The sequence below is a fragment of the Lampris incognitus genome, chromosome 2 (genome assembly GCF_029633865.1).
Source record: "Lampris incognitus isolate fLamInc1 chromosome 2, fLamInc1.hap2, whole genome shotgun sequence".
Taxonomy (NCBI): domain Eukaryota; kingdom Metazoa; phylum Chordata; class Actinopteri; order Lampriformes; family Lampridae; genus Lampris; species Lampris incognitus.
The window spans coordinates 14,061,956-14,183,203 of record NC_079212.1 but is presented as its reverse complement, the minus strand read 5'-3'; the positions used below and the strand labels follow the sequence as shown (position 1 = coordinate 14,183,203).

At 47.2% G+C, this 121,248-nt stretch overlaps 2 protein-coding genes across 4 annotated transcripts; one reads left to right on the top strand and one right to left on the bottom strand.

The window, feature by feature from the left end:
• Positions 1-222: 222 nt before the first annotated feature.
• Positions 223-69,185, bottom strand: LOC130134271 (metabotropic glutamate receptor 7-like). 3 transcript variants are annotated; one of them, XM_056302170.1, is made up of 10 exons: positions 68,727-69,185; positions 46,430-46,646; positions 38,491-38,626; positions 36,697-36,851; positions 32,340-32,477; positions 27,582-27,782; positions 21,663-21,802; positions 12,446-13,381; positions 3,590-3,846; positions 223-262 (listed from the first exon to the last, which is right to left on the bottom strand). In XM_056302170.1, the coding sequence occupies exons 1-10, from the start codon at positions 69,171-69,173 to the stop codon at positions 223-225; spliced, it is 2,667 nt and encodes an 888-aa protein (XP_056158145.1). In that variant the 5' UTR covers positions 69,174-69,185. The 3 variants fall into 3 exon arrangements, with proteins under 3 accessions (XP_056158145.1, XP_056158144.1, XP_056158146.1); XM_056302169.1 differs by having other exon boundaries at positions 223-272; positions 3,594-3,846; XM_056302171.1 differs by having other exon boundaries at positions 223-266; positions 3,594-3,846.
• Positions 69,186-112,023: 42,838 nt separating this feature from the next.
• On the top strand, positions 112,024-113,519 carry LOC130108406 (amphoterin-induced protein 3-like). Its single transcript, XM_056275319.1, is given in 2 exon segments — positions 112,024-113,374; positions 113,377-113,519. Coding segments are annotated over 2 exon segments (1,380 nt in total). The 3' UTR covers positions 113,406-113,519.
• Positions 113,520-121,248: the final 7,729 nt, after the last annotated feature.

Below are 121,248 nucleotides of genomic sequence, written 5' to 3'. Positions count from 1 at the left end.
TGCCGACCTAAGCCGCACTAGCCTACAGCTGTGTTCCTTTCGTCCAGGACACGTGTGCAATGTCTTAATGAAGCTCGGGTATGATCCACCGTCCTGGAGTGCATAGGTAGGTGGTGCTGCCCCCCTCCGCCCCCTTTCCCTTAATCTGTGTTTTCTGGTGCTCCCTTCCCTTGGCCTTTATAGATAAGGGCAGAGGGACGCAGAGTCTTCCATTCGAACAAATCAGATCCTGAGATTGTTGTAGCTCACGTAGGTTTTCTTACTCGCTTGACCTGTGAACACAGACAAGATCAGATTTGCTTTGAGGACGACGAAGAACCCTGAAATTCACAAGCCCCCCGGGGGGGTGAAAATATCATTTGGTATAGTATTCTTTGTATACGACGCCCTGCACTCTCATCATTGGCCGTGTGCAATCGACAGCGACATTTTGTGGCCTCGTATATCACTTCAAATTGCCAATGCCCTCGTGTCAAACTTTGGGTTTCTATTTTCAGATCTTAACTAGCAATAGAAAATACAAACATCACACATGTGGGTCTAACAAAGGCCGGGGCAATGCAATGTGATCCCAGTCTGGATTGCCATGGAAACGTATCAGAACGTGGCTGAGTGCCTGGGTACCGTGTGAGACTGTGTGTGCGTGTGTGTGTGTGTCTAACACACCTAGGCAGCCTCATTCCCTTTTGCCTTGAGAAGAAGAAGGTCGATGAACACTATGTTTTCTAAAGAAAAGGCACTGCTGTAAATTCCATGTACCGCTATAATGTTGCCATGGCGACCAGCTCCCATGGGCTATGCAATTAAAGTCCTACCACTCTTTTACAGCCTCATTTTGTAGTCTTGGCCAGCAACGATGATGAATAAAACATACATAAATGTATGACAGATTTTTGCTCTTAACCACAAATAGTTCTTGGGAAAGATTGGTCATTTAGAGCAAAATGCCGGGTGTGAGTCTTTGTTTGCTCGTGTGTGTGTCTATGCGGATGTGACTGCATTTGCATGTGTGGGGTGGATGTCTACTGTACACACAGAAGCCTCCTAAACTTTAAATATCCACGGCTAAATATTCATCTCATTTGATCTCGTTTCGTCCATGTGAAATTGTATTTTCTTGCAGTAATAAAGAGTTCTCATAAACTCAAATCATCCTAAAAAAAAAAAAGACAACATTATATCATCCAAACATGACTGTTTTTGCTCATTTATATTAGCATAATTACTACCGAGACCATAGGGGGGCCAATTTCAATATGTCTGAGTTGCGGCAGAAACCCTCCCTGTTCTGCGTAATCATGAAAATGTTGGGGGCCATATCAATACTTAAGCAAATCTTCAGTGCTACTAATACTCTTAATCTTATAAATCATTCCGAGTCATCTCATCCAGAGCTGATGGGCCCTGAAAGGAAGGTATTTGGCGCTCTGATGGTTACAGGAGTTGACGGACAGTCTCCGGGGATAGTGGAGCCACAGTTCAGGTTTCGGGGCGATCATGCACATAAATTCGCCATTAATAAATGTCACTTCCACTGCCGCTAAAATAGAAGGGCAAGAAGTGTGTGTGTGTGTGTGTTTGTTTGTGGGGGGGGGGCAGCGGGGTTGGGCGGAGGAGAGGCAAGGCGAGAAGACATTCATGTAGGGGGAGACAGAAGGTGAGAGACACACAGAGCAGATGACACGGTACACTTTTGGGAGGGCCTCTCGGAGACCGGACCCCGTCAGGGCTCTGTCTGCCCTGTTTGGGGATTTTTAATGCGCTGTTGCGACAGCTGTTGAGGTTATGCCCTCTACTCGGCGAGTGTTCACGCGACGATGAGCCACACGTGTGGCTGACCGGGGGGGGGGGGGGCTCTTCCTTCCGCTGCCATACACTCACATCAGCTCTCGCTTGGTGTGTGCCCGAGTGTACGCTCACACGTACGATCGTACACTCGCACAAGCTAGTTGACTGACATGCTCACAGTCATTGGCACATGGGCGCGCGCGCGCGCGCACACACACACACACACACAAATGTGCACGCGATAATTCGGCTCATGACAGATGAGTTTTGGGAGAATTCTCGTGAAAGCCTGTCAACTCCGTCATAAGTCCAAAGCGGGGTTCAGTGGTGCACCTGTTGGTGCCATGCTCATGCTATGTGATTAGCAGCAATGCAGCAGAAGACGCCTTTGGGGGTCTTTGACGTCTGATTTGCATGAGCTGTCAATCAGGACGTCTTCATCCTGACAACTCGGAGAACGCACCGCTTCCATGGCAACGGTGGCTGTTAAAATCCCCGCATGTGACAGTTCTCAGGTTTCCTTAAAATCATTCTTGCTGGGGGGGGGGGTTCCCTCACACAACACATGCACTATATCGCTACTGAAGTTAGGAGGTTATCTCACCGGTAGTAATACCCCTGTATTATCTTTTCTTTTTTTCCCCTCCCCAGTTGTACCCATCCAATTACCCAACTCTTCTGAGCCGTCCCGGTCGCTGCTCCACCCCCTCTGCTGATCCGAGGAGGGCTGCAGACTACCACATGCCTCCTCCGATACACGTGGCGTCGCCAGCCACTTCTTTTCACCTGACAGTGAGGAGTTTCGCCAGGGGGACATAGCACGTGGGAGGATCACGCTATTCCCCCCAGTTCCCCCTCCCCCCCGAACAGGTGCCCCGACCGACCAGAGGAGGCGCTAGTGCAACGAGCAGGACACATACTCACCCACATCCGGCTTCCCACCTGCAGACACGGCCAATTGTGTCTGTAGGGATGCCCGACCAAGCTGGAGGTAACACGGGGATCCAAACCAGCGATCCCCGTGTTGGTAGACAACGGAATAGACCGCCATGCTACCCGGACGCCCCCTGTATTATCTCTTCTAACAGCGTCAGACCTACTGATGCAGATGAAGTGTCGTGTTATTAACACGCAGCTATGAATCCAGATTATCTTCTTCCATTACCAGCAAAACTACCTTGTTTCTTAAAACCTCTCCACAGAGCTAGCGATCCCCCCACCCCCCCCACTCTTCTTTTGAGCTAAAGGTCAAACTATGTATCTTGGATGTAGATAAAAGGGTGCCTGTTATAGCACATCCTACACCCTCCCAACCCAGGATATCGCATGAAAAAATTACAACTGCAGATATCTCTTGCAAGGGGATAGAGTAAAAATAAATAAATAAAAATGTCAGTCAGCATGAAAATATTGAGAAAATGTCAGATGTTGCAGTTGGGGACAGTTTTCCATTGTACATAGATGGATGGCTATTTTATCTCTTTGCTCCTACCCCCGGTCTGTGACCAAGCCTTATATCGCTATGTAAACCGTGTTTAACTCGTTCTCAATAAAACAGACTCTCGCTCGGCCTAATGTGGTGTGACTCACATACTGATGCTATGAAATGTATGTCCGTGCAACCGTGGCGTTTTAACACTTTATCTGGGCCCCTGTGACAAACTCTTGAGGCACGACCTGGCTCAACTACTGAAGCTATGACTAGAGATGGATTTAGATATCATGTGCAGCCACTGGTTCGACACGGCCATTTTCTCCCACCCTGAGCCTCGGCGTCTCTCCCGCTCTTTATCTCGGGCACTTACTCAGGACATCGGTGGAGGGGTTTTCACACAGCTCAGTCTTGGCCTCTCCGTTGGGCCTCTCGCTGGGCTTCTGCGACAAGCGGGAGGACATCGTGGCGGCGGTGACGACAGCCTTGAAGCTACGCTTCCTCTTCTGCACATTGAGCTCCGGGTGGAAGATAATGATGTACACCTTGGGCATGTAGAGCATGCCCAGTGCTACCGAGGCACTGAGGTTCATGGAGATGGTCAAAGTGGTGGTCTGGATGTACAGCTGGGGGGGGAAAGAAAGGTAGAAGCTTGATTTTTAACGCAGAACAATAAGGCTGTAAACACACGGAAACCTGGCGAGCTCTGTCATCGGCACAAACTCTGCTTTTGGCTGACTTGAATGGAGCAACAAAGAGTACGGGAACATTTAAGCGCTCATCAGGGAGATCTTCGGAAAACAAAGCTGTGATTTGAGCATTTGTGGCCAATTATTCTGCTAATCATGCTGCTGTAGAGACAGCATGGGGGGGGGGATACTAATAGCAACGAATGCCCAGTAATGATATTTGTGCATTCAGCCAAATCAAGTTCTGTGTTCACTCTCTCTCTTTGCAACTCTTTCACACCTGCAGCAGAACAACGTTGTCAATGTTCTCTTCTTCACGACACAAGAAATCAAAGTTTAAGAGAATAATGAAATTAACACTGCAGAAAACTATAACATGAGATAATTATCTACCCACAGGTAGTGTGTGGATGGACTAGCCGTGTCTGAAGGGGAAGGAGCAGTCATGCACACTGTAACATAACCCGGTAGCGTTTATTAAACCCTGACCTGAAGCTACTCAGCCAAGTCAAAGAGGCTTCATGCGTATTAATAAGAGGCTGAAGCTGAAGCACGGCCTTATCAGCATGTCCTCACGTGGCCCTCCTTTGTTCCCATCATTCCAGTGGAAGTTGACTTGTTTGACAGACTGCGAAGGGAGGGGCGGCTCGTGATTTAGGTGATAGGTTGATGATAGGTTTCGCTTTGTGTTTTATCGTTTCTGCTCACCTGCCCAGGGACGCCAGATGGAAATTAGCTAGTAGCTAAATCCGGCACAAAGCATCTTTTCTCTTCGCTTGAGATTAATGTATTTTGTACATGGTCCCCGATATGAATAAATTCAATAAATAAAATAAATAAATATGTTGCAGTCACCTTTACCGTCTCGTCCTATCAACAGCTTCATCTAAACCATTCTGGCAGGCTCCATCCATGCTGCATTTACTGAACTGCATGCAGCCAGGCCCCTTCTCCACGCAAATCCCTCCAACGGTGCAGGAGATGGAGGAGGATTAAGAACACTGCACATATATATGTAGCATACAGGAGGAGGCTGGATTTTTTTTCTTTTTCTTTTCCTCGAGACAGCCACCGCTTCATGGCTCCGCCTGTGTTTGAGTGCAGCCTGTGGAAGGCTTTCACAGAGATAAGTGGTTTAAGATCCTTCGCAAGACTGTCACTGATGTGAGCCATGAGCAGGTACAATTCTGGTAAGTGCTTCCTCCGTGACATCTCTCGTTGAGTTGCACAACGCCTTTCCCATTGTTCACTTAGAATCGAGTTTACATAACCTTTAATGATGCAATAATTTGGGGTTTTGGGTGGATTTTCTATAATGCCATTCTAGAAAGGCTATCATTTTTATTACGATAGCCAGTGAGTCAGCCTGCTTGTACGACAATAGGTCTTGAAACACTTGTAAAGGAGACACGACTGACTAAAGAGCAGACTGGCAAATCTACTTTACTAATCTACTGTGCTTGAAAGCACAAAAATGCCACTTATTGGCCTTTCCCTTAGTAATGGTAATGGGGAGCGGATACCGTTGTCGACACTGGCAGAGCCTAAATCTGGGCGGCATTGAAAGTCTCCCTGAATAAACCAGGGGGAGAAATGTCACTGTTAGCATTCAGTTGTTTTGCAAATAGCACCGTGGCGGCAATTTCCTTCACACATACCGGAGAATCACTTCCATGCCAATCACGCCTTTGTCTTTGGAGCTCCATAATTCATTCAAATACTCAGTATCATCAACATGTCAATAGCTTCCTCTGCTCTCCTTCTGTCTCCCTCTCTCTCTCTCTTCCTCTCTCGAATCCCCCATCCCCCCCCCCACACACACACCATCCCCTTTCTGAGCCCTCTGCGGAGCGACATCAGAGGCAGAGATCTGGCGCACCATGCATTAATAACCATATGAATATCACCGAGCACATATCACACGGCTCCCGGTGAACTCCTCCCCGCATCACCCTAAACACAGGGGGGGGAGGAGTTGTGGCACCCGTGCCCGGTATCAGTACGCGCGATCGGACGCGGGAGCCACTGATCAGAAGCTCGCAGGGCTACAACGCTTTGCTATTTCCGACCACCGGAGAGTCTCCACCCTTCTGCAACATCACTGTGTTTGGTAGGTGATAACCCCCGTTTGTATCCATAGTAACGCCACAGAGTTTGGTGCAAGCAACTAAAGCGCTGCTTGGATAAGGATTTAATGAGATTCTGATAGTTTTATACTGGGCAACGTTGATCGTTGGCCATGCAAAATAGTTGATTTGGCAGTAAGGGTACCAAGCAACAGAGACGAGGTTCTGGGCTGCGAGCGTGCAATACTTACCTGACGACAGCAAAACACATGCACGCACATATGAACGCGAGCACACACGCACACACACACTGCACCGACAAAGCTCTTATAACCAAGACAGGGTTTTTTTTTTCTTCTTCCAATGTACTTTTGTAGGAGCTTGACCCAAATTCGCAGCTCTCTCACCCACCACAAGAATGTTTAGCTTGTCACAGTGCATTCATAATTAATTCCTGTTGCTTTAACATGAATAAATACATGAAGTCAATTTCACAACTGCTCGGCAACTCTCTATTTAAAACTACGGTAATGATTTATTAACGCCCTCATCAGGAATCAAGCAGTTGCCGGAGAAGTTTACATCCCATTGATGAGCCAGGCACAACAAGCAGCCGCAACAAATGCCACGTCTTGCATTTAGACAAGAGGCTGTTGAGGATAATTCACGTAATTATACCCACAAGGGATGTACTTACTGCAAAGCCAATTTAGTCTGGTATAGCTGAGGACTGTAAACGCTCACAGAGATAAAAAACTTGATTCAGTAAATGACAATTAGCATGCTCTCTCTGCCCAGTCAGAAGACGCCTTCAATAATGGATTCGGGAGGGGGGGGGGGGGCTGTAGTCTTCATCCACCCATGTCTCTCGATGTTTTTGGCGGCCTACTTTCTGCATCATGAATAACTTTACCTGGCTCTTCGAAGCAAAAGCACCATGCTTACACCGGAGAGCCCCTTTTTTTTTGCTTGCTTGTGAATGGCCCCCTCAGCTACGCTCTGATTGGCTGTCACCCTCAATGGAAGCTTCAAGTGCTGGGCTTCTGGTGCTTATAAATGTCAAATGACTTTTTTTCCTCTCTCTCACAAGAATAACAGGATGCTCATGCAACCTGCTATGCCGAAAAACATCTGTGGGAGGAGGCACTTCACACTCGAAAGGACCCATTCATGTTTCAGATCTTTTGTTATCATTGCAAGACTATATGTTGGTAACACAACTTTCAAATCTTCAATGTTGTCAAGAGGTGTCATGTTAACACCCTCAGTCGGGGGGGGGGGTCTGCCTCAACTTGACACGTGATGGGGGGAAAAAAAACAAGTCTCCGCTGTCTTTGAAAATCAATAACGTACGTACATCTTGCTATCACACTCGCCCACTTCAAGCCTCCTCCTGCAGTTTCTCTCTGCTGCAGTCCACTCGAGCTCCCAGATACAAAAAATACATTAATGGAGCATCTCAAATATCGCTTTAAAATCATTAGACATGTGAGCAGGAGTTGTCACATCCAGCTCCTCCTATCACATGTACCAGTTACCTGAGGAGAGATGAGAGAGACAGCAGCTGCAATTTCAGAGATGCACTTTCTGCCGCGCTCTAAAAATTGAATGAGACAATGAATTTTGTCGAGTGTCTTCTTCTACTGTAGCGTGACAGCGCTGTCTGTATTTAAAAAAGTTCATGTAGGTTCACAAGCCATTGACAGTACCTGGAGACTAAGTGGCTCCAACACTTGGATGTAGGTAAGGAAGTTTGTGCAACGTGAGCTTCCTTTTACTCAGCGTGGTTAACTCTTGTTCTGTCTGTACCAGGAAGTTTCCATGCCACTGGGGGAGGGGGGAGATAAATTCGCATGCGGGATGTCCGGGCATCGGAGCCACGCTGCTCCTCAGACCTGGGTGTTTAAGTCGTGTAGTATATTTCTGTTTTGCCGCCATCAGTGTTGTAAGAACGTTCTTGTGTTCGCAGATGGTATCTGATCTGTTAAAATGATGGCGAGAAACTGAGCGAGAGTCTGTTGTGAGGCTGCGATGTTGTTAATTGCCATGACAACATTGTTTCCGCCCCCCCTTTCCCCCCAATTGTACCAATCCAATTACCCCACTCTTCCAAGTCGTCCCGGTCGCCGCTCCACCCTCTCTGCCAATCCGGGGAGGGCTGCAGACTACCACATGTCTCTGCCGATACATGTGGAGTCGCCAGCTGCTTCTTTTCACCTGACAGTGAGGAGTTTCACCAGGGGGACGTAGCGCGTGGGAGGATCACGCTATTCCCCCCCAGAACAGGCACCTCGACCGACCAGAGGAGGCGCTAGTGCAGCGACCAGGACGCATACCCACATCCGGCTTCCCACCTACAGACACGGCCCATTGTGTCTGTAGGGACGCCCGCCCAAGCCGGAGGTAACACGGGGATTTGAACCGGCGATCCCCGTGTTGGTAGGCAACGGAATAGACCGTTACGCTACCCGGTCGCCCCCGACAACATTGTTTTCATACATTTCTGATCAGTGCACCTTTTCAAATGGCTTGAAAGATTAAAAGAATAACCCTCCCACACATGATACACAAGGCTGCACAGGAGTCAGCTCCTCCCCAGACCTGGGAGGAGATGTTTTTGGGATGCTGGTAAATTCTCGCCGTCATTTGCCTCAGCGTGTTGAACTGTTGACTGAGAACATGCAGGTGCAGAGGAAGCACTGTATGTGCTGTGATCTCCTCGCATGGCTTCCCTCAACATGGCTGTGGGAGGATCAGACAGAATCAAGGGGAGGGAGACGCAGGTGTGGGAAACAAAGGCATCTAAATAGTGTTGATACGAAGCAAATTCAAGCAGTGCAGTCAAAGTAATAACACAGCCACAACTTCAGGTCAAATTCACACTGCAGCGAAACGGATGAAAACTGGCAGCTGCTTGGCATCATGTCATCACAAAGTTTTTAACAAATATTTAAATTATGGATTACCCAGAATAGGAAAGGTAATTAAAATCTGTCTAGGTGGCTTGTTTATATGCGCAAACACACACACATGCACAAAATCTACAATCTCAGAAAGAACCTCAAATACACCAGTCAGATAGCCTTCTTTATTGCAGTGTACACACACACACACACACACACACACACACACACACACACACACACACACACAAATGAGCATGCATGCACATTTGCACAGACATGAATGCACACAAAAAAATCACCAGCATTGGTGTCTGCAGCCGTATGGCAGTTCACACTGAGTGTACATTAATTCAGTTGACGGTTTTGAATTTGCAGTCATCTGCTGTTCCTATCTCAGCTTGTGATGGTGTCACGTAAAGTATTGCAACCCTCTCTCTCTCTCTCTCTCTCTCTCTCTCTGCTCAGAGTTTTGACCATTAAATATACTTCAGTCAGTGACACTTTTGATAAGGTCATCTCATCGCACCCCATGCAAAGGTAAACTGTTTATTCACTCAACACCCACTATCCATCCATCCATTATCCAGACTGCTTATCCTGCTCTCAGGGTCGCGGGGACGCTGGAGCCTATCCCAGTAGTCATTGGGCGGCAGGCGGGGAGACACCCTGGACAGGCTGGTCATCACAGGGCCGACACACACACACACACACACACACACACACACACACACACACACACACACACACACACACACACACACACACACACACACACACACACACTTGCTTGCTTGCTGGTTGTCCATCGTGCCCGATGATGACCATCTTCTTCTATTTGTGGGTCCTTTGAAGACTCAGATAGCAGAAGATACCTGCGCAGAGATGGTTTTTAAAGTGGCATTGGGGTGCGCTTCTCCCAACGCCACATGACTTGATTGTAGAGGAGATGGTTCCGATGGCAAGGGGGATCCCTAGACGACCGGCACCTCCACACAACTGCAGGGGGCTGCCGGAAATCCAGTTTTTTGGAAACCGCCTCAAAGCGTGCCGCCACAGCTTGCTTTTCTGTTGGGGTAAGCTCCCTTAGCCTTATGTCTTCCAGACTCACCCACAAGGCAGCGGGGCAGTGGTTGATAGGTGCCAGGGTGTGTCCACCAGGGTGGGCCTGCACACCATATCTCTGGGGCCCACTGCTGCTCCGAGATCCCCTGCCAAGTTAGCCTGGGGCCGCAAGACCCCAGTTACCACGTGTGGCCACGGGGAGGCCTGGCAGGAGTCTTGGTGAAGGAGAGGCTATGTACTGGCAAGGGAAGGGTTACACGCTAGGATGCTTCCCTATTCGCCACAAAGGCTAGCCAGCGGCAGCAAGCTAAGGGCAGGAAGGACACAAGCGGGTTGGAAGAACACGTGCACCTTCCCTCCAACTACACACTGCTGCACTAGACGCATCACAACACTCTGTGTGTATGTACACACACACACACACACACACACACACATTCACACCTACGGACAATTTAGTATACCTTAGTATGACCTACATGTCTTTGGACTGTGGGAGGAAACCGGAGCCCCCGCAGGAAACCCACGCAGACACGGGGAAAACATGCAAACTCCACACAGAGGATGACCCGGGATGAGCCCCCCCAAGGTTGGGACTACCCCGGGGCTTGAACCCAAGACCATCTTGCTGTGAGGCAACTATGCTAACCACTGCGCCACCGTGCCGCCTCAACACCCACTAACAGAAACGTAAAATTTTCCACTTAAAAAAAAAAGAAAAAAAAAAGATAAAAATCCTCTCTACCTGTGCATTCAGATGAAATTGGGCTTTCTGTGAGTGTATGCCCATCTCTTGTGTGGCTGCACGCGTGCATGCGACGTGGACGGGCTTGAAACCTAATGGGGTGAAAGGGGTTGTTTGCACCAGGCCAATCTTGAGCGCACTACGAGACAGTTTCCCTCAGGCGCCACTAATTGTAAGATATTATCTATGATAATCTCAGTAGCAACAGTAAGAAGGGCCGAAACAATTTAAAATGGAGAAGGGGGGTGGGGAGATCTCAGGGAAGGTGATAGGGGTGCATGGGGAGAGTTGGCGCCGAACACGATGACTTTCCAGGGGCTTTGTATCCTGGCTTTGAAATAAGTTGGATAAAACAATCCATATAATGATAATTATTTTTCCAACTGTGGCGAACACAGCCACAGATATCCCATAAGGGTCCATTACGGCCGTGAATCGCTGCTTAATAGCCGCGCTCCTCCGACTCCAGCTATTTGAAATGATGTTCCAGAGACATACACAACTACTTCTGGCTAGCAGCGGCTACTGAGCCAGCAGAAATGGACCCACAAAGACTATTATTACATCAGGGTGCTGTGGCGTGGACTGGAGGTGAGTGTAAGGCTAGAAGCCAGTGTTTGGAAAGCGTTAACTGCATAAAGAGAAAGGATAAACACATTACTGGCTCGCTAGCCGCTGCGAGTAACATAATGAACTCCTAATCACTGCTGAGGGTGTGATTCATCTATGAAATCAGTAGCAAATTGAGATGAGGAAAATCAGTTTCTGATCCATCTCCTGCAACAGCTTAGCAGGAAGGATATTGAGCGGCATGCCTTTCAAAAGGTTAGGAGCAACACTTTCCTGTCAGCCTTGATATTCCGCCGGCAGAAAACTTCCCATCTCCTCTATCATGAATGTGCAGTCTGCCGAGCATCACATGATGCAGCTGATGAAGAGGGGTGGAGAAATGGATCTGTATTCTGCCCAGTACCAGTCAGATAAGAGATGACTAGCATAGCGGGTCAAACTGCCACATTCTCCATCAACTCCGCCAGCTTCTGATGTCGAGTGCATTCTAGACTTTAGCTGTCAAGAAACAGAAAACCTTTAGTCAGGCTTCTGTTTATTCCCCCCCCCACACACCCCCTCCTCCCCCCTTGCCGTCCTCCTCCTCTGGCTCATCATCCTCCTCCTCTACCTCCACCTCCTCAACCCCCTTGTCTTCCTCTCCAGAATGAGGCATAATAGTGCTGTGCCCTAGGCACCAGAGCCAAGATAATGGCATAAGAAGCTGACTGCACCACCATCCCAAACACTCCTCAGGCCTTTCGCAGCATTCTTGTGCTTAACAGCAAGCTCTCCTCCTCCTCCCTTAAAATTCCTATTTTTGTCTCCTGTGGTCCTTGCATGGGTTTTTATACACATTGCAGGCATATGAATATTCAGTTAAACAAAAATGAGCCAATGACATAAAATTCCATACATTTACACGTGGGCATTAGTGCCAAATCTGTCTTTTGTGTCTGCGTGTTTGTGTTCGGCATTTGTTTGTTTGCAAGTGCACAGGTGTGCACTTGTGTGTGTTTAGGACAAGGTAAAATCAGGGAGGAATGAAATGAGGGGAAAAAAGAGGCAACAAAAGGAAGGAAGAAGGAAAAAGAAGAACAAAAGGCTGAATGAAAAGGTGAAGGTTGAGTGAGGAGGAGAGAGGGAGATAGAGACAGAGAGCAGTGTTGACAGACAGAGCACAACAGAAAAAAAAAAAGATGACTCACTTTCTCTGCAGACTGGGCCGTGCCAAAGAAAATGGGGATGAAGGCCAGCCATACGATGCAGGTGGTGTACATAGTGAAACCGATAGGCTTGGCCTCGTTGAAGTCTTCTGGTACATCCCTTGTCTTGATGGCATAGATGGTGCATGTAACCATGAGCAGAATACTGTAGCCCAGTGAACAGATGATCTGGAGGTCTGTGATGTCACACTTCAGCACGCCGCGTGCCAACATGGGGTTTATGGTTTTCTGCTCATCGTAGTCGATGATGGTGTTGGGCGGGTCCACAGCAAACCACACCAACACCCCAAGCAGCTGCACACAGATCAGACTGCTGGTGATTGCAATCTGGGAGGTAGGACTGATGAAACGCGGGGCTGTGACTGTCTGCTTGCCCTGCTCAAAGATGCGGTAGATTCGGTTGGTCTTAGTGAGCAGAGCGGCGTAGCTGATGCACATGCCCAGACCCAGGAAGATCCTCCTGAAGGCGCACACGCCCACATCCGGTTTGGCAATCATGAGGAAGGTAATGATGTAACACAGAAAGATCCCCGTGAGCAGCACGTAGCTCAGCTCGCGGCCCGAGGCCCGCACAATGGGCGTGTCATTGTGCCGCACAAACGTTCCCATGACAAAGATGGTGGCGATGATCCCAAGCATGGCCAGGAAGACGGGGATCACCGCCCAGGGGGAGTGCCACTCTAACTTGACAATGGGGATGGGCTGGCAGGCCGTCCTGTTGGGGTTGGGCCTCATGTTATAGGCACACATCCTGCAGAAGGTCTCATCGTACTGGTACTGATAGCCATCACACAGCTCACAGAGCCAGCAGCACGGCATACCCTTTACCCTCTTCTTCCTCTCGCCAGTCTTGCAGGGCAGGCTGCATACAGATATCGGAACCTCCAGCTCGCCATCTGGCCACTGCAGCTCTTCCAGCTGAGAGCGAGATGACAGAGGCCAAGGAAGGAGAGGAGAAGAAAGAGAGAGAGAGAGAGAACATTAGAGAAAGAGAGAAGAGATAAACAGATAAGAGGGTGAAGTAGCACCTCAGATAAGGAAACACACCAATAATAATGAAATTCCCAGTTCTGACTGATGTTAAATAGCTGCAGTTTGACCTTTTTGTGTGTGTGTGTGTTAAGTGCCTAGTGTAATGATACAGCTTAAAAATCGTCACGCTACTTATCCATTTTTCATGAATGCAATGGATCACCCATCTCTGTCGCGACATAAAATACAGCAGCACTTTCATCAATCCTTGCAAACAGTTAAAAACAAGATAAGCTGTGAAGAACCTAAAATAGCACAACATATTTCTTTCCCGCTTCTTTCAGGGCTCGTCTGTTTCAATCCATGAAAGCAACAGAAATCCCTATGAAAACACGGCGTACCTTTATTCGGTGAAATGAAAATAAAGAAGCTATATGAAATTCCGAGGACATTGTGACTAATAAAGAAATGTAAGGGCTGCTGAAATTGGGAATAGCAGCCGAGTCCCAGACAAATAGGCAGGACAAAAAGGCCGAATGCTGCAGAATGCCAATTTTCGACTTCTAGGTATTTCTATTCATTTATTCGCAATCTGTAATCAAATACAAAGACTGTACAACTGGGAGACACCATGGAAGTCTCTGGAACACCATTCAAGAAGCCTCTGATGTGTTTGTACCACAAGACTTTCAGCACACCAAGTCTTCTGACTTCACAGCTTCACTTTGTCTCACTTTGTCTCGACAACTCGTCCATTTTTATGACTGTGAATAAAGTGAAGTGATGGTTTTAAGTGTGAGCACTATAATAACATAAACATTTAATATTTACAAGACTGTCTAACCGGTTATAACACACACACACACACACGTGTACATAATATCTATAGTGTGTTTCTGTCATGTGTACCTGTATGACAAATGTGTTGTTTTTGTGGTGTCTGACTAGATTATCTTCTGCCATTTATCTGGGGGCATGAAGGTGCCATTTTTTATTTGGACAATGAATGGTGCTCTCTGGAAAGCCTCCTGATTACACACTGTGTGGAGACGGTAATGAGACCAACATCCCTTGTTGCTATGGAAACCAGAACCACGATTTGTCACCTTGGAGTCATATGGCTGCTATAGTTGTAATTTTATTTTTTAAATTTTTTTTTTTTGGGTAGCTGTTGTTGCTTTCGCAGATAATTAAGGTTTTTACGCAATGCGAGTACGGCGGCGGTCTGCTTTAGCGATGACCACAAGATCAGAGAGGACAGTCATTCCATTGCTTCATTTAAAATACATTGCTCTTTTTATCTGCAATCGAACACAACGGCACTTAAATGCATCGAAACGCTTTGCATAATACCAGCAGATTGTAATAACACTAAAACAGAATGAGGCGATGGAGATAAAACAGCAGACTTTTCTCCATCCGTGCAACCAAATCACTGTCAACTGAATTTCCACAGAGCACTCTGTCAACCATTATGCAAATGTTTGCTCATGTGCATATAAGTGTCATGATTTTACTATTAAAGTTATATTACACCAACATAATTTCAAGTCATGTTTCTTTTCAAAGTAAAATTCAATTCTCACTCGCCGTTATCCATATTAATCACACGAGGCCACGTGAGAAACTACTTACACTAATAAGAACCTGATATCCGAATAGGGGTGCCAATCCTTATGAGATATTCAAGGAATAGCAGAGACTGAATTTAGTCTCCAATCTCTTTTGCTAGGCACACAAGAAGCTGTTTAATTACACACCTCTCCATTTCCATACATTCACTGTCGAGTAATTATTCTGTCAATCAAACTGATTATTCTTCATCGGACTCACATTACTAGGACGACTTCTATCTTTGCAGTGATTTTCATTGAAATCATAATGTTCATGGAGCGTCAGTATCACTGAATGGGAAAAAAAACATCTACCCTCATTGATATGGTCTAAATATAACTCGAGGTGGGACCACGGGGTAAAGACACAATATTTTATAAGCGCTGAAATACTGTATGACTCATCTTTAAGCTTGTTAGTAACACATCTACAGAAATATCTGTGCACGGAGAAATCTGATCTTCACTCTGCGTGATACAAAATCAGTCCCACCTCGATACATAGTAGCAACCGAGGGATAGACTTCTGGACCACATGTTCTCTCATTTGTGTTTCATCACAGGTGCAGACTCATTCTTTCCGTCCCACAGTACACCTACTCTTCCCTGTGTCTTTTTTTTTGGGGGGGGGGGGGGGGTTGGCCAATTACCCCACTCTTCCGAGCTGTCCCGGTCACTGCTCCACCCCGTCTGCCGATCCAGGGAGGGCTGCAGATTACCAAATGCCTCCTCCGATACATGTGGGGTCACCAGCCATTTCTTTTCACCTGACAGTAAGGAGTTTCGCCAGGGGGACGTAGCACGTGGGAGGATCACGCTATTCCCCCCAGTTCCTCCTCCCCCCCAAACAGGTGCCCTGACTGACCAGAGGAGGTGCTAGTGCAGCAACCAGGGCACATATACCCACATCCAGCTTCCCACCCGCAGACATGGCCAATTGTGTCTGTAGGGACGCCCGACCAAGCCGGAGGTAACGCGGGGATTCGAACCGGCGATCCCCGTGTTGGTAGGCAACAGAGTAGACCGCTACGCTACCTGGATGCCTCCCTGTTTCTTTGCAGGCTCTCATCAGTTACGGGCATTCCTCTGTGGGGTGATGTACCGCCTCGCTGTTTTTGTCATCGTGATCCACCACAAGTCAGTTTGATCAATGGTCTCCGTTCTTGCACCATGTAAGAGACAAACTCCAAAACAGATAAATTAATTTAGAATTACACGAGCTCTGCAACCCAGCATCCTCCATAACATTTACGTTCTTGTTTACCAGGTTTTGCCTTGATGGCCACACAAACATTTTGTCGAGCTTAACTGGTTGTCCATCCATCCATTATCTGAACAACTTATCCTGCTCTCAGGGTCACGGGGATGCTGGAGCCTATTCCAGCAGTCATTGGGCAGCAGGCGGGGAGACACCCTGGACAGACCGCCAGGCCATCACAGGGCTGACACACACACACACACACACACACACACACACACACACACACACACACACACACACACACACACACACACACACACACACACACACACACACATTCATACCTAGGGACAATTTAGTAGAGCCAATTCACCTGACCTACAGGTCTTTGGACTGTGGGAGGAAACCGGAGCCCCTGGAGGAAACCCACGCAGACACGGGGAGAACATATAAACTCCACACAGAGGATGACCCGGGATGACCCACCAAGGTTGGACAACCCCGGGGCTCGAACCCAGGACCTTCTTGCTATGAGGTGACCGCACTAACCACTGCGCTACCGTGCCGCCCATAACTGGTTGTGTCCTTTCTAAATAAAATGTGCTACAGTATGTAAACAAGCACAGAGTCGGTACCTTAACAGTCATACAGTGGCTTGCAAAAGTATTCATACCCCTTGAACTTTTCCACAGTTTGTCACGTTTCGACCACAAACATAAATATATTTTATTGGAATTTTATGTGAAAGACCAACATAAAGTGGCACACAATTGTGAAGTACAAAGAAAATTATACATGATTTTAAATGTTTTTTAAAAATAAAAAACTGAAAAGTGCGGTGTGCAAAAGTATTCAGCCCCCCTGAGTCAATACTTTGTGGAAGCGCCTTTTGCTGCAATTACAGCTGCAAGTCTTTTGGGGTATGTCTCTACCAGCTCTGCACATCTAGAGACTGAATTTTTTGCCCATTCTTCTTTGCAAAACAGCTCAAGCTCAGTCAGATTAGATGGAGAGCGTTTGTGAACGGCAGTTTTCAGATCTTGCCACAGATTCTCAATTGGATTTAGGTCTGGACTTTGACTGGGCCATTCTAACACATGAATATGTTGTGTTTTAAACCATTCCATTGTAGCCCTGGCTTTATGTTTAGGGTCGTTGTCCTGCTGGAAGGTGAACCTCCGCCCCAGTCTCAAGTCTTTTGCAGACTCCAACAGGTTTTCTTCCTAGATTGCCCTGTATGTATTTGGCTCCATCCATCTTCACATCAACTCTGACCATCTTCCCTGTCCCTGCTGAAGAGAAGCACCCCCAGAGCATGATGCTGCCACCACCATGTTTGACAGTGGGGATGGTGTGTTCAGAGTGATGTGCAGTGTTAGTTTTCCGCCACACATAGCGTTTTGCATTTAGGCCAAAAAGTTCAATTTTGGTCTCATCTGACCAGAGCACCTTCTTCCACATGTTTGCTGTGTCCCCCACATGGCTTCTGGCAAACTGCAAACGGGACTTCTTATGGTTTTCTTTTAACAATGGCTTTCTTCTTGCCACTCTTCCATAAAGGCCAGATTTGTGCAGTGCACGACCAATAGTTGTCCTGTGGACAGATTCCCCCACCTGAGCTGTGGATCTCTGCAGTTCGTCCGGAGTCACCATGGGCCCCTTGGCTGCATCTCTGATCAGTGCTCTCCTTGTTCGGCCTGTAAGTTTAGGTGGACGGCCGTGTCTTGGTATGTTTGCAGTTGTGCCATACTCTTTCCATTTCCGGATGATGGATTGAACAGCGCTCCGTGAAATGTTCAAAGCTTGGAAAATCTTTTTATAGCCTAACCCTGCTTTAAACTTCTCCACAACTTTATCCCTGACCTGTCTGGTGTGTTCCTTGGACTTCATGATGCTGTTTGCTCCCCAATATTCTCTTAACAAACCTATGAGGCCGTCACAGAACAACAGTATTTGGACTGAGATTAGATTACACACAGGTTGACTCTATTTAGTCATTAGGTCAACATTCGATCATTCAACAATCATCAGGCAACTTCTGAAGGCAATTGGTTGCACTCAAAGAAAAGGGGGCTGAATACTTTTGCACACCACACTTTTCAGTTATTTATTTGCAAAAATTTTTTTAAATCATGTATAATTTTCTTTGTACTTCACAATTGTATGCCACTTTGTGTTGGTCTTTCACATAAAATTCCAATAAAATATATTTATGTTTGTGGTTGTAATGTGACAAAATGTGGAAAAGTTCAAGGGGTATGAATACTTTTGCAAGCCACTGTATTACCAGAGCATTCACAGCGAAGGTCTGAAGATTAAGTTCAAGCTGAATTTTCAAATGAATACAGTTTTATATAGACGTGTTTTACCCATGTTCTGCAGGTTTAACAGCTGTAAGTGGTAGAAAATGGTATACCCAGCCCACTGAGCACTAGACCCGATGTCCGCATGTTCGTCTTCATCTGGTTCAGAATATAACCAGCTAAATGTGTCGCCAAAACAAATTCAGCTAAGATATACAATGTAAGCCCATATAACGTGCTATAATACTCATAATTGCTTCATTTTAGTTGTGGTTATTTAGGCAAACAAATTTGATTACATATGACTTTACTAGGTGCATATAAGTGTTATGGAACTGGGCTGAGTTTGGTAGTAGCCTAGATGGCACATGGTGTCTAGGCTACAGCTGGGATAAAACTGGCTGCCTAAATCGCCACTTCTGGTGACGAGTTAAAGGGAAGTCACAGAAAGGTGAATCAGTTCATCTGGATTCAGTTGCAATCACAGCACTGTAAGATGGTGACAGATGTACTCTTAGCCCCCCCCCCCCTCGGTTCAGGGATGGTTGCTCCCTGTTTACATATAGATGGCCTCTTTGTCTCCCCATTGAAATCAGTGAACCTCCCTATCAAGGATGTACACATCCTCATCCTTGAAAGAGAGGCCACTGGTCTGTAGATGGGTGTAGACTGTGGAGTCCTGGAGTCCTGCCCTGACGTGTTAGCTCTTATCTGTTGTGCTATGCTCTTGGCCAGAATCCGTTTAGTTTCCCCGATGTACAAGTCTGAGCAATTCTCCTGCACTTAACAGCATCCACTATATTGTTCTGTTTAGTGTAGGCTGGTAATCTGATCTACAGGCCGGTGGCCACTTCTTCAGGGATGAGGATGTCTACATCTTTGGTAGGGAGGAACGCTGGTTTGAATGGGGAGTCAAAGAGGCCATCTATGTGAAGAGGGAACGACCATCCTTGAACCGAGGGGGGAGCCTAAGAGTACATCTGTCGCCATCTTACATTGCTGTGATTGCAGCTATTCCCCAATCCTCTGTGAATAGTACACACGGCCATCGAAAAGTCACGGCAATCTGCATATGAAACCGACTGTTGTTTTCGGTTGTTATGCCACTGTATTGGTTATAAGGGTGGGGATACCTGCAGTCAGTTTAGACTGAAGAGGTCACTTAGATGAGTGATGAAACGTTTCTCTGAATAAACGTTGTGTCCAGATGAACTGATTCAAATTTGCATGATTTTCTTACCTGGATTATTGAGCATGCATCAAGACAGTTAAAGGGAAGGTTTACAAGATGGTTGTGAGACCAGCTATGTTGTACGGTTTGGAGACATTGGCAGTGACCAAAAGATAGGAGGTGGAGCTGGAGGTGGCAGAGTTGAAGATGCTAAGATTTTCGTTGGCAGTGACGAAGAAGGACAGGATTAGAAACGAGTGTATTAGAGGGATGGCTCAGGTTGGACGGTTTGGAGACAAAACAAGAGAGGCAAGATTGAGATGGTTTGGACATGTGTGGAGGAGAGATGCCAGGGAAGAGGAAAAGAAGCTGCCAGGGAAGAGGAAAAGAAGAAGGCCAAAGAGGAGGTTTATGGATGTGATGAGAGAGGACATGCAGGTGGCTGGTGTGACAGAGGAAGAGGAAGATGCAGAGGACAGGAAGAGATGGAAACGGATGATCAGCTGTGGCAACCCCTAAGGGGGGGCAGCAAGAAGAAGAAGGAGGAGGAGAAGGAGCAGGAGAAGGAGAAGGAAAAAGCCACTTCTATAAAAAAAAAAGCACATGGTGATATATCCAATAAGTGATTAAATGGTTTGATCTACTCTAGATCTATTCTAGGCTAAATAACGTGTAGCCGGCACGTTGAAATTAGGTTAGTGCTCAGTGGGACGTTTAAAAATGCACCAGGACAAGACATAGCGGTGAATTATCTCATCCCTGACTAGTAAGCCCACAGCGTGGCGGTATAAAGAAAGCATGAGGCGGACATAAACCCTGCCGGTATCAACCTGAATATGATGTCCAGTAAAACCTCATTCACACACACCGTCTAACCCATAAATCTTCCCCCACTTTTATGCGTCGGGCTCATGTGTGAACGCGGGCCCGAGTCGATATACCATAAAACCTGGATCAGCAATTCACGGTCCAGTAACATTTATGGAAACAATAGCAAACAACAACAGTGTGAACAAAAGCTCTCATATCGCTGTATTAGCTTTTACAGGGGCAAGTGAATCGATCGCAAGGAATGCATCCGACTTATTCATGGCAGCCGTTTGTGTGAAGTGTGAAATTTATCTGCAAACCGGTAAAAGAGAGCATATTTAAGAAAGTCTAAAAAAAATGGAGCGACCTAGAAATAAGAAAGGGTTGTTCAGTCTGCTCAAGAGGATGAAATGAACAGCAAGCTGTGTGGTACAGTACAAAAAAATAATACATTTTCGAGAATGCTGAGATAATAAATAATTTTTTTTAAATAATGTAAGAGTTACAGATGCTGTAGTTTCCGATATGAAACACATCCTTTTTTAAAAAATTATTATTTCCCCCCCCCTTTTCTCTCCAATTGTATCCGGCCAATTACCCCACTCTTCTGAGCCGCCCCAGCTGCTGATCCACCCCCCTCTGCCGATCCGGGGAGGGCTGCAGACTACCACATGCCTCCTCCGATACATGTGGAGTCGCCAGCCGCTTCTTTTCACCTGACAGTAAGGAGTTTCACCGGGGGACTTAGCTCGCGTGGGAGGATCACGCTACAGGCACCCCGACCGAGTAGAGGCGCTAGTGCAGCGACCAGGACACATACCCACATCCGGCTTCCCACCCGCAGACACGGCCAATTGTGTCTGTAGGGACGCCCAACCAAGCCGGAGGTAACGCGGGGATTCGAACCGGCGATCCCCCTGTCGGCAGGCAACGGAATAGACCGCCACGCTACCCGGACGCCCCGATATGAAACACATCCTACATGAGTGGGGAACAAGACAGAGGGCGCTGTTGTGTCATATGTGAACAAACGCTATCGGCGAATTTTACCAGCGGTGCCGGGGAAAAAATAATTCCGGCAATGTTACGGGACGCTTGTTTGAAAGAGTCTTCCGTCGCGCTGTCTTACCCGGAGCTGAAGAGACTCCACCCACTGGCCGACCACCCGGTACTCCGGGGTGGACGAGTTGGTCGTTTGAAACTGGAACAGGTCGTAACGTCCTGGGGCGTCGCCATTTTTGTTAAACATAACAGAGGTGCCAGCGCTGCCTGTAACAAAGGGAGATAAAAAAAAAAGAAGAAATACAGGATAAGGAAAACCTCTTCTGATGCAAAAAAAATGAACACATGAACTCTGAACCTATCGCACCCTTGTTTTTTTTCGGTCTGGTTGGTAACCTACATGGAAGCTGAGAGTGAAAATGTGCCGGTGTGTGGTCCTGCAGATGAAAGCTATACATACGTAATTACCGTGTCCTACATTTTGTCCCTCTTTTGTGTTAATCACGGGCGGACAAGCAAGCTCCCTTCTGACCAAGATAGCGCTGCCTCACCTGCCTCCTGCGAGGCCGCACGCGGGTCACCGGAGAAACACATTTACACCCGCGCCCGGAAATAAACACAGACACGTGCGCATCACCTTCAGATCCGTGGACAACATAACATCCGCGAGCGGCGGCGCGTTCGCGACACCTGTGCGCCGATACTGCAAAATCAGTTCAGGACGACCGAACACTTGAGGTCAAGAAGCGACACATTTCAATCACACGGACAAGAAGCTTGTTTTTTTCCCCGCACCCGCATTCCGGGAACTCTGCCTCTGATCGGCTAGTACTCGTTGCCTCCGTTGGTTAGGTTGGTTAAGGTTAGGGTTAGGGTGGGGTTATGGATAGGGTTAGCCAATCAGAGATAGAGTAGGGGCGGGTCTTCCCGGAATCCAGGTGGGAAAAATAATAACGCGGACAAGAACAGAGGGAGGATAAATAGGGCAGCCAACGCATCGTATGGTCCCCATCTGGGCTCGGTTTGTAGCAGGCTGTCTCGACCAGAGAGCCCCGCCGATCTCACTAATTTGCTCGAGAAACAAATTTGTCAAATATGCTTTTCGCACGTGCACTCGTAGCCCATCTACTGCGCACACGTGGTGTGTGTGTGTGTGTGTGTGTGTGTGTGTGTGTGCCAGCGAATCGCACGGTTAAGTGAGGCGGATGCATGCGGGGCAGTGTATTAATGGAGCTGTCCCTCAGGATCAAATCTCTCTCAGACCAACAACCACTGAGCGGCACTTAATGGAAAAACGGTTGTATTTTATTTTATACATGAGATCTGCATTGTTCATGAGGTCATTTTTACCTGTCCCGCTATAGTGGCGGAGCGTGAGAAACTATTTCATTTCCCCGTCTTTTAGGCCCGGCGCTGCATGCAATAACTCAGAGACACAAGTTGAAGACACCATTCTCTGAAATGGGACAAAGGGGAGGCCGGATGACATTTGACATGGGAATTGGCTCACCGTAATAGCTCCAGGCCTGGCTATAAAAAGTGTGAAGAAAAGAAGCAGTAGCATATGTCCAAATGTCTTTTGGGGACATGTGGTTTTAGTGAGAACAGCGCTGCTGGCTCTTGGATGCAAGGCCAACAAAACACCTTACCTTTAGTTTTGGGCCAGGAGGGAATTTTATCTTCCTCCAATTTCTTTCTTTTTTTTCAAGGACATTTGCGGTTGAACATTTGTCTCTGAGCATTAGCTGAACTAGCGCGCTGGGCCAAAAACAGTTGTAAAACAAGAAAAAGAGGTGATGAGGAGGGAAAAAAGCAATTTTGACCGACGGAACAGGAGGTCGTTTCCCTGACATACTGTGGAAGTACACACAAAAGTGTACTTTTTGATTTTGTGATAGCATCGCTAACATATAAAGAGAAGCTGATGTGTGCGGCACAAATGTCATGTACAAGACATAAGGCAACCATGGTGCACTTGGTGCAGGGCCACATGTCCATCACTACCTGCCTTCGCACAGTGTGAGAGTTGTGCAAGTCTGTTGTTGCATTCTGATCTTTACTGCACAGTCTACATTGATAGCATTTGAAACTGCACAACTGAGTTGTTTTTTTCCCTCATAGCCCCCCCCCTTTTCTCTCCAATTGTATCCAGCCAATTACCCCACTCTTCTGAACCGCCCCAGTTGCTGATCCACCCCCCTCTGCCGATCCGGGGAGGGCTGCAGACTACCACATGCCTCCTCCGATACATGTGGAGTCGCCAGCTGCTTCTTTTCACCTGACAGTGAGGAGGTTTCACCAGGGGGACGTAGCACATGGGAGGATCACGCTATTCCCCTCAGCCGCCCGAACAGGCGCCCTGACCGACCAGAGGAGGTGCTAGTGCAGCGACCAGGACACATACTCACATCCGGCTGCCCACCCACAGACACAGTCAACGTGTCTGTAGGGACGCCCGACCAAGCCTGAGGTAACATGGGGATTTGAACCGGTGAACCCCCTTTTTGGTAGGCAACAGAATAGACCGGGACACTACCCAAACGCCCCGTTTTCCCTCACGGTTTCATCGATCTAAAGGATGCAGCTACTTAATGAATACCCAGGTGAAGAAAATTAAACATTGTTAGTACGGAAATTATTTATGTGCACTTATGAAACTTGTAAAGACTCTGAAACATTTTACAAAGGGCTTCTCCTCAAAAACTCAGAGGGGGATAGTCAACAACCTGTCACTTCTGCTTCCACCAAACAGACAAAAGACTTGCTGACGGCATATCAGCATGTTGACAAGGTGTTTACTCAAGTAAGCAAACACTGACAGGAGCAACACTTCCTCCACTAATTGCAACACACACACACACACACACACACGAATGCACACAAACATCTCCAGATAAAGTGAAATAAATGTTTGGGTACTCTGCTCTCTTCAACTCTAGAGCAAATAATTAGGCTGCGTCTCTGCCTGTGCGGATAAAAAGCCATTACAACTTCCATTCTGCTTCCCATTACCTGATATTTCCAAGGGAACAAAATGATCTGTGTCGACTGCTTAGTGAGAGCACTGTATAATATGAAAGATTCATGCGTTTGCATGGGGCCCCGAATTAAGATATGACAAAAGTGTACTGCGGCTGTGCGATGCCGAGCAGTGTGGGTGGACTGGGGATCCACTGCTGTGCTTTTCTCGCATCATTATTCTTTCCCTATTTTGGGCTCTCTCTCTCTCTCTCTCTCTTTAGCTCTGTGTCTCTGGCACAGTAGGGAGATCAACAAAGAAGGCTTCCACTCCTTCACTCTCAAACATGCATTAGCAGCAGCGCACACACGATGCACATGGCTAATGTGCAGCCGGTCCAGCCTAAATGCAGTTGGGAGCCGAGTGAAATGGCCATCGGAGCCGCAAGGAAGCCACTATTCACTTTCCAGTAAAAAGGTTTGAACGAAGAGGGTCACATGGAGTAGGGGACCACGGTTTTGTTTTGTTTTTTCTTGGTGCCAGCTCAGGTTAACTCAACTTTCCGCTGTTTCGGTGTTATGTCAAATGTGTTACAACAGCAACAACATTAAGGCATAGTCACTATTCCCATCCACCAAAACTGCCCTTTAAACATTCCCTCTCAAGACAGCAGGGGAGAGTTTAAGAGGATGATGGCGAGACACCACTTTGGAGAAAAGTGCTGCATCCGAGATCTCTTCCCAGAGAGGACAGATCTCTTTCCAGCTCTGAGAAAAATTCAATTAGTCAATCAAACCAAAGAGGTGGGGTTTAATGCCCCGCTGACAGCTTGGCTCCTGCTTCCATCTGCCAAGTGAAAGCAGCAACGGTCAACCCACATGCACCAAACATGCACCACGCCCTGTCTGTTTGGCTTAACTGCACTTCCTGTTTCACGATGCACACGACACACTGAGTTGTGTGCAAGACCTGCAAACCGCTGAAGGGATCATCGGACATTTGGTCATCACAGACTCGAGCCAAGAAGGCACCTTTTTATACAAACGAGGAGGGACGGGGTGAAGACACCCTCAGACTACAGCGGCCAACCGAAATGTGGAAAATGTGGTGAAAAAACCGGTGGCCCCGTACATGTCCCGTATCAAAGGGGAAAATTGTTTTAATGAACTGTGAGTGCTAGCAACAGATCAGACTGCTGAAAAGAGAAACCCCCGTTGGACTCCTCCACAAGGATCTGCTGGACTCCTTTAAAGAGACCGGCTTCACATACTTTACATTCTGTAAAGCGGCTACATCAGTGACAAAGCGGGCTTTCATTTACAGAGCGAGCGTTGACTCGGCCAGGCGTTTATAATATTTTGATGACTTCTTGAATATTTTAGAAGCCTACTTGTAAAAGTGAATTGTAATTATTAAAAAAAAAAAGACAATACGTGACAATTAGATTGGGGTGCTTGCCAAATCATGGTGGACTTCGGAGCGAACGTCTGAAATGGTACGTACGGCCTTCTACCGTTTTTATGCAAATTTGCCATTGTACTCTATTTTTCCCTTTTAATTGCAAGGTTTTTTTTCTCCTAACAGATTTATTTTTTTCTTCTTTTCTTTTCTTTTTCCCCCCTTTTTCTCCCCAATGGCATCCGACCAATTACCCCGCTCTTCCGAGCCGTCCCGGTCGCTGCTCCACCCCCTCTGCCGATCCGGGGAGGGCTGCAGACTACCACATGCCTCCTCCAATACATGTGGAGTCGCCGACCGCTTCTTTTCACCTGACAGTGAGGAGTTTCACCAGGGAGACGTAGCGGCGCCCCGACTGACCAGAGGAGGCGCTAGTGCAGCGACCAGGACACATTCCAACACCAACTCTGTAGGGACGCCTGACTAAGCCGGAGGTAACATGGGGATTCGAACCGGCGATCCCCGTGTTGGTAGGCAACGGAATAGACCGCCACGCTACCCGGACGCCTTAACTGTTTTATTTCTTATATAAATGATTGTTTATATACACTAAGGTTTATACAAGGTTTGCCCTGCATGCTAAAACTGATCATGTTAATAATTTACAGCGAGAATCGGTTGATCCTCAACACCCAGTGTAAAGAGTAGGAGCTGTTGCTCTGATGCTTTGGGCTATTTGCAAAAAACAAGATGTCCAAGTCCTACAAACATTCTTAGCGAGCAGATGTTTGTTTTTTTATTTCATTATTTATCACTTTTTGCATCCAGTGTTATAATCTCAAATGCAGTGTTATTCTCTATGACCGTAGCTGCGTATTGCTTTGAAATGTCTCGGTGCATGCTCAATAGTCCCGGTAAGGAAAGCCCAGGAAGCTGAATCAGTTCATCTGGACTCGACGTTTGCTCTGAACTGCATCTCGTTTCATCGGTATCAACAGCAGACGGGTGTTTTGAGTTCAGACCAATTTTGTTGAAGTGACGTCTTTCACAGGCTGAGCCCCAAAGGTAAATGAGGGAAGAAGTGATGATACTAGTTTGTCACCCTGGGAAATAAATCCGCCTTCTTTTTTTCCTGTCATTTCCAGAATGCCGCGCTGACAGGGGACTCGTCCAAATTACCAGTCGGGGTTGACTCCCGACTCTCAGCGACAGCCTCACAAGCGTTATCGAAACAACAAAAAAAAGGGTTTAGAGAGAAAATGGGTCTGTTTCATCGCATCTCGGCGTACGAGCTCAGACCTTTTGTCAGTCTTGAGAACATCAAAACAAAACCATTTAAGCTGCAGTGGAAGAGGATAAATTCCCTGGAGGCATTGCATCATGACGCCCAAACAATTAAAGCTGTATTTCCACAGCAGAGGTTGATTCATTTTGGACCAAACACATTCGAGCTTACCCAAGGAAATAAACAGCACATGAGGAAAACATGGATTTTTAAAAAAAACCAGGAGTACCTGTGGGATTAATTAACATCTAATCTTAGCATGTGAGAAACCTTGAAGGCGTACAGTGAAAAGAACGCTAGATGATTATAACAACATTAACCGCCATAACTCCTCTGGAAAGCACATCTGCTTCTGCAGCCCTCGATTCGCACATCCTCCCAGCTTCCTCTCATGTGTCGCTTACCATTGAAGCTGGTGTTACGGATGTACTTGAGCAGCGTCTTGCCCTCGGCGGTCTCCATTTCCGGGCAGATGCCAGGATGGTCCGGACATAGGTCTCGCTGCATGGTGTGGAGTGCGTGAGCCACGGCGTACACCGCATCAATCACAAACTGCACTTTCCCCTCCTGCTCATACTTGGAGTCGATGCCGATGCGCTCCTGGCCTGAGGGCGAGAAGGATGAAATAAAGGTCACTGGAGACGGCGGAGGGGTGCACCACGAGTTCGCTTTCCCAGTATCACCGACACGTCTCCCGCATCACTTGGATTTGTTGACCCACCCGCTGTATGGGTCAGTGGTGGATGTTGCAAATAGGGGATCACAATAATAACAACAACAACGGTAATAATAATGGCTTCAGGTCCATAGTTTGGACGCGGCTGTACAGGATGTAAAACAGGAAATACAAAAGAAAGAATAATAATAACAATAATGATGATAACAATAAGAGTAAGAATAATAAACTTCATTTAAGATGCACTTTTCAAAAACAGAGCTGACAAAGGGCTTTACAGAAAAGGGGGAAAAAAGAAAATACACAATAAGATGTGCAATTTACAGAAAAATACATTACAAAAAACAGTTTATCGAGCTGTTCTACCTTGTCTCATAATGCTTATTCCAAGATATTTCTACAACTTGTAATAGGGGATTTTCACAAAACAGGAAAAGAAATCTTAAAGTAAGAAAGTTGATCCGAGACACTTCCTCCTTTAGGGTAGAGGTCTCGAATCAAGTCCTACCATCATGAGACAAACCCACTTTACTGCAACAAGTAATAATATCTGCTGGTAAGAAACATTTTTTTACCAGCAATATCTTGAAATAAGCATTATCAGACTTAAAACGAGATAAAATTCCTTGATAAAGCTTTTTTTTTTGCAGTGTAAAATAAACAGTAAAAGACAAACGATAAGGGAAAAGCAACAGAAAACACACAAACCAGGTAAAATGAAAAACCGAGGATAATTTTGACATGCAATTTAAAAAAAACATGGACTGATATGGACATTTTACTACTGAGGGGAGGCCATCCCACAGTAGGGGCCACAAGGTGCAAAAGCTCTGTCACCTTTGACTTGAGCCTGACACGACATACGGTAGGGGGGGACTTCAGTTATTTATGACACGAAAAAAGGGAACTCAATGATCCCCGTGGGGAGGCTGATCCAATGCTTTTGACCCATCCAACACACACACACACACACACACACACACACACACACACACACACACACTCGAGGAGCAGCCAGGACCAACTTCAGGTCTTCTTTCCATTGCCTTGCAGACACGGGGAGAACATGCAACCTCCACACAGAAAGGCCCTGGGACAGCCTGGGGCTCGAACCTGGGACCTTCTTGCTGTGAAGCAACAGTGCTAACCACTGGGCAACCATGCTGTCCATGTAGTACTTTTACATAGTTGTTGCTTGCCATGCATGATCCTGTGTTACACTGTGCACCTGATAAATAAAACCCTCTGACTTTGAAATAATCATGGGATAGGTATCATCATGGAGTAGGTATTATCATGGGGTAAGTATACCGGCGAGACGTGTTTTTGACAGATCTAAATCAGATTAGAACGGGGCGTTAGAAAGTCACGCTGCTGCCATTCCACCGTAGCCGGAAATCAAGACTCATTTGTCTCATCCGCGCGGTGATGAAGGTCCCGATGAACTTCGGGTGTCTTTCTCCGTTACGGGAGCTTCACGCTCCTTTTATGTCCTCCCCCTGCGCTCTGCCCTTTCACTATGGCCTGCCTTAAAGGTTTTGCCTCATGTTGCCGTTAACGCTGCTCGAATATATAATGCGGACTCCCGGTTGGGTGTCTCTTTGAATTTCTGCGTTTTGAAACTGCTGACGTGAGCAGGTTCTGTGATTGAGCTCGGCACGTGGGAGCCGAGCCTCCCAGTCTGAAGGGGCAAGCACAGACATTTTTAAAAAAAATATATATATATCAAGAATTAATGAGGATGCATTTTCAAGAAAACAACTCCAAATGCTAGCGCGGGGCTCTCAGTGGTTCCCAGCTCACATGGCGGAGGGGGCAGAGCACGCCACTATGACACACGTGTGAATTTTGGAAACTGGCATGAAGCGAGGAAGGTCAAAGGCAATGCATGCTGACATTTCAGCCCATTTCTCCAGCCTCAACATACAGCGCAGCCCACACATAACCTTTGTGTTCCTCCCGAGTCGTGTGCACAGGGCGGGATGCGGGAGCCTCCCCTTAGTCCCCTAACTGACATTTGTAAATATAGATCAGCGTCGTCTGAGATAAAGCAGAGTATGTAGAGGAGAAACTGGAGAAAAGTCACAGATGTTGGACATTTCAAAGTCCTCTCGTCCACATTAAGGGTTTTCGGGCTGAGTAGGAGGACAGACATCTACGTTTTTCTTCCATGATATGAGACTAAAGGACAGGTTTTTTTTTATTTTCAATTTATCACCCTTTTTCTCCCCAATTGTACCCGGCCAATTACCCCACTCTTCCGAGCCATCCCGGTCGCTGCTCCACCCCCCTCTGCTGATCCGGAGAGGGCTGCAGACTACCACGTCTCCTCCGATACATGTGGAGACGCCAGCCGCTTCTTTTCACCTGACAGTGAGGAGTTTCGCCAGGGGGATGTAGCGTGTGGGAGGATCACACTATTCCCCCCCCCTCCCCGAACAGGCGCCCTGACTGACCAGAGGAGGCGGTAGTGCAGCGACCAGGACACATACCCACATCTGGCTTCCCACCCGCACACACGGCCAATTGTGTCTGTAGGGATGCCCGACCAAGCCGGAGGTAACACAGGGATTCGAACCGGTGATTCCCGTGTTGGTAGGCAACCGAATAGACCGCCACGCTACCCAGATGTTTGTTTTGTTTTTTTTTTTCTCTTCTGCTTGGCCCTGTTTTGGGACGCAAATGCAGAGTCATTTATTTATTTCTGGAAAATTCTGGCCAACCTTGATCCATAGATGGTCTCCCAACATCTGCAGCGTTCTCCAGTTCCTTTGGAATCTCCTTTATCTGTGTCACTATAGGAGATGTTTCCGTTTCCCATTTACTCTTGTTGCGCTAGAAAGGACAGGACTCTTGACTAAGATATAATTACTATTCAGAGCTCTAAGTAGCCTTTAGGCATCACTGACTCCATGATAGAGCTACTGACCGCTGACCATGTTTGCAGGTTGCTTTGGGTAGACGTCTCCTCCAAACAAGAAAATGGAAACGTACCTGGGAAAGACTCTGAATCCGTCACCAAACCATAATTTGAGTGATGCCGTCATTACTGTCATTGCATTATTCTTGAGACATGACATTAGGATGTGATTTTCTTTTTCATGTGTTTTGATGTGTGTTTGTTTTTCTTTTTTCTCCTGTTGTTCACAGCAGTTGAGTTTGTGTTGTGCAGCACAACTTGCACTGAATTTGAACCACACAGTACAGTGGGAATTGAGTTTGAAATGTATAGTAGCTGAATTAATTTAAGAGTGGGTGAGAAGTGGGGGCGTCCGGGTAGCATGGCGGTCTATTCCGCTGCTTACCAACACGGGGATTACCGGTTCGAATCCTCGTATTACCTCCAGCTTGGTTGGGCATCCCTACAGACGCAATTGGCCGTGTCTGCGGGTGGGAAGCCGGATGTGGGTATGTGTCCTGCTCGCTGCACTAGCGCCTCCTCTGGTCGGTCGAGACGCCTGTTCGGGGGGGAATAGCGTGATCCTCCCACGCGCTACGTCCCCCTGGTGAAACTCCTCACTGTCAAGTGAAAAGAAGCAGCTGCCGACTCCACAGGTATCGGAGGAGGCATGTGGCAGTTTGCAGCCCTCCCCGGATCAGCAGAGGGGGTGCAGCAGCGAACGGGATGGCTCGGAAGAGTGGGGTGATTGGCCAAGTACAATTGAGGAGAAAAAGGGGGGAGGGGGGACCCAAAACAAATAAAAGAGTAGGTGAGAAGGGGTAAGAATCATATTATTGGCAATGGCTTATCTTATATCCTGCATATTTACATGTTCGAAATAAATCACCATTCATTCATTCACTGTCATTTCTGTTAATGAGTACACATGTAAAGATGAGACTACATGCTACATCACAGACATCATCCACCCAGATCATATATGAAGCCAAAATAATTCCCTGGCTCGGTCTCGGCTGCTTGGGTATAGGTGACACAAGCGCGCATCACTTTTAGCAATAGCATAATTACTGCCATCGCGCTGATGGTAATAAGGTAATTGAGAGCATGGACTATAACTTTTTTTGCACAATGTTGCCTCCCCCTCATCTTTCCCCTGTTATTTACGACCCAAAGAGCTCTTGCTCCATCTATTTAGTAAACAGACCACGGCTGCACTGAGCTGTCAGGGTGGCTGGGTAAAGGGAAGAATAAGGAGTGGGTGGGTTAACTGGAGGTTATGGGCCACTAGCCACACAGCCGACAGACTGCGTGACCTTTGTATGACTAAGACATGCGGCTTACTGTTATAATAAGGATAAACTGCGTCTGGCTGCTGGGCGGAAATACCTGGTGCTGTTTTCTGGCAGTGACACAGACACAGAGGCCCCGAAGACAACCCCCAATTGTCTTTCCGCTGCTTCTAATGTGAACCAAAGGTCACGTTTTCTACAAACCCTAAGAGGACAGCGAGGATGGCCGTCGTCCGTCGGGGTGAAATACTCCGACGTTCCTTTTTTTTTTTTCCACGTCAGCCGTTGCGTGTACCTGTGCATTTGCGGCTGGTGTCCTCTCTCTTGGAGGCGCTGAGGAGCCTGCAGTCAAAGTTTTCCTCCCAAAACTCAGCAAACCACACGTTCCTGCGATTGTTCTCCAGGGTGAGTGCTGTGAAGTACTCATCAAATCCTGGTAAAACAGAGGAAAGAAGAAAAGAACTCAGTTCCGCGCAAATTAGCAACCGACCCAAACCTGGAGGAAATGAGGCGAGACGTGCAGTGTGGCGCCGTGTGGCAACAGCCGCCAGGTGTTGGAAGCCAACCAGCTTGTAGAGCCCCTTCATCAAAATTTGACCGCCGTGGTTCCTCTTCCTCTACCTCGGGCCCTGTGGAAGTTTAATCATTTCTTTCATCTAGGAAATTACATTAATTAAAAAACAGGATGCATAATAAATAACGGGGGACCGTGGGGGCTGTTGCAGCCCGGCGCCTCAGGCCGAGCCATCCTGCAGGTACCAAACAGGTTGTTGGGTTTTTTCCTTCCACATCACTCATTACAACAGAGGTGTGCTGATGGGATGAGGTATTAGCTTGGTGTTCATCAAACCAGGCCAAGGCTTAAACTGCAGCCCACCAACCTAAACTGCAGCCCTCCAACCTAACGGTAAGTGTCATTCGGTCAGTTGTGTCATTTTTAATGCAACGTTGACATTGTCTGAGATGTCTATTTGCGAGGTACAGACGCGTGAAACATCAAATTGAGCAGCTTGGTCCCACTCGGGTTGCTACAACAAAGACACCTCAAACATTGTCATCTCTGCATTAAAATGACATAATTGACACCTAATGACAACAGTCATAAACATTCATAAAGACGCCTTCATGTTCATGACAGGTGTCATGTCATGGTTGTGACTGTGTCGTGTCAGTTTTATGCACACGCCTTCAAATAAAATGTGACCTCATTTTCCGCATCTTGAGACCAGAATGATCCCACCCTCTCTCCCTCTTTCTCTCCCCCTCTTTCTCTCTCTCGCGCTCTCTCACGCCCTCTCTCACTCTTTCTCTGTCTTGCTCTCTCTCGCTGTCTTCCTCTGTCTCACTCTCTCCCTCTCTGTTTCGCTTTTTCACTGGCTCGCTCTCACTCTCTTTCTCTCTGTCTCGCTCTCTCTGTCTCACTCTCTCTCTCTCTCTCTCTTTCTCGCTCTCACCATGTCTCGCTCTCTGTCTTGGTCTCTCTCTTTCTCTCTCTGTTTCTCTCTATATACATCTCTCGCTCTCTCCTGCTCTCTCTCTGTCTGTTTCTCTCTCTTTCTCTCTCTCTCTCTCGGTCTAAACCAGTCATATCAGCTGAATCATGGGGAAAGAGCTGAATTACATTGGCTGATTTCGTTCTCGACCATCACGGGCTGCATGGTGCATATATAATTTTCTTGATGCCTCCTAGCTCATTCAGAGAGCCTAATGTCCTGCCTAGCTCTTCCCAATTAAAGAAGGCTTCACAAATCTCTCAAATGTTGTTGGGTATTTATTATGATTAGGGCATGGGCTGAATTTTTGAGCGACTACATGCTGTGAAAATAGCAAGTCTTTTGTAAATGGTAGTTGTTTTTGTTGTTTTATTCCTTCTCCCCTTTTTCTCATGCATTGTACTTGGCCAATTACCCCACTCTTCCAAGCTATCCCTGGTCGCTGCTCCACCCCCTCTGCTGATCTGGGGGAGGGGGGGGGGCTGCAGACTACCACATGCCTCCTCCGATACATGTGGAGTTGCCAGCTGCTTCTTTTCACCTGACAGTGAGGAGTTTCGCCAGGGGGATGTAGCACGTGGGAGGACCACGCTATTCCCCGCAGTTCCTCCTCCCCCCTGAACAGGCATGCCGACCGACCAAGACACATACCCACATCTGGCTTCCAAACTGCCGACACAGCCAATTGCGTCTGTAGGGACGCCCGACCAAGCTGGAGGCAACACAGGGATTTGAACTGGTGATCCCCGTATTGGTAGGCAACAGAATAGACCGCCACGCCACCCGGACGCTCCCCAAATGATAGGTTTTTAAATGCCATGGAAGCAAGTTTGGCATGGTTTATTCTCCTTGTGTGCGCCGTTACTCATGGATGACTTGCTGACAGGGCTCCTGGGCACAGGCCAGAGGCCCAGGGGGTCCCAAGGTGGGCCCTAAAATACACCCTCTGCGTGACATTGTTGATAACTTTTCTTTTGTCACCACAGAGCTGAAGGATCAGTCATTTATGTCAATTATGGAATTATGGCTCGTCGTCACTGTTTTTCTAGGTTATGCATTTGTTAATATTAAAGATCAATTTAACTGACATTTGAAGAGGGGTATTTTGTTAAAATGCTGTTTACTTTAATTGGGGGGGGGGCTTTTAGGCGTCTGTTTCCAGGGGCCCATTATTTCATAATCTAAATCTGTTTTTATAAATGTATATTGTAGATGCGTTATCAATAACACGCTAAACAGTGTTGGATAAGCTTGTACTACCACTACTTTCGGCTGCTCCTGTTAGGGGTCGCCACAGCGGATCATTCGTTTCCATTTCTTCCTGTCGTCTGCATCTTCCTCTGTCACACTAGCCACCTGCATGTCTTCCCTCACCACATGCATAAACCTCCTCTTTGGCCTTCCTCTTTTCCTCTTCCCTGGCAGCTCCATATTCAGCATCCTTCTCCCAATATACTCAGCATCTCTCCTCCACACATGTCCAAACCATCTCAATCTTGCCTCTCTTGCTTTGTCTCCAAACTGCCCAACCTGAACGGTACCATAAATATAATCGTTCCTAATCCTGTCCTTCTTTGTCACTCCCAGTGAAAATCTTAGCCTCTTCAACTCTGCCACCTCCAGCTCCGCCTCCTGTCTTTTTGTCAGTGTCACTGTCCCCAAACCATATAACATAGCTGGTCTCACAACCATCTTGTAAACCTTCCCTTTAACTCTTGCTGGTACCCTTCTGTCGCATATCCCTCCTGACATTCTTCTCCACCCACTCCACCCTGCCTGCACTCTCTTCTTCACCTCTCTACTGCACTCCCCGTTACTTTGGACAGTTGACCCCAAGTATTTAAACTCAGATGTCTTTGTCACCTCCACTCCTTGCATCGTGACCATTCCGCTGTCCTCCCTCTGATTCCCGCATAGGTATTCCGTCTTGCTCCTACTGACTTTCATTCCTCTTCTCTCCAGTGCATACCTCCACCTCTCCAGGCTCTCCTCAACCTGCACCCTGCTCTCGCTACAGATCACAATGTCATCCGCGAACATCATCGTCCATGGAGACTCCTGCCTGATCTTGTCCGTCAACCTGTCCATCACCATTGCAAACAAGAAAGGGCTCAGAGCCGATCCTTGATGTAATCCCACCTCCACCTTGAAGCCATCTGTCATTCCAACCGCACACCTCACCACTGTCACACTTCCCTCATACATATCCTGCACCACTCCTACATAATTCTCTGCAACTCCTGACTTCCTCATACAATACCACACCTCCTCTCTCGGCACCCTGTCGTATGGGTTCTCTAAATCTACAAAGACACAAAGTAACTCCTCCTGGCCTTCTCTATACTTCTCCATCAACATTCTCAAAGCAAACATCACATCTGTGGTGCTCTTTCGTGGCATGAAACCATACTGCTGCTTGCTAATTGTCACCTCTCCTCTTAACCTAGCTTCTATCACTCTTTCCCATATCTTCATGCTGTGGCTGATCAACTTTATACCTCTGTAGTTGCTATAGTTCCGCACATCACCCTTATTCTTGAAAATCGGTACCATTATGCTTCTTCTCCACTCCTCAGGCATCCTCTCACTTTCCAAGATTGTGTTAAACAATCTAGTTAAAAACCCCACTGCCATCTCTCCTAAACATCTCCATGCCTCCACAGGTATGTCATCTGGATCAACTGCCTTTCCACTCTTCATCCTCTTCATAGCTGCCCTCACTTCCTCCTTGCTAATCCACCGCACTTCCTGATTCACTATCCCCACATCATCCAACCTTCTCTCTCTCATTTTCTTCATTCATACACAAGCTTGAACATACAACGAAACTGGAAAACATCTGAGCAGGGTAGTGGGTAAGGGAAAAATAGCAGCAAAACTCACAAAACGTTGGGAATTATTGGATGTTAAGTCAAAATGTCAACAATTTTGGTAATTTATTGATGTATTGATTTATTTGAAATTTGTATTTACTGTTTTTCCCCATTTCTGTTGATATGCAATTAAAAGCTAACTTGCACTAATAACAAATAAAATAAATGAATTAGAAGAAAATGATGATGATGACGATAATGAAAAAAAATTGGTTACAAAATAAAGCCTATCTCCAAACAGAGTAACATGTTGGATGTGACCATCTCTGTTTGGGTGAATGCACACCTTTAATCGAGGAGCGTTTCGGCAGTATAGTGATTGCTGCCACCGCGACATCCTCCAGTTGGTGGATCGGGCTGCTCTTGGCCCCCCAGCTGTCAGATCCAATCCACAGGAAATGGCCCACCTGATTGGCCCTCTTGGTGGCATTGAGAACTCCCCTGCAAGGGCATCCATGTGTGAACCAGGAGAGAGAGAGAGAGAGAGAGAGAGAGAGAGAGAGAGAGAGAGAGAGAGAGAGAGAGAGAGAGAGAGAGAGAGAGAGAGAGAGAGAGAGAGAGAGAGAGAGAGAGAGAGAGAGAGAGAGAGAGAGAGAGAGAGAGAGAGAGAGAGAGAGAGAGAGAGAGAGAGAGAGAGAGAGAGAGAGAGAGAGAGAGAGAGAGCATACGGAGCGAATACAATCCAATATCTTTTAAGGAGAAGCAGCTAGGATGCAAACGGTATGTCCAAGTATTGCTACATAGTGTGGTCATTGCAGCACTTAAACCACTTTTTCAGGCTGCCATATTGTAAAAGATGTGAAAAGGACATTAGAAAAGATGTTTAGCATCAGAGAATGATAACACACTCTTGGTATCATCTGTTTTAAAGGCAGAACGAGTAGGATTTTCCTAAAAAAATCAATGTATAGAGTCATACAAAAATAATCCCTCTCGAGTCGTCTGGTTGGCGTAGCGGTCTATTCCGTTGCCTACCAACATGGGGGTCAGCGGTTCGAATCCCCATGTTACCTCCGGCTTGGTCGGGCAGAGCAGAGATTGGGACAGCTTGGTAGAGTGGGGTAATTGGCCGGATACAATTGGGGAGGAAAAAGGGGGAAACCCCCCCCCCCTCAAAAAAATCCCCCCCCAAAAAATCCCTCTCAGTCATCACTTATGACCCACTAGACGTGTGTGGCGGTGTCTGTATCTGCAGAGACCCTGTCCTCTGCCTGTATTTTCTTATTTTATTGTGTACGGGACGTTTCTGAGCGTTAACCTTTGGGCGGAATGTGTGTAGCCCCGAGCCAATAACTGCGTGCAGGTTGTGAGGGCGGCATGCTATAAAAACGTAGTGACCAGGGTGCCAGATACGTTAGCACGCATCCAAGAGGAAGCTATGACAATGGAGGACGCGGTGCCGAAAAGAGCCAAATATGGCGAGGCGAAACACGAAGCGGACAAAGCTCGTTCCAAAAGGAGACTGACTCCGGGGTTGGCTTTCACCCGCTGGTGAGCAGCGCTGAATGAGAGGACGGGAATGAAGAGCAACGCGGAGGTACGGGGGGGAAGTTTGCCTCCGGGGATTCTTCGCCAAAGCAGCCAGGGAGGCGGGGCCAACTCTGAATGTTGTGTTTGCGAAACGCAACTGACAAATCCTACTCAGTGTGGCTTTAAGATGATACCCAACACATGTCAGGCACGCAAGTCATTAAATTTTATATTTATCTCGCTGTATCATTCTGGCATATGGCTTCCTGAATACATCAGTACAAATCGACCTTTATCAAAAACCCAGCAAGTCTGATTTTCCTTGTTTCTTTACACAGAAAGATCCCATGGGGGCATTGTAAATGAAACAATATCTGTTTCCTTCTTGCGATCTGTATTCTCAGTTCTCCTTCTCGGCGTGTTTGTGTTTGCATTGTTCGAGGCATGTTTGTGTAACAGACATCCTGTACAAGCGGTAAATCTGTCTGCGCCTCTAGCCTGTCTTCGGGTGCTGCACCTCGGAGATTAAAGACTTCAACATGGCAAGTCATCAACATCCCTGAACAACACGGACGCGCTGTAGCCAAACGCAATGTAGTGCACTCCTCACCGTATGTCTTCCTCGCTGGCGAAGATGATGACTGCCCGAGAGTGCTGTGTTTCCAGCAGTTGTTGGATGGCTTTGTCATAATCCTCCAGCTTGGGGTTGTGGGGAATTTTCAAAGACTGAGCGATGCAGATCCCACCTTTAAATGGAGAGGGAGTGAGACGTGAGGCCTATGCAATGTTGTTCCCACGCTCGCTCACTCACTCGCTCACACAAAGACCGAATGCAAAATAGCGGCTATTTTTCTGTAGAAATCTCAGCCTTGCAGAAACAAAACATTCAAACAAAATGGTTGCAGTTTGATTAAAGAGCGCTATAGGGATGGATGGATGTACCATAGTGCTATCGGGCTGGATGGAGGCATGTATACACATGTATGCTGTAGCTATAATCCGCGAGCCACAGGAACTTGTGATGCATTGCTGGAACCGCGCATTCAAAATGAAGAGCAGAGCCAATCTCCAAAGCAAGAGAGTTACTGTACGATGAGCACAACTACTTAAAACAAATCCAGCAATCCAGGCCAAATGGGACATCGTCTACACTGCAGTTTCTACTTCCTGAGGCCATAGATATTAGAGAATCAATCATTTGCCTGTGAGTTTTCATTTAAAGTCATTATCAAACATCTCTTGCTGGTCACTGAACTAATCGGCTAGCGAGCGAGACAAGCAAAGAGGGTATTAATATTGACAATAAATCAGTCTCCGACAGGTCGCCATAAACGTGTTTGTGCAGGTTGAAGGGTAGTGATTGCTTCCCTGCGCTGATAAAACAGCATTTAGATATTAAGTACGTGACCCGTGACAGTCACAGAGTTCAGATTTTCTTAGCAAGCATCCTCCAGGAAGTATTGATCGAAGTAATCGTTTCCGATAATGCACGGTTGTCTGATTTTAAAACGAAGAACCTGTAATATTGCCTAATTTGCTGCTGTCAAGTGTTTAAGGTCACGTTTAAATATTATCCAATATCTCGGCATGACCTGAGATAAACATCGTTGGCTGAGAGAATAACGGGCTCACCAACTTGTGAGCAGAATTTCAATGACATCCAGTGGATCAAAAATGTCACTCAATGATAATATGATTCAGTAGCCGGTAGTTAATAATCCGAATAAAAAGGCATAATTACATCTTTAATAGACCCCCCCCCCAGTGACTGCCTTTACTTAAGGGCAGTAAATACGTGGGGGGGTCAGCTTAACCTTTGAGGCGGTTTGGATAAACAGACATTAGGATCACTTGCATTGAGGAACATCCCTAACTAGGGACTAGACTGACACAGCAGCCACTACACTGAGTCAACAGCAATGCTCCACCCAAACCAATTAAAATTTCTCCTGTTTAGGCATCCTAATACCCGATAACCTTTCAGTTTGTGTTTCTCACGGCAGACAGAGAAATAGCAGAAATCTCCTAATTGCCAGTCTCCTCAGGCTCATTACTTTGATATAAACAGCTTTTAGCTGGCATTGCACACATCTCCAGCTCCTGTTTACTGTGGCACTTTATAGGCAGCCGATGGCTAAATGACTGCTGCTGAACCTCTGTCTAGCTATGCAAATTTCTAGCGTCCAACTATATTAGAATTGTCGCTGGTTGTGAGACAATGTATCTGCAGACAGACAATAGGCATGGCTTCTGTAATCCTCGTTAAGTGGACCAAACATGAAAAATGGAGATCCTTTAGGGATCGCGCTGTCCCGTTAAGAAGAAATGTGCCTGGTGTTGTTAGCGCAGATCAGCCGCTGCCATGGGTCCCTTAGGGACCACACAATAGCTTTATTTCAGCACACAAATTCCCGAGCAATTCAGGAGGGTTTGAGACAGATTTAAGCATGAAACTGCCTATTCAGGTTTCTGTTTTGGGAAACCGTAATTCCGCACGGTGTCTAATGGTGAAAAGAGAATTAGCGGCGCCTCTCGGCTCCAGGGAAAGCATGTCTGACTTGTTTGCAGGTATATTCACTAGCTATTACTGTGGAACAACGTGAACAAATACACAATTCCACGTCACAAGATGCTGGGAAAATAGGTCTCATGAAAATGCACCTCCATTATAATAAAGGCCCTGTGCATAGCGACGTATGTATGAGGAGATCTCATGTTCTAACAGGCAGAGATAGAGATATATTGTAGGTCACAGCAGTCAGTAATACAGAAAAAGCCCACATCACAGAGCCCTTGATGAAGATAAGACACACTTGGTGCAGCTTCCATTCTCGGAAAGAGAGCATCCAAGAAGAACATGCTGCAAAGACATGACTGCCCTAAAGGCTGCAGACTGGTTGTGCAAAGGAGGCTAAATTATTAAATGTCGCTGGATACCTCATAAGTTAGTCAGTCAGTCAGTCAAGTTTGTCTGACAGTCAGAGAAGAGGAAAATGCCAAAACTATATTTGTACTCTCTCCAGAGTACTGTGCCGGGGATCACACCACCTTTACCTGTCACCCGAAGGCCCCCTTTGGACATGAGCGCTCCTCTCTAAACACCGTTCAAAGAGGAAGCGTCTGACTCAGTTTTAAAAAGACTGTTACAGTGAAAACATTTCTATCACAATATCCGGGGAAGAAGAAATTCTACTCCAGCTTTTAAGTCTCTTGTTTTTATCCAAGAAAAAGGCTTCTATAAAAACACCCTTTAGCTTCTGCTTAAAGTACAGATGGTGAGTACACAGATATATATTAGCTTGGTTCCTATCCAAATAGCTTGGTACATAACACTTCCACTTATAGCGTAGCTTATGTCTGCCGGTTTTGGACTCTAAAAATACATCTCTCCAGCCAGAGTACGAAACAGAATTTTTACATGCAAAGTATCACACTCATTTTGCAATAAACCCAAAGGAAAGTATCTACTCTGTGTACACCCTGACCTTACTCTAACCCTGCGCACCGTATCCTTCCTTACGACTGATGTGTCAAAAAGAATCATAATGACGATGGTGGTTAAACAGTCAGGCCTGTGGAGGTCCTCTGCTGATGAGTTTCAGCGCCAGTGGATATGCGCTGCATTAACTGCTTCAATTATTCATCTCCAATGCTTTGGGTTTTGAAAATGCACTCCAGGGTGAGAGATCCAGCGTTGCCATTTTGTTTGGTCAAATACATCCAACAGCTCCCTGAGAATGAGTGTGTCTCCTGATGGACTGGACCCCCCCTTACCCCTTCCACTCCACACCAAAGCCTCCAGGGGATCCATAATGCTCCAATTATATTTATCACCCCGGACTGGAAACGTAGACCGACACTCTCCTCTCTCCTCCCCTGCACACATGGGAGCTCACAAAAATGGAGTGCCATTCCTATTCTAGATGTGTGTGCCCTTCCTTAACCTACATTCCTTTTGCACTCCCTCCGTTTGGACTAGCCTTGGCACTCCACGATGCAGAGAGACCTCACAAGAGCACCATATGGTCCAATTGACCCAGTCTTACAGACAAAACACTTGTACTTATTTGTATGTCCGAAAATATACTGATCTTCAACATGTTATCACACACAAACGATGCATGTCAACTAGTCTTGACTACGCCCCTTGGTGACAAGAATACACGTATACGTACGGTTTTCACACGACTACACGTCAGTGTATCGACTCACGTTCTCTCCCATGTATTTCATGGATTTTAACATATTGTGAATGAGGATGTAGTAGAGGACATCCACTCAGATCATCTGTCCACTCCAATCTCCCCAATTGTAGCCGGCCAATTACCCCGCTCTTCCGAGCCATCACAGTCGCTGGTCCACCCCCTCTGCCGATCCGGGGAGGGCTCCAGACTACCACATGCCTCCTCCGATACATGTGGAGTCGCCAGCCACTTCTTTTCACCTGACAGTGAGGAGTCTCACTGGGGGGATGTAGTGCGTGGGAGGATCACGCTATTCCCCCCAGTCCCCCCCCCCCCCGAACTGGCGCCCCGACCGACCACAGGAGGTGTTAGTGCAGCGACCAGGACGCATACCCACATCCAGCTTCCCACCCGCAGACACAGCCAATTGTGTCTGTAGGGATGCCCGACCAAGCTGGAGGTAACACGGGGATTCGAACTGGCGATCCCCATGTTGGTAGGCAATGGAATAGACCGCTACACTACCCGGACACCCCGGTCATCTGTTTTAACACTATTACATTAGAAATTGTTAAGATTAGATATTAAGTTAGAGGTGGCTAAGTTAACATATACAGGTAGAAATCCAGATACATCTTCAGAGCTGGTAATGTTTAGGTATTACATTAGAGGTGGTTAAAGGTACAATGCTTAATTTAAATGTAAACTAAGGGTTCATCCCCATTACCAAAATACAAAACACATGATATGAACGTGGGTGGCACGGTGGCGCAGTAGTTAGTGCGGCCACCTCACAGCAAGAAGGTCCTGGGTTCGAGCTCTGGGTTAGTCCAACCTTGAGAGTCATCTCGGATCAGCCTCTGTGTGGAGTTTGCATGTTCTCCCCGTGTCTGCGTGGGTTTCCTCCGGGTGCTCCGGTTTCCTCCCACAGTCCAAAGACATGTAGGTCAGGTGAATCGGTAGTACTAAATTGTCCCTAGGTGTGAATGTGTCGGCTCTGTGATGGACTGGCGGCCTGTCCAGGGTGTCTTCCCGCCTGCCGCCCAATAACTGCTGGGATAGGCTCCAGCATCCAGTGACCCTGAGCAGGATAAGCAGTTTGGATAATGGATGGATGGATGGATGATTTGAACGGGCTATCACTCCTAAATTGATTGAAAAGTGTCTTCATACAAGGTCAGATGCTGAACATCAACTAAATCTAAGTTTCTAATGGGTTCTGATGCTTTAAAAGGTTCGTTTATGTCAGTAATATCGGTGAAAATTGGAGTAAAACAGACCCATATTTTCAACTACGATCAGGTGAGAAATACACAAAATGCGTATTTTTCAATCTATAACTCAAACTCTTCTTTTTTAATTTAAATATGCCTCCATTTTATTAGATCAAACAAATCACAGATTTGGCCTTTAAGTTAAGGGATGGTTTTGGCGTGGTTAAGGTCAGGGTCATTAAGTGTGATAATGTGCTTTGAGTTTAAATCGGGGATAAAAGTTGATCTGAGCGAATGTCCTCAATTAGGTCCTTGTTGGTCGATACGTTCACATGCATCGCGTGCATCAACCAGAACATTGGCAATCACGGTATTGTGAGACCTGCAAATGAGTTTTACATGAATATTTTGTCTGCGAGACTGGGCTTATTCCAGTTTATCACACTGTCCAAGAACCGATGCATCGAGCTCTACGACAAAGATGGGCCAATCCCTTTCGCTATCTCCATCTTCAAAGACAAAACAGCCCTAATCTATCTTTTTCTCCCCCATCCAGACTTACTTTTATTATCATTTATGTCTGGTAAACGGTGTTGGCAGCTTGCTGCAATCAGTTGCAGAGCAATGTTTCTTCCTTCCAATATGTTTGTGTGAGAATCTTTATCAAAAGGTAAAACCAAACTAAACCCATGGCCTGAATCCAGAAGGAAGTAGAAAAACACAAACGAGATTAATCTTTTCTGACTTTACCTGAAGCCAAAATGAAGGTACAAAATGGGAAAAAGGCCTAAATAGGGAAGCGGGTAAGAGGAAAAGACAGAAGGGATCAATACTACGGCCATCAGCCCTGTCCCAGCTTGGCGTAATGGGAAGCCATATTGCATTAGTCCTCTGGATGGTTCTCCTTGAAGTGGTGAAGCGGGAATCCTACTAATGCATCTGACATTTCACTGACACCAAACGGGGTAGCCAAAAAAATATTTCAAAGCCTCGTGGATCAGCTCCCCAGGTATTCTGTGCCACAGCTAAGCAACTGTTGAAATTTCTAAGATTAAGCAGCCTGTTTTCTCTTCCATGCAGTGCTGTGCTTGTGCTATCTCAGCTCACACCACTGATGCTTTGTTACTGGATTCACTGTGCTGTTTGCATGTTATTTGGCTCAATCCACTGCAGTCAGTTACTGTATGATGCAGCACCAGTGCCTTTCATCCTGTGAATGTAAAGTTACCCAATTATATAATGAATACTCTTATTATAGAAAGAATGCCTTGGGTGCCGGGGCTTTTCTTTGGATGAAATAATTCCCATTTCATTTGTGTATGAATGCCAAAAAAAAAACTGGGACTGCAGCTCAGTAGCAAAGGATGAGTCAACCACAACAATGTCCTATTATTTCATACTCCCTCGTCTGCAGCTGTTCCAGAGTTGTAATAATTTCAGTATCAGGATTACTGATTTTTTTTATTTTTTTGCAAAGGAAAAAAGAAACTCACTGGTGGAAAACACAGCTAAGAAAATCGGGCGGTTGCAGCAGAGACAGGATATAAGAAGCTGAAATGAGACCTCCATAATAAGCCTTGAGGACTTTTCCCCAATAGCTTTTCTCTTTTACACAGGGCATTTTTTTCAGCTATTCTGTCCCAACACAATCTATGCTACCACAAAACAACCTCTTCAAGTTTTAATAAGTGATCACACTTCACATGAATGCGCACGAGATAAAATATTCATGTCTGTTGGACCTCTGATAAGTGCCTGTGGGATATCATTAGCTTTCTTCATTTCAGAGGTTTCTTGGTCTACTGAAAGATATATGTCACGGCCCCAGCCATGCCTCCAGTTATTTCCCTGGTGTTTCCATGAGTTTCCCTTTTCCCCTGTTTTCCCTTGGGCGTGGATTCCCTCCTTGGCATTCTCCATCGCTCTCCTGATTGCGGCTCATTCACCTCATGAACTCTTCAACTCAACAGTATATCTACTCCGGTTCTCCATCCACTCTTCGCCAGATCATTGTTTCAACCACAGCGGTAGTCTCTTACTCTTGGCCACACTGCAATAGCATATTCAGAGTTATTCCTCGTGTTGCTTGCTTTACCTGTATTTACCATGTTTACTTGTGCTTTCAGGATTACTGCCCTTCAGTTCCCCTGCCAGCCTGCCTCACCTGCTCGCTTACTAAACCCCAAGCTTATCCTCAGCCACCCACGCTCCCTCCCTCGTCTGCCTGCCCTGCTCAGCTCTACTCTGCTAGCCACCATCCAGCTCTACCTTCTGCCTTGCCTGCCATCCTCATCCTCCTTTATTCCTACAATAAACCCCTTATATTAATGCCATTGTCTGTGTCTGCGTTTGGGTCTGCCTCTAGAGATAAGAGTCATGCTGATGGATTGAAAGGTAATTATGTCAAGGTTGGTGTCTGTTAGTTGGCCATTGTTGCCAGAGGAGTTGCGTCAATGTGCTATCGTGCATCATCAATGGATCAAAGAATGTAATTTTCCAGTGTAGGAAATCAAACACGGTGGTCTTTTTCTCTAGAGCAATCCGTGCACCGGCTCAATGAATGGAGAAAATGCAAACTCTTAATTCAGTGAGACCTAACTCCATTCAACAAATATGTCTGTCCAAAATCATACAGTGTATGGTAGAATCTATTATTCTTCATCAATTTTACATGGTTCATGCAGCATCCACTGTATCCTTCCCTCTCTCATGTTGTAAAATCCAAGAAAGTATACTTAAGCAAAATAACTATATAATTTGATCAAATCCTCTGGGCAGGTTTTACTGCATGCAGTGTATGCAGCAAAGCAATGGCTCCCTACAAAAGCTAAATCTGTGCAATGCTGCATCATGGGTGCAAGCCAAGATTGTGACCATAACACATCAACCTCTCCACATGTCGTTTCTATGCCTGACTCCACCGTCATTCAGCTGTTTGCCAGTGTGACAAAGCAAACGTTCCCAAACCGGTGAATAATTCATCTACCCACAGCAATTATTTATATTCAGCTAACTGAATTACAAGTCACAAAACTGGGCTGCTTTTCTGATGACCTCACCAATGCAAGTTCTCCACCCGTATGATTAAAACATGGTTCAACGAAAAACAGATTTCTGTTCAGTCTGCCCAGCTGTGATTACAATTCCTCACCTGCTTCTTTGGAGAGCTGTGTGAAGGCCTCCACACCCTTCTCTCCATAGCTGCCCTCGGAGGCTATGGTTGAGACATAGGTCCAGCCCAAGGCCTGGATGATGTCCACCATGGCCTGGGCCTGGAATGAGTCTGGAGGAACGACCCGTGAGAAAAAATCATAGCGCCGGTCATCACTCAGCTCTGGGGCTGTTGACGCATAGCTGATCTGTGGGATCTAAGAGAGAGAAAATGAGAGGAAGGGGGAGACATTTATTCATGCAATGTGGGCAATCTGGCACAATATTACTGTTGGTTGTTAGGGTGACTGATCTGACAAATCACATTTCTAAATTCTCTGTTCACAATAGCACAGTTGCTGATGATTCCCCCAGTGTTTAATGAACATTTACCAAAGGCAGCTCCAGCGTTTGTGAAAGTCCGCAGCAGAAAATGTCTGTCAAGCTTCACCTAAAGGAACGCTGATAAGTGAAAACTAATTCCAGCAATGAGATTCTGTAATTCAATAAACAGTACTCTGTTGACACAAAGCATGTTATCACACTGGCATAATTATGGCCTGCTTTCCAAAAGTGGGCATACAGATGATTCAAAGAGACAAGAAGCGCGACATACACCAAAAGAACACTGTAGAAAAATGCAAGTTGCTAAATGTTCCTAATGTTTACAGAGCACCTTAGTGTACAAATATTCACTTTCTGCTGTAAATCTCATGTGGTGGGTTTTAGACAAGATCAGGGAAATCTTTGCAGATTAATACGGCATGTCACAAATACGGGATTGCATGAAGGATGAAAACAGAAGCAGTATATTTGCAGTCAAGCTGCAGTAATAATTTCTTACCTTAAAAGTGGAAACGTGTGACTCATCCATGGGACCCTTCATGATGCAAATCTTCATGGTGTAAACACAAGGGTTTGGCATTGACTGTTTACTCTGCTATCTCTGATAAAGGGGTGCCCTGCTGCCATATAATCCTAAGCATCTCATCTCCATCCACACCACTGTGAGATTTTAGCCCTCCCATCACTTCGTAAATACGACCACACACCATGCATCGACTGTCCGGGACCAACATGTCTACCCAGCATCAGTCAAGTGGGTATATCAACAGACAAGTGCATTACTTTCATTTAAATCAGATTACCCTATTTCACTGACATCAACTCTGATTACTTTTAACTACTACTACTTTCGGCTACTCCCCTTAGGGGTCGCCACAGCGGATCATCCTTTTCCACTTCTTCCTGTCGTCTACATGTTCCTCTGTCACACCAGCCACCTGCATGTCCTCCCTCACTACATCCATGAACCTTCTCTTTGGCCTTCCTCTTTCCTTTTCCCTGGCAGCTCCCTATTCAGCATCCATCTCCCAATATACCCAGCATCTCTCCTCCACACATGTCCAAGCCTTCTAGATCTTGCCTCTCTTGCTTTGTCGCCAAACTGCCCAACCTGAGCTGTCCCTCTAATATAATCGTTCCTAAACCTGTCCTTCTTCATCACTCCCAATGCAAATCTTAGCCTCTTCAACTCTGCCACCTCCAGTTCCACCTCCTATCTTTTTGTCGGTGCCACTGTCTCCAAACTATATAACATAGCTGGTCTCACAACCATCTTGTAAACCTTCCCTTTAACTTTTGCTGGTACCCTTCTGTCGCAAATCACTCCTGACACTCTTCTCCATCCACTCCACCCTGCCTGCACTCTCTTCTGCACTCCCCGTTACTTTGGACAGCTGACCCAAAGTATTTGAACTCATAAAGCTTCGTCACCTCTACTCTTTGCATCCTCACCATTCCACTGTCCTCCCTCTCATTCACGCATAGGTATTCCGTCTTGCTCCTGACTTTCGTTCCTCTTCTCTCCAGTGCATACCTCCACCTCTCCACTCTCTTCAACCTGCACCCTACTCTCGCGACAGACCACAATGTCATCCGCAAACATCATAGTCCACGGAGACTCCTGCCTGATCTCGTCCGTCAACCTGTCCATCATCATTGCAAACAAGAAAGGGCTCAGAGCCGATCCTTGATGTAATCCCACCTCCACCTTGAACCCGTCTGTCACTCCAACCACACACCTCACCACTGTCACAATTCCCTCATACATATCCTGCACCACTCCTACATACCTCTCTGCAACTCCCTATGACTTCCTCATACAACTCTCATTACTTTTAACAGTAATTCGTTTCTCACCTTGCGTACCCAAACCAGCACCAAAACACACACACACACACACACACACACACACACACACACACACACACACACACACACACACACACACACACACGTCATGTTCAGCAGAAAGTCGACTGTTCACTGGCAGCTACCACGCCTCACAATTTCCGCCGACATTACCTAGTTTTCAATTAAAATGCTAAAAAATACCACACCTCTGTCATAATACATTGCGAATGTTGCTCACATTTGAATCGGTACGCATTTTATTTAGTTCTTACTTAGCTCAGTGATTTACACTTCCCTTTTCTCTTGCCGGGTGTAAATAGATGAGTAATTGAGAGCAACGCGCCAAATACCTTCGCCGGGAATGTATTGTGTACTTCCGGGTTACTTGGGGGTCGCGTACATATTGTGTACTTCCGGGTTACGCGTGTTTCGCACGTCTCTCTTGTTACCTTTACTTGACATCGTTCAGTAAATCACCTATGCATTTACCGGGTCGTGTCTGTGGCTCCGTGAGTGTCCTCGCTTTATACTGGTGCTCATACGCGAACATATTTGGCCCATAAAACTCTCCGACTCGGAAAAGCAGCCGGACACGGCGGCGCCATGACACGGCAGCTCGCTGATGCGACTCCGGAGCACGGCTTCAAGCTAACAGCGTGTGAGTTATGGCTTTGACCCCCGACTCAAAGGGGGGCCAACGGCGTAAAGCTGACAAATTGAGGAGCAGAGGTAGGGGTCAGGCTCGAGACGACTTAATAGGTTTCAAACAGCCAAAAAAAAGTAACCGGCAGCAAAAATCGACTCCGGTAATACAATTAAACAAATTCACGGGGGGGGGGGGGGGGGGACTGTCAGACGTTAAACCACTTCAAGCACCGCCTGAGTGGGGTGCGCCGGGTCGGAGTGGGAGGAAAGCGCAGTAATGGGAAAGCAAGAGTGACAGCGATTTGCATATGAAAACACCCTCTATCTACCTTGGCAAAGAAAAAAGTGAGGCGGGCTGGCTGCATGTATCTGTTTGGAGTGTTTGATAAGAGATCTGTCTCAACAGCGCTTTGTTGTAACGCCGCGCCATCGAGCACTCCAAAGGTCCCTCAGATTTGTTGAGTCACAACCCATCCTTGTTGGAGTGGCGCTTGAACATTTGGTTGCCCTGAACTTTTTGCCGCTTCTTCTTCTTCTCTTCTTTTTCTTCGTCGTGCGTTGTTATAATTATTGCACTCAGACTTCCTCTTCTGTGGGAACCTGCTGCCCCCCCTCTCCCGTGCAATCATTCCCCATTTCAGCCTATGCGACTTAATTACCACGATGACCTCTTTCCCACAAAAGGGCGAAGCCTTGATTGAGAAAGTGCGAAAGGGCCGAGGATTAAAACCTGTGGAATTACGATACTGCCAACATAAACAGAAAGTGATTACACCGAAACACCTGCACATTCTCCTCTCTGGCAGCTAATGGACTGCAAATTAAGTGGCTCGTGAGCCTGGTAATTTTAAGCTTCTGTGTGAAATAAATGGATTAAATTACAATCATCCGAAATTTGATTACGACTTCCTCAGTAGATTAGAGGCACTAAAGGTTCACTTTTCGGCTTTCGGTCACACTTGCTCGATTGATTTCCTGAGCCACATCAATTAAAGAACCATCTGCTCCAATAAACTCCAAACCCGAATTTTCCACAGTGAACCTGAAAATGGGGTGAGTACTGAAACGCAGAGTATAGGTGTTTTTTGTCAGCTATGTGAAGAAATCGTTCCCTTTTAATAGTTTGTTCTGAGTGAGTAAAGGATTATATTCGATTAATCCAATCTTTATTTTTCACGGTTGCACTTGAAACCGTCTGGCTGTTGAATGGCTGATGTTTTTATTCTCTTTTTTTTTTTTGCATGAGACATTACAGACACTACTCGTCACCTCACCTGTCTGCATGGTCTCCTTTCCGATGGAAACCAGGCGGAGGGAGAGAGCAGTGTAGCCTATGTCCACGGTGACAAAAGCAAGTGAGAAAGCCACACGGGAAAGCGAACGTGGGCCAGGAGAGAGGGAACAACAATGCCCCCTTTCAACATTACAATTACCCGGGGCTGTTGTCTGACCCCTGTGTTTTGCGGTATGCATCAAAAGCTGGGATAGCTAAGAGTAATGGCCTGACTTCCTCTTGAATGTATTGGGGCGGACAGGATCGATGGGAGGAAAACACTGAGGTCTGTTATAGGGACACGCTTTTATTGATTCACCAACACAAAGTACCACCGCCATCCCCCCCTACCCCCACCACCTCCGCTCCGGACAGGAATCCGCTGCTCAAGTCTAAAAGGTGTTGAGAAAAAACATGAGGGAAATAGAGTGAGAAAGCGATAGGTAGATAGAATCAGATGGGGGAGGGTGGGGTGAGGGGGAGAGGTGTTTGTGTGTGTGGGGGGGGGGGGGATTTCAGTGGGCTTACTGATATTAAGTGAGAAATTCAAACTGGGTGTTTTAAGTGGCGAGGTGACTAAGCGAGGTTGTGTAAAGGTTAGGCACATTCACGTTGGCAGGATTGCCCCGTGAAATTAACAACTGTGCCTTGGCCTTTCCGGCGCAATTTCACGTACGGCGGCCCACAAGCACTAGTGACAGCTCCAAAGCCAGGTGAGGGGCAGGGATGTCTGGACCTTAGCTGTTCTGCACTGCTAATGTCTAGATGAGATTTCCACTGAGCTGAGAATAACACACACACACGGATGCAGGTCTGCTCTGCAACCTTTCTCATGTGCATGCTGGCTGCACAACGGAAATGTTACTGGGTTGCAATAGAATAAAGTAAAAAATGGGTAGCATATGGTGCAGTATGAGTCTGGGTAATGGCAACTATCTATCTGTGCCATCCCAGGGAGGGCAAAATCTAAGTCTGTCCTACAGATATGAGGAAACAGGCTGGACACAGAACACAAAAAGGGGGGAGAAAAGGGATTTGCTCTTTATGGGTTCTTAATCACAGCACTCAACAGTCAAAGGCCTTTTTTTCCTCTTAGACACAAAGGGCTTTTTTTTCTTTCTCTTTCTCTGTTAAAGCAGCACCGAGATGTTGCCGCCAGTGTTCAAGTCTATGAGCTCTCAATGGCAAAAGAAAGTTGCAACTCATCCAAGCCAGCGTTTTGTTTCCCATTAATCTTCAAGGAACTCTGTGGAAAAAAAAAACTTGATGGGAACAAACGCTTAACTGTATATGGCAGAGCTGAAATGTTTCCCATGAATGGATTTAACTGGAGTGAGGGTAGCCGGGCAGTTCCTATTGCAGGAAACCCAGTGGCTCTATTTGCTACATGATTAGCTCCTAAGTAAATCTTGACATCAGTCAGCAGCACTACTCGGCTGGTTGTGACAATCTTCACAGTGATGGCGGAACCGACAGCGGGCTCCGACAGACCCCGGCTCCAACCCCATGCCGGCTGTGGCCAGACGCCAATGCACAGATTGCCCTCGAAATACCATGACAATCTCTCACACACACACATGCATGCACACACACACACACACAGCGTGCACCATATTCGCATGATCCGGCTGAAGGGTGCATTTTGGACCGGCTTGCTAATCCGTCCTCCCAAACAATAATAGGATAAACATTTGGATTCGTTTGAATTCAAAATTTCCCTCGTCAGCCGATTTGCCGCTCCTTCACGCGGTGTATTTAAACAGTTAACGACGTGTGTCCCACGAATTAATGCGGTAAGTTAAACAGGCCTTAAAAAGATGTTGCAAAAGCTAAGCTTGTTTCACTTTTTTTTTTTTTTGCAGTAAATCTTTGTGGCGCGGAGGAGTCCTAGCTCTGGAGGTCCGTGTTCGGAAAGCGGTGCCATTTGTCGCCAGGGAAGAAGTAATGACTGTGTCCATACATGCAACCCCAGGCTGGGCTTTGGTAATCTCTCCACACCAGAGCACGGCATTGCCAAAAACAGCACAGGGAGGGAGGGGGAAACTGACAGCTTTCCCACCTTCTCTCCCTCCCTCTCCTTGTGTGTGTGTGTGTGTGTGTGTGCGTCTCTCTCTCTCTCCCCCCTCTCTCTTCCTGTCCATCTGTGTCTCTGTCACTCTCCCTCTCAGGCGAGCTCCCCTTTTTGCGAAGGTGCAGCATTTCATCACTCTTTCCTCAGACAACCTGTGACTCCCGAGTCTCTCCGTTTCCCCTCCACCCGTCTGGGTCTCTCGGCCCCTACGGAGTGAGACAGCGAGTTTCATCTCCTGAGCTTTCTCCCTCCCTCCTCCCCTGTCATCTATCTGCGTACAGACACTCCCACACAGATGATCAGCAGACACTTCCTGCCCACAGAGGTCCTCGGGCTGCCAGTTATCCTAAGCCAAGACAATATGCCCTCAGTCACTCACACACAAACACGTGCACACATACACACAGACACACACACACCAGCCAACTGTCCTCCTCCTCATCCTTGGACTTGTCCCTTGTCCCATGTTTCTGCCCCGCTTTCATTCTCCTCCCATTTTGTCTCCACCAAACTTGGCCATCCTGCTCACCCGATACCAAAATTATTCTTACGATTACCATGTTTTCCCTTCCCTCCCCACCTCCCTCCCTCCTACATGACACCAGGTGTCCGTCCTACATGGTGTTGGTGCAACCATTCCAACCACACACAGCGTTTTGCTCATTAGACTTCTGTTAGACGTTTCTGAAAGTGATTTTCTCGCTCGCTCAATTAAAAAAAAAAAAAAAACCTCTTCGATTCTCAAACAGCCGTCCCCGGTGACCGACATTTCTGAATCGCCCACGCTGCTGAACCAGCCTCGGTGTTACATGTTTGCAAGGTAGTCTTTCATAATCCTTTTTCTTACCTGACCTTCCACAGTCTCCTCCTTTTACACCCACTTCCCTCTTTCTCAGTCATATTCCTCCCCCTCCGTCTTTATCTCCCCCCCCCCCCCCTATTCGCTCCTTACCAGTCCTGTGGGCAGCTTTGGGATATGCGCAGGGCCCTGAGCGCTTGCATGGCTGCCCTGCCAGAGTGTATTTTAAGACACCCAGCATGTTTCTCCATGGGGATAGAGGCTAGGTATGACTCACAAATCAAATATTTGACCAAGAGAGTCACACAGAAGAGTCGAGGCGAGCCGTGTGGGAGGAAAATGTGGATGGCTCACAAAGGGAAGCTGACCGACCTCCATCTTTCCATCTGGTAAACAGACTGCTATTCCAACTGTACTGGTGTTTTCAAAGAAATAAATGATTCCTCGACGCTAGCTAGCTAGAAGATGCAGCGCTGCAGGAGAGCAGCGCCGTAACGCACCCATGTAAAGGCACGAAGGCGCCACATCAAATGCACAAGTCAAGACTATTGCCTTTTAGGGTGCTTGCCTTTTATACTGCCGTGACAGTCATGCCTTTATGCTGTCGCTCGCGAGAAGTATCACGAAAAGATGCAGCGTCTTCGTTTTGACTACAGGTTTTCACCCGAAGCGAGGCCCCGTAGAGAACAATGCAGTTCGGCAGGGCAGCCTTGATCGTGACGGCTGTGCGGTGCGCGCTCGTTCCAGGTGCTGCAGAAGCTCACAGTGAGAATAAATCATAGCCTGGAGGTTTTATGACTAAGTGTTATCAAATGTATTCCTTTCTATCCACAGGATATCACATTACAGATAGCTTTATTGATTTTTCCTGACTACAGACCGCAAAGTGCAGTGGATCCAGCTTTCTCTTCGCTGCAGTGTTCTCTGCAGCCTAGCCTGGTAACTTTGCTTTGTTCCCCAAATGATACGAAACAAACAGTAGATCGGTTCCTAATATGCATAAAAAGTAATTGAATCGCTATTCGCCCTTGGGGCAAAGCAGCAAATTCCTGATATGGGGGGGGGGGGGGGACCCACCGAAAGAAACCACTTACTTTCTGCTACGGTTTTTTGCATTTCGGTGTCAAGGACATTGTATTGACGTGTATATTTCATGCGAGCGTGTGCGCTGGTGCGTAGTTGCGCGTGCCTGTGTGTGAATCTCCATCGGACAGAGGCTTGGGTGACACGGCGTAACGCCTGCTCTGCCTCATTGCGCCGCCTGGTCTTTGTCTGGCCTTGACAGATTATTTACCAAGGACCAGGCATAGGTGTGTGTTGTTCCTACCCAGCCCCGAAGCATGGAGGGTTTGACACATTCATTGTCTGTCTCCGGTCCTGCGCTGGCAACCGCCTCACCTGCATCCCAATCACTGCCTCTCTCCTGCCAACCCCTCCCTTCTTGATCTCTCCCCCTGTCACTCCCTCGCTCCTCAGCACCGACAGAGCCCCATCACCAGGCCCATTTCTCTCCTAATAGTGCAGACAAAGCGGGTGAGCCTCCCCTGATCTTATCTCCCCTCTATGTCTGCTCCTCACAGGGCATTCTTTAACAGGGCCATGTAATTACTTCCCGATCGCAGCACTGGCAAATATCCCAGATACCCTATCCCTTCTGCCGGCGTCTCTGAGCCCCTGTTCGGTACCAACCACATCAGCAGATCCGAATGGAAAAACGGAACGGAAAATGGTTTGATATGCACTTAACGGCTTGCCAGGATATGCCTGCCATGCTGCCTTGAACCTTGCCTGGATGCAAGGGAGATTACACTATCTCATCAGCAGCACCTGCAACTTACCCCCAAAATCCACCGTCAGCCCTCGTGAATCCGTCTGTTGGAAAGGTAGAAGGGAATATGCACGAGAATATGCCGTTGACTGCAGTTTCCTCTCAGATTTTCACTAGTTGTGTTTAAATTTATAAAACTGATGTGATGTCCTCCTTCTTGGGTCAAGTATACGGTGGCGATGATCTTCAGGAGAGGTGAGGCGAGATAAAGCTCCCTGCCAGAATCTAAAATACTCAGTGGCCATTCTCTGATTTTGCTGCAAATAGGCAGAAGTAGAAAACCACTTAAGAGTGAAATGACCAGACCGCCTCACTAGATGTACCATGCAGCTCTGACGTGACATCCTTCCCTCCCGAATGAAGTGGACATTTAAAATCAGCTTAATCACCAAGTATAATGACTGCACAGGAACTGAGGACATTTGTGCTACGACAGGGCGGCACGGCGGCGCAGTGGTTAGCACGGTCGCCTCACAGTAAGAAGGTCCTGGGTTCGAGCCCCAGGGTAGTCCAACCTTGGGGGGTCGTCCTCTGTGTGGAGTTTGCATGTTCTCCCCGTGTCTGCGTGGGTTTCCTCCGGGTGCTCCGGTTTCCTCCCACAGTCCAAAGACATGTAGGTCAGGTGAATCGGCCGTATTAAATTGTCCCTCGGTGTGAATGTGTGTGTTTGTGTGTGTGTGTGTGTGTGTGTGTGTGTAGACCCTGTGAGGGACTGGCGGCCTGTCCAGGGTGTCTCCCCGCCTACCGCCCAGTGACTGCTGGGATAGGCTCCAGCATCCCGTGACCCCGGTTGGGATAAGCGGCTTGGATAACGGATGGATGGATGTGCTACGACATATTGATAGTGAGTTTTCATGCTCACAAATAAGCCAGTGAGCGCACACTGACATACCGTAAAAACACAACATGACAGGGCTGAATATACAGTGCATGGGAACAGTGTGACATAAACTCCTTACATAATCCAAATAGAGTCACATGAATTAGAATAACCTTTATATCTATTACAGTTTATCATTTTAATCATCATTATTATACTTAGACTATGCTATCCACGCAGGCTTTTCCACAGTCTTGAGGCTACGCTGCAGGATAGTCGGAAGGGGCCAGAACTAGCTAGAGGCCAGACTTGACATTGCTTTGAATTTAAAATGGAGGAGTAAGGTCTGCATACTAAATTGCTCCCAAAAACAAAAATTATTGGCAAGGTTTCATTCCAATTTTTGCAATTTTTTTTTTGTCTTGCAAATTAATAGACATTTTTTTTGGATGTGCACGTCCTCTTCTATGGCTTTGAATGTGACCATTAAATTTTAAATCATTCCCAAACCTAACCGATCACCAGCATGGAGATGTTAGATTTGGGAATACCGTACACAGTCCCTTCAGTGGGCACCAGTTTGAGTTACGGCTGGGAAATGATTCAGTGTCATCATCTTTCAATGGTGTTGTATCAGCAGGAAATTCGGATACCGTCATATATTGTGATACACCTTTTTGCATTCTAAATTAATGATAACGAGAATCTATCCCCTAAAATTTCTCACAAAATGAGATCTGAAATTATTGAAAAATGATTTGAAAACCGATTTTGGTCTGATATTATACTTTACATTACCAAGCAGATCGATGTGGCGAACTTTGGTTGGACTCTTCGACATGGCATTTTTGCATATGTAAGCAGATATCGTGATGTATATCGACATCATGTAAAATTCCCCACGACTGTGCTGATAATCACATGGTCCATATTGCGCGGCACTGGTTTGACACCCACTGCAGCTGCTGCAGTCTGAACAAACTGGATTTTTTTCTTTTTTGGCTCCCCCCCCCCTCTCTTTTTCTCCCTAGTTGTACTTGGCCAATTACCCCACTCTTCCGAGCCGTCCCGATCTCTGCTGCACCCCTTTTCTGCTGATCCGGGGAGGGCTGCAGACTACCACATGTCCCCTCCGATCGCCAGCCGCGTCTTCTCACCTGACAGCGAGGAGTTTCGCCAGGGGGTCGTAGTGCGTGGGAGGATCATGCTATTCCCCCCAGTTCCCCCTCCACCCTGAACAGGCGCCCCGACCGACCAGAGAAGGCGCTAGTGCAGAGACCAGGACCCACATCCAACTTCCCACCCAGAGACACGTCCAATTGTACCAGTAGGGACGCCCAACCAAGCCGGAGGTAACACGAGGATTCGAACCAGCGATCCCCGTGTTGGTAGGCAATGGAATAGACCACCACGCTACCCAGACACCCTTTTTTTTTTTTTATGGGCTGCAATGAACTGGAGGCATTACCCGACAGTGAGGAGTTTCGCCAGGGGGCCGTAGTGCGTTGGAGGATCACGCTATTCCCCCCCAGTTCTGCCTCCACCCTGAACGGGCACCCCGATCGACCAGAGGAGGCGCTAGTGCAGTGACTAGAAATCATACCCATATCCGGATTCCAACCCACAGACACAGCCAATCGTGTCTTTAAGGATGCCCGACCAAGCCGGAGGTAACATGGGGATTCGAACTGGTGATCCCCGTGTTGTTAGGCAACGGAATAGACCGCCACGCTACCCAGACACCCCCCCCCTTTTTTTTTTTTAATGGGCTGCAATGAACTGGAGGCATTAATGAAGGCTTCAGCTCAGGTTCTCCCTCATGGCTGATAATTTTTTCATATGCCCTCTTTTTTTTGTGTGTCTCTTAAATTTGAACAAGACAACACGAGTAAACCGGTAACTATATTATTATACATGCGCTTCAGAACAACAAGGCGTACATAATGGCCACTGCTGGCCTCGAGGTCTCTCCTTCTCTCGGCTTGCTCCCTGTTTCTCAGGGAACAAGCCGATTTTATAGTTTCCATCGGCACCCTGTGAGGGCACAGCACTAGTGGCGGCCACTGTTAACCCAGGCCTCGACCGACCCGGTGTGGTCTTGTCAATCCGCATGATGATTTGGCAAAATTTTTTACATCGGATGCCCTTCCTGACACAACCGCTCGCACTACGGGTGGGGGCGCGGGCAAGAGCGCTGGATGCCGTCCCAGTATTCATGGACTTGCGCTCATGCCTGTCGCTTGGTTGTAAACCTCAGGGTAAAGTTAATAAAAGCCCCCGGCCCCTCTTTCAGGCATGAAATCTTACCTCTGACAGCTCTTACAGATAAGAGTGTGCCTGTGTTTGACCGCGAGATGGCCTGCCCATGGGCCTTCCATTCAGCTTTATGTTGCCGAGGGAGTACGCCGCTGATGGATCTGGCCTGTTACTACGGTCTGGGCCCTCCCAGCCAGCACGCCGGACAGATGTCCGGAGGTCGTCTTTTCTGCCAAACACCCTTACGGTGAGCAGAAAGGATCAGATACAGTATTCTGTTTGAATGCGGCCTGTGTAAACAGACACTCGTTCTCCCCGAGATCATGATTCATCAGGGCAGGCGTCTCGGCTAATGGACCGAGGAGATTTATGTGGAATGAGTTTTCGCTATATTCACATTTCGCATGGCTTCCACCGGTAGGGGCCCGGGCTGTCAGTGGGTCCCGGCGCTGACGTGTGCCTCGGAGACGGGATCAGAGATGCGAAACAGAAGGCAGATCAGACAATTACCCTCAAGAGAAGTAAACCAGCCGAAACGGGGACAGGCCCAAGTCTCCCTGAGAAAAGAAAAATGGATGTCTCCGACACCTGTTTTTTAATGTGCGTCTTTATGAGGAGCCAGAGCGATAACGTATGTAGTAGGCCTCAGGTATGCTAATCCTAAGAATATTGTAGCGAATTCAGGGGGGGCAGTCTGGGAGACCGTCGCCACAGCCGGGACGCGAACCCGTGTCTCCCACGCCGCAAGCGACAATGTTAACCAGTCGACTAAAGGGTCCGACCCGTTAGTCGAGGACCAACGTGTCTACTTATCCACGCACGTTACACTATATAAACCGATGCGCTACTGAATCCAATAAAGCAAAGTAACCTGCATGGAAATTAAACCCAGTGGGTTCTAGCATGTTTTTTAACGCGGGGCTTGCACACTTGTCAGGCTACCCAACGGCCGTACTGAGTGACTGTGCAAATGATTGGGCCAAATTGAAGACGCTATATTATCCAATTCATACAAGTGTTAAATTTGCAAGTGACATTGGATTTTTGGAGTGTGAAATTAATAAATGTTTGATATTTCAAATACGTCCGAGACTTCACTTTATAATGTATTTCTGTCTTCCAAAATATCAATACATGGGATGAATAGTTTCAAATTAGCAATTTATACCGCGCCTTACCTCTGAGCCTAAATAGCCACGTATTCAAATCACAGAATAATGAACGAGACACACGTTATATCTCTTAAATCTGTGCCAGAACAACATACTGAAGCATGAAACACACCATCGTCTTGGAAATTTACATCTGGGGCTTGCGGGGGGAGGGGGGGGTGACTGCTACCAGAATAATAGGTTGCAGAAAGCCAGCTGGGGTAGTAATATTTAAACAGTTGTGCGTCAATAGTTCATGTTCTTTCAGTTATATTTTCATTTATTAGACGCTCCATCAACTTTTTTTTGTGCGCTATCTAAGGTACGGAGGGATTTCGTGAAAGACCGGCAGCTGATCTCAGGTTGATAATCCACATCTGGGACCGCCTGCTGTGTATGTACAGGCCCACTTAGGGGGCCGCATTCAGAACCAGGACCTCTCGGGAACGGCTTCATGAAACAGAAATGCTCCTATTTGAGCCCAACAATGCACGTCAGCTGGGGAGAGCTGGACCGTAATCTACTGCTTGTCTGCAGAACACACACACACACACACACACACACACACACACACACACACACACACACACACACACACACACACACACACACACACACACAGAGCGGCTGGATGAAGATGCTGAAAGACTGATGCATGTGATAAGCTTGCTAAGAATGCTGATGAATTAAAAAAATTATATTATCTAAAGACAGGGGCCAAGTCGACACAAATACACAAATGGGCAAAGTGTAATAAAAACATTCAGCTGGCCTGAATTAATATAGACATTCTGACATTGTGAAGATGACCAATTTTTCATTGCGTTTTGCTGGACGACACAAGGTTCATCTATTGCATCTGTTTTTCTTTTGTCTCCCCTCCCCCTTTTCTTCTCCCAATTGTATCCGGCCAATTACCCCACTCTTCCGAGCCTCCCCGGTCTCTGCTCCAACCCCTCTGCCGATCCGGGGAGGGCTGCAGATAACCTTTTCACCTGATGGTGAGGACTCTCACCAGGGGGACGTAGCGCGTGGGAGGATCACGCTGTTCCCCCCCAGCTCCTCCCCCCGACCGACCAGAGGAGGCGCTAGTGCAGCGGCCGGGACGCATACCCACATCTGGCTTCCCACCCGCAGACACGGCCAATTGTGTCTGTAGGGAGGCCCGACCAAGCCGGAGGTAACACGGGGATTCGAACCGGCGATACCCCGTGTTGGTAGGCCACGGAATAGACCGCTACGCCACGTATAGCATCTATTCTACCAGGGGAGTGAGTCCTCGTGTCCCTGTGCTATGGCGGGGCGAGCCAGGGCACAAGAATACGTCATTGTATTCTAACACGTATGGCAATAAAGTTGACTTTGAACTTGGCCTTAGCGACCCCAGGTGGCGAGGCGCAAGGTGTTGAGCGGCGTAATCCGCTGCTGAATGGCGGACGGCCGATCGGGGTAGCCTCGCTCGAGTCAACTCATAAGCCCCCTCCCCCCCCCTGCGCCGATAAGGCTGTTTAAGAAAACACTCTATTCTCCCATCAGTCACCGCTCTCGCGTACTTAATTGTAGTGTGAGCAAACCCATTACAAAGGGAATAGCTTCCCTTATTTGCAAAGTGTCAATTGTGACTGAGCTCTTCACCCAATCAATGCCGCTGTCAAACAGGCTTTTGAGAGGACCCTCGAAATCCTGTGGGATTTGCATCTGAAAACAGTAATCCTGTCAACTGATTTCTTATGTATGCTCTTGCCGCTGCTGCTGCTGCAGCAGCACGGCGCACTTTTCAGGCTCAGAAGAGCAGACACGCACAGCATGGTCACACAACACTCACACACACACAAACACACAACGCTGCACAGCGGAAAGACAGAGCATCCCAACAAAACAATCTAGCTAGAAGAAAGCAAATTTAGGCTAATCAAAATCCAAAACTGTAACCGGAAAATGTCGACATGATAAAACCGACAGATTTTTTGTTGTTGTAAGCATAGCTTTGATAGCGATACGCTAATATCTTGGGAGTCCGTATAAAAGGGTTGCACTGTGGTGCTCATTCAGTTCTGTACCATGGAGAAATAATTCTATTCACTGGTAGGAGGCATTCTGACGTAGCCCCGGGGTCCGCTGTAATAACACAACTGAAGGACAAGAAATGAATCCCATTGACAGTTTATTATGTGTACTGTGAGTGCACACATGGGTCCCTATCAGCTCCACTACATCTCTAAGACAGCAACACGCGCGCGCGCGCGCGTACACGTGCACGCACACACACATACATATGAAGATGCTCACACAGACACGCACACGCAGACACGTGAGCACGTGCATGGGGCAGATACTCGAGCACATTCACTTCCCGTAGCGTGTATGGCAACATGGCGACCACCTCGCCTTTGTCTAACAGATGCAGCTGAAGCCGGGGTGTGCTCGCTATCTACAAGCTTCCTGCTGCTCTTCACAGGCACGCCTAACCACATTAGAGTCCTCAACATGCACATTCAGTCTAAACAGAAGCCTGCGCCACCACTCCCAAGGGAGCGCGAGCTAGCCATTTGAACAGTGCACTTTCCACTTAGTTAGGCTGCCAGCAAACTGCAAAAACTGTCCTGTGCAATATATATGCAGCGTTATGAATGCGTCCATGTGCAAATGTATGTGTGTGCATGCACATGAGTGTGTGTGTGTGCATGCACGTGAGTGTGTGTGCATGCACATGAGTGTATGTGTGTGGGGGGAGGGGGTTATATGTCTATGTCTGTCAGCATTTACCCTATGTATATGTGTAGCTGTTTGCAAGTGTGTGTCGCTGCATGTGTGCATGAGTGTATGTAGCATGCGTGTTCGTTGGTAGGAGTTCAGAGAGTCGGTAGGACAGGGCGGGGTGTTGGAGACATGGAGGGGCGTGTGCAGTTTGAATCTAAAGGTTTTTTTTTCCCTTTCCTTATTTGACCCCTCCATCCCGCCAGTTGCCACAGCGTTCGTGCTTTGAGAGGGAATTCTCCCTGACAGGCAGTTCCATGGGGTTAGTATATGTGAAATATGATTTCTAAAGGTGTAATATATGAAGGGGAGGCAGATGGGAGGGAGAAGGGTAAGAAGGGCCTCCAGGAACTTAAAAAAAAAACAGTACACAGAAGCATATCTTGAGAAGGACTGCGCATCATGTCTGGCCTCCCAAGTGGCAGACCTGGTTTCAGTGTCGACTCTGGTGGTGCACACGCTGTAGGCAGCCGTTTCTATGAATTAGCCGGGATGTCAAGTCCGGGAACTTGCGTTCATTCAGCTCTTTATATTACAAAACCGGCTTGGAACAAAGCGCTTCGCCAACAGGGAGACACGAATCGATGGAAAAGGGAGGAGGCAGATTAAGACGTTAGGCAAACAAGAGCACGATTAAAAGCACAGAATGAAAGCTACCGAGCATATGAGAATAAGTCAAACGCCGTGGAAGTAAATCAAGCAGAAACACATTTTTATGACAAGCTTTTAAAAATTTGACATTTTCGTCTGACCCAATACTTTGACTAATGCTTCGAGAATGCAGGAATTTTTCCAATGAACACAAATCCTAGCCTTTCATTTTAAAAAGGACAGTAGGTCCTGATATTTCTATAAGGAAACTTGCTGAAATGAAGAGATCCAAGGTTGGGCTCTCGCAGTGTCGTAAGACTGGGTGAGCCATGCTTGAATGGCTCGGCCCCTGCATTTTGCATTGATCGCAGATGGGCTGAAATGGACTTCAGCAGACCTCTTGATAATGACTTTAGGCCCAGATGGATTCATTTTCTGGTGATGAAACCAGGGACAGTTTTTGCCTTCTCCTTTCAGAGGGAGCGAGTGAATGTCCCACCGCCAGGCAGCAGAGTCCTCCCCGTGATTCTCCACTCATCTCCATAAGAGGATTGGGTGCACACTGCAACGGGGTTTCCCCCCGCTTCTCAAAACGCCTCCTGCTCACCATATAAACTCCATGAAAGACTTCCAACAGCCAAGTCTAACAATTCTATCCCCATCACTTTTTACAGTCAACCTGACAATAGGGTTTGATTAAAAGACCAGTGTGACTTCGAAGTGAGCCTAGCTAAACTCAAGCAGGAGCTCCCCCTCCCTCTCTCCCTCCTTCCCTCCCTCCCTCCCTCCCGGAGTGAAGAGGAGGCGAAGACGACCTGACAGCGAGAGTCAACAGTGCCTCCTACAATTGTCACGAAAAGTCTGCTTTCTCTCTTCTGGCCCTCCTCTGCCTAACACACCTACACACCTACACACCTACACACACACACACACACACACACACACACACACACACACACACACACACACACACACACACACACACACATTTACAGATAAGAAAATTGTGAGACCAGTATAGAAATGAAAAATGGCAGGCTATTAAGCACAGTGAGCCTTCGTTAAGCAGTGCCATGTATATTCATAGCCAGGGAACAAACAGATAAGAACAAATGTAGGAACAAATGGAGCATGGTGGGGAAAGTCAGAGGTGGGAATAAGCAGGGAGTGTTTTCACTGACAAACACGTAATCACGTATAACACACTACTATTATATGTGGCTGAATAACAAAGGGCAACCTCCTCCCCGGTTCTGTGAGGGAGGCCAGGATCTAATAGCTGGAAAACGCTGCTTCCCAAATCTCCCCATGGCGGCCGCCTGACCCAAGGACCTCGGTTCATCAGCAGTGACAACTTGTTTGACACAGAGATATTTTATTCATTATATTAATATTGCATCAGCAACCCACACTGCGCCGTGGTCTTTGTGTGCAGACATTCCTGCTTCAGTGAACATAAAAGCAACAATGCTTGTTTATAATATTCCCAGAGAAGGCCGAAAACGGGGTTGCAAATTTGTTTAATCATGCTATACATTCACCTCCGTGTACACTAACGGAGCTTAATTTCCAGTCTGATAATTGCTTGCTTCTGGCAGTCTGAAAGAATTATAATTTTTTATCAGCATTTTTACATAATGTGCTGTAAACAAAAAACAAAACATCTTTCAGAGCAAGCTCTTCTGTCGCACTCGGAATAAAAGCCAATTAGCAAGCGGTTTCTTTTTGAGTGAGAACACAGAAGCCAAAACCGCTGGCATGTAACAAGGAAAATATCCACAAGAGGGTTGTGGTAAGGATATCTTTGGTATGGATAACAGGGGCTGAATGTGTGAAAGAATGTGTGTGTGTGTGTGTGTGTGTGTGTGTGTGTGTGTGTGTGTGTGTGTGTGTGTGTGTGTGTGTGTGTGTGTGTGTGTGTGTGTGTGTGTGTGTGTGTGTGTGAAAGCATCTGTATTCAGTAGTAGCCAATGGATGTCGGTAGGTATGAATTTGTGTGTCGGTGAGTGACTGTTGAGTGAACAGGATGATGTACACATTATGATGTGCACATGTAGGGCTGAACAAGGCGCCGGAGATATGACGAATTGATCCGCGCAAACACACACATGGGAACGTGCAAATGGCAAATGTGTGTGGAATGAGCCGACCTATTTAGTAACCTATGACATTTGGTGTGCTCCACGGTGGCGGCTATGCAACACGGTGCCCCCATTCCTCGGGTGTCCGTCTTTGCTTCTGTCAGCCGAACGGATCAGACTGCAGAGCTCCGGCCTTCCACGAATCAATCACAGTGATGATTCTGTGAACACAAAAGAGATAAAACACGGGGAGGGGGGGGGGGGCGAACCGCGCCTGTCAGGATATGAGCACCGAGGACATTAATGCCTCACTTTAGACAGTTATTCTACAGGGGCTGTTTCCCCGGGCAGGGGGATGAGACAGGGCTCACCTGCATTCAGTGCAGAGTTTTGCCTTGGTCTTTGGAATAAGTGCAGTGAAATTTTTTTTTCTTTTTTTCTTTTTTTTCTTTTTTGAGGGCCGCGCTCCATGAAGCAAATGTCATCTGGCTACAAAAAAAAAGTCTATTTCATGATCCATCCAGGGGGCCGAGAGTTGTAAATGGGCACCGCCGCTGTGGCTATTCTGCTACAGTGCCCCCTTTCCTCAAGAAGAGCACACAGAAACACAAAAAGTATGGCATGATTTCTCACAGAGGTGCACAACAACATTGCTCTAGGTAATAATTCAGAAGTTGGGCTGATTGTTTTCTCTTCCTCTCTCTCTCTCTCTCTCTCTCTCTCTCTCTCTCTCTCTCTCTCTCTCTCTCTCTCTCTCTCTCTCTCTCTCTCTCTCTCTCTCTCTCTCTCTCCTGTGGCATTGTTGCTTTTCATTTCCAACCCAGCGTGAAAGGTGGTGAAATAAAAACATCTTAGGAGCAAATCGGCCTCACCATGGCAACAGTATTGATCAACACTCCTGGGTCCTCAGAAAAATCCATCCCTCATGTCAATTTCCCAGCATTAACAGCTGAGCAGCCACTCACACTCTGAATAGACAGCCACGATATTTAGTGTTTGGCAATAAAATCTACAATCGCTATTAGGCTTCCCTGATGCTTCATTTATCACTGGGGGGGTGAGGTGGGAGGGGGGTGGGGTGGGGCCGGAGGGGAGAGGGCGGGTGGTGGATGACCTGATGATATGGGCAGTCACAAGGGCTCGGGTGAAGGTTGCTGTCTTTGTCCACATGGAGGCTTCCACGTGTTTCTCGCCGAATCAACTTGTTAAGGTCACGGGATGGCTCTCTAACCAGCGAAGCTGCCCATCACACAGCCTCTCGCTCTCGATTGAGACCGAATAAAGAAAGAAAGAATCGCTGTCATTTCTGAACAGGTGTTCTTGCACAGCGTTTGACAAAATTATTGTTTTTTTGCCGCTTTGATGAATGAGAGTTGAACAACAATGCGAGAAAGCAGCAACTGCGACCACATACAGATCAGGCGCCGTGCGGCTGATGAGGATGAACGGCCCGGGAGCTGTCAGCTCTGGTATTTATCGATTGTCACTAAGCTCCCTATCTAAGGCATCATCTGCGAGGCCCGCCATCATCCCTATCGGTGAAGTATAGGGGGGTGTAGTTGGTTTTCTGAGCAGCATCCGCGTCGTGGAGACGCTGGCAAAGTTTGAGCGGCAGGAATCTGTTCGGTCTCAGGTGCGACGGTCTGTCTGCGGGGGCGGGGGGGGGGGAGCAGCGCCGCCCATCGTGGTTGGCTGGCGTCATCGTAGAGGGGGAAATTAGCATAGATGCAGAGTGACTGGCTGTGTAAATGTAGGAGACAGCTGTGGGACAAGCGCTGTCAATCCGCTGATTCCTCGAGCCTGATTGCGACACCGGTGCTCCTGCGCCACAGCACGCATCGACGACATTTACACACACACCCCCCCCCCCCGCAAGCTTGACACCTACCGACATGCCGAGGCACCACCACCACCTGCAGCACAAGAGGGGGAGAAGAGACGAGAGGGAGTTGGGGGAGCCACTCCTCCCCTCTTAAGTGTCAGATGGCTTTCCTGAACCTGAGAGCATCGACTGCAAGGTTTCGCAGGGCGCTCAGTAAACCCACTTAAACTTGCATTCAAGGAGTGAATGGTGACCAGAGCCATGCTCGTGGTTGCGGCAGGGACCATGAGGCTATCTGTCCAGCCAGTGGAACCACAAAGCCCAGGGGGGGAGGACTGAAGTGGTTTGTGTAAACGTTGGATCTCTCGTAAGAAAAGGCGGGTTTAACTGTGTGCGTTTGTGGTGAGAAGGGCTGAAAAGCGGGGGGGATAAGAGCATACTAATTGCTTTGATGGCCTTAGTCTTGAGTTAAACAGCTACTTAAGGCCAGGGCCTTGGCTTGCCTAATTGATCTTAAAAAAAAAACACACACACACACACACACACACAAATGCAACTCACCGAGTTACAATCTGGGACCACAAATCATCAGACGACGCTGTTGCTTTGACGAGTGGCTCGGCTTCTACATCTCCCCGTTTAGCAGACGCTTCCGTCCGCAGCGCCTTCCAAGAGACGCCGATTAGCGGATATATTGGTGAGTCAAGCCGCAGGGGTCTTGCAGCACCAAACAGTAACCATATCATAGCCGAGAGCGCATGTCACGTCAAGCAAAATTAGTGTTAGGGCGCAATAGGGCATAGGGGGCTCTTATTCCAACTGAGCTGGGTAGCGCCATGAATCACAATCACAGTCGTGCTCGGACACCATCTATGGCTTAAGGTAGGCCTGCAAAAGGGGAATATACAAGGAGTGGGTAGCTCTGATGGAGGACTGGGTCCATTTTGGGGTGAGGGGAGAACTTTTGACGGCGCTGTCCTCGAACGAAGAGCGTTATATAGATCCGGGCACAGCACGCTGCGAAGATGCGTTTTCAATAATTAATTTGATGTATTGAAACTCTGCTGGGTGCCTGCTCCTCCTCCTCCTCCTCCTCCTCCTCCGCTGCTGCTGCTGCAGCAGCTGCAGCAGCAACGGCAGCAGCTTCACACGGCGCTTGGACCGCCGACTCTCCACTGACGTTCATCTAAACCCCACTTTAAAAAAACAAAACAAAACAAAACGACCAGCTCATTTGGAGATTAGCGCTGCAAATTCCCTTCATTAACTTACAAGCGCCTAAACTAATTAGAGCGGCAATGAGTTTGCTTATAACCTCATTCTGAAGGAGATCCCCTGCAGATAAGAGTCGGCTACAACAGCGCCGACACGTCAGATTCGCGGGAATTCATAAAAGCGGCTGCAGTGATGCAAGACGAGAAACACAAGAAAGAGAAGAGAAGAAGAAGAGGGGGGGGGGAATAAAAGAGGCTCGTACGATCATGTGCACGAGACAGGTAGGCTAGTCCAACAAAGAGGTTTTGCTGCGCATGGGTGTGTTTATGTCAGCCTGTCAACGCACCGTCAACCACAATTTAGAAATCCAAGCCTTGAGCGTCAGACTCGCAGAGGAGGGGGAGCTGTTCTTTCAGCACCACCACCACCGGAGGAGGTGCAACAGCCCACTCAGCTGTCAGTCAGCGGGAGGAACGGGGTGGGCGCTTCAGAAATGAGAAGCCTCAGCACTTCCGCCCCCCCCCCCTTATCTAAAACGAGCATTATCTGACAAAAAAAAATCCATCCGTGCCTGCAAGCAATGACCCAGACTACAAACATATTCATCGATTTTGCCTTCTATTATAGGCCAGACTCGAGACTTACCTGACAGAGGTGCCCAGGACAGGTTTCAATCCGTCCACCGGATGTTAGTTTTCAGTTTGGAACTGAACATCCGGCGCACAGACAGTGACTAGATTCAAACCTCTCCCGGGATGCTTTACTGATTGGCCTACCTGGACGCCAAACGTACCTGGAAGAGGCGCAAAATGTTGGCCACCATGATTGACACCGAACTCGCCGAGGCTCCGATGACTCCCACCACTTTCTCTGGTTTGACGAATACCGGCGGCTCCCCGTTCGTGCACCTCACGTCTGAGGTGTCCTTGGTGATGAGGGCCTGGACGAAAGTTAACGACTGCTCCAGCGCGTACGTGTCCCTCGAACAAGTGTCCAGCACCCGGGCGCCTAAAGTGATGTTGGGTAAGAGTTGGTCGTCCTGGTTGATTTGGTCCAGAGCGTACATCATGGCCTCCAGCCGATGGATGCCGTTCTCCTTTTTGATGTCGCCGCACGGCGCGCCATCGGCCCCTCTGGCGTGCACGGGGAAAAGTCCGCCTAAGGTCAAGTGTCCCTCGATCCGGATAGAATGAGGCGCGTACGTGTCCTGCGTCGACGCGACGTCCGCCACAGTTCTCATCAGCCAAAACACTTTCCATATAAGACAAAGGTTCAGCTTCACGCAAAACCCGCCGCGATCCATGGTGCTCTCTCTCTCTCTCTCTCTCGCTCTCTCTCTCTCTCTCTCTCTCGCTCTCTCTCTCTCTCTCTCTCTCTCTCTCTCTCTCTCTCTCTCTCTCTCTCTCTCTCGCTCTCTCTCGCTCTCTCTCTCTCTCTCTCTCTCTCTCTCGCTCTCTCTCTCTCGCCGCACGCGAAGTTTTTTCAGATAATGGCTCTGAAATCCGCCGAGGAATTCGGGTCGAAGGGGAAAAAGAAAATGAAGAAGTTTGTCAGTACGAGCCCATTGTCGGTCACCGCGCCGGAGATTCAACAAGCTGGCGGATGAAGCCGCGACGGCTGCTCAGACAAACTGCGCCCATCGCCTCGCTGCTGCCAGCGTTGCGCGGCCGAGGTTGTTGGCTAGTAGTAGTGGTAGTAGTAGTAGTATAGTAGTACAGACCCCGGGCGGTAATTCAGCTCCCTCGGAGAAAGGGGCGAAATCCATTGGTGGGAAAACACACCGATAGATTCAGACGGTCGAATACGGGGACAGCCGCCGCCGCTCGCAAGCCGGCCTAATTATGTCCATTTTACGCTGCGCAATTAGGCAGGATTGAACGAGGCTACCGCGGAGTATTCGCAGCTGTGTCTTCTCAGTCAACTCGATCGGCGCATGATATTCACCCGAAAAAACGGAGGAAAAATGTCTAGTAGGCGCAATGATCAGACTTTAGGAGCCGGCAGAAGTCGGAGGCATTCTTCTTGCATTGAAGCAACTCCATCGGCGCGCAGCGGAGGATGAGCCGGCTGGTGGTTTTTCGGTCCCCGGCGGGGGGTCCGTCCGTCTCATCACCACGATCTCAAGATAACGAAACGTCCATTTGATGTTGTATGCCCTATCAGAGCGCGGATTTGTGGTGGGGGGGAGAAAAGGTCAAACTAATGACAGCGCAGCTCTCCTTGGGTCTCCGTGCAGCCGCGCTAAAAATGAATGACTCACGAGTAATCCGGTGTGCGCGCGGAGTTTTCAGCCCCTCTCTTCCTGGAGAGACGTCATTCAGCGGATTGGGGCGGGAGAGGGAGGGGGGAGGGGGGGACTCGCGGGTGACTTCAAGAGATTTCTCCGGATTTAAAGCGTAATATCCTCCGAGGTCAATTAATTCCAACGTGGAGAGGTAAACAAGTCACATATGACGCATAAAGTTTAACCACGCACCAGGCAATTAGTACCCCCCTCCTCCTCCTCCTCATTCTGATGATCGCATCCCAGCACGCACCGTCTGTAGATTCTGCAGAGTCCGGTTCAGTTTCTTCTTCTTCTTCTTCGCAGGTCCGCTGGAATCAAGACATACAAACGCACAAATTCATGCGCGCGCACGCGCGCGCACAGTTTTTGACTTTCCACTCCAACTGCGCGCGCAAACATACGTATACACACAGCAACCCAAAGCCAATGAGCCATTATCTCTCCACATCATCTCTGAAGCTCTAATGGCAGACATCGCTCAAACCTAAGATGATGAACACAGACAAATCAAGGAACTCACCCATCCCTGTCCTACTTAAAACACAGTTTCTATTCAGCACTGATGCACATTACAAGAACAGGCTGGTGAACGAGGGTGAGATAGCGGGGAGGGGGGGGGTCCACAGAGAAAGGAACAGGCATTGGGAAGGATGTAGACCAGTCTCCCAGGCAACCCGAGGATATCCCCGATTTCTCCTGCATGTGCAAGTATCTCACACCCCAGCCCCCACCCCCACACAGACGAGCATTCCCAACATCCTAAAGACACGCTATCATCACGGAACAGCTAAACCGCACAGATGGGGTTTTTACTAACAAGCAGATCACAATGGTTTCATTTCATGGTCACGCATTAAAAGTGGCCAGGGACTTGTTTGGCTGGAAGTAAAACGTAATTTCCTAAATTAATGCACTCTCCGCTCAATCCAAAAAATAAATAAATGGCGTTTTATGGTCCAGATATTTAGTTTGTTAGCTATGGTGACCATTTCCATTCAGTGTCTTTATGAGTCTTGAAATAGGCGTGATGGCTCATGAATGTGTGGCCGGGGTTAAAATGGGACGCTCAAGACTTGTTAAAGGCACCAAAGAATGGCCCCGAAATGAACATTCTCGTTAACCGGATGAGCTAAAAGAAAAGAAAGAAGGAAAACAAAATGGCTCAGCCAAGTGACATGATAATTGAATTATGAAAATAAATGGCCTCTGATAGCTGCTTTATTATAGAAATTATTGCGTGGCTCGGAACAGCAATACTGTGGCCGTGTTCGCTCCGTTTTTGATTCTGTCCAATTAAAAGATTAGGAAGGGCTGTGTGGCTCTAATTGAAACATGCCCTATTGACATTACAGGCATGGATGGACAAATTTCTAACTAATTAAAGTGAAGGGAGATTAATTCAAGCCAAAAAAAACCCTGCAATGCCCAGTATTTATCGCCGCTAGCTACTCTGGTCGCGGGGAGATCATCCAGACAAACGAAGGACTCGGAGCAGGATAATGCACTTTTGGATGCTGTTGTATCGTGGAAGCGCTGCATATCTGAGTTGGCCACGCTGGGGCCAAAAATTCATCTAATGCACGAAACCGCACTGCTTATGAATAATATCTAAGCCCAGAGAGCAACGTGTGTGTGTGTGTAGGAGCTGTTGGGAACAGACTGCTGAGGAGAGAAATGAGGGAAGTGTGAGAGGAGTGAGGCAGATGGCCTCCACCACTGTGAACACACTGAGACAGGCAGGCAGGCAGGCAGGCCTGGGGAAAAAAAAGAGGAGAAAATCCGTAACAGCTCCTACAAATGACACCCTGAGAGACTGGTGTTGCAATGCACGACACTAATTCCCATGCTTGGACGGTGCAGCAGGAGCCCGACTCCCACTTACACTGTCAACAGAAAGGTTACTTTTGAGAAATGGGGCCCGCGCCATGATTTAATTCACTGACTAACCCCGGGAAGAGGGGCCCTCCCTGCAGGCGCGCCGTGCGATTGAGATTGAGATTACACCTCGGTTTGGATCCTCGCTCTGTCTCCTGCACACACACACACATGCACACGCACACACACACACACAGACATGCACACACACACACACACATGCACACATGCACACACACACACACACACCATTCATTTCAATTTGACTACAGGATGAAGTATCAAGGAAGCAACCAGGTGAAGGCTGAATGCATCTTGGCACAGGTTAAATTCCTGGCCAAACAAACAAGCAAACAAACAAACAGACAGACAGACAGACAGACAGACAGACAGACAGACAGACAGACAGACAGACAGACAGACAGACATGCCTTTTTTGCACCCTACCCTATAAGTTACAGCTCCCTGAGTGGGACAAACGCATTTGCTGAAGGCCTTCAGCAGCAGGTCTGCTTGCAGAGCATATGCACTACACAGCCATTACAGCGCCGGCATGCGGTGCACCTCTAAAGAAGGAGGGGGGGGGGGAGTCGAAGAACAATGAAAAGTCAACCCGCAGGACGAGAGGCCATAAAGTCTGCGCCGGGCCGACGGCGGGAACAATAGGGCCCGTCTGTCAAATGAATTAACCCGGACACCCTTTTATTCCAACCTCAGACTGAAATGAGAGGGTTGGGGTTTCGATGGGGAAGAAGTAACGGCGGAGCACAGGGGGAGGATGGAGGGGGGGAGGAGGGTAATTGCATGTCGAGGTGATCTGTTGGGAAGCTCGCAGGGGCACCAGCCTGCGCGGAGCCGCACATACTCTGAGCAAGGTGAGGTGTTAATGTTGGATCAATGTAGGGGCAACGTTAGATTAGCAACACGAAGGTCAGCGAGCTGCTGGGCTCCCGGTCTCATTTAGCACCATCTGTTTTAGAGGAATAAAACCTGGCTATTCACTCTTTCCCTTATCACTGCAGGCAGAGTCTCTGGCCATGGGGGGGGGGAAGGGGGGGGGGTGAAGTGTCGCTACGTTTCTAGCCACCATTGTGCGAAGACACCTTCTCTTTAGCTCCACCGCTGTTTCTACCAGGGCCAAGGCAGGTGCACGGCAGCCCGGATGATAGACTCCACACACTCCCAGTTATCCCCGTGATCCATCTGTCATACCGGCTCCCATCTCATTACGCCTGTGTCAGCTGCTGTTGTGCTCGGGGCCCAATCACAGTCTGGAAATGTGACGGCTAGACAGATAATGTGCTGCTAGTGACCACTGAAATGAGGTGAGGGCCGTAGCTTGGTAACTAGAGCCCCGTCTCCTCGGCCCCGGCTTGGTGGCCGCTCCGGGTCTCCGGGTCGCACCGCGTGTATAATGACGAAGCCTCGACACGGTTGTGGAAGGAAGGCCCGGTTCGTTAGGCAAGAAAGAGAAGAGCGGGGGAAAAGGTGAGAAATGAAGGCCACCAGAGAGAAGCAAAGCCGCAGCCTTTTCTGGTTTCCTGCTTGTTGGCGTGCACCTGCTCTTGATGAGGACCTCGTCTGGTTCTGATGAGCGGCGGTGTTTCAATTAGCGGCGGCGGCGGACCCGGAGGTGCTGACCTCCCGCCCACGCGCTTGTGGGATTTTGCCAGAGGGCCTATTAGCAGGTGACTGGGCTTTTTGCATTGGACTGATTACGGGTACCTTCAAAACAGCTCCCAGTCTTCCTTTGAATTACTTCATAATGAGCTGTTGTTTCTTTTTTTTCCCTCTCTTTTTCTCCCCAATTGTACTTGGCCAAGTACCCCTCTCTTCCGAGCTGTTCCGGTCGTTGCTCCGGCCCGTCCGCCGATCCGGAGAGGGCTGCAGACTACCACATGCCTCCTCCGATACATGTGGGGTCGCCAGCCGCTTCTTTTCACCTGACAGTGAGGAGTTTCGCCAGGGGGACGTAGCACGTGGGAGGATCACGCTACCCCCCCCCCCCAACAGGCGCCCCGAGCGCAGCGGCTTCCAGCTTCCCACCCGCAGCCGCGGCCAATTGTGTCTGTAGGGACGTCCGACCCGACTGATCGTGAATCGGCCATGCTGAATTGCCCTATAGGTGTGTGTGTGTGAGCCCTGTGATGGCCTGGCGGCCTGTCCAGGGTGTCTCCCCGCCTGCCGCCCAGTGACTGCTAGGATAGGCTCCAGCATCCCGCGACCCCAATTGGGATAAGCGGCTTGGATAATGGATGGGTGGAATGGATAGGACGCCCGACCGAGCCCGAGGTTACACGGGGATTCGAACCGCCGATCCCCGCGTTGGTAGGCAACGGAATAGACTGCTACGCTACCCGGACGCCATAAGGGCTGTTTTTTTGGGGGGGGGGTTATGTAGAAGTGAGATTGAAAAACAAAAATGTTCTCACAGGCATCATGAATGACTCCGCATTCCCGTTAGTGTGCGCAATTAATTGTGTTAATGTGAAACATTCATTCATAAATATGTATACGCACACTAATACAGTCGTTGATATCCTATATACGTACATACACGCGGACAAATCGGGGATGATGAAATTCAACACGTCCCCTCAAACGCTCCAGTTCTTGTCGCCTCGTGGCCTCAAATGGAGACCCATTAACTTGCGCGTCGTTTGGGATGTGATTAGTACGGTTTTAACACAATTACAAACCTCGTTTATAAAGGCTGTGGACACTTAGCCAAACAATGTGCTTTAGTAATCCTTTTTAGCTTGAATTTCCATTTGGGAAGGATGCTTAACGTCCAAGAACCTGCAAGAACATCAGCTTCATTCATCTGTATGGAGCAACCTTTAGGAGAGTCGGACCTTCCTCGCCAGAGGTAAGTGCACAGCTAGAAAATCCTGCACCGCAACGCATGTCGAGGCATTTCAAACCCGGGACAAGTGCCACGTGTATGCTAAATTACCCCCCTTTTCCCCGTCGATCTTTGCACAGGAAATCTATGATTGCAGCCCTTGTTCACTGCGCTCCGGAATGATTTTGTCCTGATGATAAACATCCTGCAGTTAGGAGTATAGATCGGCGAGCTGCATTGCCAACTCCATCACGAACTTAACCTGACCTTTCTCTTACCTTTCACTTAGCCATTCTTATTTCGTTTTTTTGCTTGTTTTCAACTGCAGTGATGTGTGTGTGTGTACTGCGGAGGTGTGGCCTACGTGCAGAATCGCCATGTTACCTCACGCTAATAAACAACAAAACATAAATAAGAACCAAACGACGGTATAACTTGGGAATTTACAGCCCGCTTGCGGCGATCGCATGACGTCACTGCGAGAAACTCAAGAAGAGACGCGCGCGAGGCCAGTGCGCCCCTGTCCCAAAACATGGCGGTGTTTATTCACACAGAATTAGAGCGAGTAAAACCCCGCTCAATGAAGAGCTAACAATGACATACTGCAAATGCAGCAGATGGACATTAGTAATGCACAATAACACCCCCCCCCTTCCCCCTCCCCCCTCAACCCTCCCAGAACCACCACCACCACCACCACCACAACTCCACCACCCTCCACGACGGAGCTCTGCGGGAGCTCATCGTGGCTGGCAAAGCATTCCTGTTAGTATTCATTCCAAATTATTTTCTGGTCACTGGTTGCATACCACCACAGATGCTGCGCATCATTTACATTTGTTTAAAGACACACTGAAGGGTTGTCTCTCCCCCCCCCCACCACTACCACCACCCCTACACCGGCTCGCATTTACACTCGAGTTGTGAAATGTGCTTGTTCCTCTTGACATTCAGGTAGACGTTGCAAAACGCAGAAGAAGAAAAAAAATTTTGTCAATAAAATTGCCCAAGTGATTCACTGCTGCTGCTGTATAAATTATCTGCAATGGCGTCCGTGTTGCAAAGAACATATTTTCTTCATCTTACACAGCTCATTACCATATGGAGCTGGTAGCGAGGACTACAGCTGAGGGCAAACCTATTTGTTTCGGATAAGCGCCCCTGCGGTCTCTCCCAGAGTTTTAAAATCACATTCACGCACACACTTACACGATACATGAATGCACACGCACGCACAAACATGCGCGCGCACACACACACTCGCACAAAAAACCCACTAGAACAAGGACTTTGCTAAGACTGATTTCTTGCTAATGCACAATTTATCACGCACACGAATTCATCTCTCTCACTCGTTATGTGGAAATTAACTCCGTTACAAATTACTGCATGGAGCTATCTCATAAGGTGGAGCAGTAAATCACCGCCTTTATGTGTGAACGGCATCCACTTGAATCGACACTTAGGGGGGGCCGCCCTGCACACTGCAGATCACCTTTTCTGGCTTCGGGCTTTGCGCAATTAAAAAAGAGTCAAGTTAAATAGTCCTCCATTTTAGCAGAGCACAAGCCTGAGGACTGCGCCGGGGTCTGACGTGAGAGCACTCCCTTGGGTTTGCCTGTGCAATGAGCTCAATGGTCCAGTGGACCCCCCACCCCCACCCCCACCCCTACCGTCCCCCTCGCACCGCTCAGCCTCCCCCTGGTCTCCCTCCGGTCTCCCTCTGCCCACAGGTCCCACAGGGACACTGTGTCTGGAACTCTGTGTGTGTGTGTGTGTGTGTGTGTGTGTGTGTGTGTGTGTGTGTGTGTGTGTGTGTGTGTGTGTGTGTGTGTGTGTGTGTCTCTAAAAAACTGGCTATTCCCCAGGACGGTTCCACTGCCCTCACACCAGATGACTATTTGAGCCATTCCAGCTGATGTCTCTCACCCAGAATAAAAAGAAGGAACGAGAAGGCGAGGGAAACGTACACATTAATGGCAACCATAAAAAAAGAAGGAGGGATTGGATTAGAATATGCACATCATGCTTGAGGTGGGTTATGGAGATGAGGGGAGTCAGGGCGAGGTCAGGGTGCTCATCCTCAAAGTGCATGTCTCATTATGAGGAGCCGAGGCTCAAGGTCAGGCCTCAACCCCCCTGAAACAGTAGGAGGAGGAGGATGAATAAGAGATGGAAACAGGGAGCACATTGTGTTTACAGAGTTAGAAGGAAGGCGTGATCGTGTACTGGAGACGTAAGGGGAGCCTGGCGGTGGTGGGAGCGAGATCGAGCCCCGTCTACACGGCGCGGTGCTGGGAGCAGAACAGGCCCTCTTACGGCTGCTTGGGGATTGAATAAAGCCCATTTCATTTCCTACACATCACGTTTTGTTACAGGGTTTCAGACAATCCCCCATATTTCATCCGACGAGCTTGCAATGGGTGTTTTATATCCTTCCTCTTTTCCCCCACCTTTCGGCTCGTTTTAAGCTCCTCCGTGTCATGGGGGTATTTTTTTTCCTCCTCCCTTTCAGAATCGCTCCCCCATTTTTTATTTTTTTTTTGCTTTCAAGCTGAAAATCAAATCTATAAATCAAAGGAAATGGGAGAAAGAGACTAGGAGTGAAGGACATTTCAGTCCTTTCGGAGCCCCCCCCCCCCATCGCTTCAGAGGGTGAAATAAACAGGAAATTAAAAGGGGATTTCTAAGACATAGCCGTAATGCCGGCTCTTTGCAGAGGATCGCAACAAAGGGCCCCTCTTAATGCTTATCCCCACTTTATATTCCGTTCCATTGGGAAGGAATATCCCCCTTTTTTGCACCAATTTCTCGGCTGAGAGTCAGGAATCGCATTGTTTGAAACATACCAATAAAATACTACTCGCGCGATTATTTTCCCTTCATTACTTTATCCACTTGTCTGAAGACCATTTGAGCTGTCTCGGCTTGCAAGAGACGAGATGAATAAAGGGCTCAAAATGGAGGACGAGATACTCCGGAGGTAAATCAAATGGGCGGGAAAAATCGCTCATTTAAAAGGGACACACAACCGACGCAACACCCGACTCCCGCTACACCTGCGCAGAGGCGGGGAAAGAGGAGCGACCAACGTTATGAGTCAGGGCTGTGAATGACGCACCCATTCCCAGATTTTTGATTATTGCCAAGGCCGGTGCAGAGGTGCGCGTCACACACTCCTACGAGCAACGCAGTACTACTGACGAATGCCTCGCCTCCTTTTGTGCATACTACAATGGCAATCACATGTTGAGTTCAGCCATTACTTACCGCCGGGAGAAGGGTCAGGAGCGCCGCGCCGCGCCGCGCAAATGAACTGCGGACTCCCTGCTGGCAGTACATATATCAATGTCTTTTTTTCCCCATTTCCCTAACCTTGGGCTTGACTAAGCATCCTGCCCCTCAAGCGTAATTACATCAAAAACGGGTCCTGGGTAAATAATTTGATTTCCAGCTCCTTTCTTCGGAAAAATCTTAAATAATGATAACCTAAAAGCCATCAAAGTGAGGTTATAAATCAGGGCACTCGGCGGGCAAAGGCGGCAATGACAATAATGGTTCCCTTTTAAGTGGAGGCTTACAGTTGAACCTCAGGCACTGGAGTCCATAAATCGTGGCATCAATTATTAACCCAAATCTGTTTTAATGTGCCAAAAGAAAGCCCAGCGGGGAAGCTAATGCAACAAGCAGGAAACAAGGGGAAGCGATAAAATGACCAGCGTGGCCGGAGTCGGCCCCCTTTTTCCGCCTGGGTCGTCCGGAGTGCAGGGAAAACAACAAACACGGGTGCGTCCTCTCAGGCCTCAGAAGCCACCGGGAGCCGCGTAAGTAGCTAAATGACGGAGAATGCCGCTCACTTAAGAGTGGAAATACGCTGCGAGATTGAGCCGTGTGGACGTTAATTGACGGACGCCGCACACAACAAAGTGGAGATCGGAGGCAGCAGAAGCAGAGCGTCCCTCCGCTCGCTTTAAGAAAGCTTTCAGAACATGCATGTGGACGTTCACAGGGTGATTAGAAGGGATGCGCTGAAAGCAAACCATTAGTCACGGTCTTGGCAGACATTGTTTACTGCATGGATGGATGTAATACACTTAGATGGTGTTTGTAGACCAAAAGGATTTAGAGAAGCTCAGCCTTCTGGGTCAGTATTTTCCCGCGCGGCTCACTTTTGCAAATTCAATTCACTGTTGCAAATTCAGGGAGTCAGGAATCAGCAACATTTATTTGCCATGTCGTTTCGTGCACTTGAGTTCATTAAATTAAATTAAATGTCGTTTCCAACATATCCAAATTTGTCTCACTGTCCACGCGAGCGAACGCCAGGATGACTGCCGGAACTGCTGTGTCGGGCTAGCAGTTAGCTTAGCCAGGATGACTGCCGGAACTGCTTGTCGGGCTAGCAGTTAGCTTAGCCAGGATGACTGCCTGAACTGCTGTGTCGGGCTAGCAGTTAGCTTAGCCAGGATGACTGTCGGAACTGCTATATGGCTAGCAGTTAGCTTAGCCAGGATGACTGTCGGAACTGCCGGTCTGCGTGGGCTAGCAGTTAGCTTAGCCTGCCGCACTGCCGCGTCCTGTCAGACTGCCCTCGGCGTTTCCTCCTCAGGCACAGCTCCAGGTAGGGGCCGTGGTCCCTGGGCCCACCGGAAGCAGCAGACCAGGCCCCCCCCCCCCAGCCAATCCAACGCTAGTTCGCCCAGCCGGACGCCTTCGATACACCTCCCCGCAAATCCACACGACGACACCAAACAACAACCAACCTTTTTCAACAACAGTTCCAACCTTTTTCTGAAGCTGGACGATACAATATTAGCGGTAATAATTCTCTTCTTAAAAATATACATAAATTACCACTCGCAGCCCGCATCTTTAATGCCCTCCTTCATGTTGATATGGAGATAAGGAGAGAAAAGGCCTACAAGTTGAATCCAGGCTGGCTTTGACAAGCTGGGGGCACGATGACCAACAGTGACAAGCTGGGCGTGCTCCTCCTCTGTACATGATTTGAAATTCGCAAATACCAACGCTGCCGAGGGCAAGCTATGCATGGGCGATTCATCCGGCAAGTCACAATCCATCACGGCTTTTTTTATCCAGTCAGACAATGAATGGGAACCAGTGAGCACTGGGAAGGCTCTCTCCGAGGCCCGCCCAGATCCTTTCCTTCATCTGACAGAAGGAGAAGGCAGGGTAGAGGTGTGTGTGTGTGAGAGATGAATGTGAAAGCTGCCTTATTAGTGCCTAACTCATCTGCTTAGGCCTCTGGATTGACAGAAAAAGGAAAAAGTGTCCATGCAGGCTGAGCCATAAACACAGTGGCAGTGATAAATATCTGCCGTCACTTCCAACATGACTCACTTGTCTGAGTCCCGGCTTTACTGCACAACCAAAGCAGACGGGAATAAAGCAACCTTATAGTGCAGTGAAATCTTTATCATATTACGGGTAATGGATGCACTCTATAAACTAGCTACTATTATCATAGAGTGAGTTCAAATGGAACAACATTTAGCACCAAATACTAGCGAAACCATAAATGGAAAGCACAATGTTATAAAAGCATAAAATATTGATTATAGATACAGAGCTACACAGGTACAAAGCTACGCAGCAGTACCTCTCACCATTCCTCAAATAGATTTTTTTGGGGGGCATTATGTTGTTTTATATGGGCCTCAAATGGTCACTCCAGACTACCATCTCCATCACTGTTAAGGAGCTTGTGCTATCGAATCGGACTAACGTATTATCATGGGTTATGGAAATGATGTTTGTTCTGACACTGAGTTGAGATGGATGCCCCAGTTTTATTGACTCCAACATGATGTATACTTGAACCATTCACAGGCCACCTTATCACCATGACTCTGGTTCCTAGCTAACGCCCACACTGATTCCGGTCCTTTCTATACTGAGATGTGGCTCCGGTGTGTCCCGGGCAGATTTCAGCCTCTAGTCTCAACTGCAGAAAGAAACGTACAACGCGCTGTACGGTGGGTTAATACCCAACACACCTCAGCCATGTCTGGTTGCCAGCCCCATGCAGGTGTCCTGTTGCTGCAACCTGCAGTACCACGCAATATGTACATGTCGCCGTATAGGCCCTGTGTGTGTTAAAGTACATTTACTCCACTGTGCACAGTTTGTCTGAGATGCATTTGCAGAAAAAAAGGCGACAATTAACGACACAAGATGAAATGCCTGCAGATTTCGGTGCTTCAGAAAGGTTGAACTGCTAGAGAGAGTCACCTCATGTAATCAAACACATCCCTGTGGTGCCCCTCGGATGCTGCCACGCGTGGCAGTTGCCAAACAGGGACCCACTGAGCAAAAGTACTACGTGTGGCTGTCTGACTCCTTTTGGGATGATTAGACTCAAAATGAGTAAGGGGGGGATTGTAAAACTAGTTTTGCCGGGGGACAGAGAGGGGAGGGAGGGAGCGTTTGGTGCAGTGTAAGTGGGAGGAGAATGAAAAGATGGGTTGTAGAAGAGGAACAAAGTCAAAGGACAAAAAGAAGGATGTATGACTGATGTATAAGAGTGTGCAAGTACGTGTGTGTGTGTGAGAGAGAGAGAGAGAGAGAGAGAGAGAGAGAGAGAGAGAGAGAGAGAGAGAGAGAGAGAGAGAGAGAGAGAGAGAGAGAGAGAGAGAGAGAGAGAGACAGAGAGAGAGAGACAGAGAGAGAGAATCCTATTTATGGACCAGCCATGGGTCTTTTTCTCTATGCCAACTTCCAGAATGAGATTTTGTGTCTAACAGGTCATCAGTTTGACTCCTAGAGACTCTCTAGGAAAACGTGGTTGGGGAAAGGACACTGGATGTCAAAGTACCTACAACCCAGCTAGGCCAGTGGTGCTTCTCAGTGGCCAGCGGGGGAATCTGGGGTTTTGCATGGCAGCTCCCAGGTATGAATGTATGGCGCTATTATCAAAATAAAGCAGAGTGTTACTGAAAAAAATAGCATTTATGCTAATTTTAATTAAGTGATTAAGTTACATTAAATTAATTAAGTTCCTTTATTAATCCCCTTGAGGGAAATTCAGTTACTGCAAATTAGCCCATCCTAGCTGTGATCTGTGTAGCTAGGAGCGGTGGGCTGCCGCCTTCATGCAGCGCCCCGGGGATCAACTCCACTTCTTTTCCCGTTGCCTCGGTCAGGGGCACAGACAGGAGGAGTATTACCCCAACACGCATGCTTCTTTTTGATGGTGGGGGAAACCGGAGCGCCCGGGGAAAACCCACCGCAGACATGGGGGAGAACGTGCAAACTCCACACAGAGGATGACCCCCCTCAAGGTTGGACAACCCCTGGGTTCGAACCCAGGACCTTCTTGCTGTGAGGCAACGGCGCTAACTGGGCCACCGTGCTGCCCTATTTTGACTTTCCCCGGGCGAATTAAGCTTAAAAAAGATGTTGAAGGTATTCTCTGAATGCGCAGTGACAGAGAACCGGTGAAATTGGTATTCCGGCTGTGCAATGGAGTTAAACGAGAGTTTGAAATCTTGTTTGCCAAACATTGCAAAGCTTCATGTACATTTGGTCTCGGAGCAGGTCTGATGTGCAGCAGATTGTAGTTTCTCTCTGGCGGGGCAGGTCTGCCAGAGTTACCCTCACGGACAGCAGACACAGGGGAGGTTGGAGTGTGCATGGCGGCTCTTTAGAAATCCTCCACGTTTTATTTCCCAGCACAGCAACAACACGAGGAGCACGCATGCTGCCAACCATCCTTTACCAAAAAAAAAAAGAAAGGATTGTCTCACTAAGAATCCCCCGACCCATATTCACAGGTTTCCTTTACGTGAATGCCATCATGCGGCAGCCCGGGAAGCATAGTTGTCCCTTAATCGCACTGCCTTGAAAAAAAAATCTAATTTGAACACACTCTCCTGTCTGTGATAAGCCATTTTTGTTTGTTGAAAACTTGCCAAGTGGCAAAAAAAAAAACAGCTGCTATCACTGAAGTCTCAAGGGGCTAGTTAATTTTAGAAAGATAATCTTCTCCAATATGCCGAGGATTAAAACATTAAATATCCCGGCATGGGAAGCTGATAAGGCTGTATAGGCATGAGCTGGTAGGAGCAGACATAGGAATGGAGAAATATGTCGGTCATCATCCTAATCAGCAGGCAGATCAGGAAAAACAAACACCAGTTGTTTCATGACATGTCTGTGTGTGCTTTGGCCCTGCCCATCTTCTCTATTCTTTCTCTTTTATGCGACACAAATGATGACAGTCATTATAGCCGTTCATCTCCGGCGACGAGCCACGTTTCCAGAGGCTGTGATCCAGAAATACGGGATGCCTCGCTGGCGCAGGGGAGGTGCCGTCTATGTCTTCATCAATGTCATTTGCATACGTACGATGAAACTAATCCCCATCAGGGGTTGCTTCTCCACCTGCCCCCCCCCCCCATTCCTACCCATACAATCCGTCTCTCAGTAAACAGCCTGCTGACAGCATTCACCTTGCCAGAGCAAACAGGATTTTTGCTATCTGCTGGCGGAGGAAAATCTGGGGGGGATATTTGGATGGAAAGTTGAAGTAGGATGCAATGTACAGACCAGAGGCCCGGATGAGGCTGTGCTGCATGTGGGGGGATGCGCAGACCAGACCTGCTTTAATGCAGTTTGGGATTGAGAGTCAAACAAAAAGCGTGTTCCAGGTGAATAACAATGTGTGGATTTTTGGAGTATCAGGTTCAAAGCCTGCAGGAATTCAGCGAGCTGGGCTCGGTTACCTGCCTGTTTCTTGGGCTGTGACCAAGGCCTTCAAATGCCCAGGCAGGGGTACGAGCTAGGGTTCTCCTGCTGTTTCTCAACCATGTTGCCACAAGACATATCGCCGAGGATGAAATAAATGAAGCTAATATACATAAAAGCAAACCCGAGGAAGGAGAAACGGTTTCCCTCAGAGGGATTTGTGTCAAAGGAGCGGGGTCGGGCTGCTGGAAAAGATTCTACCGATGCCTTACGGCTTTGTATTGCGGAGAAAACCTTTCCCCTCATGTGGGCTCCTCTCTGCGGAAAATACACAAATTTACATTGGCAGACAAACGCGACATTTACTTGTGCGGGAGGTGCTTAAGTGGATGCTTCATAGGTGGGTAAGGCAGATAAGAAGGGTGCCAGGATTGGAGGGCCGTGAGAAACACTGTGAAGAGAAGGTGACAGAAATCAGCGAGAGCGAGATTCCTTCTCCCTTTTCATTTGCAAGCATCTTATGCAACCTTCCGGCGCACAGGGTGAGGTTTGAACAGTGGTGACCCGTACGTGCTCGACTGGCACTCCTTTTTCAGTCTTATTGATTCATGATAATGTCGACCCTTGGTTTGCAGTTTGGCTGTGGCCACTGGTTGAGGCTTGTAAGAATTTTACTCTGTTTATTCAGTATCCATCTAAAGGATTACAGCCTACTTAGAAACAGTGCTGTTTGGCAAGGAAGCCTTTGCACATTCACACTACATTTCACCATGTCAGCCTCAAAAAGAGCAAATGGATATGTGAATGTCTGATGCATATTTGTGCCTGAAAGGGAAAGAGGGAGAGACAAATATTACACAAAAGAGAGAGACAGATGATAATGGCCAATGAAATTTTTCAAAAAGTGAGTTATGGGGGCGTCCTGGGAGGTAACACAGGGATCACTGGTTCGAATCCCCGTGTAATCCCCATCTTAGCCGTGTCTCCTGGTGGGAAGCCGGATGTGGGTGTGTGTCCTGGCCTCTGCACTAGCACCTCCTCTGGTCGGTTGGGGCACCTATTCAGGGGGGGAGGAGGAACAGGAGGGAATAGCATGATCCTCCCACGTGCTACGTCACCCTGGCGAAACTCCTCACTGTCAGGTGAAAAGAAGTGGCTGGCGACTCCACATGTATCGGAGGAGGCATGTGGTGGTCTGCAGCCCTCCCCGGATCGGAAGAGTGGGGTCACTGGCCGGGTGCAATTGGGGAGGAAAAAGAGAGGGGGGGGCAGTTATTTTCAAAATGGGAGCAAACTGAATGGCGAGGAATTTTACCAGGAGACTTAAACTTCACGAGTGACCTGAAAGCATTCTCGTCAGTATAGTCACTGTTGTAAAGTCTGCACTTACACAATATGAACAGGTCACAAGTGCATACTTGGATTCACTTTCAGGTCCATTTACACCACATTGTTTCACTGCACTGACTGGAGTACTGCTGCAAACATGATGTGCAGGCTTGCTGCAGAGTGGTGTGCCACGCCGTGCCGGCGTGATGTAATGCAGTGTGAAGTTCTCCGAGTGTCTCGTCTCCATGACGCCGTATACGAGACACTTCAGCATCACAAGGCATTATGAATTTACCTGTGAGAGCCGATGGGAGGGGAAACTGGTGTTAGTCAGCTTAGAAATTACAGCATTGGCCAGAGTCTCCCTAAATCAGATTGATGATCCATTTTCCCTGCCCCGGGGCCACAGTAGCATGAGGGCCCGGGATCCACCGAGGCTACAGAGAGACAGATGGGACCTTGTCTGCTGTGACCTTGCTGAGCTGATATTTCTTACAGGCCTTGTCTGTTGCCTCATCATTAAATGTGCCAGGGCTATTAACAATGTGGAGAAGGGGGGGGGCATCAAAGATACTATTTACTTGTGTGAAAGGACACAGAAGAATATCTGCAGTGGAGGCTAGAAGTTGATGAAAGGTACTGTTTGGCATGGGGCAATTGTTAAGCACATACATGAATGTGTGTATGTTTATGTGGGAGATTCCTTCCAGAGAAGCCTGTATAAACTCTATCGAGAAACGCTCCTGTGCACAAACAAGCATGAAGATAAGAAACAGTGGTGTGATTTCACAGTCAAATGTACCCGGCATTCAACACTCCCCCCCTTTTTTTCTCCCCCAGTTGTACCCGGCCAATTACCCCACTCTTCTGAGCCATCCCGGTCGCTGCTCCACCCCCTCTGCCAATCCGGGGAGGGCTACATGCCTCCTCCGATACATGTGGAGTCGCCAGCAGCTTCTTTTCACCTGACAGTGAGGAGTTTCACCAGGGGGACGTAGCGACAGGAAGGATCACACGATTCCCCCCACCCCACCCCAAACAGGCACCCCGACCGACCAGAGGAGGCACTAGTGCAGCAACCAGGACACATACCCACATCCGGCTTCCTACCCGCAGACACGGCCAATTGTATAGGGACGCTCGACCAAGCTGGGAGTAACACAGGGATTCGAACCGGCGATCCCCGTGTTGGTAGGCAATGGAATAGACCACCACGCCACGCCGCGCCCCGTAATCACTTTTTCTTTTCTTTTCTTTTTTACATTTTTTGAGATGAAAATAAGTTCGTAATTCAATCGGGGGATACAACTAATTCCCCTGGGGAAACAGCTGAAAATAAATGCCACCCCCGTCTGCCTATGTATGATATGGAGGCACCAACGACTTAGAGCTTTGCGGGTACATGTGGGGTCCAACGTGTTAGACCAATAAAATATGACCTGAATAGAAAGGCGACGCACTGGCGTTAGACGACCAAACTCTCTGGGTACTTGTGAGAAGCTGGGGGAACGCCACCTTCATCCCCCACCCACCACCGTCCTCTTCATCCACACCCTGTAGTTCACTTTTTCCTAAGTGTGAAGAGGCAGAGACAGGCTAAAACTCAAGTGTTTACTTAGTTAGAATTCATATTGGGGGCGGGCATGGCTCGGGTGGTAGAATAGGTCATCTAGTAATCGGAGGGTTGCTGGTTCGATCCCAGGTGTTGAAATGTCCTCGAGTAAGACGCTGAACCCCTAACTGCTCCTGATGAGCAGGTTGGTGCCTTGCATGGCAGCCTCCACCATCAGTGTATGAATGTGTGTGTGAATAGATGAATGTGAGGCATACATTGTGAAGTGCTTTGAGTGGTCGGCAGGCTAGAAAGGCGCAGTATAAATGCAGTCCATTTTCCATTTATTCACCGAAAACAACACCTTGGCTGTGCAACAAACAACACAAACACGAAGTGGAACATCAAATTAGGGTGCATTTCGAGTTTAGCCGTCATGTCAGGCTATCGCTTCAGGAGGCGCACGCTGACAATTAGTTTTTGTTTTACATGTACAGTAGATGAAGGCTGGGGCTTTTAATGTCATCCCAATTAACCACAACTCCCAGCAACACTCCGGCGCCTTGTTGTCCTATCCAGACTGTGCAGGCCGACTCTTACACCGTGGCAGTTTAATCAACTTCTGCTTTTGTCCAAAGAGCAGAGATTCTCCGGGTGTTTGAAGGATTTGTAAGCCTCGGAATGAATGGACGGACCTCAGGAATGGATGGCAACGCGGGAGTCATCCAAGGAAATATGGTCCAGGAAGCAATCTGGCGGGTCGCTGTTATTCACCAGCAAGTAAGAGAGAGATAAGGAAATAATCAAAACAGAAAGGCGAGGGCCAACTTTAGGCAGGCTACACTGACAGATGGGCCCCCATTTTTACTCTACGGTGCTCCTTCCCTCTTATTTCATCCAAACCAACCATATCTCTCCCTGACAATATGTGCCGTCTTTAGGCATAAAGACTTGGGGGGTATTTGGGGCTTTTACAGAAACTCAGTTGCCTCTTAGTACACAATAAAGAAGAGCAACCTCTCAAGCTCAAAAAGTCTCATATCTCGGTTTTCTTATCACTTATTAGCCTCTGCCCGTGATGAGAGGCTCTGGGAGGCAGAGTAATCTATTGAAATAATGCCCCATTTTGGATAGACTTTATCAGCGTGGTTATTTAAATTTTGATAATAAAACCCCCCCAAGTGCCTTTGTGCTTCCGCAAGCACTCGGCACAACAGCACACTGCGGGTGGTAATCATGGTGTAATCACTCAAACAACAAAGCAAATCTGAACCCCCCGAGCTTGCAGCCACCCCCCCCCAGGCCGCCCAGTCCCTGATATTTGCTGGTCTTATGATTTGTTCTGGGATCTGAGCAATAAGTAAAACCTCTTTGTGGCCTTGTAGCCAGATTGGATTGCAAAAATATGTTGCACCTGCTGCAGAGGGGCAAAGCGGCACGTTGTCTGTATTTACAATTTGATGGCTGCAATCTTATTGAAAATCTGATAATGTAATTTGGGGAGCTTAATGGCATCCCTCTGCAGGCTACAATCAGTCTCACTCACTCCTCTTTTCGCCTTTCATTTTTTTCCATCCGTCTTCCCTAGCATGCAGTCGAGAGCGGGACAATGCAGCACTGCCTTTCTCCATTTAAAACCTGTAGCATGTCCTCTTTCCGTTCTCTTTAGACGATCCAAGGATTAATTACAGGAGCTAATCTGAGCATTTATATAGTTATTGTACTATATATACACACTTAGATATAGCACGTGATACGTGGAAGTAACACATGGAGAAAGTAGAAGATCTACAATGGCAATAACTTACCTGTAACCTAAAGGTATATTGACCCAAACTATAATATTTTGTGAGCAATAAATCACCTGTGATACCAGTGAGAGCAGTACAAGTGAGAGCGATACATCACCTGCTGTGGAACGCCTAGGGGCTTTTAAACTGCATTGGCATTTTGATTGTCGCACATTTGCAATAATTAACAGAGCTAACTTTTTTATTGTAATTAATACTGGTATAAAAGATTGGCATTATTGAGCCACAAGTTAAATTGCACTCATTAAATTGACTTTCCTTGATGCACAAACTCAGACTACTAAGCAGGGCTGTGGAAAGGTCAACATGATCGTTATATAATTTAGTTGGAGAACAATTATGGAATGGGCTGGTAAGGCTGACTTGTAATGAGCACTGAGTGACACCTCCTTCTTTCTGGTGCTAATCGCCCAAATGTGAAGGTCCGTTTCAAAACTGTCCTTAATCATAAAACTGCATACAGTTGCTTTCCACCAAAAAAGCAGGCCAACCAAATTTTAAGTTTCACACAGGTTAAAGTACCATCTACAGATTGCAGTCAACTGGAGAACCCATGTGTTCTGTTCCTCAATGAAGCAGCCAGTAACAAAAACAAAATGCACATCATAAAGAAGCTTTTTAACCATTTGGATTGTCTGCCACACTAAAAATTATGAGGTATCATTTGTGCCAAAATTGTTGACATGCACACTATGTCGACTAACTATGTGACAAAACATGTCTATTCAACTTTAAACTGTACTTCTGTCATCTTGTTACACTCCCTGTCATTTGACTGTGTTGTTTAGCATGTCCTCCTGATGTGACTTCCTCTCCACCGTTTGACTGTCATTCTGCATGTGATCCTGATGTGACTTCCTCTCCGCCGTTTGACTGTCATTCTGCATGTGATCCTGATGTGTCGTGCTCCCTGTCATTGGACTGTGTTATGAATGTCGATGTGTTCTCCCTGTCATTTGACTAGCTTGCTTCTAAACCAAACTCATTGCACGTTTCCTGCAATTCGACAACCAGTAAAGCTAGCTTTGTTAAAATCTGGTTTGGAGCTCTCATGTGTTTTTGAGCTCTCATCTCATCTCATCATCAGCCGCTTCTCCGGGGTGGGGTCGTGGTGGCAGTAAGCTAAGTAAGGCCCTCCAGACGCCCCTCTCCCCAGCACTGCCCTCCAGCTCCTCCTGGGGGATCCCAAGACATTCCCAGGCCAGATCGGACATGTAGTCCCTCCAGCGAGTTCTGGGTCTACCCTGGGGTCTCCTCCCAGTTAGACGTGCCCAGAAAGCCTCCAAAGGAACGCCCAGGAGGCATCCTAATCAGATGCCCAAACTGTAGCACATTGAATTTGTTCCAATACATGTTTGACATGTAGCAGCCACTGTATTAAGGTAACCGCCTACTACTGCTACAGGAAGTCGGTCTGCCGGTGACATACAAAGTGTGCTGTTAAAAAAAAAAACACAAAGTGTTCTGTTGTCCATCCATCCTATCCCAGCAGTTATTGGATGGCAGGCGGGGAGACACCCTGGACAGGCCACCAGGCCATCACAGGGTGTCAATAAACTTGTTAAACGTTCTCCAGTGCCTGACCACTCGTCATTCTACATGGTGTCAGAAGACGTGGAAGTAGTCTCATCGAACAACGTTGCAAGGAAAACCAAAACTTGAAAGTTAACACATTCTGATCAGCGTAGGACGTTCCTCAAATTGAAGGCTAATGGCTAATGCTGGCTAGCATGGAAGCTAATCGTATAGATGCTGAGACGAAAGAAATAATTACCGAAACTCAAAGAGACAATCATGGCAGAGGGATTCCGTAAACCAGATCCACTGGTGTTTGCCAACAATATTGCTGAGAACGGGAGACCTTTTGAACAAGAATACAACATATTTATTGAAGCTGCACACTCAGATAAACGGCTGGCACTCAAGCTTTCATCCTATTGAACCTGGCCGGCTCAGAAGCCATCGAGCAGGGAGCATGTGTTTGTGTATGTGCCAGCTGTGACTGAGGGTGTGGGAGACGATCGCCGCATAATTGTCCCCGCTGAACCAAGAGAGGACCCGGAGTGCCTAAAAAGGAAATTCCATCAGTTATGCAATCCTCAAATAAATGTCACAATGGAAAGGCACACGTTCAATACGAGAAATCAGAGATCAGGTGAGACCACTGAAGCTTATGTCAGTGACTTAAAAAACAAAGCAAAAAAGCTGCAGATTCGGAGTCTTGCATGACGAATTAATAAAAGATAGACTTGTGTGTGGCATAATAAATAGCATGAGAAAACTTCTGCTGCGTGATAGTGAACTGGCTTGAGCCAAAGCAGCTGAAATATGTCAGATACATGAAATGACAGAGCAACACACAAAGACACCGGCTACACCGAGGCAAATCTCAACAAATGTGGACAGCTTGCAACACAAAACAAAAGAAAAACGGTCACGTGGTGTCAAGCCAAAAAAAGACACAGAACGTGTAACTCAGCCCATAGTTAACTGTGGCAACTGTGGAGGCAGCCACGAGGCCAAATGGGACCAATGCCCAGCATTTGGCAAGCACTGTCACAAGTGCAACAAATGGAATCATTACAAGCAATGCTGCAAATTTATACAACACTATCACAGACGAAGCTGCCACAGACATAACCCCAAAAAGACTGTAAATAAAGTTGACACAGCAAAACTCGCAGTGAAACACCGGTGAACAAGAAACTGTTCAGAAGACTTTCCAGCCCACCCAGAAATCAGTTGATGGCCCATACATCACACAGGCAGGCCGCGTTTTTTAAGCCAAACAGAAAATACTTGCAATGAACAGTATAAGGAGAACAATCAGAGGGGCTGTTGGGAAAAAATAGTTTGTTTATATACATACAAGACATTAGGATTTAGATACATTTGATCTCATATTCATTTTATTTCATACTTACCTGTAATGGCCAGGACTATATTGTTATACTTGCCTGCAGATTATTATTTGTGTTCTTAGTATTGGAAGCATAGCTAAAGAGAAAGGATGTAGAACATTGTATTTGTTCCAATACATGTTTGACATGTAACAGCCACCGTACTAACTAAGGTAACCGCCTACTACTGCTACAGGAAGTACGTCAGCAGATGGTCTGCCGGTTACATACAAAGTGTTCTGTTGTTCCAATCAATAAACATGTTAAATGTTGTCCAGTGTCTGACCACTCTTCATTCTACACAAACCACCTCAACTGGCTCCTTTCTACGCGAAGGAGCAGCGGCTCTACTCCGAGCTCCCTCCGGATGTCCGAGCTCCTCACCCTATCTCTAAGGCTGAGCCCAGACACCCTATGGAGGAAACTCATTTCAGCCGCTTGTATCAGTGATCTCACCCTTTTGGTCACTACCCAAAGCTCATGACCATAGGTGAGGGTTGGAACGAAGATTGAGAGCTTTGTCTTCGAGCTCAGCTCCCTCTTCACCACAACGGTCTGGTACAACGTCCGCATTACTGTTGATGCTGCACCAATCCACCTGTCAATCTCCCACTCCACCCTACCCTCACTTGTGAACAAGACCCCGAGATACTTGAACACCTTCACTTGAGGCAACAACTCATCCCCTACCCAGAGGGAGCAATCCCTGTGTTGTTGATGTTTCCTATTGTTCACAGTAGTTGAGTTTGTATTGTCCAGCACAACTTGCATTGACAGTGGGAATTGAGTTTGAAATGTATAGCAGCTGAATTAATTTAAGAGTAGGTGAGAAGGGGTAGAAAAAAATAAGTGTATATGTCCTCCTACTCCTTTTCAAACATGTAACAAATAATCTGATCCATACTGTAATGTCCGTAGACGCCTTGTCTTACTGACATAAGAATAATTCAAGAAAGAGCCGACTTCGTAGGTTCTTAACTCTGTGTAGCTTTTACTAGCGTTCATCCGACATACAACCTTCATAACATGCGCTTCTCACTTCCTGTATACGTCACACGCACTGCACGTACATCCGTGAGTAGGTCAAGTTAAACACGTGACCTTTCATTCATTACATCTCCCCCTCTAAGATGATTTTCTAAACATTTCTCTGAACATTTACTGCCAACAATTTTAACCTTTATATCACCCCCCTTTTCACAAAAAATTAAAAATCCCCCACAATACACAAGTCCATACGCCTCACAAATCCAGCCGGATTGCAGGCTTGCTCACCCTGCCAGAGCGAGTAACATATGGTGTGGAAGTTGGCATTTCTGCTGCTCGGGACTCATCCGTGTTTCCACTCTCCCCTGGAGTGACATGGTCAGGATCCCTGCTGACAAAGGTGAGTGTTTTGGGTGTGGCCAACAGGTGGCGCCTGTTCCTTCTGTAATGTTCACCTTGAGCTGTCTCCACTATGTAGGATCTGGGAGTGGAGCTCTGACTGTGAACAACTGCTGGCATTGTCCATGTTTTCTGTCCATCAAGTTTGGTGAGTACTGCGTCACCCGAGTTCAGTGGGCGCAGTGTCCGCACGCCGTTCCTGCGGTTGTAGTAGAAAGCCTGCCTCGATTTGGCTGCGGCGTCAGCGGTTTTGATCAGTTCCTCTTTAGGCCAGGCCGGTTTCAGGTTATGCTGCAATGTGGGTAAGGTGGTTCTGAGTCTCCTACCCATGAGCAATTCCGCTGGACTGGCTCCAGTGGAAGAAGAGGGTGTAGCTCTGTATGTCAACAGGGCGAGGAGAGGGTCTTCCTGCCTTAATATGCTTTTGGCTATCTGAACAGCCCTCTCTGCCTGTCCATTACTCTGGGGGTAGTGTGGGCTTGAAGTCACATGGATGAAATCATAATCCTCACTGAACCTCCTCATCTCTTCTGAAACTAGCTGTGGCCCATTATCGCTAACTGCAATTTCAGGGATACCAAAACGTGCAAATGTAGCCTTCAGCCTAGCTACAACCTGACTGCTAGTAGTTGTTGGTAGATTTAGGATCTCCAAAAACCTGGAATAATAGTCAGACACTATCAAGTAGTTTTGCTTTTTGTACTCACACAGGTCTATGCCAACTTTCTGCCATGGTCTGGATGGGAGCTCACTTGACATTAAAGGCTCTTTTCTCTGTGTGTTCTTGTGTTCTCTGCAGAATTGACATTGCTGTATCTTTGTTGTAATGTGCTCTGTCATTTTGGGCCACCACACTGACTGGCTAGCTCTCTCTCTGCACTTAACTATCCCCTGGTGCCCGTCGTGTATTCTGTCTAAGATCACCTCCCTCATCTCTGTGGGAATGACGATACGACTGCCTCTGATGACTAAACCATCTACCGCAGATAACTCCCCTCTCACCTGATAAAAGTCTCTGACTGTCTCCGGCACTTTATCGACATACTCAGGCCAGCCGTGTCTGATGAAGCCCAACGCTGTCTGGAGCTGCAGATCCCCTTCCGTGCTCTGTTTTATCTCCTGCATCCTTTGAGGTGTGGCAGGCACCTGGCACACGATGGCATCAATGTGCGCTGCAACATCATCATGAGAAGCACCATCTCCGTAGCGCTGCTCTGGGCCTCTGGAGAGTGCATCAGCCACAGCTAAAGTTTTGCCTGGTGCGTATTCAGCCACTGCATTGAAACGCATCAGCCTCATTAACAGTCTCTGGCACCTAATGGGCACATTATCCAAGTCTTTGCTGTTCATGAGAGGCACTAGTGGTTTATGATCGGTGACAAGTCTGAAATTGTCAAGCCCAAACAAGTACTTCTCGAACCTTTCACATGCCCAGACGCTGGCTAAGCACTCTTTCTCGATCTGTGCGTACCTTGTCTCTGCGTCACTCAGCCGTCGGGAGCAGTAGGCCACGGGCTTCCAGTGTTCCCCGTGCTGCTGGAGCAGAACGCCCCCCAGCCCGTAGCTGCTGGCATCTGCTGACACCACCGTAGCCTTAGTGACGTCATAAAAGGTGAGTACCGGGGCGGTGGCGAGTGCTGCTTTAAGGTCTTGGAATGCTGTGTTCTGTGCAGGTCCCCACAGCCACTCTGTCGTTGCTTTAAGCAGTCCATAAAGCGGCTGACCTACAGTGGACAGCTCTGGGACGTATTTTGCCAAATAGTTCACCATCCCGAGGAACCTCTTGAGTTCCGTCACGTTCTGGGGCTGAGGAAAGTTCTCTATTCCGGCCACTTTGTCCGGGTCAGGTCTGATGCCTGCCTCGTTGATGATATGACCAAGGAAGCGGACTTGTTTCTGTTTGAACTTGCATTTCGCTTGGTTCAGTTTGAGACCTGCTGTTTCAATGACCCCCAGCGCCTCTGCTAGGCGCCGGTCATGGATTTCCTCAGTCTCTCCATGTATAAGGATGTCATCCATGTACACCTCTGTGCCCTCTAGCCCGGTCAGAGTTTCCGCCATCTTTCTCTGGAAAATCTCTGGAGCACTCGTTATACCAAATGGAAGGCGGCAGAAAGCATACCTCCCAAATGGGGTGATGAAAGTGGTGAGCCCCCTGCTGTCTTCATGCAAGGGGATCTGGTAAAACCCACTTGCTGCATCCAACGTTGTGAAGAACTTTGACCCTGCGAGCCTTGGCATTATTTCCTCCATAGTGGGCAGCACGTATTTCTCACGTTTCACCGCTCGATTCAGCCTCCTGAGGTCAGCGCAGCAGCGAACCTCTTTCTTGTTCGGTTTCAGCACCGGCACCATAGCGGCGCACCATTCTGTGGGCTGAGTCACTTTTTCAATAATGCCCTCATTTTCCATGCGCTGCAGTTCTTTCTTAACCAGTGGTACAAGTGGCAGCGGTATCCGTCTGGCTGTATGCACCGCGTATGGCTGGGCACCCTCCACCAGAGCTATCTTCACTGGGTCTGTTTTCAGCAGTCCACTTGAACCGAAAACTCCACTGACCTCATTCATCCGCTTCACTAGACCCATCTCCACTGCCTCTAGACGACTCAGCAGACAGCTGCCTCTCCCCTTGATCACATACACTGGAAAGGAGTATTGTTTCTCCTTGTAGTTGGTTGTGGCTTGAAACTGTCCTATGCAGCTGATGTTTCCACCTGGGCTTATGAAGCATGTGTCAGGAGGTCCCAGTTTTATGTTTGGCTTCAGCTTTTTAAATGTCCCTTGGTTGATAACAGTAGCGTCAGCCCCCGTGTCAATTTTAAAGGTTATTGGTACATCACTTATTGTTAAACTAACAGTCCAATCTTCCTGACTGCTCTCTTTGCCAACTTCTCCCAGAAAGTACAGCTGTTTAACCTCTTCAGTGACTTCTCTCACCGCTTTAGAGTGACATACACGCTCCCAATGTCCCTTTTTATGACACTTGTTGCACTTACTGTTCGTTGCAGGACACTTCCGCTCATCGGTGTGCTGCGTCTTGCCGCACCTCCCGCATTCATCTACTTTGTTGGTTGCCGGACTGCCGCCACCATGACGCTGTCCGCCCTTTTTGTTTTGGCGTTCGTCCCGCCATCGGACAACATTGACGTTAGCCAGCAGGGCCTCTGGTTGGTTAGCTTGGAGGCTGAGCTGCTTTGTTATTGCCTCCGCCTGGCGCACTTGTTCAATGACTTTCACCAGAGTAAGGTCCGCTGTGAGCTGGAACTGACGGGAGAGCACCTTATCTTTTATGCCCACTACCAGACGATCTCTGATATGTTCATCCCTCTTGTCCCCAAACTCACAGTGTTCAGACAGCTCATACAATGTCCGGATGTACATCTCCGCTGTCTCTCCTGGCTGCTGGCTACGTTGATAGAAGCACGCCCTCTCATGTATGATGTTACGGCGGGGAATAAAGTAGCCGTCGAACTTTTTCAGTACGATATCATAGTCCACTTTATCACCCTCCGCCGCGAAGTCAAACGAGCTGAATATCTTTTCAGCCTCGCCGCCCATTGCATAAATCAGCGAACTCACTTGAATCTCCCCGTCGTCTTTATCCAGCTTTGTCGCGAGCCTGAATCGCGAGAACCGTTGTTTCCACTGCGGCCATTCAACGGGGCAGTCAAACTTGAATTCACTCGGCGGATTAAACTTCGGCATGACCGCTCGTGTTCCGATACACAGACTATTCTGACACCATGTAATGTCCGTAGACGCCTTGTCTTACTGACATAAGAATAATTCAAGAAAGAGCCGACTTCGTAGGTTCTTAACTCTGTGTAGCTTTTACTAGCGTTCATCCGACATACAACCTTCATAACATGCGCTTCTCACTTCCTGTATACGTCACACGCACTGCACGTACATCCGTGAGTAGGTCAAGTTAAACACGTGACCTTTCATTCATTACACATACAGAGATTTGTTCACTGAGTTTGATGTGTGAATTTGTTGATCACTTCTCCATATTGGCAATGCCTTATCTGTATGTTATATCCTGCTTATTTACATGTTCGAAATACAGTGGCTTGCAGAAGTATTCATCCCCCCTGACAGTCATCACTAATTTCTGGATTATAAAAGATACTCACACATCTGTTCCTGGACAATATTATTTTTGTGAACCCATAAGCTCTAACAGCATGTTCCCGAAATCAAAAGACGTTACGTTTTGCTGACTTTTTGTAAATAAATGAAAAACTAAAGTATAGTGCTTGCATGAGTATTCAACCCCCACACATCAATACTTTGTAGAGCACCCTTTTGCTGCAATAACAGCTATGATTCTCTTGGGGTAAGTATGTACAAGCTTTGCACATTCTTCTGGAGCAAATTTTGCCCAGTCTTCTTGGCAGAATTTGTACAGGTCTTGCAGGTTGGTGGGATGGCATCTCTGGACTGCGATTGTCAGTGTGCCACAGATTTTCAATGGGGTTGAGGTCTGGGCTTTGACTTGGCCACTCCAAAACGTCCACCTTTTTGTTGCTGAGCCATGCCATTGCTGCCTTAGCCTTGTGCTTGTCCTGCTGGAAGGTGAACCTTCTGCCAAGCTTCAGTTTTATGGCAGACTGCAACAGGTTTTCTTCCAATATTTCCCTGTATTTAGCTCCATCCATTCTTCTCTCAATTTGGACAAGGTTCCCAGTGCCTGCAGATGAAAAGCAACCCCATAGCATTAAGCTACCGCTGTGATGTTTCACTGTAGGGACGGTGTTTTTTAGGGCATGAGCAGTGTTAGGTTTGCGCCACACATGACACTTTTGAGTTTTGGCCAAAAAGCTCAACTTTTGTCTCATCTGACCACAAAACCTTTACCCACGTCCTAACTGGGTCTCCCTCATGCTTGGTAGCAAACTCCAAGTGTGCTTTTACATGCGTAGTTTTGAGCAACGGCTTCTTTCTTGCCACCCTCCCATACAGACCAGCCTTATGGAGAGCCCGTGATAGGGTTGACTCATGCACATTTACTCTAGTTTCAGCCACTGACCTCTGGAGCTCCTTCAGAGTGATTGCAGGATCATCTGTGGCTTTCCTCACCAGCCCACCTCTTGCTTAGACACTTAGCTTTCAGGGACGGCCTGTCCTACAAAGCATCTGGGTAGTGTGAGACAGCTTCCACTTCCTGACAATGGATCCAGCAGTGTTCCGTGGGACATCCAAACACTTGGATATAGTTTTGTATCCCTTTCCCGCCATCTGCATTTTAATCACTTTGTCTCTTACTTCAGTATTATGCTCCTTTGTCTTCATTTTCTGATGGAGTTCACGCCCGGCTAATGAACTTCACACAGAGTGCTTTTATACCCATACAGAGGCCGTTACTTTAATATCTTACAGGTCCACACTAATTATGTCCAATTATGTTAATCTGAGTTTGTTTTAGGAATAATTTGTCATTTGTGTAAACTTGGAGCTTTCAGAGCACAAGGGGTTGAATACTTATGCCAGCACTATATTTTAGTTCTTAATTTATTGATAAAAAGTCAGTGAAACACAACTTATTTTAGTGATGACTGTCAAGGGGGTTGAATACCTTTGCAAGGCACTGTAACTCTTCATTCATTCATTCATTGTTGCAATAATTAGAAAATAAAACATTATAAAAAACATTGTGAATTTTTCATCAGTTTAACCAGGTCAGTGCGTATCTCAAACAATTTGTATTCAGTTCCTATATCTCCTCCTGTTGGAGGGGGGTCTCTTTCTGTGTATAGGAGGGGTTATTTTTCTGTCTGCTCTTTGTATTCATCAGAGAACATATTCAATTCCTGTAGAGCAAAAAGTGGCGACTGGATGTTCAGCTTCATGGAAATCTCTCCCCACAGGACTTTTCTCACGCCCTGGGTCGAATCAAATGGTGGTGTTCGGCTATCCCATGTTTAAGCAATCTTAGTTATGGGGCGTTTGGGTAGCATGGCAGTCTATGCCGTTGCCTACCAACATGGGGATCGCTGGTTCGAATCCCCGTGTTACCGGCCTCTTGGTCGGGCGTCACTACAGACACAATTAGCCGATGTGGGTATGTGTCCTGGTCACTGCACTAGCGCCTCCTCTGATCGGTCGGGGGGAGGGGGAACTGGGGGCAGCGTCGTGTATAGAGAGTCTGGCCATCCTCTGATCTTTGCAACACGCACTGTGATTGGCTGAGAGCCTGTCACGTGCTTGACGGGCACCATGTTGCCTACCAACGGCTGGCTCTGTCATCATGACATTTCAATGACTTTTCCTGCGTTTTCGGCCCATTTTCGACAGTTGAAGGGGAAATGGTGTGTTGTGCAGCTTGGGGCTGTTTCGTTCGGCCGGGACAAGGCCGTATGATGCATCGATTTCCACAGGATGGACAAAGGAGGGCAGTTTGGACTGTGAAGATTCGCAGGCTGGGCTGGTCCCCCTCAGCTTATTCCTACTTGTGCTCGGCGAGTACATTTCAGTGTTTACGATTTTTCGATAAACTAACTTCCCTAGAGCAATCCGAGAGACTTTAAGGTATTGATGTGTGAAATCAGTGTATAGCACATCTAAGCCATGTATAACCGTTGACAGAAATCAGGAAAATGTAAAGTGTCAGATTGTCATATGGGATGGACTGAGTGACAGGCCTGAGCCTGAGCCGAGGCAGTTTGTGGGTAGTGTTGAGAGACACTACCCACAAACTGACAAGAAAAACTAGACAAGAGCCCCGGTACAGAACTGACACTGCACTGGCTAAACCTCGAAACAGGTAGGCCTAATATTTCTCAAGTGTCCCTGATATTATTGCTCATTATCATTCACTAGTAGCTTACTGAAAGTTGCAAAACATGTAATACTGGTACTGATCACCAACTTACCCACCACACAAGTACTGTAGTGGATAAAAATTAAAGTCTCTGGAGTAAATTCTTTGGGATGAAATCTACATGTATGCAGCAGAGGACCATCTCTGTTTTCCCTTATTTCTCTGTAAGTGCAGCTTGAGAGATCATGAAGTGAGCACGATTTTGAATACCACGTGCATAGGGCTGCCTACCAGTTAGTAGGCAATATGGCGCCCGTTGTAGCCAGTTGGCCAGACTCTCTCTATACACGGCGCTGACTGGGGGGAAATAGCGTGATCCTCCCACGTGCTACGTCTCTCTGGCGAAACTCCTCACTGTCAGGTGAAAAGAAGTGGCTGGTGACCCTACATGTATCGGAGGAGGCATGTGGTAGTCTGCAGCCCTCTCCAGATCGGCAGAGGGGGTGGAACAGCAACCGGGACGGCTCAACTGGGGAGAAAAAGGGGAAATCCTAAAAAAAAAAAGCATTCTTAGTTATACCCACATACGCCAGCCCACATGGGCTTTTCAACATATAGATCTCATTAGTTGTTGAACATATGATCATTTGATGCATTGAATTTAATTTATTGAGAGCACATATATATATATATATATATTAGCGTTGCAAGTTTCTCCACTGAATCTGAGTCAATCTTATTTGGACTCAGCACCTGAACATGGCTGTGTGTGTGTGTGTATATGTGTGTGGTTGTTGACTACTTTTTTGTACTCAAAACACACCTTGGAATCGTTCTGCTATGTGTACTCTTTTTAGTAAAGCGGCTAGCAAGCAATATTTTCATGCCCCCGGCAATCGCACACATTTTCTTCATAATTTGCACAATTCCAATTTACTCCAAACATTTACTTAGCGTACACCTAGCCCAGCTACTTGCAGCCCTTCTCACCCTTTTCCCTCTTTTTCTGTCACACTGGTTTGAGGGGGCTGACTCTACAAGAATAATCTTTTTAATCCAGTGGATTACTTATGTAATTCACTTTATGGATGTAAATTTAACAGTAAAATTTTCTTAATATCACTGACTTGTGTGTTTAATGGGATTCTCTGTGGTAGTGCAGTAGAGGAGAGACACATCCTTACTGGCGTGTCCATTGTCACTGAGGGCAATGAGGTACTTGACGACTAAAAGAGTGGCAAACGCCTCCCTTCTGCTCATGGGCCACATCTCTGCAGTGAATTTAAGATACCCACAGAAGTTAAAGTAAAAAGTGTTTCAAAAGCTTTGCCTTGAGCGGGATACCCTGAAGATGTCTCCAAAAGTCCAATATTTGCAGAACAAGCTGCTAGCACAAGTTGATGCATGACTAACCCGTCACATCTGTTGTTCATGTAAATATCATCGAAACAATGTTAGTAGTCACTCTTTACACAGGTCTTTACATACGTTTGTTGAGCCTCACATAGCGCTGGTGTGCAGCTTACCCGTCACATCCCTATTTTGTTCATGTATGTATGTACAAAATTTTTGTTCTTATCATAGGTGTAACCTATTCAGCATGAGAATGTCACACACTTGTTTGATAAACTGTGCTCGATGTGTGTTTGTGTAAGAGGGAGGATTATGTCCTCAGGTGAAGGTGAAGTCTGTTGAATGAGGCATTAAGTCTGTTAAATTAAGTCTGATTGTGTTGACTGATTTGCTTGCTATGTCAAGGGAGGGCTTTAAAGGCTATTGAGCAATGTTATTTTCAATTAATGCACATTTACTTGACACGTGTGGGCAGCACGGTGGCGCAGTGGTTAGCTCGGTCGCCTCACAGCAAGAAGGTTCTGGGTTTGAGCCCCGGGGTAGTTCAACCTTGGCGGTCGTCCCAGGCCGTCCTCTGTGTGGAGTTTGCACGTTCTCCCCATGTCTGTGTGGGTTTCCTCCGGGGGCTCCGGTTTCCTCCCACAGTCCAAAGACATGTAGGTCAGGTGACTCGGCCGTACTATATCATCCCTTCGGTGTGAATGTGTGTGTGTGTGTGTGTGTGTGTGTGTGTGTGTGTGTCAGCCCTGTGTGATGGCCTGGCGGCCAGTCCAGGGTGTCTCCCCGCCTGCCGCCTAATGACTGCTGGGATAGGCTCCAGCATCCCTGAGAGCAGGATAAGCGGTTCGGATAATGGAACAGATACTTGACATGTTTTACTTGTTTGTTTGTTTGTTTGTTTGTTTTTTTCAAGTTAGTGTATGTTCCCGTATGAGGAAGGATTATTTTCTCAGTTTGGTGCACTGCTTAGTACAGGCTTCAGCAATGGTGACATTTGCATGGTTTCCTGCATAAACTGAACTGTTTCTAAGAACGCCAAACCTAAACATGCTACCAAGAGGTAACAAACACTACTTCAGCTATGTCTTGATGCTCAAAGATCCAGGTAAGGAAAGCAAAGAACGTTGAATCAGCTCATCTGGACACAATGTTAATTGGGAGAAATGTTCCATCACTCATCTAAGTGACTTCTTCAGTCTCAGCCAGATGCAGGAATCCCCCCCCCCCTTATAAACAACACAGTGGCATAACGACTGAACCAACAGTCCGTTTCATATGCAAATCGCTGTGGCCATTAACTTGACAGACTATCATGAGGCAGTTATGATGTTACTCAGTGACATAAATACTTATGAGCCCCAGAAACGAGATCCAGGTAGTGGTTACAAGAAAGAGGTGATAGATTGTCTAAAGCTGTGAGAACAGGACAGTGCTATTGACAGAATATTATGCCACAGATTATACCAATGCACATCTACTTGAAAATATAATGCAACTTTTGCATGTGTGGTAAAATAAAGTGATATCTTTTTAATTATGCTGTGTTCATTTCATATATTTTAGAAAGGATGTAGTGCATTAATTTCACCCCATGTTAATGCACAATTGAATAGAAAATTGTTAGTGAGCTGAAGAATATTAATTAGAACAATGTTTGATGCCGAATAGACTTTACTTGAAAAAACGCTTAGTTAAACTGACTGAGAATTTTAGTTTGGAAATTATTACTTTTAGTGTGTAAATTATTACCTTTATTGTGGAATTATTACCTTATATGTTTTTTGAAGTAAATATCACTGCAATTTTTTTTTTCACTGAAGAAACGGTAGCTCTTGAGTCTCGACACAGTTCTATTGAGACTTTATGCAGGGAGACGTCGGCCTACAAGGGAACAGTTTTCAGCTGCACACATATATGGCTACCTTACTCGCTCAACAGAATAGCCGAATCCTGAAGCGACGAGGTAGTCTGAGCAGCTAAATGGCCTCAGGGTGCTCGCGGCCCAGGTGAATATCTTGAATTGATCAGAGCCTCCCCACTGCGGCTTTTAATAACACACTATGTTATTCTGTTTATTTCAGTTAGTGACGGAATACAAATTGTGATAAGAAACGAGTTTGAATGGTAGAAAAAATAAAAAATACATATATCATCGGCGGTCACTCGGGGTCAAGTATGACTGTCCTCCCTCTGGGTCCTCCGGTGGGCGTAGAGGCCAAAGAGGCCGATCCTGGAGCCACATAATGGGAGGACGCCTGCGCGTGACAGCTTTTTACATGGAGTGGCTGATAAGCCTGCAGCCACCACACGGTCCTTGGCAGGGGGTGGCCAGAGTCCAATGGCACGGAGAACCAGGACGATTGGGGACCACCCTCTGTTGCAGCGATGACCCTACCAGGAGCCAAACTCTGGACGGCATAGCTCTTCGGACCACTACTACATCCAAGCTTCTCCACCACAGCAAGGAGAAACTCTAAACCTTATTCTAACAAAGATAGCCTTACTGGTTGCTGGTTGCACAAAAAGTGCAATGAGATTGTTTAGAAGTAAGCTAACCAAGCGACAAGAACACATCGACATTCATAAGACAGTCAAATGATAGGGAGAACGACAGATCAGGACCACATGCAGAACGACACAGTCAGACGACACATTAGGGCTGGGCAATATATCAATATTATATCAATATTGTGATATAAGACTAGATATCATCTGGGATTTTGGATCTCGTAATATGGTGAAGTGACATAAGTGTTGTCTTTTCCTGGTTTTAAAGGCTGCACTACAGTAAAGAGATGCAATTGTCTGAACTTATTAAGACTTCTAGCTGTTGTATTATTTGTCTCTACCTGTTTGGACATCAGATCCACATAATGTTTATCAAAAATGTCAGTGTAAATATCGATATCGAGGTATTCAGTAAAAAATATCGTGATATTTGATTTTGCCCATATCGCTCATCATCAGGACGATGTGCAAAACAAAACAGTCAAACGACAGGGAGTGAAACAAGGCGACAGAAGTAGTTTAAAGTTGAATCAACAGAAAAATGTTTGGTCAGATGAGCAATCGACACAGACAATCTGATTGTCAAAATAGTTTTGTCACAACTAAAATTCAGTTCAAAGTTGAACAGACACAGGCAAATGTTCTGTCACATGTTCAGTCGACACGGTGCGCATGTCGACACAGTTTTGGCACAAATTGAACCTCATAAAAAAAACTAGGTCAAAATACAGTATTTCCCCTGCTATTCACACAAGTACCTGAGGCAAGAGGCAAAATTGAGAAAGGTTCCAGACGGTCAACTCTCCATTTTGCTACCTTCAGCAGTCAATGGCTCCCTGATTAAAGCTAGTCTATTTCATTGATTGAAAAGAAAGTGAAAAAAAAAAACTAAATCTTTCTGCTCCTCTGTCTTCACTCCCACACCTATAGGGAAGAAAAGCCTCCCTTGACCGTATCCAGGCAATCTGGACGGAGAGAGCCTCTCCTGTTGCACTTAGTGACTGTGGCCATGCTCTGTCTACCTCATCCAATCAGCAAGGAAAGTATTTGTGCTTGTAGCACCAGAGAAAGCGGCCAGGACTTAAATTGAGTTACCTGTTCAGAGATGGTTTCATTTTCTCACGATGGCCCCGGAGATCCGTGATGGAAACTGCTAACTGCTCATCACCCTTCATGTCCCCCAGCATCTGTCTCGACGGAGAGCACGGCACCGCAGCAACAGCGGCCTGGCCGAGGTGGCACAGACAGCTTGCTTAGGTGATTCATCAGCTCCTTGCAGAGCAGAGGAGCGGTGTCAGAGGACCACCCTATAGAAGGTGTTACTGTTTCTCTCAGCACACTAACAGATTCTGTATCACTGGTGGATGGTATATATTGGTGGATGTTCATAATACAGAGCAGTAACCCCCTCACAACCACACACAAACGCACGCATGTACGCACATGTTTGTTTTACTACACTTGTAAGGACTCTTCACTGACTACAATCGCTCCCTTGCCCATAACCTTAACCATCAGCGCTACATGCCTAACGTTAACCCTTATCCTAAATCTAACCAGGGCCCTAAACCTGAGTCCTATCCATTAACTAGCCCGCTGAGGAGATGTAGACCTGCCAAAATTTAGTCACTTTGCAAAAATGTTCTCATTCTCATGGTTAAAACTCAAATTGGTAGGAGCGTCCGGGTGGCGTGGCGGTCTAATCCGTTGCCTACCAACACAGGGCTCACCGGTTCGAATCCCCGTGTTACCTCCGGCTTGGTCGGGTGTCCCTACAGACACAATGGGCCGTGTCTGCGGGCATGAAGCCGGATGTGGATGTGTCCTGGTCACTGCACTAGCGCCTCCTCTGGTCGGTCAGGGCGCCTGTTCGGGGGGTGGGGGGAAACTGGGGGGAATAGCGTGATCTTCCCACGCGCTACGTCCCCCTGGCGAAACTCCTCACTGTCAGGGAAAAAGAAGCGGCTGGCGACTCCACATGTATCGGAGTAGGCACGTGGTAGTCTCCACCCCCGAATCGGCAGAGGGGGTGGAGCAGCAACCGGGGCAGCTCGGAAGAGTGGGGTAATTGGACGGGTACAATTGGGGAGAAAAAGGAGAAAAAATCCCCCCATAAAACAAACAAACTTAAATCGGTCCTCACAAATATAGCTGAACAAGAACACGCACAGATACATACACAAACGCCCATGCACACATACACACACATATTTGGTATGAATAATTAATTCAATGGAATCTCTGTACCATTTACGTTAATCCCTATCGACCAAAAGATAATGGGATTCTTTTAGGTGTATCGACCGCAGGTGATATCGGAAGGGCAGAGAATTAGAGTGTCAGCTGTCCGTCTCCATTGATAACCACAAGATGGCAGATGAAAGGCAGAGAGGAACGGAGTGAAGAAGTAGTGTGGGAAGATAAGGGAGGCTAGACGACAGAGGAGGGAGATTGAGATGAGCGGAGAGAAGAGGAGAGGAGGCGAGGAGAGGGATGGATCAAGAGGGAGGGTAAGCAAGGGGACAAGGAGGACGAGAGGTGGGGAAAAAATGAAAGGACGAGAGAGAAACAAGAGATGACAGATAACAGGGGAGAGTAGGAATAAAGGAGATGAGAGGATAAGAGATGGGGGAGGAGGAGATGAGGAGACAGTCTGCCACCCCACAGTCACGTCATGCAATTCGCCATGTTCTGGCCCATAATGTTTTATAACACAGTCGCTGATAGCACAGTAGTCAGAAGTGATCTCATTTCACAACCCATATCCCTTGGTAATGTGAACACAAAAGCGAGACGCGCAACCATTACCGGCGTCCAGCAGTCACCTACTGCTACTCATGCATAATTAGTCGCCATCAAAGGAAGCAGGAAAGGGTAAACAGCAAGCAATCATATTAACTCCTGTGAGTCCTAATTGAAATCCGTTCACAATCAACACAGATGGTGGAGGCTGCGGAGAAAGGGGAGTGCCAAGACCGCAAGTAGCTTAGTGCTCCCTCCCACACGCTGCTCGGTATATTGATATGCATGAAGACATGGGCCTGTATTGCCATCTCAGATATATGTCGAGTTGTGCCTTAGCCTAAGAGGAAGGCAAACGCATCTGTATGTGCAAAAGCAAGACTGAGATTTTATCCCAAGTCGGAGACATCTTCATCTCATTTCAAGTGCAACATTTCCTTGGATTTTCTCCTTTTCCAACAACAGATTGTGCGCCAGGTCTACTGACTCTCAAGCCACTAGATGGTGTTCTTGCCTCTTTGCTATTCTGCCATCCTGCAACCACTAGATGGGGTAACTTCCATGCATCCGTTATCCAAACCGCTTATCCTGCTCTCAGGGTCGCGGGGATGCTGGAGCCTATCCCAGCAGTCATTGGGCGGCAGACGGGGAGACACCCTGGACAGGTCACCAAGCCATCACAGAGCTAGATGGGGTAACTTGAGTGGGGAATTTTTATGACTTGGTGCAATATTGTCACCGCATTTTGGGAATGTATGTACTATTTGACTTATGTGGTTTTGGATAAGACACTGAAACAACAAGGGACTTGCTACCACCAGGGAAGCAGAATATCTTGAGCGGCTCGTGCCCTTATGCAAAGTAGTCTTTCACTGTCTAGCAAAAAAAAAAAATCCCTCCAGCTGAGAATTCACCCAGACTGAATTCAGCCAGGGAGAGAAAACCCCAAACCCAGTTCTCTAAGCCTCTATCTAATTGGTGACTGATTCATATTTGAGAGTCTGGCTGCCGGACATACCGGCACAAACCTGTTAAAAAGTAGGAGTTAATGGGAGGGCGGACATGCTCAGGATCAAGGGTTTACTTGGCAGCCAGGGGCCATGCAAACACTTTCGCCTCCACACTATAAAGAAGTGTTTATAGAGTTGATCAAAGTAACGCTCTGGCAGGAAGGTGGTGTCTCCTCCCGTCTCTTTGCTAAAGGTTTGTTCGGTATTTCAGAGCTCTGCCTCGTCTCCTTGATTTGCTTTTTTCCGTCTCCAGGATAACTTTTAAACTGTATCACACAGATCTATTTTCTAAAAAGGACACGTTCAAGAAACAAACAGATTTGAAAACTAAAAAAGACAAACTGGGCATGCCTGACTACAAACCCATTATTCTGACCATTCTAGAGCAGCTAGTATTACACTTCGTAACATGGGGAAACGTCACGCTGAATCCCGACACTTTGATGTTCAACCCACAAACACCCCACTCGCATCCCAGAATGCTCGACATCGCAAAGCAGGCTGCTACCTCGCCTCACGCCATCTCAAGGGGAAAATAAAGTGCAGGGCCTTCCCGATACTGCTGTGTGCTTTCCCTCCACAGCAGATGGTAAAGAGAAAATCACTTGCTGCCTCCGGATGGGGTGGGGTGGGGTGGGGTGGGGGTTGGGGGGGCTGTACAGGGGTCAGGGTTTAAGCCTTGAGGTCCACTCGGAACCTGGCTGGTTTGACAGACCTATTTTGCATACGCTAAGTCTAATCAAATATATGCAAAGGGGTAGGCAGGATTTGCAAAGCAGCTTGATAGACAGGATTCAATTCAGCACTGGTTGGATCAGGGATTTCAGATGCAGCATGCTGGGGCTGCACAGCTCAATCTGCTGGCATACAGACATATACATGGAGACATACTGTAAGTGTGTATGTGTGAGTGAGAGCGAGAGAGAGAGAGAGAGAGGAAGAGACAGAGAGAGGGAGACACTGGTGAAATACACTGATGAGCCAAAACATTATGACCACTCACAGTTGAACATCTCCAAACAAGGGCACGCGTCAGGGTCTGAGTAGATTAGATGGCAAGCAAACAATCAGTTCTCGTAGTCAACGTGCTGGATGCAGGAGAAATGGGCAGGAGTAAAGACCTCAGCAACTTTGACAATGGCCAAATTGTTATGGCCAGATAACTGGGTCAGAGCATCTCTGAAATGGCAAGGCTTGTGGGGTGCTCCCGGTCAGCAGTGGTGAGTACCTACCAACAGTGGTCCAAGGAGGGACAAACCACAAACTGGCATCAGGATGTTGGGCGCCCAAGGCTCATCGATGCAGGAGGGCAACAAAGGCTATCTCATCTGGTCCGGACCGACAGAAGGTCTACTGTGGCACAAGTCACAGAAACTTTTAGTAATGATTACAGGGGGAATGTGTCACAACACACATTGCATCACACCCTGCTGTTTATGGGGCTGCGTAGCCGCAGACTGGTCAGAGTGCCCATGATGACCCCTGACCCCCATCGAACGCATCTGCAATGGGCATGCAAGCATCAGAACTGGACCTTGGAGCAGTAGAAGATCGGTTGGTCTGATGAGCCCCATTTTCTTTTAGATCGTGTGGGTGGCCGTGTATGTGTGCACTTGGCGAATAGATGGCACCAGTATGCACTGTGGGAAGATGACAAGCTGGTGGAGGGAGTGTGATGCTTTGGGCAATGTTCTGCTGGGAATCCCTGGGTCTGGCCATTCATGCGGACATCAATTTGACACATGCCACCTGCCTAAACATCATGGCAGACCAGGTACACCCCCTTCATGGCAACAGTATTCCCTGATGGCAATGGCCTCTTTTAGTCAAATAATGCACCCTGCCACACTGCACACATTGTTCAGGAATGGTTTGAGGAAAATGATGAAGTGTTCAAGGTGTTGCCCTGGCCTCCAAATTTTTCAGATCTCAATCCGATTGAGCGTCAGTGGGACCGACAAGTCTGATCCACGGCAGCTCCACCTCCCAACTTACAGGACTTGAAGAAACTGCTGCTAATGTTTTGGTGCCAGATACCACAGGACACCTTTAGGGGTCTTGTAGAGTCCATGCCTCGGCGGGTCGGCGCTGCTTTGGTGGCACAAGGAGGAGGACCAGCAGCATATTAGACAGGTGGTCATAATGTTTTGGCTCATCAGTGTACGTTATGGGTAGCCACTATTCACTCAACAATGACAAATGATTGCATCTCACAAGGGTGGATGTTTTACAGGACTAAAAATAATGACGTGACAAACGTTTTCAACTCATGGAGAGATGTTATCTACAGCAAAAAGGGATGCCTGAGAACACGACTGTCATTTACACAAAAAAAGTGCTGACATATAGAATGGATGAAATGATAATAGTCATAGTAAAAAGCCATTCACATAATGATCTGATTTATCTTATGACACAATGGTTTGAAATGCCACATGTATTTTTTTTTTTAGATATACCACCAAAAACTGTGAACTGTAATCAGTTTAGATGCATACAAATGAATACAATGGAATGTAGGTAATATTTGTAATTGGGGAATACATACCACATAGTAAATATAAGACTAGATCAGACCATTTGAAAATATGTAAATTGGAATATACACTTTAACGTGAACAAAGATTTTGCAATACTAAAGGGATAAAGGTGTTATTTATGGTGGGAGAAAGTTCAGTTTGGAGAAAAACCAACAAATGACTTTGGGCCCAATTCAACCAAGAGATATGACTACATAAACACAGCAAGTACATGAAAAGTCTTTCTGGATTCTTTTTTTAGCCACATCTCATATGTGCATGTGTAGGCGTGTATATCTCTCTTATACGTTGCAGCCAAGCTGATGACTAGCCCAGGGAAAAGATTGTGTTTGTGTTTACACAACCAAGATTGTGCTAGCTAGCCCTTTCAGTGGGAACACAGTAATGGCTGCCTTCTTTTAATATCCCCATTTTTGCACTGGTAAGAGGACCGGCGTCTGATGACGGTGTCACCTGACATTCGCCTCAATTCCCTGCCTCCGCCTGGCCTGTGGACTCAAACACCTGCATCCATCTGCTCACCTCTGGAGAGTGAACCCCATCCAACTATCTAACTCCACGGGGAGCTGGCTGAGTGCCTGGGCAGAGTGAGTGAGTGTGGGAGTCTGTCGGAAGCCCTAAGCACTTGTTGGGAGGGCTGTGGGGTGGCGGGGTGGGGGGTGGGGGTAGGGGGTGTAAGCGAGGAGATGGCTGCTTGGAGGCAAAGCTAATTCACTGCGACACAAATCAGAGCTGTCATGACCGCCATGACCAAGTGGCATAGACAGCACCTATCCAGTCAAACCCACGGTTAAGGGGCAGGAAGGAAGGATGCAAGGCATCTGATGTGAATAGAGAGACACAGTGCATAAGGCTCTCAGTGGGAGAGCAATGGAGAGACAGAGAGAAAGAGAGAGAGGTGTGTGTGGGGGGGAACAGGTAATTTATAATCAGTCAAAACTACTGAAGTTGGCTACGGGGAGGAAAAGAGCAGCTGGGGAAAGATATAAACACACAGTCAACGTGAGCGAGCCCAGAAGGAAGCCGTTTCCATACAGTGAACCTCAAAGTATACAGAGCGTGGATGAAAATGGGCTGACGTGCCGTGCCAAATCCATGCAGAGAGTATGCACAGAGTATGCAGCACAGAGTATGAGGGTATAAGAGAAGGGGTACAAAAACTACAGCATGCCGAGCTACATGGAGACTACATGGAGTAACAGAGAGGTGAAATGCATATTCATCTTTAAATCCTCGGGGATAATTGGCGACAAACTACAACAGTATACTGGATATAATTCTCACGATGAAAGCACTACATCTGCACAAAATGTACTGCAGCCAAAATAGAACAAATTCTTTGGGGGGTATTGTGAGAAATTTGATATTCCTGAGACAGAGAGGGGGGGTGGGGGTGTAAGAGATTAAGGGAGAGAGCATGAAAGAGGAGGGAAGTCACCACAATTACTACTCAATCATGAGAGAGGGAGACACAAGGCTGGTCTCTAAATGACACACAAGAGTAGGAGGGGATTGTGGGAGATTAAGTAAGCTCTCTACTGTTTGTTGTACGCGGCGCAGCGCTTCAGGATGTTTGTTAAGCTGCACTCTCATTTGGGGCAAGGAGAGAGCAGTAGGAGACCTTAAACTTGCCTGATGAGAAAGGCTAGAGTGATTTGCTCCCCTGCAAGAAGCTCCAGGATGGAGACCTGAGAAGCAAATAAGGCAAAAAATTTTAAGTTATACATCGACGGAAATGCAACTTTGACTTGAAACAAGCCCAGAGGATTCAGAGGACCTCATGCTGATATCTATCCTTTGTTTCTGGACTTCTGACTTTAAGAAGTGCTGCTTGTTTCTGAGACTGGAGAGAACTAAGCAAGCTGCATTACTCGCTTGTCTGGACATGGTGTGAACTTTTTCTCCCCCCTCTCCCCCCACTCCACAGGATTCATGACCTATGAGCATGAGGAGGAAACTCGGCTGTTCAAATCAATTTGCTTTGAAAATAATAATGTTTTAGCCATCGGATACAAGTGCAGAAAAGTCATTTTAAAGGTAAAGTATTTTTCCTTATTTTAAGAATAAGACTGTCTCTGGTATTACAACAGTTCTCAGAATGTTTTGACGTAGGTCTTAAGTGGAGGAGGATGCTGTCGCATACATATCCTCATTTATGTGCAGTCATATTCGTATCCCTAAATACTTATTAGCGACTTCACTCTTTGCTCAGATCTGTGTAACTAAGCTTTAATGTTTTAAACAGGTAAAGACAGTGAAATTAATCCAAAAAGTTTTTTAGAATGTAAAATTCTAAGGCATTTTTCTCCTCCCCCATAGATGATCAATTTACATCATTAAAAAACATTTTTCGCATATGTCCACTGAACAATTTACAGCAAAACATGCTTGTCTCTACATATTATCAAACTGTTTTTCCTTCCATGCTTATTATCTGAACCAGGGAGTGCCAGAGAAAGATTTTAGGATCTCAAGTGTAGAAAATGACCTCTGGACTTCATCCATGGCCCTTTCTGGTGCTGCTCCTCCTTCTCCCTGGCTCTGAGGAGACCTGCCCTTCTGTGTGCCTCTGTATAGCTGACACAGTGAGCTGTGGATCCACTGGTCTGACCAAACTACCTCTCTCTTTGCCCTCCTCCGCCATCATGCTGGACCTCAGCTACAACCACCTGTCCAGGCTAGAACCTGGTCTCTTCGACAGGATGCCCCGGCTGGAAACCCTGCGGGTAGCTCACAATCACCTCACAACCTTGAGTCAAGGTGTCTTTCACAATGCCTCCAGCCTCAGACACCTCGACCTGTCCTCCAACAAGCTACAAGTGGTGGAACAGCATTACTTTCAGGGACTGTGGAGGCTGGAGGAACTTCTCCTCTTCAACAACAGGATCATACAGGTGGTGGGGGGCTCGCTGAATGGCTTGAGCAGCTTAAAAAAGGCCTACTTCAGCCTCAACCAGATCACAGACTTCCCATTTTTCTCCATCCAAGATCACACCCATCCCTTTCTTACCATGCTGGACCTCTCATCCAATCGTATGACCACCTTGCCATGGGAGGATGTGAAGGCTCTGCCAGGGTTGGTGCAGCGAGGACTGTTTCTACACAACAACTCCCTGATCTGTGATTGTTCCATGTACAGCATGTTCTGGCACTGGAAAATGAGGGACTATGACTCATTGAAGGATTTTATGGATGAGCACACCTGCTCGATCTTTGGTGACTCCCGCGTTACCATCCAGTTCCTCCAGCACAACCGTTTTTTCCAAAACTGCACTGTGGTAAAACCAGCCGCGCTGCCTGTGACTGTCCTCCTATCCAGCGTAGTGGTCTCTGAGGGAGAAAGTGTGCATCTAGACTGTCAAACCTCTCTCAGCGGGACAGATCTTTCATTTATGTGGCACTCACCCAGCCTGGGGTACATCACCCTGACCAGCATTAATGAGAGTCTAATTACCCTCTTTTCTAATGGCACCTTAGAGATCTCTGCAGCCAAGGTCAATGACTCAGGCCTGTATGTGTGCACGGCAGTGGATTTTAAGCAGATGCTGAATGCCACCCGGGAGGTGAATGTAACTGTGGTCCAGCCCGTGGCAGACTCATTCAACACCGGCTACACAACATTGCTGGGCTGTGCCGTGACATTGGTCCTGATCCTCATGTACCTCTACCTGACTCCATGTCAGTGTGGCTGCTGTAAACAGCCCAAACCTCCAGTCATCCCTGTCTCCACCTACGATCCAAGCACTTTTTCTTCCATTTTCTCCCCCACTGTCGGCAACAGAGACCGGCCAAAGATTCAAAGCAACAAGCAAGTAGCGTTCATGGAGCCAGTGACAGAGGAGCAGAATGGATGCCTGAAAGCTGACACGGATCAGTTCTCTTTGCAATGGGGATGGGAGACCCCTGAGTTAACTGAAACTCCCTATTCAGGAACTTGCAGCAAAACATAAAAGAGCCCTTATCAGCCACAAAAATCAGTTAATAACTTCTCTTTATACTCAGGTACCACACCACTGAGGGTCATTCTTGTTGAGAGCATGGAATGAGATTTGCTGACATTTCACAGAAACTTTATCACCTGGATTAAAAACCCTGGAAAATTCCTGTAGGTTGTGACTCTAAGGTGACGTAGAGAGTGAGTTTAACTCATGCATCCCAGTTGAGGTGAAGTGGTCTGTAACCGGTGTTGTAGAGATAGACACTAGTGAAAGCTTCCCTTACACAGCCTATATCGCTTTGCAAGATGTGATACGAATATGCAGAAATGAATACTTTATTCACTTCCTGGAAATGTGTGTTCCTTGCGTACTTAATAAATGTTTTCAGTCTCTGTGAAATAAAAGTGCATGTGCTGATAATAGTATTTCTGAAATGCACATATTGAAGCAAACACATGGATTGAAATGTGACAAAATTCTTCTAACATGTATTTAAGAAAGAGGAGGGGCGTCCGGGTGGCGTGGCAGTCTATTCCGTTGCGTACCAACATGGGGATCACCAGTTCGAATCCCCGTGTTACCTCCTGCTTGGTCGGGCATCCAATTGGCCGTGTCTGCGGGTGGGACGCCAGATGTGGGTATGTGTCCTGGTCGCTGCACCAGCGCCTCCTCTGGTTGGTCAGGGCGCCTGTGCTGGGGGGAATAGCGTGATCCTTCCATGTGCTATGTCCCCCTGGTGAAACTCCTCACTGCCAGGTGAAAAGAAGCGGCTGGTGACTCCACATGTATTGAAGGAGGCATGTGGTAGTCTGCAGCTTCCCCGGATCGGCAGAGGGGGTGGAGCAGCGACCGGGACAGCTCAGAAGAGTGGGGTAATTGGCAGGATACAATTGGGCAGAAAAGGAGGAAGGAAAAAAAAGAGAAAAAAATATATAGTAAGACAGGAAGAGTATGGTAGCCCGGCATCAAGCTTTAAGCAACAACAAAAAATTAAATAGCTTATTTGGCAGAAACCAAAGTGCACCCTGTGGTGCTCCATCATCCGTGTACTTAAAGTACACATCTCATAATGACTTGTGTTAATCTGGCAACAAACGAAACAATGATGACTGTCAGCAGACATGTTTATCTGGCATGTAGCACAGAAACCTGAGTGTCAACAAGCGGAAACTCAACAACCATTTGACAACCCCTCAAAGACGAGTCTTTGATGAAACACAACACACACACAACACTTTGAAAACTGCGGAACAAAAACATCCACAAGATCTCCAGCAAATCTGATCTAATCTAAAAGTCTTGTTTCAAGATACTTCTAGTCCATCATGCTTCAGATGAAAAATGAGACTCGGTGACTTCAAAGATGAAGGGTTTTCAGGTAAAGACTCTAAAGTCTCATACATTGTCAAGGCAGAAGTGAAGTGTGCAGGATGGGAGGACCAGGTCAGTGACATGAAAGGCCAAAGACAGCACACGAGTGGCTGGAGATGATGGGATAGTCAAAGCCTGGTGAAACAAATAGTAACAAAGGAATCAAATCCCCCAGAGCCCAGACCTCGATACCATCTTCAGATTGCAGTTTAATCTTGATGCAAACACTAAATAAGGACCAAAGGATTGCACCGGGATCAGATGGGATTAAATGTAATCCCTGGTGTAATGTCAAGGAGATGTCGTCATCAACCGCAAATCTTGGTCTTATATCTTGTTAAGGAGAGAAAGTCGTTATAGGAGAGGCCTTTGATTATTGTCTAATCCTTAATTAAATCATGAATGTTCTCCAGCCTAAAGAGACGAGGGCGCTTGTGCAGCTTGAATCTAAATTCACAGACAGGATAGAAATCAACCCTGAACCAAAAAATGAATGGGAACAACTGACATCGTCTTCAAATTCATGTGCAATGCAATTGTTATGTGCATTGATCTACAAAAATAGTGACAAAAATTTAAAATCATACATGCATATGATAAATATGGGGAGTATACATGAAGACAAAACGAGACAGAAAAAGAAAAAGGGGAGAAAGTTTATGCAAATATGAAATTTTACATGGGACACTATATGGAAATGTCGGGTGAAATCCTCGCTGTCAGTCATGTCCAGTTGTTTATCACAAAGTGTACTATAGAAATTACATGGAGCGACGAGTTGGGGTTGGGTTTTAGGAGATTAGCATGAGGACAAATAGCAGGTGACTTGTCAGTTTATATGTTTTTTTTTAATCCCTCTAATCTGGTTCCCCGCTCTGACACAGCTTTTCCAGCTGGGTTGGGATTCAGCTATATCAGCCAGGATGAGCAGAGGGGTTTGAGACACAGAGAACACACATTGTGATCATTTCATGACAGGGTTGGTGCCCTGCTTATGTAAGCACACAGTTTATTTGGTAAATCAATCTTGATGTTAACAACAGAGGTCAGGATTACCTGACTTTGCTATTTAGAAACCATTTTTTAATCTTAAATTATACAGCTGCAAGTGCTTAGAGCGAGGAGCTGCAGCAGCACAATTAAATAATGAGAATAAGTCAGGCATAAAATTGCTGTTATGAAACCAGTGCGATATGCTCTTCCATTTATGCTGCAAAAATGTAGTGTTTTGGCCTCCTTTTTAGTATTCAAATCTTACATTTTCTTGTAAAAAGTGGGGCCGAAAAATCTGGCAATCCACTTGCTTTCAATGCTGCTTCACTTCTCGCAGCTTTTTTTGACAACTATTCCGGTACAAGGTGCGAATCTCCACATTCGTGGCAATAAAAAGACAATTGATTCAAAAATGACGGAAAAAAATGAGATTTCTCATTTGGTCAGATCCTCATTTTATGGATTTGTGGAGAGAAAGTTAAAAGAATCACTGCTTTACTAAGACCTTAACAGTGAACGAGCGGGTTTGACTTTTCATAACTTCCAAGACTGCACTGCTCTTACTTTTCTTTTTTTGGGGGGGGGGGTGATTTTCCCCCTTTTTCTCCCCAGTTGTATCTGGCCAATTACCCCACTCGAGGGCGCAGGAGAGAGTTTTACATTGGGGGTAGGGCTGTAGGGAGTCCGGGGAATTTTTTTTAAAAACGGTTTTAAACTGCCATTTTACCAGTTTTCAGCAAAGAAAAACATGTTTCATGGCCATATGATAAGGCCTCCTCCGGAAGATTATTATTTCTTTTTTATTTTTAATTTCGGCAGCTAAATTAGCAACTTTTTAAGCTATTTGAGACAAAAACGTATAGCCTTACACATCTGTACATCATTGAGGCAAATCATGCTAGCTGGTTAACACATTATGAAGTCACTGTAACCGGGTCTTTTCTTGCCCGGTGCGGGATTCGATACGGGGTCTACTGCATAATGTGCACCACAAGGCGACATCACTAACCGCTCGGCTAGAGGGTCAGACCCGTTAGCTAGGGGCTAACGTGTCTTATTAGTAGTTTACATTACCAAACTATCAGAACACAGTACTCTGAAATGAGTGTAAATGCTTTATAAAACATTGTGTTCACAATAAGGTAAATATAAGCCGTTCCGTATTAACGTTATAACCTTTAGAATGTATTTGCGTGTGACCGTCACAACGTCCCTGCTAGCTAAGTTAGCCTTCCGCTCATTGACTAGCATTGACAGGAGTTAGCAAAATACTACTACTATACATATGTTTCAGCCTCAGGTTTCATCATAACGACACGTTTATCTTTTAAAAATGGGTAAGTACACTTTGTTTGTGAGGGAATTTACAAACCTGTGAGTGATGATAAATAGAGGAGGATTCATCGTTGCTGCCTTGAAAAGTTGGGTGGCACTCTAATGACGTCTCAGCGGGCCGCCGCCGCCAGTACCAAACACATGGGGAGGAGGGGGGGGGTTGTTGTTGTTGTTGTTAATAACATACTATTACATATTGTGGGATGGGAATGACATGAATGCTGGCACATATAGGGAGTATATGTCCAATATTATATATGTTTATGCATATATCTCGTTGTGGATGTTCTTGTTTATTGGGGGGGGACTTTTTCGCCGCCCCCACGTTGAGGTGGACTTGTCCCCCCCCCCCGGTTCCGACGCCCTTGACCCCATTCTTCTGAGCTGTCCGGGTCGCTGCTCCACCCCCTCTGCTGATCCAGGGAGGGCTGCAGACTACCACATGCCTCCTCCGATACATGTGGAGACGTAAACCGCTTCTTTTCACCTGACAGTGAGGAGTTTCACCAGGGGGACGTAGCGCGTGGGAGGATCACGCTATTCCCCCCAGTCCCGTCCCCCCCCCCCCCCCCCCCGGACAGGCGCCCCGACTGACCAGAGGAGGCGCTAGTGCAGCGACCAGGACACATTCCCACCCGCAGACACGGCCAATTGTGTCTGTAGGGACGCCCGTCCAAGCCGGAGGTAACAAGGGGATTCGAACCGACGATCCCCGTGCTGGCAGGCAACTGGATAGACCGCTACACCACCCCTACTCTTACTTTTCTTAACCAGGATTTTAGTGCTCACAATCCGATAAATGAGTTTCCAGTGTATCCAGCATTTAGGAGGGTTTGGTAAAACTTGATCCATTGCCTTCTGCAATACAGCCAGATTTGAGATTGTCACAGATGCACAGAATGTGCTGCCGGATACGTAAAAAAAACCTCTCTCGAAGAAATATTCCTATCATGCTTCAATTAACCCGCGTGTCCTCTTGCCAGCTTATTGGTTTCAAAAGGTTTAGTTGGGATCTGAGAGTTTCAATGTTGCTTTGGTCCAAGAGTCTAATTATGGTGAATGAATAGGCAAGACATCTGTATTACACACGATGAGTAGTGCACAGATCTCACTGGGGATTTAACAAATCACAAATACTAAAGTAAGTGTGGAAATTCTCAGACAAAAATGCTGCCTATCGTGATTTTGCACCAAATCTGAATTCAGGATCCACTCTCCTCATGTCAGACAGGGGCAACTCTGTTTCTTTATCGCTCCATCAAGCATCTGGATGTCAACATGTCAAATAGCAGGATTTGCGTCCTGGCCAGGAATCACACATGAATGCCTGATTAAGCTGATTTATTGATACATCACAAAAAAAAAACCCAACACGAATAAATCAACACACTCTCGTCTAGACAACGTGTCAGACACGTCACCCGACCCAAATGTCTCTCTGGAGTTGTTGTGGAAATCATGAGCTACAGATCTTTTGGATTTCTCTCCCACAGTTGGCTAAGAGGTTGAGGAAATTATCCTTTTGTATCACTGCTTCAACAGTGCCTTTTTCTACATTATCTGAAATCTATTCCAGCATCAACAGATGGTAATGTTGCACTTAGGCAGCTTGGACCATGCGTATTTTTGTGAGTGAACATGTTAATAAAAAAACAAAAAACAAACCTTTCTTGAAATACAGCAGCTTGAAATCTGTCTTCAGATTTCTGTATTTCAAAAGCGAATGACCCCCCCCCACACACACACACACACAGATGTAAGCATTATATATTGAGTATTTTTCAAGAAATAATCTTTATAATGTGAAAATGAAGTACAAATTGATCAGGCATTGGCATCATTGCAAGTGTTGCTCCATGCTTTGCAGCTGATGTCCTAAAGTCATTTTCGGGGCATTCTGGGTTCTAATAAATCCCAGTATGAAATTCATCGCTGACTGCTCAAAAATGTTCAAGTTGTTAAAAAAAAAATAACACAACAAGGTATGTTTCAAACAAGCCAGCAAATATTAAATGTGTATTATATTACCATATTATATAAGGAATCATACTGACTGTGTAATATATAAGGAATCATGTTAAGGAATCGTACTGCAGTGCTGTTGCATGCTGCATGTCAGGAGTGCTGCAGGGTGAGGACCAATGCTGTTTCAGGTCAGGAGCACTGCATGGTGAGGACCAATGATGTTTCAGGTCAGGAGTGATGAGGCCCAATGATGTTTCAGGTCAGGAATGCTGCATGGTGAGGACCAGTGACATTATAGGTCAGGAGTGATGAGGGCCAATGATGTTACAGGTCAGTAGTGATGAGAAGCAATGTTGTTACAGGTCAGGAATGCTGCATGGTGAGGGCCAATGATGTTATAGGTCAGGAGTGGTGAGGACCAATGATGTTACAGGTCAGGAGTGATGAGAAGCAATGTTGTTACAGGTCAGGAATGCTGCATGGTGAGGGCCAATGATGTTATAGGTCAGGAGTGGTGATGACCAATGATGTTATAGGTGGAGGAGAAGTGATGTTGACCGTGTGCTGATAGGTGGAGGAGCAGTGATGTGGGCTGGGTGCTGGAGCATTTGTAGGAGCAATGGTTAGTCCAAAGGTTTCCCTTGCAATAGCTAATGTGTTTGATAGCACCTTTAGAGCTGTTTAGGGGTTGCCGGATGTTGAAGCTTGGCTGCTGTTGTTCGCTTTCACCCTTTTGGATTGACTCTTGCTTCCAAGATGGCAATCATTTAAGTGTTGATTTTTTTTTTGTCTCAGTTCTCAACCCCAGCTATATAAATCTTTTAATGTTTTTTTTTTCTTGTACTCCATAGCATGACAGAAGATGCCTGAGCTTCTTTCTCCAAGACATCCACTGTGTTGGGGAGCTCCAGTCATGGTCCTAAATAGATAGTTCCCCAATTTGGCGAATGAAATCATAGGCTTCTTGGGAAAGACAACAAAGAGCACCTGCCTTGAACTCTTCAGTTCACTAAGATGCTGTTTTATCCAGCAGAACTGTCATCATTATCCCCACCAGGCATGTAGCCTGGTGGGGATAATACGTTTGGTCACACATGTGTGTGTGTGTGTTAAAAATTTCTTGCACAGTCATTTGTGCACAGTTATGACTGTGCACAAACCTTCGAAAAGTGTTTATTCTTGCTATCACCGCTCCCTCTCTTCATTCACTCTCTAGCTCGCCTGACCAACATTGCTCGACCGCTGCCCGATCTGAGTCAACCATGCACATGCGCAACTCACATCTCAGAAATTATGAACACCTGTCCACAAACAAAGGCACTTTTTAGGTTTTTTTTTACCAGATGTGGGACATCAGGCATGAAAATAGAGCTGCCTGCCTGGTGTTGCCAGATGTGGCACTGCTGTATTATTGTGGTCGACCCCAAAGGATCTCCACATGGTCCGATCAGGGTTACCCATGTCGGTGGTGACATCAAGCACATGTAGCCCTATGGATGATGCCCTCTCTATTATTTCAATAATCACTGGGTTGTACTCTGCTTCATTGGTAGAATGGCCACTGTAATGATATGCTACTACTTGCATCCACCGTGTTGTGTTTCCGGCCAACATAAACACACCAGCTTGTGTTGCTACTCCTGTGCGACCTGGTTAAGTCACATCACCAGTTTGCCTGTAAGAATGCGCAACTCCACACTTGGTGTGATTGCCATTAATCCAAGGTCAACACACACTCCCTTTCAAACTCTGACAGTTCACCTACCTTCAGTTTCAGGAAATCCAAGGGCTCTGTCTGTCAACACACCAGGCTCAACCTCAACACACTGCATCCTTCTTTGCAGGGTTCTTATTCCTGGCAGGGGAGTCTGCAATTCCTGCAGGGTCTTGTAACCTGTTGGACCAACAGCAAAAGGGAATTTTTAACACCGCCTTATTTGTGTCATTGCTCCATTTCATCCCTTTTGTGGTTAGTCTGTCTAGCGCCTTAATTTGGACTTTTGACGAAGTTTTTTTTTTGTCCCTAATTTTCATTGTCTTCTTCAGAACTGCATTTTCCTTCATTTTTCTTTGTGCTACCTTTGCTTTTTCAATTATTATTTTTTT

Excerpts from the sequence above, each read along its gene's own strand:
- LOC130134271 (XM_056302169.1), bottom strand. The coding sequence starts at position 69,173 with ATGAGAACTGTGGCGGACGTCGCGTCGACGCAGGACACGTACGCGCCT. Across the intron at positions 32,478-36,696 it reads GAAACGCTCCTCGATTAAAG|GATTTGATGAGTACTTCACA; the intron begins GTGTGCATTCAC and ends CTGTTTTACCAG. Across the intron at positions 21,803-27,581 it reads CCGTAACACCAGCTTCAATG|GCAGCGCTGGCACCTCTGTT; the intron begins GTAAGCGACACA and ends CCTTTGTTACAG.